This window comes from Emydura macquarii, unplaced genomic scaffold (assembly GCF_026122565.2).
Source record: "Emydura macquarii macquarii isolate MOO-44397 ecotype Brisbane River unplaced genomic scaffold, CSIRO-AGI_Emac_v2 contig_2897, whole genome shotgun sequence".
NCBI lineage: Eukaryota > Metazoa > Chordata > Testudines > Chelidae > Emydura > Emydura macquarii.
In genome coordinates, this window is record NW_027133034.1 from 26,415,535 (window position 1) to 26,559,713 (window position 144,179).

The window sequence follows — 144,179 nt, forward strand, 5'->3', positions numbered from 1 at the left end:
GACTATTAATGTAAAACTGGTTGGATTAACTACTGACCATGAGTGGCTGAAAGAGTAAATCTTATTGACAAATGAAGGCAGATATTGTGTTAAGGGCAGCACCAGTTTAAAACTCAGAAAATGAAGTCCCTCATTTTGCCACCTCACAGGCAAACCGATCTCCCTTTATCATGCAGGTACTGTAGCTTGGTCTGGATGCAGAAAATCATGTAATCACATTCTTTTTATAAAAACAAGGAAACCTGGTGTGAGTTATTGCAGAAATGTACAAAAAAATCAGTCCCTCTCTCTTTCTGTGTGTGGAAGTGCTGGGGACACAAACAGAGCCCTCTGCTCTTTCTCAAACCTCCCATTCGTTCCCAGTCAGATCTGTGGAGCGACTGCCACCCATCTCTGGCAGAAAAATAGTGAACCTCATCATTTATCACAAGCTGCCTCATGTTAAATGAACAGTTGGTTGCTTCCAGCTGGATAGAGGCTCAGCTGCTGCAGGTATGTCAACTTGCAGTGTGTACGTGTTAGCAACAGACGTGGTATTCAGATGCTGAAGCAAGTAGGGAGAGAAGAGAACACACGTAAGACAAGCAATTTTTTTGAACGTTGTGCAAAGTAAAGGTATCTGTCAGAAGGCAGAGTATCAAGAGGAAGAAGGGGTTAGTGAAATAAATGTGTAGAATGTTCTATAAACTGCATTCAACTTCGATTATTTTGTGACAAAGCAAAAGAAAAAAGGATATAATAGCAAAAATTCATATTGCTCAGTGAAAGGGCCCTCTTCAGGGGAACAGAATTTACCATGGCTATTGGCTGACGGAGACTCCATGAGCCACCTCATCAACAGAAATTAGACTCCGGGGGGAAATATCCCTACTACCATCACACCTTTCTTCCCAGGGATGAAGTCAACAAACCTTGCCCAGCCATTTGCCATAGTGCATGACCCTTTGGGTATGTCTACACTGCTGGGGCTGCACGGATCAATGCAGCAGAATCAATTTGAGCGGGCAGTGGAGACCCACTCAGTCGATCCCGGAAGTGACTGAAGAAAGCCTCATTTACCTCATCCTCCTTGTCTGGTGGCCTATAACAGACACCCACCACGACATCACCCTTATTGTTCTTGCTTCTAAGCTTAACCCACAGACTGGCTTATCTCCAGTTTCATACTGGAGCTCAGAGTAATCATAGTGCTCTTTTACATACAGTGCGACTCCTCCACCCTTTCGCTCCTGCCTGTTCTTCCTTAACAGTTTATACCCATCCATGACAGTGCTCCAGTTGTGTGAGTTACCCCACCAAGTCTTGGTTATTCCAATCAAATCATAGTTCCTTGACTGTGCCAGGCCTTCCAATTCCTTCTGCTTGTTTCCCAGGCTTCTTGAGTTTGTGTATAAGCACTTGAGATAACTGGCTGATTGCCCTACTTTCTCAGTGCAATTCAGGAGGCCTCCCCTGTTGCCCCCTCCTCCTTCTGCTTCCTCCTGGTGTCCCACTTCCCCACTTACCTCTGGGCTTAGGTCCCTGTCCCCCATGAACCTTGTTTAAAGCCCTCCTCACCAGGTTAGCCAGCCTGCCTGCAAAGATACTCTTCCCTCTCTTTGTTAGGTGAATCCCATCTCATCCTAGCAATCCTTCTTCTTGAAACACCATCCCATGGTCGACGAATCCAAAGCCCTCTCTCCGACACCACCTACATAACCACGCATTTACTTCCGCAATTCGACGGTCCCTAGCTGGGCCTTTTCCTTCAACAGGGAGGATGGATGAGAACATCACTTGTGCCTCAAACTCCTTTATCCTTCTTCCCAGAGCCACATAGTCTGCAGTGATCCGCTCAAGGTTGTTCTTGGCAGTGTCATTGTCAGCAAGCTCTTGTCTCAAGGAGGAAAAAATGAAGTACTGCATTGTGAATCATTGAAGGCTTCTGAGTATATATACCCAGTACAGTACTCAGTAGTTAACTTTCCATCTTACTGTTGGCTAATTTCTAGTTTGAGCTGTAGAATGCAAAATGATGAACGCGGTCTATTTAAAATAATCAGTATTGTTTTCATATTTCATGCTGTTGTACTTCAGCTCTAGTAAGGTGAAATAATCCAGCTTTAAAATGGTTTCTTAATGTTGAAAAATCATCTGTGTTGTAATCCCGTTCAACCATTTTGAGCTAGGAGAAAAGGTGCTTTTTTCAAATGAGTTAATCAATTGAGCTAACTCAACTCAACTGAAAACCTAACTAAACATCATGGTAGATCCAATATTAACACCTTTGGCTTGATTTCAGCAGACCACTTAGCCCTATTTACACTTTATAAAGTCTGTATGGCTTGACATAGATGTTATACATTTTATCTGGCCCATATATGGGGGAAAGGGACAAGTGGGGACCCATATGGAAAGGGAAGTGGGTCTTGCCACAGATTTGGCAGTTTCCTTGAAAAACCTTATTGAATTAAGGTTAAGTATCTTTACAGTCCATCATATTAAATGCAAAGGCTATGTATTACTGTGGGCCTGGATGATCAAAGGACTATATTGAACAATGTGCCAGACTGATCTTTTGGGACCATATATGAGACATGAAATTCCTGGGAATTACTGGGCGGGGGAGAGGGGAGGATGCAAATGACCTCCTCTGGTTATTCAATAACCCAACCTTCTTAAGCTGTGCCCTGAGGAGAGAACCGTTGTTATCTGTTCCCAGAATCTGAAACTCAAAAACCCAAGCTGTATAAAGAAACTTGCAGATCGGCCCAGTGGAGGTGCTTTGTTCTGAGCTAAGGCTGTTATTAACTTGTAATCAAAGAAACTCCTTGGTGAGGTTTGAAGGACTGATTCCTACTACAAGCCTTGTTGGAGCCGGGGTGGGGCAGGGACCTCTGCTAAGCTTTTAGCAGGATACAGGAACTTTTATTGTTTTTAATATGTTTTCTCTGTAATGCTTTCAGCATAAGAATAAATGTGCTTGCTTAGAAAGAGCTGTGTGGCAACCTATAACCATGGGCAATTATAATATTTATAGCCTCTCAGGAGAAAGCAGAGTGAAGACACTGATCTTTCTAGACAGGGAACTGGGCAGCCTGGAAAAACTTTGAAGAGGAGGGAGAGAGACGTGAGTCTTTACCCAAGAGAGGGGATATCTGAGGAGCCGGGAGCCTACAGTGAGTGCCCTGCTGGACCACGAGGGGAAATACAGGTGCAGTTGCCCTGAACTGTGACAGTTCTGGTCCGGGAGGAGCAAGAGGTAATGAGCCATAGAACAGATGTGTGTCTTTGTCAGCCTTCAGTACAGGAAGGAGAAAGGTCCATGAGGTAGGTGGCATGGAGTAATCTGGAGAGAATTGTAGTCAATTGCAAAACAGCTTACAAACTCTGTGGAAGTTCCTATGCAGCTTGCTAGCCCCACTACAATCCCATTATAGTTTCTAGGGTTTCTGTGCAAGCTTGCCAACTCTGCTGGAGTATCTACATGACTTGCAAGCTCCACAGGGAGTTACAGTTCAAGCTGATCAACATTATCTTAATATCTTGGACCAACTCCTAAATACTAAATATTGGTAAAATCTAAGGAAGTTCCCAAGCCAAACAAACAAGACTGTGTTAAACTGGAGCTAAAGTTGAGCAGGTCTAATGCTAAGGAAAATGCCTTATAAGAACACTGACATTTGAAACGAATAAAATCCAACAAAATGTAGACAGTCAAAGTTAAGGTTCAACATTGAAAAGTATAGAAATGCACACCTAAGGTGATCTCAGGAACCTTAATTGTGCCTTGTCCCACTACCAACTTTCTACAATAATCCAGGTTGTATGCCTTTTGTGAAAGGACTGTCTGTTTGTACATCCCCTAGCACAATGGGGCCCTGAGCTCTGATTGGAGCCTTTAGGCACTATCATGAGATAAATAATACAGTAATATGAATTACATTATAGTCAATAGAATAGCGATATTTATCCTGAGTATAGAACGTTACATGTTCAAAATGTTGCATAGACATTAAGGTCTTGATTCTACAAAATACTTAAGCATGTGTTTGAGTCTAATTAAAGTCAATCTCTGCCTTTTCGTGTTAACGTCAACGGGGCTTAAACACTTTACTGGATCAGAGTCTCTCTGATTAACATCACGTCTTTTTGTGATTGAATAGTACCGAAGATAAAAATATCCCAATTTTAAAAGTGAGGGAAACTGAGTCAGAAAGCTGAAGTTATTTCTTTAAGAGGATACACAGCAAGTCAGTGGCAGGATCTGGATTAGAATTTGAGACTTCCTGCCTCCCCACTCAGCTGTTCCTCCAGACCATACTGCCTTTCTTCTGAGCAAAGAGGGTGGCATTTGTAACTCCTATCATCTATGCGTGCAGAACAGCAGCCCGTTTCTGAAAACCAGTTCCTAACAATTCTACAGGGAAGCATGCCTCTGAATCTCAGGTAGTGGTGTTTAGCTTAGAGTTCCCCAATTACAAAGCTCATCTACTACCACCACTGATATGGGAACTACCTCAGAAAATGTCAGAAAAAGTCACTTTAAGTAGGAAGCCCAATTCCAGTATTCATAAATTACCAAGAAAAAGAAAATATAAACAGTTTGTTCTCAGAGATTGCAATGGGAAAGACCATCTCATAAATAAAGTGCTTTGGTCATATTAATGTTAAACCAGCTTTTTAGTCTTGAAGATAGTGGTACTTTGTAGTTAAACTTTCAAGTTCATTCATCTCTTAGATCAGAAATGTTACATTTGAAAAATACAAAAACAAAACAAAAAAGACTGAAGAGATTATTCTCACCAACAGTCATAATATTTTCCTCCCTATGATCAAGTTTTCTTACGTTTTAATAATTGCAAAGTTTAAAGTGATGCTATGTCTATCATACCGGGGAATTATTTTCCTAAATTAGGGTTTGAAAACCTATCAAGATCCGAGCTATTTTTTTCCTCAGTAAATATATGCAGTAAGACACTCACGGGTTTTAATATAAAGCATGTGTCCAGAACAAAAAGGGCTCAGACAGGCTTTGGCAAGTTCCCTTTAAATTCTGTCATTCACTTTTTGGTCTTCTATGTTTAGTACGGCCCAAGCCTGGCTTGGGAGTCTTTTAGACATTCTATGTTAAGTGGTCTGTCAATACATGTTGTTTTGTGGGCATAAACCAAAAATAAAAGGTAACATGAGTCAAAAATCTCCTTCAGCAAGAAGTTTGAATCACACTGTTATCTCTGTTATATTTTTACTTCTTTATCATTTCTCAGTAATGAGATATGAAAAACAGCCAGCGGAAACCAAAGGCAAAACCAGCCCTTTGAGAGATCGGGGCAGGGGGGAAGAGATACGCCCCAAACCCTCACACATCTCTTTTAAATATTAGTCTGGTTTACAATAGAAATGGCTGAGTTTATTTTACGAGAAAGCCTTTGTTCTTTTTTTAAAAAAAATAGAAGCAGATTCCACTGCTCATTCTTGTTTTAGTGTAGAGGAAAGAATAAAGAAACCCCTCCCATTTCTGATTACTACACTGCTGTGTAATTTGTGTGAAATGCAGATTTAATGAGAAAAGGGAACTTTCATGATTGGATTGAACTATAAAATGTAATGGAAACAGAAAGTACAAAGGCATGCTATCCATCTGAGTAACTTTCATCCTGGGAACCATTAGCACTTCCATTCAAGAATTGTTTTAGATACATGCATAGCAATTTTTGATGATCCATGTGCTCTTTTGTATTATCTTCAGGAGGATTAGCCAGAAGTCCTACCCTCTGGGATCATCAAACAGACCATATATGAACATTCAGAAAATGGAGCAATAAAAGATATGAATTTTATCAAATAGATAGAAGGGATTAATTAAAAGGAAGAAGCAGGGTTTATTCATTGCTTTAAGGGTTTTTTAGTTGTAGCAATCACAGCAGATTTCAATGGATAATAACATTAAAGATCTCAAAACGATCAAGGGCTGCTTCTTTGTAGATTAATGGTTGAGTCTGGTGCTCTGCTATGGTCTGGTTGTATTACAAGTGAAGTCATTTCTTTGCTTTGAGAGGGGGATGGATTAGATGACACCTGGCCTTTTCTGGCTCTGTTTGATTCCATGAAGAGTTATTCTTGAAGAGGGGAGACCAGGGACAGCACCTGAATTTACAACAAGCTGCTACAGTCAGAAGTACTTTCATTACAAGCCTCCTTCCCACTTTATTTAATGTCACCAGAAAGTTGCTTTATGAGAAAATCAAAGTTACTTAGCGCTGCTATCAAGAGCAGCATTCAAGAGAAGCTCAGACGGAGGGAGAATGAAAGAGCTCAGCTAACAACTGGAGACAGCTCATCTTAATTGTTCCTGTTCCTTGTTCTTATTAGTTTCCTTTTCCCTCTGTTTGTTCGTTAATATTTTTTCCTGTCTGTCCCAGAATTAATTGTAGCGGTGGAAAATTGTTTGAATAAAGAAGCATTTAATTAAATTGCAGAAGGATTGGTGACAGGTGTTTTCAACAGCCTTTATCCTTGCAAAGGAATTGAGGTCTTCATACCAAATAAGATGCATTCAGAATAAATTACAATCTTTTTATTTTATGTGGCTCACACAGCTCTCATCACAGCAGTAACAACACCCCTTTAAAGATCTGGGGGCAATTCTGCTCTCAGTTACACTGGTGCCACTCTCCTTAAGTCAGTCAGGTTGAATAAGAGTAACTGAGGGCAAATCTCACCCACTTCGGGAGACTCACACGCTGAAAAATGCTGTGGAGTGGAGAGTCAGAAAGTACCACTGGCTGTGTGAGCAACCCTAGAGACGGCAGAAACATAACCTGAGCTGTCTAATGTAAGGCAGGTGTGTGCACACATACAAGTACAGGTTTAGTACTGTTTATTAACAGAACTCCAGACAGATTCACACTCTAGCAATTCTTGCACTGCCAGGCCTCGAGGGGTACTCATGTCACAACCGTGTGGTAACTTTAAAAGGGCACACAATTACAGAATCACAGCCGTCTACTCCCCCACTCCAGGAGAGTGCGTGTGCCGCAGCTGAGGTGAGCTGATATCTTACTTTTATTTCTTATTTATGTTAGTTAAAATGTTAACCCGACACAGTTAGTCTCATGAAATAAACAGCTCATTACTTTGAGGGAACTGGTAGATCACAAACTGTACAATATATGACAGGCTAATGTAGGTATATGAAAACTTTTCATAGTATGAACCACAACTCCATCTAGATATTATATATTATTTATACGATGACAGCACCTAGTGTCACCAGTTAAGACTGGAGCCCTATTGTGCTAGGCTTTGTACACACACACAGTAAGAGACAATCCCTGCCCCAAAAAGCTTACGATCTGAATAGACAAGACAAGCAAAAGATGGGCGAAAGATACCATCATTAATTCCATTTTACAGATGGTGAATTTGGCAGAGAGAGATTAAGTGACTTGCCCACGGTCACCCAGATGGTCTATGATGGAGCGGAGCCAGGAAATGAATCCAGATCTCCTGAGTCCCAGTGCAGCGCCTTACCCATTCTGATCGTATCCCATGAGCCTCTTCTCTTTCATTTGCAATTGTGTAGATCACTTCCTAGCCCTTTTGCAATCACATAACATCTCTGGAGCAACCTTAGCAATTGCTCATATGGGAAACTAACATTAAGCATGTTACATGTCACCCTCCCCTTTAATAAGATTTAGGAACTTAAAATAAGGAGGGAGCCAGAATCATGTGACCAGCCAGCATGCTTTGAAAAAAAACGGGGGTCCAAAGACCACAGTTCAGGAAGCTGTGTCCTACAGAGCAGTTATTAGTTGGGCTCAGGAGAAGGTAAGAGCTGTGTAGTCTTAAGAACTGCAGCTCCACCAGTTGAAGTATACTGCGTGAGAGAATTCCTACTGTGCATGACCTTTCCATGACTGGCCAGGGCTAGTTCTCTTTCTCTCTTGCTGTTCTTTTTCAGTCAGTAAACTTAGCTCACTGTTTACTTGTACATACTGAAGTAGGAACGTCTTCCTCAGTCCAAAGAGAATCATCCTAGTTTCTGAGGTGTCACTTGTGTCAAAACAGAGGGATCAGAATGCAGGCAAGGTACCTGAGTTGTCAAAAATTCTTTCCTCCCTGAGAAGTTGAAATCACATGGGAGCCAGCAACAAGCAGGAATTGTTCACAATGTGGAGACATGAAGCAGATAAGAGAGAAATCTGGGGTTTATTCTTCCTATATTTCATTTGTTTAGCAAGAGGAAAATAGGGCCTTGAGACCTTAAATAAGATAAGGAAAATGTGCTTGACTTGATGCCTTTCTTATTGCATGAATACATTTAGAGCTAGATTGGGGTTAGTTCCTACACAGGTGTCTGAGGAGTGAGCACAGCAACACCACTCCCCTCAGCACTAGGCCCAGGCATGTTGGGTTTCCTTATGCTCAAAGAATGAAAGGATGCTGCCATGCTAACATTGCTGCTGGAGATCAGTGTGATGCCCGTTTACTTGGGTGTACATCTACAAAAGAGGACAGGGAGGAGAGCTGAGGCTCCACCTTCCTCAACCTTATTATCTGGAGTAGATGGGCAGAGGTGGAAATAAGTACATGCTCTACCCTCTTCAGAGTGATTTGGCTGCCTCACTCCCCAGGAATTCTCGGAGGCATGTTATCTTCCTACAATGACACCCCAGGCTCCTGCTGGTGTGGTGGACCTTTGCCCCAGCCATGATGAAGAGCTGTTGTGCAAAGCCACAATTTGATCCTTTGGGGACTGTATTTAGAAACATAAGTATTTACACTTAATATGATACACAGTAGATTTTGAGCATGAGCCCGCAAACCTTTACTCACGTACATAGCCTCATGGAAGTCAGTGGGACTACTTGTGTGAACAAAGGGTGCAGGACTAGACTCGTATGGTCTTGCCACACTACAAATGCTAAATAGTCACAGATGACCTGACTGCTATGAAATAAAACAGTGTCCCCTTTGAAATGATATTTTGCAATGCTCCCAAGCATTTTGTTTCCTTGTAAATTAACTGAAAATGCCTAATCAGGGAAGAGCGAGACATGCTCAGACATGGAATCACAGTTGATGTTGCGTTCACACTCAGCCTCATGACGGTCTGTTAACTAACCTCTTTCAAATTACTTTCCGGTGTCCTTGCCAGTCACAGCATTTGAGCTTCTTCACCAAGGTTATGGGGCAACAAGTTATACACTATGCCTGTGAGGTAAGAATGACAAAGATTGACTCGTTCATTTAAATTTCTCTTACTTTGCAGAGTAAAGAGCATAGAGTACTTTCCAAATAATGGGTTTGGATCGTTGTCTGCAGAACAGATCATTTTTCATTTAATATTTGTGCTTCAGCAAAAAGTTTGAGTGAGATCTAAGCTCAGGTGAAGAGACACCTATAGCATTATATGGGGGCTGGTACTTGTTCCCCATTGTAAGCTTGTGTAAACTCCTTAATTCAGTGGCATTCTTCAGTACCTGGGGGGAAATAAAATCCTTCAACTTCCCCAAAGCTTCCCCATGGATATAGATCCATGCAAACTCTGATCCACTGGCCATGCCCCACCCCCCTTTCCCATGCCCCAAAATGATCACATGCTGATAGTTTAGCCATGTTTTTCAAGGAGACGGTGTCATTTCTAGAGTTGGAAGTTACCTAAACATTTAAGAGATGCCCAAACCAGAGCCACAGAGCACTGCTGAGCTTTGGGACCTGAGTTCATCCTTACAAAAGGAATTCATATCTATAATAATTATGGGACTACCTGAAGACAAATAGGAAATATTTTACATTTAGTTTCTGCCATACTGTCTCATAACCAAGAGTGCCAATCTCAGGACAGATTGTCAAAAAGCAGAGGAGACATCCCAAACTGTTTGTGTGGTTAGAGTTCACCAACCCAGGAACAAATGCAAACTCCCAAAGTACTACAATAGTCTTATAATGGAGTCGCAGACCGTCCCATTGGACATGCCAGTTTATATTGCCACCAAGGCACTCTGGGCTAAGTGGTCACTGATACCAAAGATCAAAATATTCAGGTTGCTCCCAGTCCCAAGAGGCCAGTCACTAACCCCAGGTCAATTTGTACCTTAGATTTCACACCAAATACAAAGCCTGTAGGCAATCCTGTAATAAATTGACTAAAGGTTTATTAACTAGGAAAGAGAACTAAGAGTTACTTACAGGTTAAAACAAGTAAGCCTTTATACCCAAATGAGTTTCAGTCTGTGATTCACAAGGTCATGGAGTTCTAGTGATATGGCAATTCAAAATGTCTTTCAGAGCTAACCCATGCCAAGGAGCCTGGGGATCTCTTGCTTATGTTTAGGAATCTTTGTCCCTCAGAGTGCAGATAGCATAAAAGAGATTCAGTTTCTCTTTGTCAGGGCTTTTTATCCCCTCCACTCAGGAGTCCAAACTGATGGGATGAGTTCATGAGTCGGTTTTGCCTTCCGGGCAGGCTTTAGCAATGCAATCATTAGGGCGTCTCTCCTTTGCTGCTACACTATACCCCCATTTGAATTCAACAGGCCATCTGGGATGCAGGATGAGCCCTTTACCTGAATTCATGCTTGTTTTCCTGTTTGGTGAGTTACACAATTACAGAAGCTTACAATGCAAACACTCAATATAACTTTACCCCATAGGCTCTAGAAGTTATAAGTGAGATCAATACATGCAGCATCCTACAAGCATTTTACAAAGTCTAAACACATTCTAATAAACTTAACATCTAATATCTACTTTGTTAAAACACATGTAAGCAAATCTGGTTTCCACCTGTGCATTTTGTTCAGCGAGGCCTGGGGCTTTGTTATGAGCTGGCACCTGGTCTGCCAGTGTCACAATTTCATTTTAATAAAACTTGATCTTGGCTCTGCATATTGAAAATAACTTCTGGGGCAGGAGTTTGACTTCTTTATTGTTACAAAAGTAGCATTTTGTTTCAAGGACAAAATAACTAATTATCTTAAATTTGTAGACTTTAAATTGCAACTATGAATGGTTCTTTCTATTAATCAAAGACAAATAATTACCCAGAACTATACAAAGCAATTCCTGGAAGATTGGAGTCCAATTGGAGCTATAATGACTCTTCACAAAGTGTTCCTTTGAATCTTTCCCCCAATTATTTTGATCCATTACAGCCATTTTAAAGTGCAATACTATTTGCTCCCACATAGTTGTTCGCTTTTGCCATGCACTTTAACTGTTCTTTTGGTATTAACAGCATGATAACAAAAATCTTCCTTTCCCTTAATCTTTTTATCCATGAGTACATGCCAGATCACTGATTTAGACTTCTAGATTTACCATTGATGACATATACACAAATGCTGTTTCCAAGTACAGTAATTTTGTGGAAGAGATTGGCATAAATATTCTTTTATATAATAAAACATGAAGGAGGAAAAGGAAGATTTAATTACCAAGACTCAATTGCTATTTTGAACTTCTGCCTTTCACAAATTCAGAGGAAACATTTAAATTAAAGTAATATTATGTCCTGTGATAATTTTTGTGTTTTATTGTTGTTTTGCTTAATACATTTCCCTCATTTTCTGTATAACAGGAGGGGGAAAGGGTCTAGATAAAAGAAACAAACCTATATATATATATATATAGATGAGGTTGGTAGTACCACCTTTTATTAAGGTCACCTGCTCTTCCTACTACAGCAGCCTGTTTTCAATTGCATATAACTTTGCCAAATGTTAATTGTTTGGGCTGAAATTTTTCATGCCTGGTGAAATTTCATCAGGTTGAATGATTTTGGAAAATTTCAGCCAAATTAGTTCAGTCATTTCTGAAAATGAGAGTAGGGGAAAACGACCACATTGTTTTGCCCATCTCAAAAAATGCTGGTGACTTTTATTTGAAAATCTTTAATGCTCCCATGTGTGAGAGCAAGGAATTGAAATTTGTCAGGCAGCTGGCCTTTGTGTCAGGGATGTGTTTTTTGCTGTCCCTGCGAAAATCAACTCAAATTAGACCAAACAATAAGCCTTTGAATACTTGAAGTTTGCACATGCTCAGTAGAGACTTAGATTTTTACCAGTTAAATTCCAAAAAGATTTAATTGGCACTGAGCATGCGCCAGCCTGGGACTGAGCAGGACTTTCCCTATAATTGCAGCTCTGAGCTGTTCTGGGTGATCCTCACACTTGAACTGAAAACAGAGAGCTGTCTCTCCTGTGTCCTCAGTGATTCCCTGTGTATTCCCAGTGATTCCAGTGTATTGATCTTACACTGTAACAACCAGCCGTGGGTCAATGCACACAGCAGCTGTTTCCTCATGTGCAGCTAATTATTTGACCAACAACAGATGGCTTAAAAGGCAGCAGCTCAGGCAGACAGGGGCTGTTTTTAAGGAGCCTGAGGTGGACTCTGGACTGGCTACAAACTGGGAGGAAGCATGGCAAGGAGCTGGAATCTCCAAGAACAAAACACTCAACTGAGATGCTCCTTGAGAGGGGCCTGGAGACCAGTAATGGCAGGAAGTGGCCCAGGGAAGCAGTTGTGAGTCTGAGGGAGCATATATAGCTGCTTATTACAGGGTCTCTGGGTTGGAAGCCAGAGGAGAGGGGAGACTTGGGTTCCCCTACCTGCTTCCGTGTAAGGGGCTGTAAGGCCCTCCTGATGAAAGGGGGTAAGGGCTATTGAGCCCAGAGTAGGGATGAAGACCTAGCATAAGGCCATTGAGTGGTTTGTTTGTTGGAGTCTCTATTACCCCAAAAGGGGTGGGACTATAAGCAACCTGGCCAGAAGGTGAAGTTGTAAGAAGGGAGAAAACACCACTGGCACAAAGTGCCTGTTGAGGGAGCAGCCAGAGACAAAGAGGATGCTATGCCATATTAGAGGATGCTATGGCCATAAGGTGGTGCACTGTCTGGTAAATGACCCCTCTACATCCCCCTGCTGGATTCAGGGCTTGTCTATGCTACCAATTAGTTTAAAGCAAGCTGAGGTGTGACTCTACCTGGTGCCAGCCTGCTCTGGACTAACTGTCCCTGTGGACCCGGCTGATGTGCATTAACAGTTCATTAAGAGACTGACAAGGAGAGCAAGGGAAACTAGAACTGTGAGTTGAGCTGTGGGGGATTCTGGAATTGGCTGGACGAGGAAAATTGGGAGTTGGGGGGATATGGAAATGGCTGGCCAAGGAGGTGTGTAGAGCTGTTTCATTTTCACACACACAATTGCATTGCTGGATGATTTGATCCCTTGTATGTGCTGAGAATTTTACTCTAGGTTCTGTGTTAAACTTGAGTACCTGTACCAAGTAAAACTTTTTGTGTAAGAAACTGCATTATCATCAATACGATAATGATGAAGGCACCACTTAGCGTCTCAGGTAGGATGGGAGTTTCATTTCTCTAGGCTCTGTACAAATGCACAGGCAGGCTGGCTCAAAAATTTGGCTACCTAATCAAAGCCCACATGCGACAACCAATGGATGGGAAAATGAGGGGAACAGTCATATGATCGTATGCTTACTTAGCTTTGCTGTGTTCACAACTTGATGGTTCTGAAGTATAGACATATTCTTTTAAAAACAATTAATCAATTAAAAAAAGTTCCATTTAAAAAAAAAAAAACCTTTCCTGTCCAGATCTGCCAACCCTATGGCAGAAACATGCAGTTTACAGATTTCTAACCTTGTACCAGGAAAATCCCCAATTTAAAGGGAAATCCTGATCTGATTGACCTCCAGCCAGTCATAGCTGCTACATTGTGCTGAAGGAGAGCATGGTCCCTCAGCACAGAAGATGGGTAAGTGGAACCGGAACAATACTGTAATCATAATTGCAAGTATTCACACAGAAAGCTATTTCTAAGAGTGGTGCTCATCAGTCAAGGAAAGGGAATATGTTATGGGTCCTGTGCATCCCTTCAGAGCAGTTTGAATTTCAAATGGCAAATATCATATATTCTATCGATGCTGCCAGCAACCATTCGGAGGCTGAAACACATAAAACATTCATAAAATAATAATGAAAAATAAGCACATTTTCGGAAAATGTGGTCTGTTCTTAGGCGATTCACAAGTAGGAAAAAATGGTATAAATTCAGTGAATTAATCGTTCATTGTGTCCAGTTCAGCAAACGGTGTGATCAGTCAGATTACCGGGTTTTTTTTTTTTTTTTAAGGAAGCCAGGAACACTTTTTTTTCCATTGCTTATAGTCCAGTGTCCTAGTCAATGTGAGTTGCTTGTTCAGACTTCTTACCTGCAGTTGTTTGTACTTGATAAGTATCTGAAGCACCCTGTCATCATGACATTGTATCCGACATCAGGGTCATAAATTTTCCATACTGGACATATGATATACATTAATGTAACTCTTATCATGCACTTGAAGATGGAAAATACTGCATAGAAACTCTGTAGTAGTTATGAGGAGAACTCAGTGCCAGTTAATCTATAGTCTTATCAGTGAAATGTTGGGTAATTACAGTATAGTGTGTCTGGTATTATGAACTCTTGGTCTGATTTTTGAGAGGTACTGAGCACCTCTTCATGCCCATTAAAGTGAATAAGAATCGTACATGCTTCGTATCTCTGAAAATCAGGCTACTTATTATTTTCCCTGCACACGTTTTCATTTTATGTAGACCTTTAGAGATTTTACTTTCCTTCTGTTCTGCTTTCTACCTGTGCAGCCCTCCTTATGCAGGTTTCTGGCAGGCAGTAACCAAGCAAAAGCTGTTATAAAATCCTCTAGCTAGTCCAACTTTGTCTCCTTTTTCCCTCACTTCCAGAGATGTAAGTTAATACTTTTGATTAATACAGAAGATTTTACTTACTAATAAATTGATACAGGGAACCTCTTGACAGAATTCAAGGGGAGGAGAGAGGAAGAGGAGAACAGTGTCTGCACCAAAAGAAATGAGCAGATGATAATCTTTTTTTCCTGTCTCCCAGTTTACCACTTATGCAGACTAATGGAATAAGCATAGTATTGCTCATCATAAGATAAAAATACAGGCAAGGGAAGAAGAAAATGACAAACCCCAGCAAGAGAGCATTTATCGTCAATAGGGTAAGATTCAGTAAATTATGTCCCAAAAATCAGAACTCATCCAGATGTGAACCACCAGGAAATGATCTCACATAATCACTACTTGGAGGGCATGCCAACCAAAAGAGGCATCTGCTGAGGAAAAGACACTAGTCCCAATTGCATCTGTAGTGCTCTTTAGAAGTATCCTATCTTTCATTCAAGAGGCAGAGACTGATCGAGCAAAATGGGTGTTAATTTTGATTGGGCATTGAATTTCCAATAATTGTGCATTTCTGTGATGTATGAATGTACCTACTTTGCCAAGACAAAACAAGAGGCAGGGGAAACTTACTTCTGACTTTCATGGGATTTGGATGTCTTGAATTCTAGAGTACAATCTTGCGAACGTTATAGCTCTGAGCACATCCAGCAGGTACCAAACCTCTTTTTATCAGCCTTGGAATTAGGGCAGAAGCCAGATAAAACATTGTTCTGGTTCCAATGAGAAGATGCTGAGACCTCTGAGTGCAAAGGGAAACTTTTTCTATTTAGAAAATGAGGTAAAGGAAAATAAGGAAAAATAATCTAACTTCCCCATCCTCCTGACTGATCTAGTACTTGCTAAGAGCTAGATTGTGAGACAGGCTACACACCCACGCAGGGGAGTAAGAAGTTCCCTTACACCATAGTTCTGGCTACTTGACCCTTGGATCTGGGCATGCGGGGTTAACAGGCTCTGTGTACCCACTTACTCCCTTACATCCTCCACTGCGGCAGGTGGGCACAGAATGGGGGTCGGAGGGGGAATGGATGAAGTTTTGGCTTGCCGCCCTGTCCTCCCACCAAATCATCAGCAAGAATAGATCATAAAAGGGGTAGTAATTTATTATTAGTATAGGACAGCCGTGAATTATGCTTCTCTGGGAGCGAGGAAGGAGGGAGGGAGGGAGTTGTGGCTCCTTCATTGGGGCTCTCTGGAGTGGTGCAAGAATTCATTGCCTCTCACTGTGGACTCCCTCCTTGAGACACAGCCCTAAGAAAAGCTCCTTCCAAGGTAAGAGGGAAAGCATGAGGGAGGCAAATGACTGAAAAGGTGGAATACAGATGAATAAAGGACTTTGGACCTAAGGAAGGACTTTAGACCTACACTGAATGTTGTGGGGGAGAGGCCAGCCCCCACAGGGAGTGGGGAAGGAGTAACAGGTTTCTAATCTTGCTCTGCCCCACCCCAGCCCAGCTCCACTCCGCCCCAGCCCAACTCTGGCCCCAGTCACAGTTTCACTCTGCCCCCTGCTCTACACCCCAGCCTGGGTCTGGCCCCCTGACCGGCTCCTCTCCCAGCCCCAGTTCCCACCGTCAGCCCAAGATTTGCTGCTGAGGAAGCCTTGGCTGTGCAGTAATGGAGGAGCAGGGGGACGCACAGATTCTGTTACTGGTAAAACTGGTGAGGGGAGTGTGACAGGCAAAGTTTGGGCACTACTGCAGTAGATCTTCCATGCCAGGGAAGTCGCCCTCTGCTATTTCATAGGCCATGATCTATCAGAGTGCTTAAGCACATGCTCAACTTCAAACATGCGAGTACTCCTGTTGGAGTCCATGGAACCACTCAGATGCTTAAAGTTGAGCATGCACTGTAGTGCTCAAATGGATGAAGGTCTAAATCTCTTAGCAGCATTTACAGCAACATCTGCAAGGACTTCTGAGGTGTGAAATGTCTGCTCCAGAAAACATCAGCTTTTATATATTGAATGTGGCTTAGCACTTCTACCTTGGAAAGAGAATTGCCCAAAAAGGTGAGTTGGGTAGAGCTGATGCTAACTGCTGAATTTGCGCTGGAATGCCAGGTACTAACTGCTTGTCTAAATTTTAAAAAACTCCCCCCTCCCCAATTTAACTCACAATGGAACATATTAAGGGGTATTAAAGTTACCTATGACTGTTAATGTGTGTGTTTGTCAGTTATGAGTGATGTGGTCTGCCAAAACAATTTGTTTCTAATGATTTTAACAGTTTGAAAAACCTCATGTTTTATTTTAATCTGTTAAAATGAGACCGGAGATCTGCTAAGAGGCAATGCAATACCAACTGGCTGTCTAGATGTTCCAAACAGATTAAGAGTGTCCCTCAGTGACAATTATTGGTATTTGAGGGCTCTGTTTCAGTGAAAACCATCCTCCTTTACCTCCCTGCTTTCTACCAGTTTGTCAATCTCAGGTCAGCATGAACATGCTAATTGACTGCCTTGTTAATTTATTTATGGCTAAGGACAGAAAGAGAAGCTCTGAATGCTCATAATCTTCATCCTTGAGTGAGATCTATTCATGTTTTAAAGGAATGCCTTTAACCACCTTCCATTACTAATTTAGTTCATCGTCATGCACTATATTTAAAGATCATTAACACTGTGTAAGGTGCTGCATTATTATGGAAGGAAATGTACTGAAGAGGAAAGAATTACATGTCTCAGACAACAATTGGGGCTTTCAGTCATATTGTATTACAAGGAGAGGAGAAACTGCTCTAGCATTTGAAAGTAGGGTGCGGAATAATTATATTCAATTAACTAAGGACTCCTTGGGCAGCAGCCCAACCCAGGACTTGACATGGCCCGACCATAGAAAAAGGAGGGAAATAAAGTGGTTTGAATTCTGTAGCTGTGCAGCATTGATAAATACAAGTACTGTGCCATTACTGGTTAAATATACATTTTATAAGGGAAACAAAGAGCTGATTTCATCCTAGTAAGTATAACATAGTTTACTGTTACACAATTCCTTTGCAAACTCTGCACTGAACCAAGGCAAAATCTTGGTTCCAGGAACTCTTTAGAGCTACAAGTCCTATACACTTTCTTAGCTGCCCAAACCATCCCATTGTCTCAGATCAGAGTCCGATTCTCTCTTGTCCCCAGTCCTGTCTGCCAGCTAGTCTGCCTTTTGCTGAAATAGGTTGAGAGATACTGTGCACACAGAACCTCCCCAGGGCTGGGCATAGGGAACAGGCCATCATCAACTGTCTCAGATCTCCCATACCCACAAGAAAGCTCTTAATTTTCAGCCCCCACTTGGAGCTGGCTGTTTGGGAGAAACTGCTGAAAATCCATGCCTCTGCCTTTCAAAGAGGGCTGAAGGATATGGAGGAGGGGGAAAGCACACTCTGATCTTTTCCCTAAAACACTTAAGGCATGATTTTCAGTAAGTGCAGGCCCTTCTACAGTGGTATGTGCACACTCTGCATGCTCATGGGGAATGCACAATTACAGGGCTGCACATGCAAATCAGGCATTTGTGTAGGCACGGGGGTATTGGGGTCAATTTGCAAGAGGATCTGTCAAGTGTGCATGTGCATTTGTGCTAATTACCTGTTCTCCTCTGCATTCTCCCTTGTGTTGAAGTGGATGGGGACTGCCTTTGTCATCTGGTACCCATGTTTACTTGATGCCCTGCTAATACTTACTTAAGCTTTTGATAACCATCTTATTTTAGTTCAAGCCATTCAGTGCCATATTCCATAGGCAGAACTTCTCTGAATGAAAACAAAATCAGGGTTTCACCCTTTGAGTAGGTAATGGTGGGGATTACCCAGGGTTCCATCCAATAAATGATATCTCTCTAGCCAAATTGTTGTTCTTTAAAACACTGTAAATATATATTCATACAACCAAATGACAATTAACTGTGACACTGTAGCTGTTACAGTATTCAGTGGCAGTGTTTCACACTTTCACTTTCACTTCCGCTCTAGCTCTTATCTCTCAAGTATAGGAAGTTTTGCATGTGCCCTACTTTAGATGCCAGGGCTGATGGATGGAATTTCTTGCAAGAAGTTAATCTGCCTGGCCTACTCGGTGTTTGGTTACCTCTGGGCATCAACATTTTTGTCACCAAGATTTTGGCATACTAGCAGTTGTCACTACAAATCTAGCATTAGCTCATTGCAAGAGGAGTATTGGATACCCGATTCCAAAACAAACTTGTAAAATACTTGTAGGTATTTAGTATTTGCAAACCTCCAAATAAAACTAATTTACAATCTTATCACCTACACTATAACTCTTACATACTGTATCAGTCAGGTCATGGTATTTTCCAGTTATAAAGGTGAGAGCAAAGGAGAGGGAGAGGAGTAAAATGGGCATGTGCCGTCTTCGGCATCTTTATGATGTAAAAAAAGAAAGTCTGAAAGTGTTATGTTTAAAAAAAAAAATCTGCCTGGTTTTTTTTGCTCTCTCTTCCCCCGCCCCCCCACATCAGAAATCAAGCTCTTGAGTATGTTGACAGACTACCTGGTGAAAGGAGAGCTAGTGAAATGATGACAACATTGGAGAGACAATATGGGTAAGGTAATATATTTTATTGGACCAAGTTCTGTTGGAGAGAGAGACAGCTCTGTGTAAGCTTGAAAGCTCATCTCTCTCACCAACAGAAGTTGGTCCAATAAAAAATCTCACCCATCTTGTCTCTCTATCCTGGGACTACCATGGCTACAACAACCCTGCAGATATCATAGGAGACAATGACTTAAAGATAGACATTTGAGAAGGGACTGGTTTCTAAGCAGATAGTTAAAAACGTCATTAGTTTCTTTGTCAACCTCTATTTAGCAAACCAGTGTTTGCACTGACACTTGAACTTTTAACAAAGGCATCTTTGCCCCCCCAACAACAATTGCTCCCTCAATTGAGGTGTTAAAATCACAAAATTCACAGAAGTCCTCCTGCAAAACGAACAAACTTGGCACTATATAGATCATATCAGATATCAGTTCAAAATGATATAGTATCCAATTAGCTGTATGTGTCGGGGGGGGAACGACCAAAAAGCTCAATCTTCATATTTTAGGCATATTTTATGGAAGAAAAAGTCCTGTAAAGTCCAAAAAGGGATGACTGCAGCGGATTTTAGCACAATTGATTTTTTAAAAATGTTTTTCCTTTTCTGCTAATCCTTTATATGGAAGTTTTGGTTAGAAATTTGTCTACAGAAGCTGTTTCAGTTTTTCTAACTTGCAGCTGATCCAAAGACTCTTGAAGTCAATGGGAGCCTTTACATTGGCTTCAATGGTCTTTGGACAGACCCTGTGTGACATTTCACCTGCAATCTGGACTGGTGTGTAGCTCTTTTACCCCAATTCCTCACACCAGGGCCCCAATTTACCCTGCTTTCCTGTGTGAACCATTCACGCCCGGGTCAGCCCACGCCCAGCCTCCTGCAAGTAATCAGTCCCTGACCTAGTGAAGGTGTGCTTCTGGCCAACCCCTTATGGGATAGACTCCCAGCAAACAGCCCCAGATGCAACCCCAGGAACTGCCATCTTGCAGGGTTCAGTGCTGTACACTGCACCCTGCAAGCTCATTTACATTTGTCTGTCAATTTATCAAAGAAATTGATATGCACCAGCTTTGTCACTCTAAGTGAGGTCTCTGCACACACTCAATCCCTACGCACTGTTTTAGATAAAACAAATAAGTTTATTGACTGCAGCAAGATTTTAAGTGATTCTAACTCAGATTAATATAAATCAAGAGTTTAATAAGTCAAGGAGTTGGTCACAATTAAATAAAAGAACTCACACCCTAGCTAAGATTAATATTTCAGTAGCTTTCCAGTCTGTGAAGATAGCTTACCCACAGCTCGTTGCGATGCCTCTTGCAACCAGGTCTCCCCTGTGGGTAGGTGCCAGTCTTTGATGTTGTTTGGAAGATAGATTCCAGAGGGGAGTCCTGAGGCAAAGATGCCTCAGCTTTTAACAAGTTTCCCCGACACCCCCTGGGGTCAGGTGATCAGCCATGACTGGCAATGGGCATGATTTCTTCCGCTTCAGCCAAAGTGCTCACAGGTGCTTAGGCCACTCCATTGTTCCTGTATGCATGCCTCTGCTGGGCATAGAAACACCTCTTTGTGTTCATCTGCATCTATTCAAGCCATGTGACACACATTTTGGGATATGAGATAGCAGAGTTTTATATCTGTACATATGTATGACATTGCAGGAAACATACCACAACAATAACGTTCAGTATGCCATGAGCATTCCAGAAACACCTTACATGACATATTTTGCATTAGACAATACACAGTTACACTATAAGGGTAAACATGAATGATACACAAATCACACTATAAGGGTGAACATGGGATACAACACATCACACCCCCTAAGAACAAGAATGAGCAGTGCCTCATGTGAAAAAAGTAATGTAATAAGATGACTATAGCTACAGCTCTGTTTTCTCAGGGTCCTTCTATGTTTGCCACATCTCCTCCTCCATGTATACTTATTTTGCTGTGGTTTAACCATAAGTAATGGCTGTACTCTGCCACTGTAGCAGAAGGTTGGGGATTATTTGAGGAATTATGTAAATTGTTGATGAACTCTCCTCATGAAGATGTAGAGAATTTGGAAAATAATAAATAAAATAATATACAGAATGATAATGGGAAACAAGGAAGAAAAGTGGGTAAGCCTCCTGATAAATATAATAGAAATAGAAAATATGCTGGGAGAAAAGCTAAATTTAGATTCTATCAAACCCTCTTTGAAAAAGATAAGAAAAGGTTGGCTAGGATCATTATGGGAGAACCTGATAAAGCGACATGTAAGATAGCAGTTAAGGAGATTGAAACCTATTATAAAGAAATTTTGGGTAGAGAAGGACATGGGAATACCAGAGGATGGCCAAAAGTAAAAGAAGTGGTAGATAATGAAATTTTAAATTGGCCTTTATCAATTGATGAAATTAGAGAAGCCTTAAGAGAGATTGATAATAGTAGTGCTCCTGGACCAGATGGAATTAAGGTTAAGGATTTATGGGATATTTATAATTTAGACAGTAGGATTTTAGTAAGGATTTTTAATATTTGGTTTTTAAATAGACAGATTCCAGAGTGTTTTAAAGGCAATCGTACAATCCTAATTCCTAAAGTCAAGGATCCACAAGAGTTGAAGAAAATATCATCTTGGAGGCCATTGACTATTGGTTCGATTTGGATTAGGTTGTATACAAAAATTTTAGCTAAAAGATTATCAAGTGCTGTTAAATTATGCCCCAGACAAAAAGGTTTTATCGCAGCCTCTGGCTGTGAGGAAAATATATCGATTTTAGAAAAGTTAATTAAAGGGGCCAAGAAAAATAAAGACGAAATAGCTGTTGTTTTTATTGATCTTGCTAAGGCATTTGATTCGGTTGGCCATGGTCACATTTTAAAGGGGTTAAAGAGATTTGGGATATCAGAGAGTTTTATTGATATTGTAAAGGATTTGTATACAGATTGCTACACTGAAATTAGTGTTGGTGAGGATAAGACAGAACCTATTTTAATTAAGAGTGGAGTTAAGCAAGGTGACCCGCTCTCCCCTATTTTATTTAATATAGCCATGGACCCTCTTTTATATAAATTGGAAGATGAAGGAGATGGTTTTATAGTGCAGGGTAGAAAGATAACTTCATTGGCCTTTGCCGACGATATCGCTATATTAAGTAGGTCCTATAAGGGGATGGTTAAGAATTTAAAAATTCTCAATCAGTTTTGTAAAAATTCAAGTTTAAAAGTAAATGTTAAAAAGACAAAGGGCTTTCATATTTTCCCAAGCATGGGAACATATGTTATCAACCCAAAAGATAAATGGGGATTAGGTGATGAATTAATTGATTATATTCAACCTGGTGAGTCTGAAAGATATCTAGGTGCAAGAATAGATCCATGGGTGGGAGTGGCTAACAATTCCCCTAAGGAAAAATTAATTGATTGGTGTGAAAGTTTATGTAAGGCTCCGTTAAAACCTGCGCAGAAATTGATAATTTTAAAAGTTTACATTTTAACAAGAGTTTTTTATGAATTACTTTTAATCGAGCTGCCACTTTATATGTTAAATGAATTTGATGTTTTAGTTAGGAACACTCTTAAAAAGATTTCACATCTTCCTCAGTGTACAACTGGCGGGCTATTCTATGCTAGAACTAGAGATGGGGGTTTAGCAATTACAAAATTTAGTACCCAAATTCCAAACATGTTAATTCGTAAATGGAGGAGACATATTGTCTCCAAAGATGATTGGATAGATTTCTCGTTTTTATATGCTGGGGAAAATTTAGTGGAGAAAATTTTAATATATAGTCCTAAAACGGCTAATCCTAAAACGTGGAGAGATGAAGAGTTTTTAAAATGGAGTAATTTAAGATGTCAGGGAATTGGTATTAAATATTTTAAAAATGATTGTATTAGTAATTCGTTTTTAAAATATCCTTGCTTGGCCAGGTCCTCCTCTCTGATTGCGGCATTGCAAACGAGAGCGAATGTTTTTCCCACCAGGGAAGCTCTAGCAAGAGGACGGAAGATGGAGGAAGGGTTATGTAGATGGTGTGGTAAGGTCAAAGAGACAATTCCTCATATCTCTGGTCAGTGCATAAAAATGAAAGAAGCAAGAATTAAAAGACATAATAGAATAGTTAAAGCACTAATTGATAAAGTAGGAAATAAAGGATGTAAAATTTGGATTGAACCTTACCTTCATAATAAAGAAGGGAAGTTGAGAAAACCCGACCTCATTATTGAAAAGGAAGGAGTGGTAGCCGTTGTGGATGTCACAGTTAGATGGGAAGACAACGCTGACAGTGTGGAGGCAGCCCACATTGAGAAGGAGGCATACTACTCTGAGTTGGAGGAGGAGGTGCTGCAGCTCACTGGTGGGAAGATCATCCACTTCTTTGGATTTGTGGTTGGGGCGAGAGGTAAATGGAGTGAAAGAAATGATGAAATTTTTAAAATTTTAGGTATTGATAAATTTAAAAGTTTTAAAGAAAGTGTGTGCAGACTTGCTATGTATGCTACGACGGATATGTTGGCTCTTTTTAGCGATAAACAGTGAACCCGAACATTCATTTCGTGTATCCTGTGGATTTTAGATATATTTTAGATATATTTATTCTCCATATTTTAAATTTTATCAATGGGCTTTAGTTTTCATACTATTGACCTGTTGACTATGTTTAACTGTCCTTTCATGTAATTTAATTTAATTTTAAAATTAATTGAATAATAAATATTACTTATAGGTTAGATCTTGATTTTAGATTATCTTAGCTACTGAATACTAGATTGGACGGCGGACTGGCCGCATAGTAACCAGGAAAGGGCAGGTATTTACGCCTGTACAATAATAGAGGATTTATTTTTTTACATTTATTTTGATTTGATTGCTTGGTTAGACTTCTTTGTGGCAGATCCACACTGACATCTTCTGTCTTCAAGCCAGGAGTTTTGTACATGAAAAAGACTTGTAGTGCAAATTCATTTGTTTTGTGCAGTTCTTACTGATAGTAGGGGTAACGTCTTACTGCGGAGATCAAAAGAAGGCAGCAAAGGTATTAAGTCAGGCAACCTTTACTTTATTTAAAGCCATTGGAACACTCTGGTTATCTAAGTTTTCTAACCAAACTCTAGTGAAGGCTATTAGTTCATTGAAGTGGAGTCTCTGTATTTCAATAATAAAGAATAAATAATAGGCTTGAAACGGCAAGGAAAGAGTGATACTATTATAATCCAACAACTGGCCTGCTAGCACTTCCCTGACCTCCAAAGTGACCCTGAAATTGTCCAGTTCTAACTCTGATTCGTTCCAGATCCAAAATTTGTCAATATATTTAATTGCATCTGTAGAGTGGAATTTCTTTTGTGAGCCAAAGTATTGATACATTCCCTAGTGGCTACGTGATAGCCATCCCCTTTCTTAATAGCACATGTGATGTCACTTGTTTTCAGAGAAACGTGGAAGTCCGTAACTCAAGATTCCTTAAGATCTTAGGGAGGTAGTTAAAACAAAACTACAAATTGCATTTTAAAATAGCTACCATATACTTCTCTCCCTTCAGGAATCTTACTCTCATGCATTTTTAACCGTTAGCATAACTTCTGAAGTTTGCCTTTAAGCCACTGGAACTTTTTTTTTGGTAGGAAATTTAACACTACTGAGAATTCTGTCTCCTTTAACTGTGAATACTTGATTGGTATGTTTTAGACAATCTGACTTCCTTATTTTGATGTTATATCTAAGGTAGTGAGTGATAGATGGCATTAAAAAGTGCAAATATAAGTCATGTGACTTCATTCAACTAAATCAATAAGGATAAATATTTTTCAGTATGTCTGTGGGTTGGCTGAGGACACTCTAAAGAAGTTTAGCACATGACAGATGACATATCATCCAAAATTAAATTACATGGGGGAGAGGAGAAGTTAAATTATGATATATTTTCCCCACCAAATCTACAGTTAACAGAGATCAATCAGCTTATCGTGTGCCATCAAGAAAATCATCAGTTTCACTTCTACAGAACTTCTATCTAATTACGCTAATACAATTACTGAGGGAAGTGAATTGCTGAGTCACAAACAACTTCGCAAACAGCAATCCAACTGACATTTTTTATGTATGAGCATTGCCCTCAAAACCATTTCAAAGTCCACTTCTGTTAGCTTTCTTACATCAGAGAGGGTCCCTTCCATTTCTCTCACCATCAGCTTTCATGAAACCATTAACCAGTTAGGGTTAGAAATTGAGACTTAGATGAAATTCTGGCCCACTGACATCAATGGCAAAACTCCTAATGCATTTCTAGACTGAAATGTGAATGTATTGTGACTATGGGGCACGGGGAGGAGGGATTCCACATTCTATCTCAATGACTCCATATCACATTTATCACTTTACAAATATAAAATTCTTTCCTAACTGCAAGCTCCATAACCAGCCCCTTTTCCAGCATCATCACCAATAAAAAAGGTATTTCACAGGCTGGATTGTTAACTTCTTATATTTATCAGTTACACCTAAAGTTGGTCACTGTAGCAGTTTGGACCTGGCTCCCTTGCTGTTCAGCCCTCAGCCCCCACAAACTACATCCAGACCACCACACAGTGCTCCACCAGGCACTTTATTTAAAACAGGCTACCCACCACCATCTATATACACAGTTCCAAGCAGTCTCAGGGGTCTTACAGACTTATCCCTTAGTGGGCAGGGTAGAGCAGGGCTACAGCTACTCTGGCTACTTACTCCTCCCTTTCTCCTAGGAGCCACATCCTGGGAGCTTTTATAGGCCTCAGCTGTTCCTCATTCCTTCCTTCTCTGCCAGCTTGCTCAGCTGTCTCCAATCTGCCTTTAATTAGGGCTCAGTAGCAGGGGCTAGCCCCGCCCCCCTGGAATTCAAATAGTAGCATCCTGCTACAGTCACCCAGAGCTAGATCCACAAAGAGGCCATAGACTCAGCATTACAACACCTACCTTTAGGCACCCTGCTGCATAGTGGAAACCTCAGCCCTGAGTTAGGCATCCAAGCTCCCTATACAGTTCATGGGGAGGGTCAGGTGCCTAAGAATGGGTTTCAAAAATCTCATTATGGTGTACAATTCATACATACTATTATTTCCCCCTTCAATATAACCCATCACATATATGCTGTGTTCTCCAACAAGCAATTTGCTGTAAATCTCAACAGACAAGCTCAGTTCTTTCAGGGTGCAGAAGTGGACAGCATCTTGATTTCATGGCTGTAAACCATGGAACTTATTCCAGAGCCACATCTGGGAAGGTGTCAGTATGCAAAGCTAGTCTGAAGGCTCATCTTTTAAGAGTAGCTGTTTATAACAAATGTTTATAGCATGACCATATGCTACTTCGAGTAGATAATTTCTGGTCATTTTTTTTAGGGTTATAAGACTAATTCTGAATGCCACTTTATTACAAAGATTTTATTTGTTTGATTATTTGCTGCTTTGTATGATGATTCAATTTGCTTTGAAGCTCAATCTCTCTCTTGAGCCTGAAGGAGAGTACATCTTCCATTTCTTTATATAGACACATGGCATAATAATAGGGGACAAAGATGTAGGTACCTCTTGTGGGTGTTGTGTCTTAACCTCATAATTCTGTGTTGCTTTGGATATTGTTTTTTATTTTAATGCTCCTATAGTTCTGGGCTCATATGGGTGAGGAGAGCATGAGAGAAAGAATGAACCACATATGACAGATATCAATCATGCTGCTTATTGCACTGTTGGAAGGTGCTCAGATACTATGATGATGAGAGTGGAATTGAATAGAGTAGAATGTGTTGTTTGTGTGTCTGAATGAGTATGATGTCATCCTTTTACGGCTGCTCTAAAGAGAACACAGGGCTACATCTCCAGTACAAGTTAGGGGTGTGATTCCCAGCTTGTGCAGACATATTTGTGCGAGCTGCCATTGAGCTAGCATGCTTAAAAATAGTAGTGAAGCTACAGTAGCATGAGCAGTGGTGGCATGGGCTAGCCACCCTGAATGCAAACTTGCCTGAATCCCTTGGGTACATAGTTGGGGCAGCTAGCCTGTGCCACTGGTGCTGCCCTGTGAAGTTTGCCCTTATAATCAGCCACTTATCACAAAGTGTCTGGAACTCAGGTGTCACAGGGCAAGAGCAGATGGGGAGAGTTTGTTATAATGATTAAATGTTTGTACCTTGACATTCTGCTGAAGAGTTTTGGTGTGTAGAGTTGTCTGACCCAGAATCATTTCTATTTGCCTCAGCAGCCTGGTCTTGTAGTGTAACTTCAATTGCAGTAAATGTGAATTAAACTGTGGGGAAGAATGGTAAAGCATGTGTTTAGTAGCTTCTGGATCCTTTAATGCTAGTACTATCAACACAACATAGAGAAACAGTTTTTCATATTAAAATATATTCATAATCTTCAATATTATCCCGATGGAAAAAACAACACCCAGAAACAGGATATCTGGTCTTTTCCTAATGACAATGATTTTCAATTTGCAAATGAAGCTGCAGGTTTCTCTTGATATAGCAATTTTAATCAGCCTGGCCATTTCCATACTGAATAATAAATTATTTTAGAATGTACTAACACATGTACTAATCTCAAAGTAGGCACAGTAATTGCACTAGCATCTTCTGGTGAATGCAAGTTGCATACATGTAAGTGCAGACTGGGAGTTAGCTGTGCAAAGCCTCAGTTTATATGCATAGATGGATGCTTATACAAAATCTCTTGAGTATTTTCAGAGACTATGTTTGATACTTATAGTGAGTTACATGATTCAAAATCCATGGAATTCACTCCTTGCTGCAGAATGGTTGTGCTCCAGAACCCCAATGTTCATTTAAAAAAAATCATGTTTGTAGTCAGGGCCCCCACATGGGGGGGAAAAGTTACACTTTACTGGGGCCCAGCCCAGGCTGCAACCCCCATTACCATGAGGAAAAAATTGAGGCTAAATTGTAGATCATGCCTGAGGATATTTATAGAAACTTATTTCCCTGTATCTATGTATCTATTGTCCAGATCTTGTGAGATTTGCAAATCTTGGAGATTTGTAATTTTGTATCTTTGTAACTTTGTATCTTGGAGATTTGTAACTTGCCTTTCTGCCTCAGCATCCAACATCCTATGAAAGGCAGGGCTGTATAGTGGCTAGAGGAGGAGACTAGAAGACAGGATTTTTAGTTTCAGTTCCCTGTTCTAGTGCTGACTTGCAGTGTGACTTCGGGTAAGTCACGTAACTTCTCTGTACTTCATCTGTACACCATCTTTAAGGTGGTGTTTGAGACCTACTTCTCAGAGTATTGTGAAGCTTCATTCACTAATGTGTGAAAACACTTTGAGATCCTCAGCTATAAAGTATGCAGAATATCCACTGGTATTGTTCCACAACTGGGATATACTTTGCTTCCCCAAGGGGATGAAAGATGTGGTAAAGTGAAGCTAATACTTACTGTAGCCTAATGATCAACCTTCCAAACCAGAAGGCATTTTCAGAACTAAGTGCTAAAGAATGAACAGTTTTCCAGGTTATTGCCTGAGTGCAAGGCACTATGCAGCATATTAGGCCTAAATTATATTGCATAGAGCCTAGATTCATGTGATGCTGCCCCTCCCTGTAAGCTCTCTTTCACCTCACGTGTTCCTCTCCCAATTTAACTGCATATAGACACTGGTGTATGGAGAGAGACCCATTGACTTGCACAGAAGGTAGAAGAAAGACCTCACGTGCTGCAGATTTTTTATTTAAAAAATGTTTAACTGCTTTGGAGAAGTTGTCTGAGAGGAAGCTGGTGTTGGCAGCTGAGTTAGGAACAATTGAGGCTTTTGGCACATGGGAGAATACCTGGGTCTTGGTATCCTACAAGTAACTGGGACTTCTCGGTCCGGGGAGGGGATACACCTTCCTTTCCCTTGTGAGAAGGGAAGAGGTGACTTTAAAATGGGGAGTGAGGGGGAGAGTGGGGAAGAGCCTGAATTTCTTTCTTCACCCCAGCACATTTTCTTACTGTTTTCTGCCCTAATGTCCACCAAAACCTGCAGCAATGGATAGTATCTACATTTAGCTTGATGGTCTCCTAAAGTGGCCGGGTGTGAAATAATCAGCAATCTTGACACAAACCTGCCATCGCTGGGTTTCAGAGTCAAAACCACACTGAAATGAATGGTGCCAATTCAAAACTCTCAGAACTTTTGTTCCAGACTGCATTGTGCACCATGAGATGGGAATGTGAGAGGGCTCTGTTCTTAGTAAATAAGGTCATTTTCACAATCAAGGTCAGAGGTTTAGAACTTGATTCTCCTCTCACACCAGTTTTACACTGGTGAAACTCCTTTGACATCAATCAAGTTACTCTTAAAAACAATGAGTCCTGTAGCACCTTAAAGACTAACAAATTTCTGAGGGCATAAGCTTTCGTGGGCTGCAACCCACTTCGTCAGATCTTGCACTTCTTGCATCTGAGGGAGTGGTTTGCAGCCCACGAAAGCTTATGCCCGCAGAAATTTGTTAGTCTTTAAGGCGTTACAGGACTCTCGTTGTTTTTGTTTTTTACAGACTAACACGGCTACCCCTCTGGAACAAGTTACTCTTGATTCTCACATGTATAAGAAGAGAATCAAATCCTTATTATTTGTTAAGTGGTAACTTCAAAAGAGGACAATTATATAGTCATCTGCATGACCATTGTGAGCCAGAGGCCCACACCTAACACACTGTTTTCATGATATATACCCAAAATGTGGCATGTGAGAGATCATTGGAAAACCAATTAGTCACTGATCATTAATATTTTTGCATGATGTATGTATGGGGTGTACAAAGCGTTATCAATATATGCTAGAATTATGTTCTTAAAATGTTTGGCAAGTAATGAATAAGCACAGTCTGCCTTAGACAAAGGAATGTATTTGCTTGTCTGACCAGCTTGGTTGCCAACCAAATCTGCCAACAATCAAGGTACATTCGCATAAAAGGTAAACAAAGCCATCAAACTAGCGAATGGGGGAGCAGCCTCTTAACTATCACAAGGTGGGGAAGAGACTGAAAAAAATAACGTGGCATCAGCTCCCTTGTGGATACAGTGAGCTGAGCCCTTGGGAGGGCTTCCTGCTTCCTGAAGCAAAGTCATTGAACTTTGGAAGATATAAGTAACGACAGATAGCCATTTTGGCAAGTATCGCTCCAGGGACTAAAGGCAGCAAAGTCATGAAGTCAGAGGGGGCTGAAGTCTCTGGGAACTGAGTATAGGTGTAAAACCTGCTTGAGCAACGATTGTAACTTGCTGAAATTAAGTTTTAGCTGTAGAAGGATATGTTTACTTGTGTTTGCTTGTAACCATTTCTATCCTTATTCCCTCTTCTTCATATCACTTAAACCTATGACTTTTTGTTTAATAAACTTGTTTTACTTTTACTATAAATCAGTTCTGTGCTGTGATTGAAATAAGTGTTTTTGAAACCGCAGTTAAATGAATGAGCTGCTGCTTACTGTCTCTTTAAAGGAGCAGTGAGCTTAATAACTTCTGTAGATGTACCAGGAGAGGGCTGGACACGACAGGGCAGCCAATTTTGGGGACATTCAGGACTGGGGATGTAATAGGGTCACCCTCCAAAGAGTAACTGGACATTGGAAATCTGGGTGTGAACTCATGCTGGCTGTTGGTGTCAGGACTGTGACCCAAAGCAGCAGAGCATGTAAGGCAGCCAGAGTTGCCCGAGAAGTGGTGATACAACTCCTTACTGGTCTGGGTTGAACCCCAAAGCTTCATAATCTCATGATTGCATTATGTGTGGAACCCTACCTGAGACTGTCCCCACAACATGTGATAAAAACAAAACATATATAAAATAGCACAATAAGGCCTGACTGTGCAACCCTTACTTGCTTTGGTGGGCATGTACTCACATGAGTAGTCCCATTGCCTCTCTCCATTACCAATGCACTCTGTCTTCCTTTAAATCCTTCCTAGTTAAGCAACTCTAATTCTTCTTTCTGACTCCTGTGCGCACAATCCCTATCCCCTTCTCAGGGACTCCTCCACAGCCCACACCCCCTTTCTTATTGGAACAGGCTTTGGGCAATTTTTTCAAGAAGAAAATCGTTGCTATCAGGAGAGAACTCTTCTTCTGTGCTCCCTTCCCCTCCCCCCCCTTCTCTAATTCCAGAACATCACTCCTATTACGCAACAATCTATAAATATGCTCTCTCTTCAATGACTTTATCCCCTCCTCACTTCCCTCACTCTTTCTATCACCTTCTCCTTTTCCCTCTATTCTCATATCTCACTGTCTCTTATTAGATAATCTCCCCCCTGTGAACTGCTTAATAAACTAGACATGTATTTCTGGGAAATATTTAATACATTATTGTAACACTTGTCACAGTTTTTCATTATGAGCACAAATTATTTGTTCCAAATTGATTTGATGTATAGTCAGCTAAACATTCATAAGGTAAAATACAACAAGCAATTTATAATATTTGCATAATGAGTGGAAAGTCAAGGACTTTCCTCCCTCCCATGGTGCTGTTCCCCAGAAAGACATACTTGTATCTCTACTGCAAGAGGAATTTTTCTTTTTGAATGCAGTCAGTCTGTGGATCTATGGTGTGAGTTTTTTCATGGCATGATTTATCCTGAAAAAGTGGTTCTGCTGACAGCTAATATGCTGCTGAGGAAATGATATGTTGGTAAACAGTATTTAGTAACAGGAAACACAAGTAAAACAGAGATTCCCCTTCATATGAACACATAGGTTATACCCAGACAAAAATATATGCAAAAACATATTTACAGATATAGCGCCTGAGTCTGATCTCAGTTATACTAGGGTATATCAGAAATAACTTGTGGTATAAGAACCTATATAGACTAGACTAGTCCAATGACTTCATCAGAGTTACTCCAGTGCAAAACCAACGTAAGGGAGATGAGAATCATGCCTGCAGTATTTTGTGCAATAACCCCCCCATCAGCATCAAAAGTATTTCACTAGAGATTTAGGGGAAGTGCTAGTAGTTGTAATAAAAATAATATTTATACATCAATTATGTTCTAGCTGCGTTAGATAAAAACACAGTAGGATCACATAAAAATATCAAATTGCCCCAATGTGCTAAGCTGAAGGTTTTCTGGAATTAAATGTGTTTAAACCTAGAGGCACCATCAGTAAACCTTCTGAGGTCAGAGAAGAAGGCATTACAGCAACCAAGTTGCAAAAACCAAAAACTCCAATTAGCAAGAGTTGTATCCACTCCAGGGCTCAAATTGGGAAAGGACACATTAGAGCAATGACCCAATACTTTTTTTGAGGCTGCCATTGTATTCTTCAAACTCTCAGCTTTCATTTAAAACCTAAATGTTTTTAGCCTTTCAGGTCTGGAGATGTTGTGGGCTTAACCCCCATCACCTGCAAGTGAAGGCACACAATTAGTCATTTGCACCTGGGGAGGTGAGTAGCTAATTGGCGCCTGGCCAAAGAGGGTGGAGCTACACTATAATAAGTAGACCGAAGCAGCTCAATTAGGGAAGGGAATTTGGGTTCCATCTTGTTGGCTGATGGAAGCCCAGGATTAGGGTGCATAGATAGATAGATAGATAGATAGAGATAATGGAGCCAGTATACTACAGGGACTGTGTAGGCTACTGCAAGAAAAACCCTGAGATATAGTTTTAAGTTGAGAAGAACAGACTTACCTAGCCTGAGAGGGTAGGAGAACTATTTAGTTTTGCTTGGACTTGTTTGATACCCCAGGAGGGGTCTGAGCTTAGGTGACCTGGTTGGAAGGCAAAGCCACAGAAGACCTAGGGTGAGAGGCAGGCAGCTGGCAGAAGTTGCTAGAACCCATGATAGCACCAGCATCCTGCCACATGATGAGAGGGTGCTCTAAGGGTGAGTGATTTCCACCACTGGAGGAAGCTTTGAAAACCTAAAGTGAATGTAAACTAATGTAGTGATTTCTATGTGATAGCCTGAAACAATAATTTTGAGAAGGATGATCTGCCCCATGAATTTCAGTATCTGATAGTAGGCAACTCAGAGGTTTAGTAATGGTGCTTTAAGTGTCAGCACTATAAACTTTCACTGCTAGGAGAAAGAAGAGGGAGAGGATTACATATCTCCACAACCAACTCCACTTTGATGCTATGAGTGGCTGGCAGTTGGGAGCTCTCTCTGTTAGACTAGGCTGCCTGCAGACTCAGCCAGATGTCACTGTCAGTTAAACTCAGTTCTCATTTTCAAGCTTTGCAACAATGAGGGCTAGAAACTTAATTTGTTCTTATAAAAGCTTATATTCTGCCATCACAACACTCTGGGATCCAGGGCTCTAGACCTATTGTGGGTCTGAATCCCACTGACTGGGACCCAGTCCTCAGGAGCCCAGGAAGACCCACATAATCATATTTTTGAACAGCTGAACAATCTGTTGTAAGTGTCCTCTCAGGTAGGCAGAGTTCAGCTTGTGGCTGGAGCTTGGGAGAGCACCACCACTTTTTTCCCAAATTCAAGTCCTGGTCTACTTAAGCCAGGTTAACATTGCTAACTCTTGCAGTTTTATCATGAGTCGTGTGATATTTGGTATGTTGCTTAAACTCTCAGCCCCAGGATGTGTGATTAGGTAAAAGTCTGATTTCTTTAAACTTCCAGTTCTCATGATTACAAGGAAATCTTTGACAACATGACCCATATGCTCTCTAAAGGCTCAAAATCCAGAAGGCAAATAACATTTTTCCATAAATTTATGATTGTTAAGCTGAGCTCCTGATTTTTTTTGTGGGCCTGTCCCATGATTTTAAAATGCTTTTTGTCATTCCTTCTTTCCCTTTCCCACCACCCCAAGAGTCCGGGCATTGCCCTGTATATACATCAGATAATACCTGTAATAAACATCCCAGCTCAAAATGAGAGCTGTTCTGAGCCACCACATATGTCTGAGGGGTGGGTGCTGCATGCCATCCAGGGGTCAACTGAGTGTAGTAAGACTACTGCCACTCCCAAATCAGCCACAGCATTGTTATGTTTTTAAAGATATGTCCATTTAAAAGACCTCTTAATGGAAGATAAGCACCCTTAGCCATGCTTCTGCCTGAATTTCCAAACTGTACTACCTAAGATAGATTATAAATATGTGTATATTGTTGCTTTGGTTTAGGCATAGATTGTCTTTAGGCAAATGGGTTACACTGATATAAAAAAAGTGTCCAATTAGCTGCTTGTAAACACAATTACATGTTATAAGCACACAGCTCTGGTAAATGTCTGTGTAAATTAGGTATGCAATTGCATGTGCATTTTGAATATTCAGTTTTGTGACTACACTGAAAACTTGGCCTTCAGTTGCTCATTCTATGCCCAGCTTAAAAATACACCCTTTCATTTTTCTTATGTTTGCCCTTTTATTCTTCCTACTTAAGTTATTCTAAGCCACAACCTTTCTCCCCTGAGAAAAGGAAAAATTTCATGGATATTAAGATAATTTTATTCTAAGTACTGAAGCTTTTTCCCCTGCATTTTGTACCTATGCTGAAACATTGCTCATATTTTGAAACATCATATATTAATTTTCTGCTAGATTCTGAAAGGGAGAAGACCTAGATAGGAAACTATTTCAAACATACACATTGCTGAATTCAGGCTTAAAGAACAGATTTTGCAAACCTGGCATCCCCTGTAAATCTCAGAGAATGAAAGGTACTTCACAGTTACTTAGGTTGCAAAAGCCAGGTGTGAGGATCTGAGAGGTAGCAAACAACTATGAAGGAAGAACAAACTCCAAAGAGGAATCTGAGGAGTTTTGAACACATTCTGTTGATGCCATAGTTTCTGGGAGATTCTTCCTTGATCTCTGTTTAAACTGTGGCAGCTTTTGAAACATATGTCTGTATCTTATGCTGGAGCCAGAAGCTGCTATCTTTTATGAATGGGTTACTGGAGGTCCAATGTGGTGGTGCCTGGGCTTTTCTCCATCTGCGTAATTATATTGATGTAATTTTATGGAAACATTCAAAAAAATTAACATGTCCACTATTGTTTGTCTGTTACTTTGAAGCCTCTTACAATTTCATTAGCAACCTGATTCAATCTGGCCAGAACTTTCACATCTATTATTAATCAATTTATTTAATATATTGTAGTGGCTCCCAGACTCTGATCAGAATTGGGGAAACTATTGAGCTGGCTGCTGTATGAAAACTTGGGTAGAAATGGGTCTGTGTCCTGAAGGGACAATCAAATCTGAAACAAAATACCTGAGTTTGACAAACAAAAGGGGGGGACGGACGGACGTTGGTTGTGAAAATCAAACCCTCTGGTTACACTGTTTAGCTGTTGCACAACTCGAGGGCCTCAAATACCTGAATTTTAAAACTAAATAGATACAACAATAATCTCTCCTCAGCTGCTGTGCAGCCTAGTCAGGGTTCCACACTAGATGATTACACCTTCCTGCCTTGTCTATACATTGCTTGATACCTAGCTATCCATGTACAGAGCTTAAAATGTTTTTTTTTACCCAGGAAGGAGCTTCTGTATTAATATGCAACTAGGAAGCTCCCTTGGGCATTGTCCTTTTGATTTATCCTATTGTAGGGCCTGCTCTGTTGAAGTCTGTGAGAGCTTTGGATCAAGTTCATAATGAGGCCAGGTCTAAATTACAGACCTATATCAGTGTGAAAAAGCCGCACACCTGAGCAACGTAGTTATACCTACCTACCCCCCTGGGTAGCCAGCGCTATGTCAATGGGAGAGCTTCTGCCATTGACATAGCTACCTCTTCTCAGGCAGATGGAATAACTGCGCCAACAGGAGAATTACTCTCTTATTAGCGTAGGAGTGTCTTCATTGAAGTGATACAGAGGCGCATCTGGGCTGCTGTAGCACTTTATGTGAAAACAAGCCATGAGTAATGAATCTGCTTTCAAGCAAGACAATGAAAACAACACTATCACTGCTCTGAAAAAGTGGAAATAAACTGTGCTGCTTATTGTAATTACCAACTACCACCATAAATAATATTCCACCTACTTTATACACAATTTCTGTGGGATTTGAACTAGAAGGATCTTTGGTTTTATAACCCAGCATCCTTTCTCTGAAGACCTGAAGTTTCTCCATTAGTTTTAATAGAGAACTTTTAAAATAAAAGGGATTGTGTGTGTGGGGAGGAAGGTGGATGTGTGGCTTCTTCTGGAAAAAGAAACATAATACACAAATTCTTTACAACATGGTGTTTTCCAGGTGCTCATATATGCTCCAACACAAAATAGTTAACTTTGAGCTAAGGTTGCTACTGCGCAACATTAAAACTCAGACAGTTTATTTCATACTCAGTGAGCACTAAAAAATAAGGTTTAAAATGTGAAAAATACTTGAAGTGTTGGAATGTAAGAGAGAGGATTTTAAAGTGACACGACAAAACAAAATTGTGCAGTAGTATATAGTGTGGAGTTCTGTGAAAATTGCATTAAAATCATTGCATCAAAACTATATGGAAAGTTTTGGGTAAAGCTGCTTTCAGGGCCAATCCTGGTCTAACTTGCCTCTGCAGTATGGAAACCTCAGCAGCTGTGTTACACCATCATCCTCTAGGGCCATGGATGCATCTGCAAATATGGAAGGGTAGAAGTTACTTTGGAGGTTGCCCTCCAACCCCATCTCTTCTATGGATTTCTTTCCTAAAGCTGCTATATATGGTACTTAGGCAATGATGAATAAGAGCAGCAGACGGATGGCTTCCTCCCTGAACTGCTCCAATGACGAGGGCTCTGGGAATAGGCTTGGAGCCGTAAACGGGGAGAGGATATAGACCATGTGGCTAAAGATTCTTTCCTCAGTGCACTAGGGTGGAGGGACACAAGCCTCTAGATAATACACCCCTCTATCTACCCTGGGCCTCTGCTGCAGCTGACTGGGGGGTTACTGGAGAACAGGATTAAATGGTTTGCATTGCTGTTTATTTTGTTAATATGAACATTTCATTATTTAACATTAAGTGCAAGAATAAAGAAAACACTTAGGTGGAATGTATTGGAACATGAACCTCCACCAATTTCCGTAGTACAAAGGAATACTTTACCAGCTGTTCTCATATGCTGTTCTCCTCAACATACACTTAGTATAGAGTTAAAAACTGTGCTCTCGGGGTTGTTTTCAAATGCCATATTTTAGTATAATAAACAACCACACAAGCAAACTTAATAATAGACCCTGGAGAGGTGTTCATTTGCAATTGCACAGGTTTCTGGCTAGATACATGTTTTGCAGGATTTTGAGAACATTTTCTAGCTTGAAATATGTTTTGGCCAGTATCCAGCTAGCTCCAACGCATCTTAGCAAACAAAAACTATGATGGGATATTTAAGGTTGTGGCAGAATACACACCATCCACCCAAAATTTTAAAAGCATAGAAATAAGAGGCTATGGGGAAAGATTAGTGTATTCCTTTCCTCCTCCATGTTGCCCACAGTACTGTCAATTACATCCTCCAGGATTCCATAAGACTTTCACTTCCCTCGCCAAAAGATTCCCAAAAGCAATACATTCCCAGCATCCTCAGACTTGCTCTCTAACACTAAACCTTTACAGTGACCTCATGCTTTTATATCAGCAGATCAGCACAGTGGATTGTTACACATTCCATATTATTCTGACTTGAAACTGCTGAAGTCATGTTAAGGTTTTGTATTAGAGTGCAAGTTTGATGGAGCTGAAACACAGGAAGGGACTTGCCAAAGTTCACTTAGCAGATCAAGGCAATGCCAGGACTAGAACCTGACTCCCACGCTGGTGTCTTCTGCACTAGATCATACTGGGATATGTTTATGCTAGAGCTGGAGGTGTAATTTCCAGCTCAAGTAGACATGCCTGCACTTGCTCTGATCAAATAGAAGTCTGAGACTCTATGTACATACTCAGGTGGCTAGCCCATCCCACTGCTCATGTTGTTGCAGCAACTCTTCTATTTTTAGCATGCTAGCTCAATCAGAGCTGGTGTAGGTATGTCTATTCGACCTGGAAATCATACCTCCAGCTCCAGTGTAGACATACCCATAGACACTTACCTTGTAAAGGGGTCTTGAACATGGAGGCTGAGTTCTGTTCTCAGACATATACACGCACACCTTCCATTAACTTTACTCCAAGCCACATATGTACATTAGAGAGCAGAATGTGTCTCTTAGAGAAAAACCAACATCTGATAAATGAACATAGAAGTCAATGTTAATTTTGCATGGGAAGGAGGAGAAAACAAACATAAAACACAATCCTCCATCTTCAAGTAAAAGTGTGCTGAAATGCCAAGGGAAAATGAAATCTGGTGGATCTGCCTGACTACCAGTTGGAACAAAAGGAAATACAGTATAACTGTTCTGAGGAATTTTCAGACACATCCTTAGTATTAGGATGTCTGAAATGGATTGCTGTAATTTGAAGAGCTGCTTCTAACAGTGATATGCCAATGAAACATTGCAGCTGATAGATCTGATTCTTGTCCCATTTTCATACAGGAATCATGGTCTGGAACAAACTTTCTAATGGACTTTCCCTCAGGGGAATACATACCTACAATTATCCATAAATTACAAGGCCTGAAGGGCCACTGTAATCCTTTCATCTGACCTCCTGTATAACACAGGCCACAGAACTTCCCCACAATGATTCCTTTTCACAATGATTTCCTTTCCAGCAGATCTTTTAGAAAACATCCAATCTTGATTTAAAATTTGCCTGTGATGGAGAATCCACCAAGCTCCTTGGTAAATAGTTCCAATTGTTAAATATGTGATGTTTCTCCAAGTGCCCAGAACAATAAGCCACTGTTAACCTGTTGGCTCAGCAAAAGAGCGCTTCAATTGTAAATCAGATGGCTGCTACACCTTCCAGTCTGCCTCACTAGCAAAGGGCCAGTCTTAACCTTGCCTAATTTGGCAATTAACTGATCTAGCGGCAAATATGCTAATGGCCTGTGATAGAATGTTAGAGGGGGTGGGTTCTGAGTTACTACAGAGAATTCTTTCCGGGTGTCTAGCTGGTAAGTCTTTCCCACATGCTCAGGGTTTAACTGATCACCACATTTGAAGTCAGGAAGGAATTTCCCCCAGGGTAGATTGGCAGAGGCCCTGGGGGGTTTTCGCCTTCCTCTGCAGCATGGGGCACGGGTCACTTGCTGGTAGATTCTCTCTACTTAAAGTCTTTAAATCATGATTTGAGGACTTTAATAACTCAGTCATAGGTTAGGGGTCTATTACAGGAATGGGTGGGTGAGGTTCTGTGGTCTATGTTGTGCATGAGGTCAGACTAGATGATCATAATGGTCCTTTCTGACCTTAAAGTCTTTGAGTAACAACCTAGTTCCCTACCTCCCTGGAGGAGTGTTTCTCTGCAGTAGCCAGCCTCATCACTGGACACTCACAGAAATTACCAAACATACTGTGTAATGTGCCAGTGGACACGCCAGCCTGTTAGTTTAGCTGAGGACCCACACTTTAATACACAGCACTGAGCTACATTTAGGGTAAAACCAAAAATAAATGTATTAAAGAACAAAGATGTAAATGATTGTAAGCCAGGATGGTAGAAGCAGAAAATGGCTACAAACAAAGTCAAACCAGCTTTCTAGTGCCCAAAATGTAACAGATACAATCCTGGCCTCAGGCAACTTTTCACTCTCAATCAATTCTCAGCGTCCTCAAGCCACATGGCTCAGAGATCCACCTTGCACAGATTCCAGGAGGACTGACCTCTTTGTTCCTTAGTTGATGGAGAACTTCCATGTCTTTCCCCTGCTTTTTATAGTTCAGAAAACCTTTGGAAAATATGTTTTTAAAAAGTAACCCCCAGACAAAGTTCTTCTCCCCTGCTGCTTGTTCCACATGGCCCAGAGGCTGTGACCGTTATTCATCCGCTTGTTAATTAGCACTTTCTGTTGGTTTGAGTACTTTTGATGCAAGTGTACATTCACTGTCTCTGGCTCACAAAACATGACTCAGGCAGACTGGCAAATCCACATTCCTTCGTCTGGGACAAAGCTGTTTATCGGCTCTATTCAGATTGGTTGGTCTGAAAATATTTTAGGACCTTATTTCCAGTGCGTACCTATAAGGCTTTACACACTAACCATAGATACATCACACAATAATATTAATGACCTGAGAGACACCAGTTTTCATTTAATACCTTACAAGAGACTTTTTGGCTAAATATGACAACAGTGTTTGTTTAGCAATCCTGAGGATGTTTTATTGGGACCGCATGAGGCCTCCAGCATATGCCACTCACACTGAAGCAGGCATACTTGTCATGCAGCAGCCTGCCACAGGAAGGCACTTCAAGCAGAGCTGCCCGATGACATGGGGATGTTATAGTTGCATGGCAAGCCTTTAGTGATCATTCTTGGTTTGCATATTAATGCTGTGGAAGTGTGTTCTGATTTAATAGTTTCCACTAGTTACTGAGAAAAAGCTAGTGTGCAGTCAACATATGAGTGCAAAGTCCACTGGCTTTGGGTGCATTTGGAAAACTAGCCAAGCAGAACAGAATCCTTCATTATTTGTGAAGTGTCTGAAGGTGAATGATCTATACAGATTATATTAGTTCTCTAATAATACTTGCAATTGTGCAAAGGGGCTTCCCACTGAGACTGTAAAGCACTTTCCAAACCGTAATGATTTTAGCTTTACAAGATCACTGTGAGGTAATAAGAATTATTATCTGAATTTTACTGATAAGGCAACTGAGGGTAACTGGTTTCTCCAAAATCATACAGGAAATCAGCGACAGAGCCAAGAATCCTGATTAACTTCCAGTCTTGTGCCTTCTCAGAAGAACATGCGTCCTTCCCTACAATTAGAAAAAATACACGTTCACATTGTTTTGTTTACTTTTAAACATCAGGGATCTAAGGATGTTCCTAAACCTGAGAGGTGCTGACTGAGCTCTTGCATCTCTTATTGAAGCTATTGGAAGTGCAGGTGCTCAATACCTCTCACAATTTATCCCAAGATTAACTCAAAAAAAAAAAATGAAGATCTTAAATTTATTGCATTATCTACTGATGTTATCCCTTCCTCAGCTCTTTCTTGACTATCTAGTTACTCCTTGTTATGCAATGGCTAGTCTTAGTTGGTATGCTCTCCTAAGTAGAGTTTATATGTATTGTGAGAATGTATTATATGTGATGCATACAAAGCTGTAAGAAATAGTCACAGTCATACTAATTAATAATTATTAATAACTTACCATGACAGAAAAGGGAACACATTTTTCTTTTAGTTGCACTGTTGTAAGTGATGAATTTTGGTTTAAAGTTTTTAGGGTAGAAGAATGAAACAGCCTAGGGTCAATTTGATGAATTATCCCTGAGATGGAGGATACCTAAGATGTGTGAGTGCGTCTAAATGTTTCTCTTTCTTGGCTGACTGCTCTCTTCTGCATATAGGAGATTCTCCAAGACTGAGTAAAGTTTGGGAGACAAGTAGGGTGGTCACAGGTAGAGGCTGATACTGAAGGAGCTTTACTACAGAAGCTGCATCCTGAGTGGCTGTAGAGGCCTGAAATAAAACAGGGGGACAAGTCCTTTGTTCTCAGACTGCTATACAAAAACTACATAGGTCTGTATGTATCAGGGATGGCGAAACTTACTGATTCTCAGAGCTGAATACAACAATTTTCAGAAGTTCAAGAGCTGGAGTGCACCTGCCGGGCCTCCAGGCTTAAGGCCTGTGGGGTGTTGGTGGGGCTCAGGACATGGCAGGAACGCTCCATGGAGAAGATGCCCTGAGCCCCACCACCACCGTGACACAGGATGGAAGCCCCGAGCCCCAACAGGTGTGTTCCCTGGGGCTGAAGCCCCTTCCCTGCTGGGCAGAAACCTTTAGCCCTCACCACCCCAATGCATGGCAGAAGCTCTGAACTCTCCACCCCATCTGGTATGTAGAGAATGGGGGGAGGGTATTGGGTATTCTGAGATCCTCACTTTAACCGTAAAAGAGAAACATGCGACTTCCGAGCCACAGTTTGGCCACCCCTGGGGTGTGTGTGTGTGTGTGTGTGTGTGTGACGCCCCTCTCCACTCTGTTACCTTCTTTAATGCCAATCTGTGTATAGGTGTTGATGGACAGGCCTCGGTATTTATGGATCCCAACACCCGCTCAGCAGGGTGTATCTGCTTTATTTTTTTCCCTGTGAATTTAATTGGCAGTCTCCCCACCCTTCTTGCTCCTTCCTGGCAGGGTCACCAGGGTAGCTTGGGAAGAAAATTCTAACCACAGGAAGGCTCCTATTTACTTGCCAGATAATTGGAGCCTCCCAAGGAATAATGCAAACACATACAATGTATTCCACACAGCCGTTCTATTAACCAGGAGACAAATATAACATAACAGGGTAAAACTATTCTTAGGCTCACCAGTCACATGACTGGATGTAACAATTGTAAAATTAGTGTCCCATTGGTACGCGTACTTTGTTGGGGCCCTTGTTGGCCTGTGACCACAATATCTTCTGGGCAGTGGTTTGGCAGTGTGGCTGATTGGGTTCAGCACAGCTCAAAAGGCTCACAACTGGGATGAGGTGGGCAGTCCCTATGCAGGTTTCATAGGCAGCAGATGATCAGAATCCCCCAAATCCTTACTCCCTGGATTGAGGATGCCGTTCTGGGAGTAGGGGTTCCCCAAACAATTTCTCTGACTGACTAACTAAAAGATGGTGCACTCACATGATCTGGGAATGATCCTCAGAGTCAGAGATGACTCTGGACTCCTCGGTCACTGCAGAAGGGCTGGTCTCTGCTGGCAGGGATCCTCTTCATGCAGGCGTCAGGCTGCTTCTGGTCCCAGGATTTCTCCTCAACACCAAGGGGTGCAGGGCTCCAGGTGCAGATAACAAAACTACACCACAAATCCAAACTTCAGTCTCCCACCCCAGCACCCCTGCACACTCACAGCAGGCTGCAGCCCGAGACTAGCAGCCAGAGCAGAGCTTGCCATGTGGTGCTTCTCCCTCCTAGGGAGCTGGGGGCTAACTCAGCCTACTGGGGGAAGTTTTCCCAACAATGCTCTACAAACTGGGAGACACCTTGGAGCAGGAAGTGCTCAAGCTGAGGGATTTTGCTTTCTGGGCCCCAGAGACCAGTTCTTATGGGGAACCCTGCATGCCGGCCTGGGCTCACCAGCTCCCCACACAGCCAGTCCTGAGCTCCCTGGCAGGGGCATCTCGATCCCTATTGGTTGCCAGACAGACTCTGAGACTTGGGCTACCAACACACAGAGCTCCAGGAATCTAGGTAATCGCCTTGTGGTTTACATATATATACACATGATCCTGTTGATAAGATGACAGTTTATATAGAGAGTGCCACCTACAGACGTACAAGAATGTGTAGTATTGGTCATAAATGTGTACCTCTAATAAAGTTGTTAGTATGCGCTATAAATGGTGTGCTATTAAACAGATCTTAAAATGGGGTCAGAAGAGGGAAAGGGGAGAGGTGAAAAGCCTTGTGGGAGTCTGCCAGACTGTAAAGTGCCGGATGAGTACAAACTCAGAGCAGATGAGGGAAAATGGCAATTCTGTGATCTGTACCATGAAGCTCAAAGTGCAAGTCTGGGTTAAACTCACCTGAGTGCATCAGAACCCACATCTGAGGGCTGAATAGAAACCTGAGCAAACCATTCAAAGATGAGTATTTGTGTCTATATTTTATTGTGTTATGTTTGTCTTCAGTAATCACCTTGTAGTTTTAAAATCACACATCTGTCCAGGGCTCTTTGATCTCCAAGATACATGTACTTGTCACAATCTTCTTCTCTTCTATATAACTCTGGTGGTATAAGCTTATTCTTTTATGGTGACATTTATCACATCACAGAGCAGCTATAGGTGAATCCAGGGAATCCCTAGAACCCACAGCTGGGAGGAACCCCCTATTTTACATTACACTTCCAAACGTAATATGGGATTGTAGAGGCTGTTTAACACTTATCTTAATGAGAGAGAAATTCAGTTGAGACATTCAACAATTACTGTTAACATTATGGAGTGGCAGTAGTCATTCCAGCCTTACAGTTGGACCTCTCATTCTATTAGCCTGACTCTCAGCTATCCCTCTTCCCCCAATTATAAGATTATAAAATCCAATTTCTTATCAGAGGGATCCATTTGCAATCATCTTAGTAATTTTTTACTGTGACTATTGAGTATACATTTTTGCAAATTTTAGTCGGCGATATGGAGAATGAGGGTATGCATAGTATTTTTTTTTAAATAATCATATGCCCTTCAAGTTACCTGTTTGGTATAGAACCTGCCTGACTGCAAGGAGTTAAATCAAAGGAGGCTGCAGAGGGGAAAACCAACAGGAAATGAAACAATGACAATGATAAGGGTCCTTGAGGAAACAATGTGGAGTGGAGGAGGAAGCTAACAACAGGGGAATACCCCCTGTTCGGCTCCATTGGAGAAGGGTTTACTTTTCCACACGCTGAGCTTGAGATCAAAGGGGATCATAAACCTCCAAGATGCTAGCAAAGGAAGGCACGATAGAGTGAATAGTCAGAGGCTACCAAGGGTGTGTCAGTGAAAGCTGACAGATTGACCGAACATGTGTCTGCATTTGGAGCTGTGGGTGTGATTCCCAGCCTGAGAGGACATACTGGCACTAGTTCTGACCAAGCTAGCACGCTAAAAATAGAGTTGTGGCTGCTGCAGTACGAGAGGCAGGCGGTGCTAGCTGCCCTGAATTCATATCCAGTGCCTCTGATAGCCACACACGTGAGGCGGCTAGCTCTTCCCATTGCTTGTGCTGCCACAGGTACTTTTTAGCATGCTTGCTCAGTGAGAGCGAGAACCAGTAAACTTCTCAAGCTGGGAATCACACCCCCATCTCAGCATGTCGGCAAAGTTAATGACCTAATGACAGGTAGCCTGCTGCAGCAGAATGGGTCCCTGCTGCCTGCCAGAGATAGTTAGCTGGGCTGAGGGGAACTTACAAAAGATGGAATGAATAGTGTAAGGTGTAAAAGTCGACTTTTTTGCCTCCCCAGTCCTGGGCAATCTGTGAATCAGACCGAACTCCTCAACACAATTTAGGTCTAGCTGAAGGATTTTGTTTTTTCTTTTTGCTTGCTAACACAGTTTGACATGTTGTATTTTACCTCTGAAAAGGATTCTGGTGGTGATCAGGTTCTTCAGTGAATCAACAATCTGGAGAGACCTGATCTCCTCACCCACTTTCCAGATGTCAAAAGTACCCACATTTGTCTTCATTTAACTATGTTCACTCTTTTATCTACAAGTATATGAATTACCTTTGATATTTATCTCTAGCAAAATCCTAGAATATTAGTTGCCACCTTTAATTTTTAGTTAGGAAACCTTAACTAAAAGGGTGTCTAAAAAAATCAAAATGACATGAGTGAAACAAAGGAAAAAAGGCAAATGAAATCCATTATAACAGAAAGAGAATGAAAACTAATCTTAAAAAGGGAACTAAGATTTAACAAACACACAGAGTCCTAAAATGGATTTCACATTCTGTTTTCGTTTAACAAGAACATGACACTTTACTGAGTAATTTATTCTGCTGCTGAAAAGCCAAGATTTGCCAGTCAGTTATAAGGATTGATTTGAGAAACTGGAAAAACAGCTCACAGCATGATGGATAGGCATTGGAATTCTTTCATTCAACTGTATCAAACTATAATTGGAAAGTTGATCTTCTGGTTTGCAGCTATCTTCCAAGCTGCAAATATGCAGATCATTAGGAAAGTTCTAAGAAATTTTAAACAATTATTCAAATCAGAATATTCTTCCACATGATCAGCTGGTGCACTTCGGGCCCTTTTGTTCTCTGCCTGTGGCATGCAATAGTTTAATCTCTTGAGGACTGTAATACTTTGATCTAATTCTGGTTGTTGACTATGTATGGGGGTGGCTGAGTGATTTATGGGCCTACGATATACAAGAGATCAGACTAGATGATCTGATGGTCCCTTCTGACCTTAAACTCTATGACTCTGAATCAATTTACAATAGGTGATTTTTATCTGAAACTTCTATAATCCACACACACCCCATTACAAGCCTATTTTACATAAATGAAGCACTTTTCATATTGAAAAATCTCAAAGGACTTTACGTACAAATTATGGGGACTGATTCTACCTTTTAGACAGAGACTCATATTGGGTGAAGGTACAGCCACACCATTTCAGCAAGAGCTCTGGGAGGCGTTGTTCCTCCAGGAAGCCCAGTGCCTCCTGCAGCTCCAAGCTAAGCTCACTGCTATATTGCTTAAGAAGCGCAGTGTGCACTCTCCTCTGCTGAGTGGCGCAAAGGAGAGGTGAGGCCGTGCCTCAAGAGCAGCCTTCCTGGTCAAGGGATCATAAGGACAGCAACTCTCTCCAGCCCTTTACACTGTTGTCTTCTCCTTTTGCAGCTGAGCAGGGCCAAACACAGTCTGACCCTATAGCATACTTAGCTATGTTTACATTTATATAGTTGAAATCACTTTCATAGATGAATTACAAGCACCTCCAAGTGGAATATAAAAGCTGTTCGACAGTGCACTGCGCACCAATGCTACCCACTAATTTGCACCAGGAAGTGCAGAAGAATGCTTGAATCTGCTAACTGATCAGCTTATTACATAATCAGGACATAGTAACCCAAGTTAGAATTTGGACAAGACACTATTGTGAAAATGCCAGAGGATCTATTTTTTAAAAACATTGTATGTATTGGCTTTCATTTTTCAAAACCAGTACAGCGCATATTAGATATTGATCTACATACAAAAGAAAGGAGTGGATTACCACAACATATATGGGGCATTAACAGAGCCATTCAGTGACGTCCCTATTGTTTCAAGTTCAACTGGCCCTTTAAGGGGGTTGGGGCCCAGGCATAGCCCATCTCCTCAAGTGAAGGAAATGAGTCCAGCCATCATGTGATGGGAGCAGAGGACTCAGAAGCAAGGCTGCTGGGACTCGAGTTCTAAAGAGCAGACTGAGCCCAGTTTACAGGAGGTAGTCTGCTGGGAAGAAAGCTTCATAGTTCCTAGGTAGCAGGAGCTGGAAGAGAAACCCCCCAGCTAAGGAATAGAAAGTTTTTTTGACCTTGAGGGGGAATGGCTATAACAAGGGGAAGCTAAGGTGGGCTTGGGTTTAGTAATGTCTCAAGATAGTTCTGAAGCTGTGGTGATCAGAACAGTTAGAAGAGCTTTAACGTTTCTCTAAGATTCTGGCTTGAGAAAGGGGAGAAAATAAAAGTAACTGGTTTAATTGATTTTAGATGGGGAAAAACAGACATACCTCTCATGGCTGTTCCTCCCTTACAAGTCCCAGGTAGCTGGGGTGGGGGCTGGGCTTGAAAGAGCACATCTAAAGGAGAAGGAAAGGGCAGCAGAGCAAGGAACATCTGGGAATAGTAGCACAAGCAGGTTGTTCCTTCCCTCCCCTGTGCAAGACCTAGGAGGAGGCATCTTGAACACAACCTCTATTCTTGCCCAAGCTTTAACTGACTTGTCAGGGGCCACCCACAAACTTTAGTAGGTTCATGGTAGTCCCTCTCAACCATCCCCCCCACGCGTAGGGGGTCTTGATTTGCTGAGCCTCATTTTACTGGGCAAAGCAGGGACATAAGCTTCCTGGCAAGCTTATGCTTATAGTGGTAGCAGGTGATCTTGTTCTGGCTAACTGGTGATGAACATGTATCCTAAGAATTAGGCATGGATGGATTTGGTTAGGCCTTGAAGAGAATCCTAAGGCTCACAGCTATTTGCCAATACCTATGCTAGGTGTGGTGTATACCACCTTCCTAGGTATGTGTGTGATATTAAAGTACATTAATGAATTATAAATGTTTTGTATTGTGCTCTTTCTACAGTTCTGTTCTCCCTTGTTATATTTCACAATAGTTTGCAAAGCTGAAGTCACCTTTGGCATTAGGAAACAGGAATCCCATCAAAGCAGAGATACATGAATGGAGTGTCCTAGCACAGGCTGGGATGTGTCTCTACTCCCATAGGGTTTGCGATGTGATATCCAAAACAGAGATAAGGAACAGTATAGAACAAGAAGTGAAGGAAGTGGTGAGTTGGTGCTTTGGTGATGTATACAGTACTTTTTAACTTCTAAACAGCCATAATGTAAACATAAGTGATTTTGGGGGTATCGTCTGTGTAAGTGAATATGCTGTGAATTTCTTCCCGGAATGAGGGAATGTATGTCTCTTTTTTAATATACTGTTGTCTTTAGACAATAAATTTAGTTAAGCTGATCTCTTGGACCCTTTAACTACACTTGGGGTTAGTTATTAAATCATCTGGCTATATTAATCAATACAGTGGGTGGATTACCCTTTACCTTTAGGGAATGGATGGTAGGTGTAACCATTAGCATCCTAATGCCTTCAAGGGAAGAGTTATGGCCAATGATCCTTCCAAGGCTTCTAGGAAGGAGTGTGGAGGGCAGTCCTAATGAGCCTGTGAGGTTAAGGAAAGGAAAAACTCAAGTATCCTTGTTAATCTTACAGGACACCCAAACATTTGAAAGTACAAACATTCACAGTTCAGGTATGTAAACCAGACTAATTTAAATCTGCCCCCACACTGATGTCTCTGAGAAAAATCACTCTCTTCAACTCCAGCTCAGCACTTGGCCTTGAGAATCCATGTGACAGGGAGCCAAGCATGATTACTAACTACAACCTTCTTGTAATGATTTTCACCCATAAGTTACTGATTGCTACTTTCAACTTAATAAGTATTTGGTCTGGGAATCTTTTTTTTTTTTTTTTAAACTGTTCCTCAGATCTGGCAGCCCCCCATAACATAAATAGCTTCTCAAGTGAAAGCTGACAAAATACACAGGACTGACACAATGTTCTGAAAATAACCAAGTGTGGAATTCTTCAGACTCAGGGGTTTGACTGAAGGAAAATTAAAGTAGCAACAGTCTACTCACGACCCATCCATATTCCCCACGTAGCTAGAATCTGCTAGAATTGGCAGTGAAATAGTTAAGTGACAAGACTATCTTCTTTAAGCCTCCAGGTTAATACACAATAAGACAGATGAGTGTGGGTCAAATTGTTCACTGCGGTTGTTTCAGACTGTACTCAGACAAGCACTGGACCAATTCATCTTTTAAAGGTTATCTGAGAAAATATTTGCTAATGTCTTCTGTAGTGCGTGCTTGTGCTCCTTGTGCTTATGCACATTTACAACACAACCACATAGTGGGTTCAAGTAGATTGCAGAAGTTGGGAAAGCTTTTTAAGAGTTACATTATCCACATATCCTTTAGTTCTGATTTACTCTTATCAGAGAATGGTGCAATCTAGAGAAGAATATAGGCAGGGACACATCATCTAATGCACGTATTGTAGGACACAGTTTACCTTTGTTTGCTTATTAGGGACCATGTACACATGTCAGTAAGGGCTGTGTTAAATTAAGTGACAGGTAGCATATATAATGTGGCAGGCTAGTTAAAATAATCACAGCTAGAAAATTGATTGAGCTTCAGCAGAAAACACAAGAAACCAAAACTGCCTATAGCATTCTAGATGAAGCAGGAAATTACCAGTCAAAGAAAATATTACAAAATATGCTGAAGGATACCAGAAAGCTGAGTATATCTACGGAGATGAGCAAGGCCAAGACAATACTCCCAGGTCTATTTGAACACCATTGCAAGCTGTTTGTTCAGTTGAGTACTCAGAATTAATCCAATTCTTTACAACTGACCTTTAAAAGGGAAGAGAACTGTTCCTATGTAATTATTACTCACAGCATGATGTTTTCTTGAATTTATCATCCTTGAGTATTTAGCTAAGCTTTGCTTTAAGACAATCTAATTAAAACTTGCAAAATTAAGGTAGGACAAGACTGTTGATGTTCCCTCTTTTTCAGAGACAATGAATTCAAGCCAATTTTTTTTTTTTTTTTTTTTTTTAAACTAATTAACGGTCAGTGTCTGGAAAAGTTCAAAGCTATTTCTGTGGTTACCCCTTAGCTTGAAAACTGATGAACAACAACAACACTGCAAAGGATTTATTTTAATCCTGTTAATGTCACTTACTTGGTCACCTGCCCTGAAGGCAAGGAGTGACTTTTTTCAGTTAATCAGTGAAATTCACCCTGCTGAGTGCCTGAGTTTGTATAGATGGACCAAGGCACTTTAGAGAATGGACAGGTTCTCTGCTATAGGGAATGGGTCCCATGAGTGTTTCAGCACCTGCTGAATAGTTCAGATTAGATTCCAGATAACGGACCTGCAAAACTCTTAATGAAATAACAATACACAGGACTGGAGGTGGGAGGGAGATTTGATCCTTTTTACAGATCTATTTCTTTAAGACCTTAACTTGTCAAAGCACAGACAGATGGCAATAAACCATTTCAAAAGAGAAGAACGTTAGTGACTGGAAGTGGGGGACAATACTGGTTAAACGACAGTCTATTTATAATTATGAGCCAAAGGAGGGCAGGTTATCACCAAGGCAGAAAATAAGGTATGGTTAATAAATCATATCTGATCATTCTAAAGACAGGAATGTGCTAATCTTTAGATGTAGACTTTGTACCAGACAGCCTGCTAGTTCTCAAGGCTTGACTTCCCCTTCTCTCTTACAGCATGTTCTCGATATTATGCTGCATGAAGATAGTTTGTGTGAATCCTGTCTCGAGAGTAACTCAGTCAAACAGCTGCCCTCATGTTTCCAGTGCAGGTTGTTTTTTTTCTTGTGCTCTCCACTCTGCTCCTTGTAATCCACTAATTAGTCTCAGAGGAAAATAGCATGCAACAGAGAAGAAGAGGTGGGCGATATAAGGGCAAAACCAGCTAAGTCATCAATTTAATAGTATAACATTGCCTTTATAAAGAAAAACACACATCCAATTATATAGATATACAGCAGACAAAAAGAAAGAGCTGAATAATGAAAATCTAAGACTGGCATGTGGTAGCCATTATGAAAAATGTAGAGTACAAATGACAGACATTTTAACTGTATGAATATAATTGGCATCACAGAGATGGGTTTGTGATGGAAGCAATGAGTAAGTCTCCCACAGGAGACTTTATGGAAGCCAGTTTATTCATTTAAATTATTGAAAGGCTAGGCAAACACAAAACTAGGCTTTTTTAGCAAAAGGAAAGACTACAAGACAAAAGAGGTAACATTTCATTATACAAAGTAACTGTGGAATTCTGTGTATAGCACTAGTTGTCATACCAGAACTCAAGATATTTAGTACCTTGTAGAAGGTGTAATGAAAGTTTACCAGATTTCACACATTTCTGAGAAGCCACAGTCAAGATTGGGATCATATTGTGCACTGAAGGCATGACAAGAAATAATTGGCTTCATCTGCAGCAAGGGAGATTTTGTGCCAGGTAGTACAAACATGGAACAAGAAACAGTTCTGGTCTCAAAACTTAAACTAAATTATAAGGAAAAGTTAAGTTAGTCTTGTTTTCAATGGAAATAGAGTTTGAAGAGAGGTTTGTTATAGTTAATAAAGTTGACATTTTCCACAGAACTAAAAACCAGGCATGTCATTGAAATGTTTGGCCCTAAGAGTAAATAGGGAACTCAGGTAGAATTACATCATACAGAGGGTGAAAAGCATGTGGAATCAGTTACTAGGAAAGGTGTCTTAAACAAAAAATATAAATTGTGTCCAACTAAACTGTTTCAAAGAACAGATGTTTAATCTCTAGAGAAACAGGAGATTGAGGGATCTTGTAGGGTACGGAGGGAAAAGCATGTGATTGTTTGTTTTATTTCAAAGTAAACCCTTGGCATGTAAAATGCCTTCTGTTCTTTCTGTACTGTGTGTTGTATATATGTTGATTTAATTTAATATTTTCTATTTTCCTTTTTAATGTTATAGAAGTAACAAGTAGAGCTGGCAGATACTTACAAAAATGAAAATTTCCCCCCAAATTGTCAACATTATATGCTTTCCCCATTTTTCATTTTTTTTTTGTGAATTTTTAAAAATAAAAATAACTACTGAAGTTTTTCGTTTACCAAAAACCTATTTAAGTACAGTTCTGTAAATAAAAAATTAAAATAATTATTTAAAAATTTGATTAAAATGTTGGTAAAATATTGCCACAAATTTTTTTAAAAATGGAAAATGGGTCTATTTTGAACTCTGTGAAAGGGAATCAACTTCGTGCTTAGCAGCTGTGATTTTGTGTCCATACACAGTTGTCTACAATGAATTGAGAATACAAATATTTGCAATCAGATCCAACTATACTATCTCTTTGTATGTGCAAATCAAGTAGTTACAGATCTGACTTCTAGTATTTATACTCCAAGTCTTGTCTCAGCCTGCGGTGGATCAGCTCTCTGAAATCACCAGCCCCTGGCCACACAAGCACTGCCTTCCAGGCCTTGATCTCTGTACAGGTTAGCGATAGGCACATACCAATCCCTGAGTCCTCCAAGCCTCCCTCTGAAGTGCTCAGCTCCTGTTTCACAGAACTCCCAGCTTTGATACTCCCAAAGGAATAATACATACTAGCTTATAAAATTCAATTGAGGATTACCACTTTACTTTACCCTCAGCTCTCTCTCCCGCTATATATATATGAATGAAAACAAGAATATGTTTATTATCAAAGAACAGTGATACAAGTGATAGAAAATAAGAATATTGGAAATAAATGGTTATGTATAATACAAAATTACAATTTAAATCACAAGGCATTCCCCTGTCTCCTACAAAATAGCCCATCCCAAATCCTTTTCCAAGTGTTTTTAAGCAGGTTGGCTGAGCTCAGCAACTCCTCCTCACTGCTTGAGGGAATAACTGTGGATTCATCTGGACACCAAATATAGTTCCAAAAGTTCATTGCCTTACTCCTACATAGGATAACCAATGCGGCTTTTCTTTTTTTCCTCCAGCCCCTGCAATATATTGATCAGCAGTTTGCTCAGTCCATAAATGAGTGTCCATTGTGAACCATGAAATATTCAGTTTGCACATGACCATCCAGAATAAGATAAGCATGTCTTCACCCCTGCATGTCAGGCAGGGGTATGTGGAAAACCTTCCATTGACTTACCTTAACTCTCAGGCCTACAGAACATAATTGTTAATATATATATATCATAACTCAATGTATTTTCTGTACATACATCTAATGGTGGTTATGATGACCAGTTACACAGGCTTTCATTAGCCCTTACATGACATTCTTTGGCAAACTAATAGATAGATGCTATACCATGGGGATCTCTGCAACCCTTATGTACCCCTGTGCCCTCTGCCAGTTAGTATCAAGTGAGTCACACTCATGACTTTGAATTCCCATTTGATAACTCTCCCCCAGCTGGCCATGACTCCACCAGCTCCCTACTGAAGTCAAGAAGGAAGAGTATGAAGTGATGTCATAAATGGGGTTTTTGTTAAACTCCACTAAAGCCTTGAGAGGTGACTTCTGCGCATTTTCTCTATCACTTATAGCTTTATTTTATTTTAAATTCCTCCCCTTCCCTGAACCATACAGGGGCATTAATCCTCACTAAGTACTATGTTAATGCCAAATTTAAAACTTCAGATATTTTTTTTCCTTAGACACGTACAAAAGTGGGACTAGAATATTTTTCCGGTGGAAAAGGTGTATATTTTCCCACTCTCCTATATGTCCAAAAATTGGGGGGGAGGAGGGGGAGTTTGCTTATACTTTCTCATGTAAAAAAATCACCTTGAGTCAATCTACTGCCCAAGAGATGGATGTTTCATCAAGTTATGATCATGTGAAAACGGGTTATCACGGGAACTGTTTTGCAATATTAACTATAGTGGGTGAAAACAGCGCTTGATCTGTTAGGTTTGCTCCAATGATTGTCTCATCTTCCTAATTGGACACCATTTCCAGGACAAGCAGAGAAAAGATCACAGGAATGCAATAAGAAGATAGTAAATATAATGGCTAGTTGTGGTTAGTTACTGGACAGGATGTGGCAGCATTCTATTTCCTTGCCAATCCTGATGTCAAGGAATCAGTGGGGTAGGACTAACAGAAGCTGTGTTTGGCTATTAACTTTCTCTTTTGTAAGTCCCACTGTATCATTTGTGATTACTAGTACACGGTTGTGTGCAAAGAAGGAAACTTCACCAAGATATAAAAGAAACAAGGATATATTAAAATAAAAAGTATGGATTGATAAAATGGTTCATAAATATGAAGAACGGGCTCAAATTTAGTTCACTTCTTGAACTTAGATGGACTTTTTGAACTTCTCCCTCTAGCTGATACTCCTCCCATCTGACTCTCAAAAGGGTCACAGTGCCTTCTCCACAAGCCTCACAGTCTCTATCTTCACTGTCACACTGCAACATGCTTCTGACACTTTCCCCTCCACAATCTCAGTATCTTCCCTACCCACTCCAACACTCACCTTCCTTTCCTCTCTGTGACTTAACAAGACCTGGTTTCTTCCTTACCTGTTACATGCCAGTAAGTCTGCAAGTGACCTCTTCTCTCTTTGATTACCCCAAATAGGAACAGGTAGTTCTGCTGTCTCTCTTCTAGGCTCTACTAAATTCATATCTCATGTGTTCTGGTTTCTGGATCATGTTGAATTCAGTGGCGGCGGAACCTATTAAAGATAATGTAACAAGGACTTTAAAACTGAAGTGAAGGTTATAGCTCATGGTGAATGGAGACAAAGCCTACTGTAAGGTCCTAGGGAGTGAGGGGGCTAGGAGTAATTGCAAGTTCCTGAGGAGGGCAATGGGACAGTGAGGGAGAGCAGGAATGAGTAAACCTCAAAAAAAAGCTCAGAGCCATATCCTCCTCCACTTTTCACACTGGAAAGTTCCCACAGCCTGGCTTGCTGAGGGTGGGCAGTCAGGCCACAGTCTGTGAAAATCCACACCAGGATCTGGGTAGAGGCATCCATGATCAGGTTCTCTGTTTGGATATAGGTGCAGATGGAGGAGACAGAAGCAGTGTTGGCACTGGCAATGCAGCCCTTCCTAACAATAGCGATTATATTATGACTCCCTCTCAAACTCCCCTTTGCTAGCTCCCCTTGGTCACATAGCCTTCGGCTTTTAAGGCCTTCTCTCCTAGGTCAGCCCTCCCCTCTCATTAATCACACAGGGGAAGGGTGATCACAAGGCTGAATGGGGGATGATCAAAGCTGATCCAGGGAACAAAGGCTCAAACAGTCTCCAAACACACAGTCCCAATTGACCCTGTAACTTTAAATAACCTGAAAGAGAAAGAAAAACAAACAGCCGAACAAATTCACTCATCCCAAGATTAGTACGCCCACCGTGTTTGTTCAGCAGAGGGTTATCCTTCTCTCCTGCTTAAACTTCCCTGTTCGTGGTCCCCTGTTCGCATGTGTGTATGTCATAGGCCAGATTCTTAGCTGATGAAAATTGGCATAGCTCCTTTACTCCAAGTTCTGGTCCTCTGTGTGTGAACATTTGTAATACAAATATGTACAATAGGACATTGGTTTTATTTAATCCAGATTCTGAAAAATCTGCAACAGCACTACTCACCACTCCAGGGGTCTGTACAAATTTAAGTAATGTATTGACATTGGCCTTCTAAGGAAACCCTTTACTCTGAACTAGGGGTTCTCAAATGTATACGCCGATCTTCAAAAATAAGAAGCAAAATATTTCAAATAAAATAAAAAGGTCAATGCCCTACCTAACCTGTCCATAATCTTCAACCAAAATTTATACCAAGCCTCTCACGAAGTTCTAAAACATCACAAATGAGGCTCTTCTGAGATTTCCAGCCCTATTCTGCAGAGTCAAGAGGTCCAAGCTTTTGACTGCTCATCGAAACCCAGCTTTTGAGATTCAACTATCACTGATCTCCACATGAATTTCAGCCAAACACTGCAGTATGTAACTGCATGGAGGAACAGGCAACTGGGCCTGAAGCTAGGGGGTCGATCAAAATGGGTGACGTTGTGCTAGAGTATCAGAGTAATCCAAATTAATGAAGAAACCAAAATCTGAAGACTTATTCCAGTCCAAAAATAACTTTAACCTAAGAGCAGTTACATATCTTTACTTAATGCCCTCAGGAGGGAGGGGAAAGAAAATGGGGGCGAGAGGAGGGAAAAGCTAGTTGGGGTTAATGGGGATTCAGTGCTTAATAAATAGTCTTTCCACTGCAGATGGGCTGAACTCCAAATCCGAATGACAGATTACACCAAAAATTGGGCTATTCTGCAGAAGCCCACACATTTTAAATATGAGACTTCTTTTCAGTAATAGGTGAATCTTAAAAAGTTTAGTTACTGATTGTTTTATATGTACACCTAAAGAAGTATTGATCCTTATACAAACCATTTTAGGATTGCTGGGTACCAGTTTTTCTCCCTGCTTTTTCTGGGCTTGAATAATAATGCTTCCATTTTATTCCTACAACCACTAATCTGTCTACCAATTCTCTTTCAGGAACAGCTCAGCAGGACTAGATATTTTCATAAATGCCCTTCTGTTTCCTTTCTATGGAAGAAAGAAAGAAAAAAAGAAACTCTACAATTACTTTGTGCTGATTACAAAGATTTTTCAATGTCTTTCTAATCTAAAACACTTTATTACATATGTGAAAACTGTTAATAGTGATTCCCTGCTGCTAACATCAGTTTAAGCATTGGATCAGAATATTAAACAGTGGTATCTCTTTGTACAGCATGCAACTCATCTGTACTCTACAGTCCTTAAAGCTTGTAATAACTATTGTAGTTGTCACCAGCCTTCTCCTCCACATGATATCTGAAACCACAAGCACATTGAGGTGTCAAAGCAGGATTGCAATTACAAATGCTAACTCTTTATATAAAGAAGAGAAACAAAATAGACTTACAAAACCAGGAGCTGGGGAATTCCAAAGGCAGGTGTTTCGAGCTACATTGCCTTGCCCCATCTTCTGTTCTGGAGTGACTGAGCACCTGTCAGAGTTTGAGAAGAGCTTGTAAAACACAGAGGTGTTCCGGTGGGGGGGTCTTAACTGCACCCTTGTTTTGTTCCTTCCGCCAAGTGGCATTCTCAGTGGCTCTGGGACAGACAACCCCAGCTGCTCTCTCTGTAGGAGGTAAGATCACCGTATTAGTGACAACACCTGCATTACCTTTACTACTCCCTGCTTCCTTTTTTTGTCTCCACTTACTCTTGAAGTACTCTGCCTCCAGAGGAAGGATGATGTTGTGGCTAAGGCTCTGACTGGGCTCAGGGGGTCTGGATTAAAGTCCTGGTCTGCTACAGACTTCTTGTGTGACCTTGGGTAAGCCTTTTTTTTGTGCCTCTGTTACCCATCTGTAAAACAAGGATAATATCACTCCCTTTGACTTCTAGTCTATTCAGATTGTAAACTCTTAAGGGCAGGGACTGTCTTAATTTATGTACAATGCAAAGCACAATCTGACCATGATCTCAGTGAGACCTGCAGTGATATATAACAATAACCTGAGTCTGTCAAAGGACAAGGGTTAGGCCCAGTGAAGGATGCCGACACGCAGATGTCTGGGCATTATGAAGGCTTGAAAAACAAGTACTACAATAAAAACGTGTTATCTTTATGGCATTCAGAGTCTGCTCTTCATCTAGTATGGGACTAAAAATTCCCACTATAGTAAAATCAGTGCTCAGCCTTGTACACATTTATACAGAAAAAGACAAGAGCAAAAGTCCATTAAAAATAAAAATATGCTTCACTATGTCACACTTGGTTTTAACATTGATGTCAAAGAGTAATATATGTCTCTGAAATATGGAATTGGCAAGGTGTGATGAATGATGTGAAACTATGGGCCTAGTCCTTTGGTCTCCCCCATCTGGCTGCTTTGTACTGCTCAGCAAAGACCCTGTTTCTTAAGTTAGCAGCCAGAAGTTTCTCATGAATGGGGAAATCCCAGGGCAGTGTAGAAATTTCGGAAGGTGGGCTAGAGGCATGGCTGGAATGCACTATACTCCTGTGCCAGTAGAGCTGCCCGAAGGTCACTCTGACCTATACTTAAGCCAAGGCAGCTCCCAGATGGCTCCAGGATCAAAGGGGGGAGGAAAGGTAGCTTAACTATCTTCCCTTCCCTTCCCTTCTTGCCATGAAGGTCAGGACCTGGCAATCTGGCCTTATTAACTGTATGGGTTGGGCAGGAATTTAAAGTTTGGCCTATGAAATCTGGCCAAGATATCATTTTCTTTTTGAAACACTGTACAAATATATTTAGTTTGATGCCATGCAGTGTTTGCCTGGGCCAAAGTGGTAATATTTCAGAAACCGGTGTATTACTGCATATGCTCATACAGGGGTTTTACATATAGATGGGATCTATTTGATGCTATGTGTTGCTGAATAACTGCAATGATTCCATACGTTTTTACTTGATTATCCCTTTTATAAAAGCTCTCAAATGAGCCTGACTGCCAAGACTAAGAGCTGGTTAGAGACTTGTTGCCAGGAGAGCTGACCTAAGAGGCACTTGAACGCCAGCTGCATTTAACAGCAGATGAATAATATAGTTATAAGTGCTTTCCATTATCTTGTAGACTCAAAACAGAAACATGAAGGCTGCCATGAAGAACTAAAGAGTTAACCTTTTCTGTGAGGCATACCTGAGTGTCACAAGCAATAATAATAGAAAATGAATGCCTGTAAATCACTTTGTTGTTGTTTTTATTGGGTTCATAGGAAGGGTTAATTGCTTGACTAAGAGAGTCAAGCAAATAAATCACAATGAATAATATATTCATCAGATTGTCTCCCTTTTGCGGCTCATGAAATAGTTGCAAGCAGATTGTGAAATTCTCAGATGTATTTGTCGTTCTAAATTATTCACAAGTTTCTTTTTTACCTCACTGTAGATAAAGCACTGTGGCAACCTGTGTTGAACCTGGCCAGAGGAGCACAAGCTGTAGAAGGAAAGCGTTTGGAAGAGGTGCCAGCAAGTCCATCTGTGTACATCTGGCTGGAATGATAGTTGCAGTTCCACCACCTCTGTAAATAGTTCTAATAAATAGTTTTAGAAATATGGATTCCTTTCCTGTTATTACACAGCACATGGTACATGAAACAGGGAAAAGATTCTACGCACTGCTCAAGTCCCACTTAAGTGGAGCTTAGCTCTCAGCATTCTCCATGAACAGCTCATGAAGTCTTCTCTGCAAATATTCAAACCTGGAAATTCATGTTGTATTGGTTAATCTCATAAAGAACATGATTTTGTTTCTGCTCTCTGATTAAATGACACATAAATGACAACCAGAATGTAAACAGTAAAATATCTAGTCACATTCACCACTTAGAACCAACTTTTGCAAACAGTCAAGCATTCGAGTACACACACTCAATCAAAATAGCAAATATCTTGACCATCATTTCTGATTGCTTCTCCTAATCTACCATCATCACCTCAGTCATCTTCAGATTGTTACCAATTCAGATGAGACTTTAAAGAGATGCAAATCTTCATTTAACAATTGAAGGAGCTTTAAAAAATCTCATTGGTAAAGTTTTTTGAGATGGTTTTGTTGATTTGATGGTAGAAATGGGGGACTTTATTGTTGGGAAGGTAATACAGCAAAACACAAAATCTCCAATATGTTCTTGCAATATATCAGAGACAACTTTTCGTTCCAGAAAATGGAGGAAGTACTGTATCAGCAGGACAGCCATTTTGGACTTGATTCTAATCAACAGGGAGGAATTGGTAGCAAATCTGAAGGTGAAAGGCAATTTAAGTGGCAGTGATCAAGAAATGATAGATTTCATGATTCTAAGAAAAGGAAGGAATGATAGCTGCAGAATAAGGCTAATGGACTTCAAAAAAGCAGATTTTAACAAACACAGAGCACTGGTAGGTGATGTCCGATGAGAAGAAAAATCTAAGGGAAAAAGGAGTTCAGGAGACCTGGCAGTTCCTCAAGGAGACAATATTAAAGGCACAAACACAAGCTATTCTGATGCAAAAGAAAGATAGGAAGAATAGAGATCAATATGGCTCCATCAGGAGCTCTTTAAGGAACTGAAAATCAAAAGGAATCCTATAAAAGGTGGAAACATGGTCAAACTGATAAAGAAGAGTACAAAAGAACAGCATAAATATGTAGAGACAAAATCAGAAAAACTAAGGCACAAAATGAGTTACACCTGGCAAGGGACATAAACTGCTATAAGAAGAAAGATGAAGGGAAGTGTAAATCTTTTACTTAGCGGGAAAGGAGAGCTAATAACTGATGACATCAAGAAAGCTGAGGTGCTTAATGCCTATACTGCTTCACTCTTTACTAACAAGGTTAATAATGACCAGATACACAACATAATTAATATTGAGTCAGGGGAGGGAATGCAAGCTAAAACAGGTTAAAGAATATTTAGACAAGTTAGATGTATTAAAGTCAGCTGAACCTGATGAAATTCATCCTAGGGTACTTAAGAACTAACTGAAATAATCTCAGAGCCATTAGCAATTATCTTTGAGAATGTCTGGAGAATGGTTGAGGTCCCAGAAGACTGTAGAAGGGCAAACTTAGTACTGATCTTTAAAAAGGGGAACAAACACCTAGGGAATTATAAACCAATCAGTCTAACTTCGATATCTGGAAAGATACTGGAGCAAATTTTAAACAATCAATTTGTAAGCACCTAGAGGCTAATAGGATTATAAGGAATAGTCAGCATGGATTTGTCAAGCACAAATCATGCCAAATCATCTTAATTTCCTTCTTTGATAGGATTGATGATCTAGGGCATGGGGGGAAGTAGCAGACGTAATATACCTTGATTTCAGAAAGGTTTTTGACACAGTTCTGCATGATAGTCTCATAAATTAACTAGAAAAATGTGATCTAGATGAAATTACTATAAAGTGGGTGCACAACTGGTGGAAAGATGGTACTCAAAGAGTAGTTATCAATTGTTTGCTGTCAAATTGGGAGGGTCTGCAGAGGTCAGTCCTGGTTCTGACACTATTCAATATTTTCATTAATGACTTGGATAATGGAGTAAAGTATATGCGTATAACATTTGCTGGGAGGAGTTGTAAGTACTGTGGAGGACAGGTTTAAAATTCAAAATGACCTTGACAAATTGGAGAATTGGTCTGAATTTAAAAAGCTGAAATTTAATAAAGGCAGGTGCAAAATACTTCACTTAGGAAGGAAAAAAAACAAATGCACAAATTCAAAATGGGGAATAACTGTCTAGGTGGTAGTGCTACTGAAAAGGTCCTGGGGGGAGATAGTGGACCACAAAATGAATGAGTTGTCAATATGATACAGCTGCAAAAAAGCAAATATGATTCTGGTGTGCACTGGTGTTATATGTAAAACACGGGAGGCAATTGTCCTGCTCTGCTTAGCACTGGTGAGACCCCAGCTGCAGTACTATATCCAATTCTGTGCACCACAACTTAGGAAGGATGTGGACAAATTGGAACGACTCCAGAAGAGAGCAACAAAAATTATAAAAGGTTTATAAAACCTGACCTATGAGGAAAGGTTGAAAAAACTGCGCATGTTTAGTCTTGAGAAAAGAAGACAGAGGCAACTGATAACAATCTTCCAATATATTAAGAGCTGTTACAAAAATGATGATGAGCAATTGTTTCCCATGTCCACTGAAGATAGGACAAAAAGTAAAGTGTTTAATCTGCAGTAAGGGAGATGCAGGTTAGATATTAGGAAGACTTTCTAACTAGAAGGGAAGTTAAACTCTGGAATGGGGTTCCAAGGAAGGTCATGGTGTCCTCAATCATTGGAAGATTTAAAAACAAATTGGGCAACATCGATCAGGGATTTTCTAAGATTACTTGGTCCTACCACAATGCAAATGACTGGACTTGATGACTTCTTGAGGTCCCTTCTAGCCCTACATTTCTATGATTCTATGATTTGTTTGCTTTTTTCCACCTGACAGTACAAATACACTTCTTTTACCATCAGAAACAAGTTGATATGGCTCCTGCCCATAAAGGAAAGTCATAAAGAAATCACAGAGATTGGAAAAACATTTGAGGATGGAGAAAGCTTTTATTTAGGCATCAACTCCCTAAGGGAGTTGAAAACATCAATTAATACTGGGAATTATATGAAGATGGTGGCCTAATGTTACCAGCATTCTTGAGAAGGTCAAGAATGACTGGTGTGCTTACTTGCTTAAAGTGCCCACCAAAAGAGAGAACCTGTCTAAAGAGCTAGATAGCCCAGTACACCAGGAGTCATAAGTTCTATTCCCAGCTTGGTTTTTGACTCTCTATGTGTCCTTGCTCCTTCCCCTTTTTATAAATCTTTGAGATCCATAGATGAAGAGCGCTATGTAAGTGCTTAGTATTTATTGGTTACCATTATCATAAATACTACAAAGCTTGGAGTGCTGGGACTGTTCCAAATAAAGTGCCCAAATAACAAGTAATTAGATGTCAGTGGAAAATGACTTTGAGTACTGTACATTACTGTATTGATGTAAAGCAAATGCATTATTTTCCCTTCTCAGAAAGCTAATTGCTTTGTGCCATCATTTAACATGATGTAATTACATAATTTGCCAGGAAGGAAATATAAGAAATTCTTTTTGGATCATGTTGTAACTATCCACTTAGAAAGTGCCTAATGGGAAAGCATGACTACAGATGAAAGCAAAGAGAATCCCAATGGCTCCACATTCCCTTTTCAACATGAGTATCCTGTCTGTAACTTCATGTTATTAACATTAACAGGAGCTACACATATACATGTCAAGAGGAAACTAGAATCCCAAATGTTGAACACTATAATTCAATCACTACTGTTACACTCATAGCATACATTATGATATACCAGTACATCCCCACACATGGAATCAGAATTGAATCCCAAATGGCTGAATATAAGGATGTGAGAGTTAATAAGATATGTCTCTATACATTACAAAGTTGCAAATATGGAATTGTTCAAAGGCAGAAACAACTGAGCGCCACAAGAATAGGCAAATCCAAACAGTCTGATATTTGTGCAGGTGATATCTTACAGAACTATTTAATAAAATGCAGAATCATGTGATAAACGAATTTATCATGACTCACCTGCTCTCTTATCCATCTCCCTGGGGTTTATTCATATATTTCAGATGTCAGAGCCACCTCAGCTGCAGCCATGTTTTTCCAGATCAACCTGGCAGAGAAATATTTTCTCCTTTTCTCTTCAGATGTGGAATTCTGCTCCTCCACCACCAAATTACCTTGACCCCAGTCTCAGGACAAACAAGAGTCAAATCTGGAGCTTTCTAGTGGGACCCACAGCGTATTTCTAATTCTGAAAGAGCATGAGTGATCAGACTGTAAAATCCTGACTTCATTGAATGCAATAGCAAAATCCCCACTGACTTCAATGAGGCCAGTATTTCACCCATGGCATTTTTATGTACAGAGAAGCTGTCTTCATTCTTTTCCAGAGATGTATATAGCCTCCTACAAGACTCGTGATGTCCAATTCTGAACCCACTGAAGTCAATGGGAGCCTAAATAATTAGCTAACTTCACAGGTAAGGGTTATAAAACATTTGTCCCAATTAATGTTTTTTAAAAATTCCCCAAAACATTCCTAAAATAGTTTTTCTGTAGCCTGTGTCCACTTCACAGCCTTCTATCCCACACCGTCATGTATTCTCTATCTCCATCTATCTGATTACATTTTTAATATGATGAATCTCTGTTATATGCTTAAAACTATCAGGCATGCACTTTAATGTTTTATATACTTGAGTGCCACTGTTTGAAAAAGTATTGTGCAGTTATGTAACAGGATGGCCTGCCCCTTTAAGGGCCAGAGGCCTGAGGCCAGCCAGCCCTGGTCAATTTCAGACCCAGGTGGAAAGGGAGAAAGTGAATGATTATAAAAGCTAGCAAGCCTGGGTGGGAGTGTTATAGGATAGAAGAAATCAGGGGGTAAGTACTGGGAGTTATGGCTGTGTAGAAATGTTTCCCTTTTGTAAGTTTGTAGTCATATGGATAGTAAATGGGGAGCAGAACCAAGAGCTAAAGACTAATTTGGTGTAGCTGTTAATTCCTCAGGCTGGGGGGAAGCTAGTCCTATTACAAGCTAAGTAAGGGAGCAGAAGTAAATAGTCATGTGTGGTGTTATGGTCACTTAACTCTGCTAAATATGTACTGTTATGCTTACAGAAGCATCTTATTAGCTGCCTAAACTTAATTGTTATGGGCTATATCTTCCCTGGCTATGTGGAAAAACCTTCGGGGTTGGGGGCAAGTAACTGAAAGAACTCAGCAACTTTGGAGCCACAGAGTTCTCTAAGCACTATATAATTGTGGCAGCACCCTGTTGCTGGGGTGATGGGATGTAATTAAAAGACCCACAAACACTATGGGACAAAGATAAAACACACATGGCAGTGGCAGAAGCTGTGCCAGCATAGAACAGACCTGTGTGGCCATTATTGGCTGGTAGCAGAGGAAGGGGTATGCTTTAGTTATTTAGATCACTTAAGTGGCTACTTTAGAAATGTAGCAGATATCAGACAGCAAGCAGGGGAAGATGTGTTCTCGGTTCGGCCTTTGCCCCTCTAGCAGGCGGGTTAAGGTGCTGGAGCAAGGAGAAGAGAGGTCTGTGAGGAGCAGGTTTTGAGTATTACCAAGTGTGGCCCATGAATGTAGAGGGTGAGAAGGACACTATTAACACTTTATTCCCATATGATGAGTACACTGTAAATATACTGCTTCCTCATACCTTTCCTATTCACTCACTACCAGTTGCCCCATTCCATTGCATTTTTTTCACTGGGGGGTAGGGGCTGGTCAGACTATTCTGTATTTGCACTTGTTGACTTGTAACTTACTCTGTGAAGAAAATGGGACTACTTGTAGAAGTAAGATACTTCTCAGTGTGACAATGGGTGACGGAATATGGCCCTTTGTTACTATGATTGACTTAATCTTTCTTTTTTTGTATGGTTTCTTCATTTTCTACAAATCAAACTACTGCAGGATAGATATAGGTTGGCAGTCCTCTTTAAAAACTTTCCTTTATGTTAAAATCTGCAAAGCTTAAAAACACCTCACAAATATAAGTGAACAAATATGCTGTTCATCTTTTTTGGTTTTTGAAACTGTATATAGATTGCTCATTGGTGTTAGTGAGGGTGTTGTGAGCTGGCCTTATAGAAGCTATGAAACTTTTAGACACAGACCCAAACACACAGTCAAACTAGATCTTACACAAATTATCTTGTTTCTGAATATGCATTCAGAGATGAGCGAGAATAAGGTGCTTTTTATCCTTTTACCAAGGCCCATAAACACACAGTGAAACGATTCTGGAGCTCGGAAGAGGTCAAAGGGAATTTTGACAAAAAATACTAATATTTCATGGCACTGAATGTAATATATTTTCCTCCGCATTCATAAAAGTAGTTGCTTCTCTTGTTACGAATTTTGATTACAAAGGCCATTCATCTTAAATGAAGAAAGAGGAGCTACTTAAAATCTTCGAGGGTGGTATCTTATGCAGCAGTTGGGACTGTGCTTCCCCACACACACGTGCTAGCGCCGTTTGAGCTAGGGTGTTTAAAAATAGCCATGTGGCTCTGACGGCACAGGTGGTGGCTGAGGCTAGCCACCGGAGTATATACCTGGCGGGCTGAATGGGTTAGTACTAGGGTGGGTGCATGCCTTCCCCTGCTTGCTGTCTGACATATGACACAAATGTATCATGACTATGTGAAACCACTATCCAGATCCCTCGATGAGGGAGCAGTGCATCAGCTGTGGAGAGGTTACTGCAGTCCTGAGGCTGCAATAGTGGCAGTGGCCACCTGTACTACTATGGCCAAGCTACATTTTTACACTAGCTCGAGAGGAAGTAGGATGTGGTGTTTACACACACTGGGAAGTGCAGCCCCAGATGCTGCTGCATAGGTTCATCCTTCGTGCAAAGGTGTGCACAAAGAGGAGGGGACTCAAGTGTGCGGTGATGAGTACCAAAGCTTTTTTTGCTTTTTTTAGGCATTCCATTGGCAGTGCCAATGCCCTTGTTTCTAACTGCACTAATGCCCAAATGCTGGTCTCTGTGTGAAGCCTGAAAACCACTTGGGGTGGGGCAGAGGTTCTGTAGCAGTTGAGAGGTGGTGAAGCCCTTCCTGCATGGGCTGTTGTAGCAGTGGAGAGATGGTGTTGACACTATTGCAGCCTCAGGGCTGCAGTAGTCTCTTTCCAGCTGCTGCACTGCTCCCTTGGAGGTCTCTGGACAGTGGTTTCACACAGTCATGATCCTTCAGCTGTGACTTTGTGCACTTGGACCTCAATGCCTCTGCATTGAGGTGGAAAGAGAATCTATACATTTGTGTGCCAGGGACACAGGCCAGCTGAGTGAGCCCTAGGGTTTTGGTCCTGTTCTTGCGTATTGCATGCTGAGCAATAATGAGGACTCCGTGCTTGTAAAACTAAACTTGCTCTTTATTAAGAGAACCATCCTACAGAGGTGCTGCAGCTAGTGTTCTAGCCATGTGCACATAGACTAACTTCTGTGTGAATCCTCCACACTCTTCCCTCCTGCTTCCAATGCTCCTCCCTCCACGTTCCATGCAGGGTGCTGTACTCCCCACACAGACTGCATCAGTTCTGCTACAGTGAGCTGGATCCTGGTAAATTTCAATATTCTGTTTTCGGTAGCCTGGGTGTAGGCAGATGGTGTGATATGAAAGTGTGCCTATATACCAACACAAAGCCAAAAAATCTATTTTTGTCACTACCAGCCTAGCGATGCCTCATTAGATGTGGTGTTGATAAGAAAATGGATCACTGCCTTGCTTTTAGAGGCAGTGGTATGCATGACTTACATGGTGACACATACAGGACAGTACCAGAATGTTCTAAATTGGCTATTTTTTACTTGAATTGGTGTTTAAAAAAAAACACCCAAATTTGCATTTGAAATTTAAGCTTCCCTCTTTATTATGTAAGCCAATAAAGCTTAGGACAAACATGATAGCCAGTGCTTATCTGATTCATAGTACCTTTCACTAATCTTTGTTCATCATATGACTATGGAACAGATGGGCATAATATAGTAGATAGTCTCATCCTTAAGTGGTAGCTTAATCTGTTCTCTTAAGAATAGCCTATAATGGAGTAGATCTTCTTCTCAGATCTTTATCATTAGTTTGCAGGCAGCTAAAAGCATTTGTTTACTAGCTTTGGTTACAGTATTACTGTCTGTATGTCATGTGGCTTTGCAATCTTTGGTTATACGATGTTATCTATCTTTAGGGACTTATCTTTACTTGATATATATCTCTCCTTTTGGTATTTGAAGAGAGCTTCCTATGTGACAAGTGACTTCATATAGTCTTCATCATCCCTACTAACTGCAGTCTCCTTCACATGTTGTTGACTCTGTGTTGGTCCCAGGACGTTAGAGGAACAAGGTGGGTGAGGTAATATCTTTTATTGGACTAGCTTCTGTGGGGAGAGAGACAAGCGGTTGGTCTTTTTCAGGTCTGACCTGAAGAAGAGCTCTGTGTACACCCAAAAACTTGTCATTCCCACCAACAGAATTTAGTCCAAGAAAATTACCTCACCCAGCTTGTCTCGAACATGTATCATTTAAGTTCATGTAATGAGACTGGTATTGACTAAGCACTGTTTTCTGTTCTACAAAATTGGTGGCTGGCTGGATCACGCAGTATCTGAGGCAAAGTGCTGAAATGGAGTTAATTCATGACAATGGCTTTTTTCTATATTGGTAAGGGATAGAACAGCTGACTTATGACACACAGACCAAATTCCAAATGGTGTGCATTCAGGAATTTGGTCTTTGTATCATAAGTGAGCTGTTTGTCTATATTACCGAACAAATGTCGTAGATTGCAGATGTATGTATTACCAATATAGAAACAAGCCATTGCCACGAATTAACTTGGCCCAATACATTTACTAGCTTGGAGCTGCCCAGTTCTGATCTGGGGATTAATGTGTGCCAATTTCTAAATGTACTATGTATGCCTGGGTAAGCGCATCGGCTGCCGCTGGACGTGGTGCGAGGAGCGCCGGGAGCTGTCGGTCCTGGTGCCCAGGATCAGAGCCGACGGCCACACCATTGTCACCCTTCGCGCCTGGTGCATGCTGGAGAGGTGCCTGAAGGCATCCGTCCACGCGCTGTACCTTGAGAGCCTAAAGAAGAAGCCCGACCAGGGTAAGGCATTCGAGGTGACCAGCAAGTGGGACGCCAGCAACCACTTCCTGGTGGGCGGCGGCTACACCCGGTTCGCGGACTGGCGGTTCATCCACCGGGCCCGCCTCAACTGCCTCCCACTGAATGGGGCCGTCCGCCACAGGAACTGGGACAAGCGCTGCAGGAGGTGCGGGTACGTCAACGAGACCCTGCCCCACGTCCTCTGCGGCTGCAAGCCCCACTCCCGAGCCTGGCAGCTGAGGCACAACGCGGTCCAGGACCGTCTGGCGAAGGCTATCCCGGCCCACCGAGGCACGGTGGCCATCAATTCCGCCATCCCCGGGACCGACAGCCCACTGAGACCCGACATCGTCATCACCGACGAGGAGCACAAAAAGATCGTCATGGTGGACGTCACGGTCCCATTCGAGAACCGCCGCCCGGCCTTCCACGCCGCCCGGCCTTCCACGCCGCCCGGCCTTCCACGCCGCCCGGCCTTCCACGCCGCCCGGCCTTCCACGCCGCCCGAGCCCGCAAGGAGGAGAAATACGCCCCCTTGGCCAACACCCTGAGGGAGCAGGGCTACGACGTCCAGATTCACACCCTGATCGTCGGGGGCCCTGGGCGCCTGGGACCCCTGCAACGAGCCCGTGCTCTGGGCCTGCGGTGTGGGTCGGCGCTACGCCAAGCTCATGCGGCTCCTCATGGTCTCGGACTCCATCCGGTGGTCTCGGGACATCTACATAGAGCACGTCACCGGCCACCAGCAGTACCCGGAGGAGAGGGACAGAGCGCCACTGCAGGACCCTCCTTCCGGACCGGCGGACCCAACCGACGACGGACGCGGCGGGGGGGACACCAGCGGACGCGGCGACTGCTGAAGCATCGGACTTAATGAGGGATGCAACACTTTGTATGGACTTATTTACTCTAGTTGTTAAAACCCCCAAAAAGTAACCCACAGGCATAGTTAGTGACGTTCCCCCATTCCCATATATTCCCTTGTATCTCTTAGCGCCCATACCATCACCCCCCCATCCAGGACCCCGCAGATTATCCCTTGTTATTCTCCCCACGCTTTCAGCCACTCCCCACACCTCCCGATAACCTGCGTATAGTCCCTGGATGTTGTATAACTTTGCTCCTTTAAACTCTATGGGTTGCCTGTTGGTTATTTTTTGAAACATTTACTCAATAAATAACTTTAGCATGCTTGTGGCCAAGCTGGAGTCTGCTCTGGAGGCAGCTGTGGCCAGGAAAAGGCATGTGCAGAAATGCAACAGGGAAAGTCCCTTCCACCCCAGGGGCAGCGGTTTCAATCCCCCCAGAGTGAAAGCGCACGTGCACACACCAGGCTAGTACAGTGAATATAGGAAAGGGAAATAATTATTTATAGAGAGGTGAATGGAGAAGAACAACAGTGGGGAAACAGTAAAAGAGGGTTACATTCAACACCAGGTCCAGTGGTATCACAGGCTGAAAGGGTAGCCACTGAGCAATGTGTCTGCACTCAATAGTTCAGGAGTCCTTGGCAAAGGTCCAATCGTTGGTGAGTCTTGGGTGTTCCTGGTTGTCTTCCCTGCCAGTGAACTTCCCCAGTGAACCCTCCAGTGCCCTCTTCTGCCACGCTCTGCAAACCCACAGAGAAACACCCTCCCACTTAGCTAGCTACAGCCTCGCTCCTTATTACTAGTGAAAAGTCACAGGCCCCATGCAGCTCTTGGCAGCAGTGATCCTGGGTCCAGCTCTGGTTTGTCCTACTCAGATGAGCCCTCCCTGGCACAGGGCTCTTCCTGGCTCCTGTCCTGGGCATCCCTGGTCAGCCGCTCTGTCCCTCCTCCCCCAAACAGCACTTCCTCCTTTTGGAAAATCAGCACTTCCCCTTGCAGGGCAAAGATCTAAAGGGGCCATGCTCTCTAAACCCAAAGGGGTTACAGTAGGTTTAATCTTAATCCAAAGGCCTCTTGCATGAAAACTGCTGATTTATTATACAGATCATTACAGAGGGCATGGGGTTAAGCGAGAGAAACTGGATGTCTCCAACAAGAGGGTGCGGTTTGGTCTTTGCTATAGAAGTGAATCTGTATTTGATGTGGTGTGACAATTCGGTCCAATTGACATAATACAATATTGGCCCTGTTTAACATTGTGGTAATTTCTAGATGCCAACCAAATCAGGGCCCTATTTTGCTAAGGGCTGTACAAATCGTGAACGATGATCCCTTTCCTAAAGAGTTTATCTAAGGGCTTGACCCTATAATGATTGGAGTCAGTGGTGAAACTCTTACTGACCTGAATGGTGCAGGATCAGGGCCTAAATGGCTAGGTAGATGAGAAAGCAAGGGAGTCAGAGTAATAAATATGTGCACAACTTTTAGCAAAGCAGGACCAGTAATCACAGCTCATCAGATGGCTAGCACCTGCCTCACTGATGGTTTTACTAAATGATCTTTTATTAGATTCACTTTAACTCCCCTGTGCCTCCCTCCCCCCCTCAATACCTTGACTCTTGCTGTTCACTGACTGGGTGGTACTTGGTGACCTCCATGAGGACTTGTCTACATGGCCAGGCAGTGTGCAGAAGCTGGGGTAGGAATCCACAGGGCTCTAACTTGTCAAGCACTGACTGGTCATATAGACTCTGCTACTGTGTACTTTGCTGTGCTGTATGTCAAAGTTAGGGAACTCTTAATGCAGAATGTTTGATACGGGACACTTAGTGATCAGTGTGCATGCCAGTGAGACATGGTACGCCTGATTTGCAGATCAATAAGGTTTAATGTGCAAAGTTTTCTATAGATGAATACAAAACCTAAAATTAACTACAATATATCATACTCACTAAGCCTGGAGAGCTAAGCAGTCACTCTAAAGGCTGTATTCAGGAACAGCTTTCTTCAGGGGCCCTACCAGGCAGTCAGTGGCCTCTGGTCCAACTGGCAGCACCTCCTACGGAGCCAAGTGTTGATGGTGATCACCCCTTTGTCTAAGTGATGTCTTAGATCCTTCCATAAACAGCTTTCACCTAATTACCTCTCTACTCATTATCATATATGCTAATTACCTACATTAGGTTTTCATCCTTAACTACATTCCATTCTCACCATGATAATTGGGGTCATCAAAACATCTGGTGATAGGAGGGGTGGTGTGAAAATTGTACCTCCAGACATTCAAGGATAACTTCTTGTTGCCATCACCATTATCTACGTGCAGCTGCAAGCAGACATGATGTGTATTTTGTCTTATGTGCTGTTGTATGCAGAAACTGAGACATCTGCAAAGTTACTCAGCAGTCCTATTCATCTCTGCCAACTGGAAGATGTCATTCTCCAGGGGTCAGAATAGCCAAGCAAGCAACTGAAGCTGTGCTAGGCCTGTAGGATAGTGGTCAAGCAATTCAAATTGTAGTGGGCCTCCAACACAGGGTAGCAGGCTCCACATGGTTGGCTGGTGGAGGGCAGGTTAGTGTGCTGTAGAGTTGCACCTGACTTGTCATGAACTAACTGGTCATCTCATGTAGACAAGCCCTGAGAAATGTAATTCTGGTGGTTCACTATCTAAGTATGTTGTGAAGCTTTTTTTTTTTTCCTAAGATTTTAAAAACTGAATTATTTCGCATGAGAATCCGAAAAGGCCTCTTTGGCAGAGGAAAGCTGCCTTCTGTCTTGAATAATTTACTTCAAAATAATATTTAAAGTATTCATTCTGTCAATTTTTTGAATGAGGAATCTGGGAGGGAAAAAAAAAAAAGACCCTTGAATCCTAAATATGCTTTGGAATCTGTCTTACTGAAAGAGCAATGAGCTTCACAATTATCTTCTAACTGACGTGGAAAGGTTATTACCAATCTGTTTTAAATACCATGAAGTTGTGTGTAAATGTCCCATCATGGGACATTTAACATAATCAAAGAAGTCTGTAGGAGAGCAAAGGGGTCACTTTTAACAGCAGTTAGAGGCAACCTCCTCCTTCCCCCTGCCTCCAACTCCATTCCTATCTTCCCCTACCCAGGGATAGATTCAACACATCTGTGCCACTTTACAATATGGTCACTTATTCTTGTTGTCAAAATATCACTGAAGGAGTTGTGACCCAGCAATCAGTCACTGTAGTCTTCATGGTAGCAAACTAACACACTGATACGATCATTTACATACAGGAAAGAATAAAAACACCTATAGGTTTAGTTGTAGAAAGGTGCTGTCAACTACAGTCCACATGCTGTTATGGGGATTTAAAAATGAGGATTACAGATGGTCACCCTCTGTATTTCCTCTTCCAACCCCAGACCTGTGTGCCTGATATCAGGCACACATCTTTACAGAAATCTTTCAAGAAGGATTAAGATGCCAAAGTGATAAGACTAGGTCACCTCATCTAGAGCCTAAGTGGAAACTGCCAAATTGGTTGATTGCATCTATCAAATACACCATGATACACACCGCATTTCTTTTCCACAATCCCTGTGGGCCAGTTCCTCTATACTGTGCCAAACCTAAATACATGTGAACCTGAGTAGCTGCACACACCCAGTGCTAAGCACGTGAGCGCACATAGTGCTCCTGCTGTTGTTTAAGACTGAGTTCAGGGAGTGGGACTGCACGAGCGCACATAGTCATCTCCTTTTGGGGAGAAGGAAAGGAAATTATAAGTGGTATCTGACTGGAGGCACCAGGTGATCTTGTGGGCCATAGATTATACCGTTGATCAGCTCAAGAGGTGGATGGTGGTGTCCTGTGATCAGTTCAGGAAGTTGTGCTACAGCAGCAACATATGTTGAATGCACATCCTCTTCCCTACCTGTTCTTTCAGGAGGCCATATGTCTTGCTTGTTTACCACACCAAATGTTTTTTTTCCTGTTATTTCATTGCACAATAGGACTGAATTCCATGGCAAACACCCTTAAATTCTGCAACTAATGTGCATTCTAATTCTATAAAAGAACCTTTATTCTCATGCTTCCACCCTATAACACCACAAATACTATGACTTTGTCGACATTAATCATTGCTGTAAAACCAGTAAATGATTCTTTCCAAAAATTGTTTTTTCACTATGCTTTCTAGATGGCCTGTCTTCACTGGCCTTGTGTGTACTGGTCCCCAGATGACACAGCTGAGAACCTCTTCCTCTCCCGTGTGCACTAGGAAAGGAAGGATCTTGTTGCCAGCCTCACTGGCTCATCTCCCTGGGCCTTGGATGCTGTACTGTTCTCCAAGCAGGCTGGCTTTCTAGCTTCCGTGCTGGCTGCCCCTGTTCTCTGGTTATAAACTGGACTCCAACTCTGTTGCCTGAGTCCATGGAACAGTGCATGGAGCGTGCGTCCTAATCAAACACTCTCCCTTGTGGAAAAAGCTTAAGAGCAAGAAATGGCTTCAGGCTGGGTCTGAGCAGAGCACTGGGAGAGAACAAAATTTCAATTAACTGGTTGCAGCAGCATGTTGAAGTGATCCTTTTTCTTTAGGGGAGGGAGGGCAGGTATTCTATGGCTATAGAATCACAGAATCTGCAGGGCCCTGACTGAGATGAATGGGGCAGGCTGTGCTTCTCCAAGATCAGAAAACTCAGGAAGATGGCACTGCATTGTTTTTACATTTGGCATATGTCTTTGAGGTTAACAACAAAATTTTTTTTTAAGAACATGAAAGCTAAGGTGCTAAAGTCTAATCCTGTAGGAAGGAGTAAACTCTGTAGCTGAGGAATAGCTGGATCCATGAGACCCTGACTGCTGTCTGCATCTAAATGGCACGCGCTAGCCCTGAGTTGTTCTTGTGTAAACTTACTTAACGAGTCTTTTTTCCATACTCATAGGATTGATCACAGGTCAGGCTTGTGATCAACCCTAACTCTGTATAGCATGGATTCTGAACATATGGAAGCATAACACAACTTTTAAGGCTGACACATGTCTAGTATTTTTGAATAGAGACTTCTTCTGATGCGTGTGTGTGGTTTTTTAAATCACTATACCAATTTGGCTTTTAAAAGTTCAGGTATGGCCAACCGGCCCTCTTGTAAAAGACTGAAAGCATCTATTTTTTTTTTTTTAAACACCAAATAATTTCATCTAACCTAAGAAAGGTCTCCTTGTTGCCAAAAACATACAAGCAATTAAGCTTTACCCTGTAATGTTGTCAAACTGGTGCAGGGCATCCTACAGCTGGAGATACCAACCACTTCCACCGGGACATACCGCAGAATAATTCATGCATGCCATATGCTGCCTTTGCTCAGAACTGCAGTTTTTTGGCATTGGGCGGTTAGTTTCCTTTCTTTAATGCCAGACTTGGGGAGGGGGAATCCCTCTGAAGGCATCCTTTCCTCAATCTCCTTTAAAGAGAAGATAGGATCTGACAGATCACAAAAGGTAACTATTACAATAACTCTTTACAAAATAACTCTTTCAGGGACCCTAGTTGTACACCTTCCCTGATTTGAAAATAATAATTCATCCATGAAACTATTATGACAAAATTCTTCGGTCTGGCCAAGTTGCATGGGCCAGGGTTTGGTGCTAGGTACCTGAAGAAGTGAGGTTGTGTGGGCCCCCAGACTGGAGCAGACTGAGAAGAGGATTATTCTGAAATTCTGTTGGTACGGTCTGTAGATTGTTCTAATCTAAAGTAATAATGGGGGTTAGCATGAAGGCACAGATTTATCCCAGATGTGACATTGACCAGGGATTAATGTGGCCCAGAATGTAGCACTGTAATGAGCCCCAGGCTGCTCTACATTGGATGGGAGTAGAAACTCAATGGGGCGTTATCCACAGTATCTGGTGGGGCCCACTCTGCCTCCACATATGGAACTGAAATTTATCTGGATCCCCATGGAGGGAATTCCATGTGGCTAAGAAGTGCTTGGGGGAACAGAATGTGGATAGGGCATTTGTCCATTCCATGGAGCCCGCCTCTCCCCCTTTAGGATAGGCTCCCTTCCTCTCACAGAAGCACAAGACTCAGGGCTGTTGAATACAGAAATTATTGTGAAATATACTTTATAATCTAGAAATGTTTACATTTATAGAACAAACAATTGTGCAATTGGAAGAAAGCTCAGGTGCCTGTAGAATACCAAACTGGTCTTTCAGTAGGACTGTGCCAAACAGCTGGATAAGAAATAATTCACATAGTTCAGTAGATGAAATAGCTGAATCAAGGTGACTTGGGAAGCATAGCTGGCTGGTACAAAAAAAAAACAACAATTCTATATGTTGGCCATGACTGATCTACCTACCAAATGCACTAGCTTATGCTTGCCTTAAGGTAGGTTGGGAAAGGAGCTTCTGGAGATGGGTCGATCCTAGGACCATGAAGGCTTCTGTCTTTCCATCATTACTTACAGTATGTATTTATGGGCCTGATTACACTATATATGAGAGAAAAATCAACTGCAAATCAGTTAACTGCTATCTTCAGTGATGCTGTGCCAGTGTAAAACATGCATGAGAGAAGATGCCAGTTCTGGGGATTTTTGTCTTTTGTTGTGCTACTTTGCCGGCTGGTTATTCTGCATGCATCAAAACACCCATCAGCATTATTTCAGTCATTGGTAGAATGAGTACTCCTGATGACTCAAGAGGGTTAGCCATTTCTTCCCAGCTGTGCAATATACAGCAGATGATGAGCCACCACTTCTCCTACTTCTGGAACATTAGACAGTTATCATTCTCCCCCAGGCTTCCTTGTCTGATTATCTGCTCAGTGTCAGAATGCTTCTGTTTTTCTGCATGCTTTAGCCACTCAGTACAAAACAAAAGTTACCCATTCAAGTCTACTCATCATACTCTGCCGTGTCCCTACATCAGTGTCATGTTACTATCTGACCCACTTGGAAACATTTTGAGGCTCTCAGGTGATCATTCATAAGCATGTGCTTTTCACTGCTTCTCCTAAAGCTTTGGAAGGGGATCACTTTGAGAGTGTCATGTTCCCAGCCTAACACGTTCCAGGAAAATGTGGCTTGTCTTTCAGTGCATGAAGACACTGTTTGCTAGAAAGGTAGAGCTCAAAGGGGGATTACTTTTCCAAAGCCGTGTCTTTATTTACTTTTGTTCATAAAAAGGCTTGGCTTGTGATTTTGGAGAAGGTAAAGCACAAAGATAGCTCAAAGGAAAGGTGAGCAGTGGGGAACAATACAATTGCAGCATCCGCCTAGTTTTGCCTTTCCACAGCCATTGGAATGGGGCCCCTTCAGTAACCGTGAGCCAAATTATTTCCTCTTTTCCCAGATATGATCTTGATTGGCAACTGATACCTCCAAAGACTATTTAGTGCACCTCCATAGGTCTGGGCAGAGAACTAAAACTGTCTAGTTTTAGTCAGCTTGCAATGAGATGAACGCTAAATTGTGCTTTATGCTGGGGAATCCTATTGCTTGGAAGGGAATCAGGAAACCTGGCTTTAATTAAGCTTCATAGCATCAGTGCTTTTTTTTTTTTCTTTTTTCCTTGGAGACTTACCAAGTTCAATAGAAGCATGACTACTGCAATGGGCACACAGCTGTAACTAAAGAACAAATGACTGTGCACGCTCCTCCACTTCGGTGTTGATACTGCTCAGGAGCAAGAATACTCCATAGAGTGCTTTCATTGGCTGAGTGGCAATGTTACAAGTCTAATATGTGTTCTAACTAAATTTGACAACTGCATTGCAACAAAACCGTTCGGATGTCGGCTGTAATCATAGAAGGTGATTGGTGTCAGGGTTCATAAATACTTTGTCCCTTCATCATATCGATCTGAAATATTGCCGGTTTCTTTTCGAAGTGAGTCTTCCTCGGAGGCAAAAGAATGAGGTATTTGAATAAACAGCCTCTGTAAAATGCGAATAAGAGGGCAAATTACATTTAAGGAAATAGAAAGAAAATTCAATTTTCTTTCATATGCAAACAAATTTAGAAGGATCTTTCTAAAACTGTATGATTATGAAAATTAAACTCTAGATACTTACTGTCAGCATGCCTCCATAGCTCACAGCTGAGACTGTCCTGATTTTAGCAAACTGCTGAGAAATAAGGCAGATTCACCCCAAATGGGGGGTTATTCTATCATTAAACTATACTAAGGGTTCTCAAACTGGAGGTTGACCCCCCTCAGGGGGTTGCAAGCTGTCAACCCCCCACACATGCCAGTAAGGGGGGGGTGTCTGTCACAGCCTGAAATATTTGCAGTGTCCCAGCAAAGAAGGTATACTCCAGGTGTTCTCAAACTAAGCCAGTAACAAATAAACTTCTATCTTATCATTCTGGTTAAGAAGAAGCCAAAAATGCAGTCTCCTTAGGCATCCCAGCCCTTGGCTCACCACCCAGTTACTAAACTTGATGATGAGTGCTTGCTGAAAACCAATTTAATCAGATATAGGGTCCTTCTAGGCCCAAGGGATCAGCCACTTAGCCAGGTCAATCTAGAACTCAGATATTAGCCAATAATCAGACTGATGCTAATCCTTTTAGTAACTAAAACTAAAGGTTTAATAATAGAAAGGAAAAGAGTTATAGATCATATACATACAAGCGGTGTTTCCTTCTCCTCCCCTCCCTTCCCCCGTGCTCATAGATGAGGTGCAAAGCAGTGATGGAATAAACTGCTTGTGAAGCCTCTCTGGAATTACCCAAACAGGGGTGGGAATCATCAGTTCTTGTTTAAAGCTTCCTTTTTAGAAATCCTGTTTCAAGAAACGAAGACCAAATAGATGTCAAGTGCCTTTTTATATTCTTTGCCTTGTGCATGGAATTTTACTGTCCTAAACAAAGCCCACAGGCCCTGTTTGTGGAAAGTTACTGGCCCAAGGTAGAGTCCTGGGTCACATGAGCATATTACATGCCCTTACATAGCTTATTGAAGCACGGGTGGCCATGGGCCCCTTGGAGTCTGAGGAATCCACTGGAAATGCTATCTGGGTGGGATGAGTTTCTTCTATGGCCTATTGTTATAGTGAAGTGTCCTTTAATGGGCCATCAACACAACTGTCTAGCTCTGATGTAAATCCATCTGGTGGGTCTCACCCACCAATACAAAGCCACTATTCATAACGTCAGATACAAAGATGATACATGCATATAAAAAGGATAATCCTACTTAGCAAACCATAACTTTTCCATTGACTGCTTACATGACCTACTTTGTACAAGATTTGTTACAATTGTATAACAGTGGTCACATCAATGATATACATGGTCCTATTTGATCATACTGCATCTCTCGCTCTCTCTCACACACACACTTATAGCAATAAAATATGGAATGTGAGCCATTATGAAACCAGAAAACCCTTGGTGAATACCCAGGGGAGTCACTTGGCTGACAAGTTATTGTCTTTGTGGAATTTGCATGTTTTCTTCTCCTTTTTCCCCCAGCACACTTGAACTTTAGAACCCCAGTCCCTGAAAAATCCTCTTCAATTTGGAACTATTTATATTGCAAATATCTTTTCAGGGTGAATGTTTTAAAAACAAGTTAAACATAAAATAACTGTACTATACAAGGTGTACAATAAAGAGAGCATCTGTCAAGTATATAGTAAAAACTGATGTGTAAAAGGGAATAAAGAATGAAACCTCACATAAATCAATCTCAAATGTCTTTCAGTATAGTATTAAAAGCTCTGCCAGATCTGTAACTCCTCCTCCTCAGCACAAATGCTCACCAAGCAAAAGTAATGGATCTTTCCCCCACCTTAAATTCATATCTTCTCCTAGTTTGGAAGTCTTTTTTTTCCTTTATATTGATTGTAGTAATTCTACTGGTTGCATGGATCTCATGTTTACCGTCTATGTGATTTCAAGATGGTAAAAGAGTTAAGAAATATTGTCACCGTTAATGGGTTGAGTACATGTAGATTTCTTTTGGCTAAAAGACCTGTATTCTGTAGGTGCAAATGCAATAAGCTTTTCAGAATAAAATGTCCTTTCTATACGGCTACAGCATCTCCCCAGATGAGCTGCTATCTTGGAATCTATGGATCTTGGGACTTGACTGATCTCTTAAGATGCTGCAAGATCCTGCACATGGATTGGTGTCTGTGCTGTATTGTTTCAGTGATTGCCCTGGGAAACCGGAGCAGAGCTGCCAAAACATTTTTTAGCTTGATATGATTTTTGTCATCAATGAAGACGTGCCATTTTTTTCAGACTGTTAACGAAGTATTTACTGTAGATGTAACAGAGATTGGCCTGAGCTTCAAGGTTGGGACTTGCTCAGGGTTTTTCAGATCCAAGGGTTGGATGTAGGCTTATCTCCAGTTAGACTGTAGGTAGTTTTGTAGCAGAAATTTGTCTCAGTCCGTGGATGGCTTTCTTTCCTCTCTCTCTCTCTCCTCGTCACCTAGTTCTCTTGTGGGTTTTTTCTCTCCTCCTTCTCCTTTGTCCTTCTGCTCTCTCAAGTCTCTCCTGTTACCCCTCTTTCCTTCTGCATCTCTGCACTCCTCCTATATCTAGAGCTATAGTAAGGCACCAATACTTCTTGATCTCATGTCCTTCCTAGGCCCAGGTTTGCAATTACACCTTCAAATGTCTAGTTTCCTGTCTTTTTTTTTTTTTTTTTTTTTTAAAGATTTAGAATTGGCCCAAGGAGACTCTTCACTCCCTTGAATGTACAGTTGCTGAGCCTCTTCCACAGCCCTCATGAGTCTTCGTGCTAGTTTTAGTTGTCTTTGGCGGGGAGCAAATCGAACTCTGTCCTTGGCCAAAAGTTGAAGACCAAAAAGCTCCTGCTTGAGCTGCAAGAGGGAAGAGGTGCTGTGTCCCTTAGCAGCGTTTTTACATTTCCATGGCCTCTTTCTAAGAATTATGGGGGAAACTGATCTGCCTACTTGGAATGCCTGTAACTGTGTACAAGTTGTGTTGTGGAGCCAACGTGTTCCTCTCTGCCTGTGTGATCTCAGGAACCATACGACACAGGTGCTTACAGTAGTGACTTCACTGAGCTGCAGGGGCTCAGTACCTCTGAAAATTGAGTCACTTTATTCAAAATGCTCACTAGCAGGCATCTGTTTGAAAATATTGCCTGCCAACTTCTCTGTGCCTCAGTTTCTGCCATCTACCACTTGTACCTAACCACTCTTGTAATGCATTATGTAGATGGTACCTTTAGGCTAAATATTGTATACAAACTATTAGTGATACATTTAATGCTCCTGCTGCCCATCTCGCTACTGCTGAACGGAGATGGGTGGGCAGCCAGGGTCTCCTATGAAGAACCTTCCCAGGGATTGGGAAGGAGCACGACTGCTGAGTATCCCTGCCTCATGACGATGTTGGATTTGCAATGTGGATAAATGCATTGCCTTGCAAAAATTAGTTGAGACTACATTTGGGCTAGATTTCAGCTTCAATGGGGCTCCATACAGGTACCCAGGTACACTGGGGCAAATTCATTTGAAGGATTATAGTCCTTATCTGGTAAACTTCCTCCCCCCACAAACATTGGGAATGAGATGTTCACACAAACCCTTGCAAATTTAAACCAATGGAAAATGCATAACTTGAGGGGGTTTTATTATGAAGTTTAATATGAATCCCTCCAACAGCAAATATGATAAAAATATAACCCAAATATTGATTAGCTATCCAGTCCATCCATCCATAAAATGAAAGAAAGAGCTATTGTGTAAGACAGTAGTTCTCAACCAGGATGTGCATACCGCTGTGTGTATGCAGGGGGCTTCCAGGGGGTACATCCACTCATCTATATAGTTGTCTAGTTTTACAACAGGCTACATAAGCACTAGTGAAGTCAGTACAAACTGAAATTTCATACAGACAAAATGAGAAAGTAAGCAATTTTTCAGTAATACTGGGTCATGACACTTGTATTTTTAAGTGAGATTGGTCTTCTGTACCCCAAGTTTCATCAACCTCCAGAAAGGGGTACAGTAGTCTGGAAATGTTGGGAACTACTAGTGTAAGAAACAAGCTTATCACTTATTAAAATCCAGTGACTCAAATTCATGTTGGAGTTTTTTCATGCATGAAGTAAAAAATTAGACCTCAGATGCTGTCTTGTACATTAAATAGTAACTGAATGGTTGTTACATGCTGGCATACCATGCTTTAGAAGTGTATCAGAATAACCAATCCCATGCCACATCTATAACCAGCTGTGTTGTACATACTATCTCCTCCCTGAGTGCCTGATAACTCATGGAATACACTTTTTTTTTTTTTTTTTTTTTTTTTTTAATAAAAGCCCCTGAGCTTTAAAACATCCTACCAGAAATGAATGCTTTGAAGTGAGTTGTTCATGGAGGTTCCTCTCCCAAATAGAAATGATAGCTCAGACTGAGGTAAGATACTATCCCATGTCTGAGTTCCAAAGCAGTTGCCATGAACATAGACACGCCTGCTGCACTAACAGAATGGTGCCACTCTCCATGCAAAAAAACGAAGGTGTCATGTCTTTGTGGAACAGCATATTTGAAAGACGGCTAGTAAAGGGTCTCTGTGAGGCATTAACAAGGACCCAGGAGTGATCTTCCTTCAAGGTTCCTCTAGAATCTCTGGCTGCATATTGTTGAGGGAGAAATTAAAAAAAAAAAAAAAAAAAAAAAGTGGAACATGAGGGTATCCTAATCTTATTTTCTCACTTCCCTGAAGTGTGGTAATGCCCTAGGTGTCCCAGTATTAAGGCCTCCATTGAGATGTGGGTAGGGCTCTGCAGCATCTAAGATGAATTGGATCTTTCTCTCCCTTTCTTCTAGCTAGAAGTGTATCAAAGTGTGGCTAGGAAATATTTTGCTGCTGATCATGCCAGCCACAAACTGCTATCAATGGATGCATCTGCCCTGGCTGATTTATGTAAAATAGCTGATCTGATGAGGTAACGCACAGTAATTGGCAGGTGTTGTTGCTCTTCTGGAGCTTGCACTTTCAGATACAAAATATCTTGTGCCACAATAACCTCATATGGCCAAGTAAAAAAATTTCACTGACGATACCTTTCACACTGTTTTTGCCAGATGGTATTTTCCCCATGTGATGGTGGGTGAGGGGGGTGGAGAAGCCGATTCAAGATAGGATTTCATACTGGTTCATGATAAAGCAGAATCATTCTACAAGTTTATTTGGATCTGAAGATCAGAGTATGAGAGAGCAGATCTGAAAGGCCACTTGGGGGGCCGGGGGGGGGGGGGGGGCGGAGAGGCGGGAGCAGAAGTGTATGTATTTAATGTTCTTTAAATCCATTATGGGATACACACTTCAGGCTGATGTTGTCAGGATGATTCCATTGACAGAGCCATTGTGAGACTGACTACCAAATGGACAAGCCTCACTTTTTTATGATCTAGCAGCATTGTCTGTGGATATTGTCATTGATTTAGAAATAGGGAAACTGCAGTTGTACCTAATACTGTGAAGAAACCTTTTAAAGTATAGTTATAGCTCACTTTAGTTGCAGACAAATTGGTTTCCAGAGAAAAGTAAGAAAGAGACAAAAGTGGAAAAATAAATTACAGAATTCAAAAACACCCAGAATGAATATAGAAGACTAAGTCAAACAACAATTAAAACCATTAGAAATCTTTTATTTTTACTGAAGTGTTGTGTAGCTATTTTGGACAAAGGGACTTGGACTCAGACGCTATCTACCAATAGCCTGACTGTTCTGTTTGTGGCCCCATAAATGAAAAGCTACATGCCTCACCACTAGCCTGATGTCAATCATGCCTGTTTTAAGGATCCCACTGCAGAGGCTTTCTCCTACCCAAAGAGCAAAGCATGTTGGTTGGTTGGTTTAGCATCCACATGGCTTTTATTTCAGTTTAAGGAAAAATCAAATAAATAGCAAATGGGGGGAGAGAATGAACACACTCCCTTTATTCTGTAACATTCTGCAGCTTAACTGAAACACCAAAGGGGCAGCTGCCTCCTTGCCTTCAGCAGAGACTCCTCTACATTTAAAGGAGCCAGTCACAGAGAGAACGTATTAGAGATTTACAAGACCACTCATACACTCTTGACAACATGAAACTAGCCCTTTTTAGCAGGGGGGACAGAGCTGGTCTGACTCCTCACTGACTTCAAGGGGAGAAGAATCCAGCCTAGAGCAAAGAGATAAATGTTTACTTTTAAAGCCTCTGTTTTCATTATTTGCTAACTAAAACTAGACCAGCTCAAACCCTTTGTGGATTAGAATTTTGACACAGGCCCCTTCAAAATGAGCCAACCCAAAACCTTGTAGTTGGGTGCTGCCATTCTGGTGCTAGGAATCCAGATACTGCTGTGCAGCTTATGCCTACCTCTGTTTTATTGCAGTCTAATGATCTGACAGAATGCTAAACATGCTCACTCTAATTCTCTTCTTTGTATAATAAATATTGCATTTGCTTATAATAATGCACCGGAGTGTACTAATGGGTTTTCTGTTAGGATACAGCCAAACGGGTGGTTCTTATTAATGTTAATGAAATTGCCAGATGGCATTTAGAATCACCAGTAGACTGGATTTCAAAAATGAATGTCTATAGTACTTCATGTATGTAGCTAAAATTTCAAAGGGGGGCTTGAAGTACTTGCTAAATGAATTCTAAAATGCTGCAGAGTAAGAGGTGTCTTTTTAAAAAAAAATCTCTTGGTTTCTGTGTACTACTGCTACAGCTGTAACATAAAACCAACATCTGCAGATCTCTTGTTCATCACACTTTCACTGTATAAACAGTACTACATTTTATGTAGGGATAATTCGCAGACAAATTCAAGCTGCTTGAAACCCACAGACACAGGGTGTATGGTCAATGCATTGTGGAGGGATAATAGGGGCACAATGTTCCTTAACTAACCCTTTTAAAGTCCCATTGCAATGCAAGTGTTCTTTCTCTACCCTGTCCCTCAGCTTTCCCTTCCCAGAAACTCACAAGCAAAAGCTTGGCTCTTCTCAGCAGCAGCCACAAACAGATTGCACTCAGACTTGCATAACTTCTGACTTCCTAGGTAAGTCTCTGGCTTTTGGCTAGTTGCCAGAGTTGGTGAAGTTGATGACTGTGTAGCAGGTGAAGTCTTAGCCAGCACCCTTCACACCTTCAGCTCCTTCCCATCAGACAGTGAGTCCCAAGGGAAAGGAGTGCTGAATGGCAGGGGAAGGTAGATGAGATGGCGGGAGAAACTGTGCAGTAGGCTGGAGGAGGAAAAGTCTTAGAAAAACTCGTGCTGAATTCAGTCACCAAACCATATAGATCTTCTTAAATACTTTCACTGAGCCTGCTTTTAAGCCATTCCCTGGAACCACAGGCCTTAGATAAGTATCTCTGCATTGCCATGCTTCAGTTAGATCAACACTGATGCACAACCCTAAAAATTTACAGAAATTTTCTGTAACGAGAGAGTCAGACTTTCAGATGCTGTAGTTGATGAAAACAGCTCATCATTTGCTTCCATTATGATATTTTTGTGGCATTTTTAGTCCAAAACTTAGTTGTCATGGCTTGTTTGGGTTTTTTCTTCTAAACAAGGCTTGCAAAATTTAATGGGAGTTCACACGTACTCATTTATGTTGCTTATGCTGAAATTTTATAGGCTCTACAAGTGTAGAGAAAAGGCTACCAATTACTGAATGTTGGAAACCCAAACAGTGTGTGATAACATTGGGCTACTGAACAGAAGTGCACAAGCAGTCTGTTTTCACTGTCCTAGATAACACTATAATTGGGAGCACATTTTATTTTTTTGTAATTCTTTTAATTTTTTTAAGGAAGACCAGTTTTAAAAATATTAAATCTTGACACTCTGTCTCACTGTTGCTTACAGTAAGGGAATAGGGATAGACTTTTCTTTTGTGGGAACTTTTTGAAAAACAATTTTAAAAATTACATAAAGACACAAGAAAGTCACTTATCCTTTTTTGTACTTTTCATTGTTTTCTTTTCTGTTTCCAAACACCACATGCTTCATGGCATCGCTAACAGAACTCTGTAATTTTACAAATTTGTCACAGCTACAAGACCAGACAACAGGGCCCCCAAATGGGGGTGGGAGAGGGGGTGGGAGGAGAAGGGTACACTTTACTGGGGCCCAGAGACCCTGGGGGGCCCAGCTTAGTCTGCACCCCCCATTACGGGAGGGGCTCATGTTAAAAGTTTGTATTGGGCCCAAAAATTATGCTTGGGCCCTGCCAGACAATACCACACAGACATAACATGTTAAGGCAGGGGTAATTGTAACAAAATAGAAGACCTACATGAAGGAGAGCACTGGCAGGGAGCAGGGAAGAAGAGGGATTAGGCAGAATGGATGTCTAGCATTACCTGAGCCATAGTTTCTTAACCTGTGGTACGCATACCCCCAGGGGTTATGCGAGACACAGGCAGGGGGTACGTGGAGAAAAACCTAGTGAAGGGAAGTGGGCGGCAGCTGCCAACTTCTGGGGAAGCCAGGCAGCAGTTGCCCACTTCCCGCCTGGTCCCATTTCCCAGCAGGGAGGCACGCGGTAGCCATTTGGCTTCTGGGGGAGGCGGGCGGCAGCTGCCCCAGTCCCGGGCGGCAGCCCCCTGTGCCCTGCGAGCTGGGTTTGCAGCTGGGTGACTGCCACCCATGCCCTGGCTTGAAGATGGACAGCAGCTCCATGCCACCTGCCCACATCCCAGGTCCCAGCCTGCATGGAAGCCTCCTCTGCCCCAGCTTGGATTGGGTGGCAGTCACCCACCTCCCAGGCTGGCAGCCAGGCAGCAGCCGCCTACAACTTGCCCAGGTGGCAGCTCCACTCCCCGGCTCAAAGCCCAGTGCCCAGAAAGCCAGGTGGAGAGCCTAGTGGCTTGCCCAGTCCTGGAGCCAGGCTCTACCTGCAGGCTTACTTGTCAATTTCACTAGCTAGAACTAGAGCAGTGAATTGACAACTATGACAGCCCCAGCTTTTACCAGTATAAAAATCTTGAGAGACCCACACAGTGTGATTTGCCCCAGGCCCGCATCTCCCTAGGGATGGCCATGGGGAGCGCTGCTATCCACTCTGGTGGGCCACTAGTGCCTGCTCATACCTTACAAGTTCCCACCTGTGTGAGAAGACCAGTGACCCCGCCATCAGGCCATAGTGATTGGCTGGCATTGACCTTTGCCCCTATACAGAGGAAGAGGAGGAGGAAGGAGGGGAGAAACAGCAGGGGGTTTTGTGATCTGCCACAGCATTGCACAACTCAGAGCTCTCGTGCTTTATGAGAAATAGTCATCCAGAGGTAAAGGGGGGGGGGGGGAAGATTCAATTTCTCAGAGTGGAAAATTGAGTGTTGGGGTACTTCTTAAAATTTTTCAGACGTTAGGGGTACTTGCTACTAAAAGGTTGAGAAACACTGATGTAGAGGACATGGATGGGGGGCGTTTATGAAGCATTTCTAAGATTTCCTGTAGTTCTGTGGCCTCTGGAATTCCTAGGGCATCTGAACTAAATTGATACGTTAGCAAATGTCTTACTTGTAAATACTGCTCCTCTGCTGAGGCTGGAAGGTCATAATGTTGCTTTAGTGCTTAGAAACGGGATAAAGCCCTACTCACTGGAAAATCCATATGCTGCCGCTGCTCAAACAGTTCTTCCAAGTTATAGGTTTGTTCCCAATTTGCAAATCTGGGTTGTCCCAGAAATGTTATATTTACAATCACAGAAAATCACAGAGGTGACATGTGAATAGCTTCTGCCATTCTTCTGGACTCTGATTCCCTTCAAAGGAAAGCTATGTAAGATTGCAGAAAGAACCCCTCTAAAGACTCCTCAGATTCAGATTGCACATGCCTCTGATTTTGGTAATCTGTCCTCGTCCAGGCTGATCAACAGAGCCAGCTCTAGATAGAAATATATTTACATATAGGCCTATCTGAAACTACATCAGGAGATCTTTTTTCTGTCCTTGGATTTTCAACTGACTTGTGTCTGACGTCAGTGACCTAGGCCTACATCTTCTTCAACACTGTCCCCTTATTCTGGGGGCTTCCACTTTTCTTTTTTTGGTGCCCTATTTGAGACACTTAGTCCCTGGTATCCAGAGGTGCTAAGCATGTACAACTCCAGCTGAAATCAAGCTGCAGATAGTCATAACCTCTGAAAATCAGGCACATACACGTGTTTCCAAATCAGAACTGAAAAACAGACTCCCAAAATCAGTGGATACTTCTGTGAATGTTAGTTGTGTCATTTTTCTAATCTGGGTGCACAAATGTTTATCCAATTGTGCACTTTGTTTGCACATGTCATTATCACAACTACATGCACTGACAGCTGGTTGGATTCATAAGAATGCTGGTATTCTTTCAGCTTGATTCCCTGAGGAGTCCTATGTCATCGGCTCTAAGAAAGAGGAATGTTTATGGACGCTTGGCTCCAGTGTCAGAGAGCCCAGTCTCCTTGAAGCAACATCATTAATTTTGTTTGATGGCTAAGCTGTAAGTATAATTTTATTAAACTCTCCTCTTCAATGTGATTCATCCTGTAACTGAAGGATGAATCATTTTAAGTGCTTAGGATTTCCCTACAGTGATGTTTTTCTGTTGGGGAGTCCATAATAGCTCACAGCATCATAGTATTTATGTGTAATACACACTGCAGCAATATGGCTTTGAGTTTAGTGCTTTTATAAGGTCTCCCCTGGTGTCCTGCTCCTAGACTGAAAGGTATTAGATCAAAAAATCATAGAGCCTGTCCATGGAGAACACCTAGAGTGTCTGATCGCCTACTTCATCTCCCTGCCAAAGCAGGACCACTCCCTAGACAATATTTTTGTCCTGTCTAGTTTCAAAATTCTACTTCCTCTGGGGACACTATTCCACATCTGAGACTGAGCTGTCTCAGGAAGTCTAATGGCCTACATTTTCCCTTCCCCAGTCAATCTCATAACTCCCAGTTAGAGCTCCATCTACCACTCTCAAGTCATCCCTGTACTTTTGGCTAGATAGCATCTGGCCTTTCACAGCTGAGCCAAACTCACGTGTAATTTGCTGCCCACTATGAAAACAGGTCTCTTTTGGCATCACTGTTTCCTAGCTGTCTCCCGTTTATTGAGTTAAATGTGTTTTGAAGTTTTTTCCTCATATGAAGTGACTTGCAGTTTCCCATGTGCCTCGTTTTGTCTTCAGCTCTTTCTAGGTCCCTTGGTGTTTCTATATCCCTGACAGATGTCTAGCTCATTAACATAATTTTCATCCCTGACCCCTCACTTCTTTGGTATCCTTAATGAAGACATTACTTAAGACTGGATCACACAGATTCCACTTAGATGACTCCCTACAACTTGACACATTGTCTCTAATTATGACTCTCTCTGTGGTCTTTTGAGTCAGTTTTCAATCCATTTGACTGGCCAGGGCACTTATCCAAACCAATGTGAATGAATTTTTAAGTAAGATTTAATGAGTCTCTCTATATTAAATGCTTTTTGACAGCTGAAGGTTCAGTTTAGTCCAAGTCCATTGAATATCTTCACATTAAAGAGGGACTCCTCCTCCTGATCAGATCATTCTTTCACACCTACATTGCACTGATATTTATGGCCGTAGATACGGACAGCCCAAAACCCTGATTAGCTAGTTGGGCCCTTTTGATGACATCTCACCCATGCACTGACTCCTGATGGTGCACAGCTCAGACCTCTTCACTAGGAACAAAGACTCTCTGCCTGTTATGTGAAATGGGGAGGGAAGCACTCAGTGGTTGTGATAATGAAGAAAATCAGGGTTTAAGATGAAAAGAATCTGATGGCAGAAATTCTGTCTTTGTATATGGTAGGCTGCAGGGCTGCTATTAGTAGGTCAGGCTTCTGTACCAGGTATGGACTGACTACAGAGCATCCTTCCAGGAGAGCAAAACACCAGATGTGTTCACTATAAGCTCCTTTAATGTTCCAGCGGGTATGACTGAGGTTAGCTTAAACAATAGAGTCACACACTGCACCACCTAATGGCTGAACAGTGTAGTACACCTTTGGAGTTCTATTACAGAGATGAGGGAGGATATGGTGACCATTTAAAACTTCCTCCTCTTCCCAATGTGCCAGGAAGGCCTGTCTGGGTTGAAACTAGCCAGAGGGGCCCAGTCCCTATCCTAAACACTGACTAGGAACTGTGCAATATTCCAAATTAGTTTTATAGTAGAAAATGACTGTTGGGCCACAAACTCCTGCGAATAGCACAACCAGGCTCCTGGGGACAGAGAAATAGAGAGAATATTTAAAAGGAGATTATGGTTGGAAGGGACCTCAGGAGGTCATCTAGTCCAACCCCCTGCTCAAAGCAGGACTAACTTCAGCTAAATCATCCCAGCCAGGGCTTTGTCAAGCTGCGGCTTAAAAACCTCTAAAGATGGAGATTCCACCACCTCCCTAGGTAACCCATTCCAGTGCTTCTCCACCCGCCTAGTGGAAAAATGAATGTTTAGATGAAACTTAAACAATAAGTATATTGACAATTGTAGGGAAAAATGCTCATATCTTTTCCTTAGTACAGTATTTTTCTATCTTTTTCTGTAAGCTCTTGGAGGCAGGGGCTGTCTCTTTCGTTCTGTGTTTGTAGAACACCAAGCACAAGGGAGGGGTCCTGGCACATGACTGAGGCTCTTGGGTATTACCACAATTGCAAATTATTATGAGGAGGAGTAGTTTATTTTTTAGCGTGAGTGAATATCATGTGTAAACCCTCACCTGTTTGGTTTTTGGTTTTTTTTTCTTTAAAAGAAATGACATTACTGAGCCATAGTCTAGCAGCACTAAACTACGCAGGAGGGTGTGCTCTACTGGGCTCTTATCAGTGCATTTTTCAGATGGCTGAGGCTCTGTGTCTCAACATGCCCCAGGCAGTCACTAATAATGACTTACTAAGGGACACCGTGTGCTGTCTTTTTACTGTAGGGGAAAAGGGATTGAAAGAATTATTGAAGCGTCTATCTATTGATCTATGGGATCTATCTAAAGTGTTGAACTGTATGATAAACTAACCCTTTGATTCAGTTTGTTCAAGGGAGCCATAATTTATTCCTCAGTATGGATTCAACTTTATAATGTTTTTGTATGTAAAAATTTACTTACTGTATTCCATAATTGGTTGCTCTGGATCTGACCTGTTCTAATGTCCTTATGTTGATATGGCTAATGGTTGCACTGAACGTTTACTCAGCTGAGGTTACAGTACAGTTCTTCTCAATCCCTCCGAAGTAGTATGAGCAAACTCCAGATAGGCAATGTCACATTACATGCCCTATGACATGACTACATTAAAAACAGGAACCATTCCCTCTTGTGGATGGAAATATATTATCCAGAAATGGGGGAATACTCCAAGAAGAGTGTCTGGTTGTTTTTTATTTGCTTTTTGTATCTGACTTTCTGTTTTCACATTTGGGGACCAAAAAAAGTAATTGTGGTAAAGACCAGCTATCTATATTTCACTCTAAAGACAAACCTACTGGACAAATTACATTGCATTTACAGGATGGGGCTAGTAGAATCATACCACTCCTGAACAAGCTAATACAGCAACAAACTGTAAAATATATCTCCTGAGGGTCCCATCACTATAGTAGGTCAGTACTGCAATATAAACACTCAAGCAGTGTTGCTCCAAAAGCAATTATTTTGAGATAGTTCAGATGCATGATTTCCTAATGATTTTAAAAGTGGAGGATTTTTAACACAATTGTGAAAGATGTTTGTTCTGGTCATACTGAGTTTCAAATTCCTTTTCTTTCAACACCAGCAGGACGTTTTAAAAGCTTAGGGTTTAAAAGATACTAAAAGGTATATGGCCAGATACTCTCCTGATGTAAATAGGCATAGTTCCTCGGAAGTCAATGGAGCGGCACTTATTTATACCAGCTGAGAATCAGGAACCTAGACTACAAATGGCACAATTTGACCTCCATGTGAAAATAATAGTTGACTGGATTCCTGTTCTTCTAATGATAAGAAAACCAACATTTAACCATTGATATGTATGTAAAGCTTTGTATTGGGCTTAATAAAGTTGAAACGTGCATGAATATTATACTCCCTTCCCCCCACCCCAACATAGTTCTGACCTACCCCAGCTGCTGCTGCTTTTTGACTGTTTTGATTTCACTCTCTCTTGAATTGGCACTGCTGATAACAGTGCCACTTGTAAACCACTTCCAAAGCAAGGCCTCTAGAAGGATTGAATCAGCAACTTGTGAGACTCACAGATGCAGTGGATAGGCTAAATTGTGGGGGTTTTGTTTTTGTTTTTTCCTAAAAGGAAATATACAGCATTTAGGAACCTGGCCTTTACAGCTTCTGTCCACTGACAATCATTACTACGACACCACTGCCAGTTCTATGCTGAATTGTAGGCTATGGCTTACATCAAAGGTATAACCTTATAAATATGATTAATTTTTGGAAAACTTTGAATTCTTTTTCCTGTGGGAACAAATGCCCCGAAGACCTTAGTTGTCCACTAGAAATGATCCAAGAATACAGTCAAGGACAATATTCCACAAGTTGCAGCCACCTTTTCTCATTCAGACCAGCTGGACACAACATATTCACAACCTGCAAGCTGGGCGAGTGGAGCATATTTTTTTTTGCTACAAGCTATGAGGTGACAGGCTACAGGCATATATTAAACTGCTTCTTTGGGCAAGCGCATAACTAACGTGAAATTGTGTTTTTAAAATATGGACTAGATACTTCACATGGCCCTGACTAATATTTTTATTTCTTTACCCAACAAATAATTGAAGTATCCTCTTTTAATCTTAAGCTATTTAGTATCCTAAGCTAGATAAGTAGTCCAAAAGAGCTTTCTCGGTGTTGTGAATTGAATGGGCTGCAGTAGTTAAAATTGCTTTTCAAAGCTGCTGCGTGGGCATTAATGGTATTAATGACAGAACTTTATATAATGACAATAAATTATTGGCTCAATGTGCTTCCAATGCTACTTTAGAAAACTGTACTTTACACTGAGTACAAAGTGTACAGTTTGATTTCCGATCTTGCAGATAGAGGGATAATGTTGGAATTTACCACCAGAACCAGATTGGTGTATATTCAGGGCCAGCTTTTCACAATGTCAAGACCAGAGGTCTGCATGCATTTCTAGATGTACACAATTGTGTACCTGATTTGTGTGTACCCTCACTGCACGTGGATGTGTAGATTTAGGTGTCTGCACATGCAAAGAAAGCTAAATACCTTAGGCTGTATCTGGAAGATGAGATCATCAGCCCTGTTAGTCTGGTGTGCAGAGCTGCCAGAAATCCCCCAGATCTGCACTTCTGATAACTCCTGAGTGGGGGAATTCCAAGATGGCATAGAGCCACCTATGCCAGTCATACACCATCCTCTCCCACCCCCTGTCACTGTCACGTATGCAGTAGGTTGCAGGGCTGCTATTAGCAGGTCAGGTAGGTTTCTGTACCAGATATGGACTGGCTACAGCATTTGTCTCCCAAAGAGACAGAGGCCCTGCCCCCTCTCCCTCCCGTGTTCACTATCAAATCCTTTATGTACTGCTATGAATGGCTGTTGTGAGATTAAGGAAGGTATGTTATACACAGCACCACATAATGGTTAAACAGTATAATACAGTTCAGCATTCCAGTGGATGTTACCTGGAGATATCCAGGCGATATGACCAGAGCACCTCTGCACACTGATCTCTGATGTCGGAACACTCTCTGTGGAACCATGGAGGAACTGGGTGTAATTGAAAGCAAAAACAAGGCTGCTCTAAATATGGCTGGGGACCAAGAAGCTACCCAGATCTGGGAGCTTCAAAGGCAGGTGCAAGGAGTGGGAGTGTGGCTGCCCCTTGAGCAGATGCCCTTCACTGAGTAGAATGGGTTCATCTGTAACCTGGCTCACAGAACAGATATATTGACAGTGCTATATACAGTTATTACTAGGTGTTATAGACTGATTAAGAGAGCAAAAATATGGTCTGACTGTCAGGAAACGTTCCAAGTGAGATGGCCTAGGCTGTGGAACGGTTTCTCATGGGAAATATATAGGTGGAAGTCCTGTTTCTTGGGAAGTGGGGTAAGGTGAGCTGGAGTCAAGAGACTGAAGCAGGAGGCTGAGCAGGGATATGGCTGCAGAGGCTGAGATGATTGGAGCCATAACTCTGAATTATTAGTTTCCAGCCTTGTGTCACATTAGGGCTCGGCTCCAACAGCCCATAGTGAAGCATAACACTAGAATCAAGAAGTGTATATGTGCAAAGATTTAAACTATTAACCAGTCTTTACCAACTCTCTTTGAGTTAGTGGCTAAAGTTTAGGCTGAGTCTTATTTAATGTGACACACTTGACCATTCTAAGTGGAGGGGAAAACTGCTTCCACAGCATGGAGCTGTAAAATTGCACAGCACGGCTGTGACAGGGTCAGCTGAGACACCGCTGTATACCCCACTCTTCGATCAAACATTTGTTTCATGCGGTCTATTATTTACTGTGACGTATTGGCCATGGTCAGTATGCTTGGGACATACCAGGGTACAATCTTTTAGACATGCGTAGCTGTCACGCTTGCCCTGTAATCTGGGTGACTGTTACAATGCCTTGCTCCCGTATCCTCCGGCGTGTAAGTCACTCCGAGTTCTCTCGCTGCGCGTGCCTGCGCACTACACCCAGCCAACCACACCCTTGGCACTTACCAGCCCTGGTTATGCTGCATAGTGCCCCCAACACACTCCCAGTTCCCACTTCCCCCAAAAATGTGTGTCCTATAGTACCCAGCCCTCTCCTTGACAGTATCAATGTTACATCCATTATTCCTTTAAGGGAGTAATATACACACAACTTGTTACTCTAAATGGAGTTGCACAGACACTTCAGTTTGACTAATACACGGGCTTAGATAAAACAGTAAAATAATTGTATTAACTCCAAAGAGATTTTAAGTGAGTACAAGTAATGAGGTATAAGTCAGAAATTTTTACAAGAAAAATAAAGATAAAATGCCTACTGGTGCCTAACTTAACTTTGCTTTCAGTCTAATATGGTTTGTTTTCTTATGACATGCTTTCAGCAGTCCTACTGACCAAACTTTTAGGTCAGGACCTCTCCCCCAGAGACCAATGGCTGTTTCCTTTGTCTCTCCAGGTGCAGTGAATGCAATGGCCAGGGAAAGGGTCAGGTTGCCTTGGGGTGTTTAAAAAGAAGGGATGTAGTCTTAGATTTTGTCTCCTGGATCACAGTTGAAAATAACTTATATGGAACGATCTTCCCTGCTAGGTTTTTTTTTTTTTTTCTCACCTGTTTGATCTTCCTTTCTCTTCCCTTCCTGCTTGATGATTTGGTTTACTGCTTAAATGCAAATTAAGGAAAACAAACATTCCTTTGTTTAGGACAGAGCTGTTTGCCAACTTTTGTTTGGGCAGGGCTAGGGGGATTTGGAACATACGTTGTTAACGCCATAGAGGAAAGTCTTGTAACTTCACATACACTATTGCCACCCATTATACCAGGACAGAAATGACCAGCAAATTGAGTTTTTAAATGATACCTCACAACTACAAACATTATTACAATGGTGTGTAGGTATAAACATGGATATACTGTCACAATGCTCAGTGCTGTACGTAGTACAAGACACATTCCCTGCCCCAAGGTGATCGCTATTTTAAATAAAATAACCACTCCATTTAAATTTCATCAACTGACCAGGGATTGAAGGGCTCAGTCTCAAAGCAAAGGACATATATTTTATGTACTATACTAATATCAGTGAGGGAATTAAGATTCAAAATCTCAACTGATTCCATGAGGGATTTAATGAAAATAACTAGTGTGCTTGCTTGTTGCATCAATAGAAGGGCACCTGCTTATAATATTTCCCTTCTAGCCTGAGCTTGCTAGTTATTTTCCTATACATGAACCAAAAACAAACTGTTCTAGTAGACAGGCACTTTGACCTCTTCATATTTCTACTTCCGAAGTTAGGAAGGGGAGACCTTTAAGTTCAACACTACCTTTTAAATGCCCAATGTCCTCTTACTCCATATGTAATTCTTGTTTCCATTATCCTGGCTGAAAAGATACACAACACCTTTAAGCCTGAGGTGATATACCTGGGTGGCGGGAAACAACCCAAAGAAATGGTAAAGTATATCAGCAGTACCTGACATAGGGGTTTGCCAACCATTATTTTCTAAGGGACATAGGTGGAGAGCTTGTTCGATCCTTGCAGCTTCTGGATATTCAGGTAACAGCAGTTGCCAAGAGCACTCTGTCATTTGCACTGGCCAAGAAATAAATATAAATATATATATATATTTGAGCTGTTCACCTCACTGTTAGTTATCTTTGCCTTTGACGCTTGTTTGGATTCCTGCAATGAGCTCTACGGTACTCATGGATACACCTTAGAAACACTGGGAAATTTGCATACTAAGTAATATTTGCTACATTACATCTATGCTCATCACACCTGTAGGAAACACCACTCTATCTGTTCTGTATAACAAAGGTCTATAAAATCAAATAGTAAATGAATATACCTTGCCCCACCTGTTTAAAATCATCCTGTAGAATATAATAGCTATTTATATCCCTGCTACAAAATGCTATGGAAGGGTTTTAAAAAAACCCCAAAACATAAGGATTCTTTATTAGGATTTTCAAGCAATTTCTATAAAACACTAGTACATTTTTGTCCAACCTAATTGGCTTTGCCCTGTCTAGCGTTTAGGTGCTCTTCCGTCTATATGAATCCACAAACCCTGGGTTAGGCATCTAGGCTTCCTGTTCGATGCATGAAGAAAGATGGGCGCCTCAAAGGGCAAGGCCCCCGAAACAGGCATGCTAGGCAGGGCGCCACCTAAACCGGCCAATTGTAGATGTGAGGGGTGTGTCCTAAGCCCTGCCCCACTCGGGGTTAGGTGCCTCCCTCCAGCCTGGATTTAGGCATCTATGTTCACCTGGTTTGAGGATCATACTGAGTTTAGGCCTGAGATAGGTGACTGCCCGAGACAGCAGTGCACACACCCCGAGGCAGACACTTAGGTACCTCAGGAATTTTAACCCTGAAAATGTAGGCAGGGGAATGAGTTTAGGGGGGGGCTTATAGGCTGCAACAGCAGTCTTCTGCAACAGAGCCCCAAACTGAGATTTCAGGTATGTCCCCCCAGCAGCAGGGAGGGTGCTTCCCAACCCAGAGAGACGTGCTAACTTGAGCAGAGCCAGCACGCTAAAAAGAGCAGAGTGGCCATAGCCACCCAGGAGGTGACTTGGGCTAACTGCCAGAGCACGTACCCGGGGCGGGGCTCTTTGGCATGCAACTGAAGCGGAGCTAGCAGGTGTCAGTCTCACAGCTGCTGTGTAAACATATCCTTAGGTGCTGAAGTACCTCTGTGAATCCCACCCCAAGTGCTTAGGGTTGCCTATAGACCTAGATCACAGCTTCTGAGAAGAATAAGTAGCCTCTGTGGTTATTTACTTATCTTAAAAAGGGGAACCTTGGCCTTAACACCTCTTAGTAGCTTCTCTGTTGTGAAAACTGAGACAGTCCTTGTCCTTCATTTATTTAAACTCCAAACTCCTAGATTAGTTCATATTCCACTTAACTCAGTTTACCTGACCTTGCCCCTCCCCAATACCTAATGTAAAAAAAGATGTGACATCTGATGTCATATTACTCCAAATGTTAGCTAGCTATCTAACTGGGTTCTTGACAGTTTTGATTGCACAAATATATGTGAGCAACATTTATTGTTTTATACTCTGTATATCAGAGTTGTAGGTCAACCCACAAAATGTGACCAAAATAAGCAAGAAACAGTTTTTGTCCCATTCAGTGTTTGTTTAGTTTATTAATAATTAGTAAGCACCTATAGCACTTTATTTTAAAGCACTGTGTTTAGATCTATGAAAAAAACATACATCAGGACAGAAGAACTGATGAATTTCTCTCTTTAAGCATGTATTACAATCTTGTGTTGCAGTTACCTAGGAGGACTTGATAGGAGACAATGACATTTCCTGAAAGGCCCAGGTGGAACTTGTCAAGGTCTGCTTTAATTCAAGCTGTTTATGCACTAGATCCTGGCAGTCAGTGTCTAGTAAAAGTCGTTCTCATTGCGTGTGGCTCTTTTAGAATGGTATTTAAAACAAGGACACATTGAATGGCTGGCCAAATATGGTGGGCTTGTGTATCAGCTCACAGCTGGTGCACTGCACTTGAAATAATAGAAGCAGTACTGTCTGTCCTGTGAAAAGCCTGGCAGAACATTTAAAAAAAAAATGTTTTGAACGTCTTTTTATCTCCTAACAATACAACATGATAAAACATGCCACATTGCAAAGGGTCAGCTGAAAAGTAAGAAAAGCATTTTTTTTTATCAAAACATGGTTACAGGAGTTGTATATAATGATAATATGGACATTTAAGCAGACAAAAACAGAGCTGGAGCTACTGATAAATGTACAGATTAAAAATCTTAGATGGGTGACTTTTCCATCTTGAATCTTTGAGTGGCTCAGTCGAAGTCCCTGGCAAGGCTAAACACATCAGGCAGGTACATTACTGTATCAACAGTCTGAGCAAGAAAAAGCTTGCCATTTTAAAAAAAGGTGGACAGGAATTATACTATTTAGGACAATATCAAAGTGCTTTATAACCATATGCTACTTAACTATCACAATGTGAAATAAGTAAAAATCAGGGCTAGTTGGAATATGGGGGTTTATTTGGTGGAAAATTTCAACTTTTTGGCAAAAACTCAAACTTTTAGACCAAAATTAAAAATTTCAATTTGGAAATGCTGCTGCAATGCCTCATGGGAGTTGTAGTTCAGGTGTCTCATGCAGTCTGTTAGGTAACAATCTCCCCTCTTGCTCAACTGCTGTGGTGCATCATAGGAGACGTAGGATAAAGCTGGAGAGCAGATTTAATGGCTTGCTGTTATATAACATGCATTATGTCAATCATTATTGGAGGTTAGTGAGGAATAGTTTTTTAATTTAATAAAATGTCTTTTTAAAAGACATTAAAGTACTTGGCTAATTTACTCTTTTCAGCTCCCCTTCCTCAGGAAGATATCCTCAAAGCCTTATGAAAGCAACAATTAACAGTAGTGGCATCCCACTAAAACACTCCTCAGCGGCACAATAGTCTCTAACAAGATGTTTTTGTAGTTTCCTTTGTAACTCAACATCACGACAAAATTGCACCAGTATAGAATATTTCAGCTTTGCAAAGGCAAGACTGTAAGGTTTTTAATGGTGATTACTCTAAGTGACCAGCCACTATAGAAAGTCAGGCATGCAATATGTCCTTCTCTTCACCAACAGACATGTCATATAATACCACATAATTCCTCTTGTTGGCTGAACACCAGGGAATGAAATCTTGGTTTCACTGCAGTCAATGGGTGTTTTCCCATTGATTTTACTAGGTCCAGGGTCTCACCTTAGGTTCTTATTAGCATGAGGATTATTCTTTTTACTCAATAAAACGGTGCTCACCAGTTTTAAAATTGATACTTAATGATCCACTTCCAACATGCTAGTTGTCAAGGTTTCAATACAACCAGAGCTCCAAATATCTTTTCAGACTAATGAGAGAACCTTTACTTCAGGGCCTTTCATATTTATAAAACTATTAGTGCATGGATATTGTCCTGAAATTCAGACCATTAGAGACATTTTATTGTGGGAAAGAGGTCGCTGCAGGCTTTTTAAAAATCTGTAGTGGTATGAGGTGCACCAAAACAACAGCAAGATGCTAGTTATAACAGGCTTGTTTTATTTCAACACTTTGACAAGCCAGTTCCAGACCATAATATTTCTTTTACCTTGAGTGATGCCAATCAATATGTCTGCCAACAAGATCAGAGAGTCATAGGAATTAGAGAAGGAAAAAAGCTTTGCAGTCATCTAGTCCATCCTCCTTCTGACAGATTATTTTTCTCTACTGTGTGCTTTGTACAACCCATTTTTTAAAACATCCCAAAAATGGGATTCCACATGTCTCCTGGGAGACTGTTCTACAGCCTCATAGATTTTAGTTATCAGGAGATTTACCCCTAACATGATTGATTATTTCTAGCCATAATTGCTCTTAAAAAAAAAAAAAAACCCAAAAAAACCCCTTTATTCTTTAGACAGTACCCAAAAATGTGCTTGGCAATTAGAGAACAAAAGCTATGTCAGTGCCTGCAGCTCCTAGGGGCTATGGTAATACAAACAATAACATATAGTCAATAGAGTTCTGCCAGCAAAGGTTTTAGGTCCGGATTTTCAAAGGTATTTAGATGCTGAGCTTCCACTGATTTCAATGGGAGTTAGGTGCCTAAATACCTTTTAAGGACCTGGGCCTTAGCCTATGATCCCAGCCCCAAAGAGGTTACAATCTAATTTTAGTTGTGAAAAAACTAATGAAAGTAACAAACAAGTAAGAACAAGGGCTATGGTGGTAATATGGTTACTTTAAGAGAGTGAAACCATCAAGCTGTGCACATATCCTTTTTTTTAATGATTGCTTGATCCATTTCTTGTAGACAACATGGGGAAAAATGGCTTTTAAAAGGAATTTAAATGAGGCAAAGGTGATATGTGGTATCAGCAAGGCATTCTGTAAACAGGCTGTAGCATGGAAGAAGTCAGAGGGCCAAGGTTGGAAAAAGGAAGTGATTGGGCCATCAAGGCTATCATCACTAGCAAAGCAGAGGCGTTAGAAGGGAATGGAATAGGAGACTGTTACAGAGATGTAGGCTGGGGCAGAGTGGTGCAGGGCCTTGAATGTAAGAATTAGTTTTATCCTGTTATGTAGAACAAAGGGAAGATAGTGGAAGGATTGGGTGGCAGTCTGAGTGGCAAAGAAGATTACTTTAGTGGCAGCATTTTGGCAATGGTGACATCACAGAGAGCAAAGTTTCAGTGACGAAGGGATGATTCGGGCATGGACACGCAATTGAGCCATTGGGACAGATCAGAAGTGCAGTCCTATCCCCAGTTCTGTCTACCTTAGTGCTTTGGACTGCACCCATCACTATGGTATCTGAGTACTCTCCATGTAAAAATGACTGGCAATAGTGAGGTGTCTCATGGACTTCATGAAATCTCTGGCTCATCTCCCTTATCAGGTTCTAGAAAGCTCTGCTTGTGCCATAGGGTGTTTGGTATTTTTGTTTGGTTGTTTTTTTGTACTATCCTGAATAATTCCTTTCCATCCTCCATATTTAGATAATTCAGGATTTGTTGAAGATCAAGTCCCTCTTATTTGTCCCCTCTTAGCCCAGCTGTACATATTTAACTCATTTAATGGTCGGTCCCTCCAGGGCCCTAGTAATTTTTGTTGCTTTTTTCTGAATCCTGTTCAGTTTGTCAATATCTTTCTCGTAGGAAGGTATCCAGAAGTGAACAAAATATTTGTGATCAAAACTGCACAGAAAGGGCCTGTAAACCCCTCCCCTCCCATTTCTTCCTAACATGTCTCTGTATATACAGGCTACAACTGTGCTGATTTCCCCCCTGCCATACAGTCTTTCAAATACAGCTATTTGCTACATACTCTGACTCCTGCAGTAGATTTCTTTCAGTGTTATTGCTTTCCAGGTTCTTTTGGCTCCTCTCAGTGTTTTCCTCCTTCAAGTTATGTTGAGGGAAGAGTTCTTATCTAGGTATTGAGGTTAAATGGTTTCATGCCTGCTTCCTTGTTTTGCTCTTTCTACAGTTTCTCATTTTCCTTAATTTCATCTCTTTCCCTTCTGTGATTTCAGTTTGTTTTGTGTCTTCTAGAACTGGTCAAATAAATTAGTTGCTAAATTTTGTAGTACTTTCAAATTATTTTAATATTGTTTTTCATAATTCATATATATATACAATGTTTCTATACAATTGAGAGTTCTGCTCAGTAGTTTGATTTCTTGTTCCTTTTTTCAGATATTTTGCATGCTTTCTGAGCATCTCTATCTTTTTCTCCCATAACAGAAATGCCCTGGAACCTACTACATACCACATTTAAAACAAAACAAAACAAACAAACAAACAAAAAAACAAACTGAAGGTTGCTCAAGAGAATTTCACTTAAAAATCCCTTTAAGAAATCAAGGAAACTGCCATTTATGGCAATATCACCATCCACCTCAATTCAACTGCCTGACCATGTAAACATAACGTACTCAGATTCTTGTCTTTACAACACTCCCCTTTGTATATCCATCATGTACAGACTCCTTGAAATCTCACTTACACACACGACTATAAGTCAGATTGCTTCTCTAGGTAGAATCAACACAACGTGTGTTTTTTGTAATAAAAGTATGCCTGTTGGTAAGAGGTCTTCCTGTAAGCGAGGTCAGAGCTCAGGTTATATGTTTGAGTGAGATGTTGAGGGATTGGATGAGTGCATTGTGCAGTGCTATATGATGGAATAACATTTTAAAATGGTAAAAGCAAATGTAAAAAAATCCACTTCTCTGTGGATGAGGATAGAATATTTGGAGGGGTATGAAACTGGTGTGAGCTGGGCATCAGGCCTGGAGGAATCTAGGCTAGACAGTGGGGCTGCAAGTGTGTAAGCAAAGGGGTCATGGAGTCAGTGGCGTCATATGCATCTTTGCTTCCTGGCTTCCTAGCTTTCTTTCTCTGCCTGCTTCCTTAGGTCCACAGCTTAGCTCCCTTACCAGCTTCTGACACCTGAATTCCCTTCCACCCTCTTCAGATGTGATAAGCTTTGGTTCTGAAAACAAAGCTGTAGTATTTTTTTCTAATAATCACATCTTCACCAGAAACTAAGATCTGCATTTGAACCTAGCTGACAACTTTGATGTGCAGTGCAAGACTGACTCGTCCTTAACTGCCTGCACTGCTTCTGCAAGGGTAGCAGCAGGAATATTGTGTTAGTATAGTGTGTGCCTGTGACCCAAGGACACTGAAGTGTGGAGTTAAGAAGGTGTTATTGTTTTTACTCGCATTTCTTTGTGTACCATTTTTACATGCATTATGCCTTTTGGACAAATTAAGCTGAAATCAGAAGCGATGTGAGGAGGGTTCTAAGTGATTGACCCTTCAGTGTGTAACTTACATGAATTTAGACCCACATGCCCCGTTTTTCAAGTGTAGTTTACATGTCTTTACACATGGCCTCTGAATTTGGCCCACCCTATACATCCATAACACAGAGCAGTGGTTAGCAAATAAACACCATCTCCTACTTGAAATGAGGCTAGGTTAGGGTCAGGTGTTTGAGACTAGAATGTTATGCCTACTCTTTTGGGAACATCTTTGCATTGCTGAGGATAGTGAATTTGAATTTTTTTCACAGGCTTCTGTGGAGTACCACGGAGGCATAGTACTTGTAAACTAAACAGAAATTGCAGTGAGACATCAACGATGTTACAGTTTTCAGTGCAATCTCCAGTAATGCACTATATCACATTCTTGGAGACAGTGCGAATTGCATGGTAATTTAAGCTAATAAACATTACTGACTCCAAAAGGACCACGTGTTTGTTGCTTGATTTATCTAGGGTTTATGTATGTATGTAATTTATACTTAGGTGAAATCTTCATACTCAAAAAACATGTAGTCATTCTGTGTTTTAATATATATATATAAAATAATATAGAGTTGTTTCTCCAGTGCTGGTGCCTTATTTCAGCAGATATCGGGAATTTTACAAAGAGAAAATAGGATGAGCATATTTTTAAAAATGAAACTGAAAAGCTGCTGTAAAAGGTTCTTATAGTAATATTTAATCAAGTACATTGCATAGATTGTATATATCAAAGGCTTTGGTCTTACAAACGTTTATGCCCATGTTTAATGTGATCCTATTAAGCACAGGTGTGTTTGTAGGATGGATACCTTAAGTGAGTATATTTAGGAGCCTGAGAAATAATTGATAGGGTTACATGTGTGCAAGATGAGCAAGCTAATGTCAAGATGAGGACCTTAACTATTGTATTCTGTGGCTCCTTTTTCTTTAAACGTGCTCCGATCCTGAGGGCAGTTCCTGTTCCTTGTATTGTTGTGTTAGCCAGGCTAGCTGCTCCTGGCAAGTTTTGAAATCCCATCATTGCCTGTTTGTGTTGTTTCTAGTTTGATAGTTTGTGACCGTTTGTTTTTAAGCTGTTTCAATGATAAGATCAGTGGTATTGGAGTAACATTTTCTGTTGCTGGAGCTGAGGTAGTAAAATCACCTGGTTTCAATTAGAGCTGGGTGGAATACTTTCCATGAATAGTCACATGAATTGTTGAACAAAGTCGCTTAGTTTTTGTTTGTATCCCTCTTGCACTTGTCCAAGAATAGGCTAATGCAGCAACTCCCAGACATTGGTACCCAAACCACTGTTGGTCTGCAGATCACTTGCTGGTTGTCCACGGAGAGCTGGCTGGGTCACAAAATGTGAGCTCCTTCTCTCCCAGCTTTAGTCACATTAGGATCTCACTGCATCTCAACAAACTCCACCATGAGGTTTCTGCATTTGAAATGAGTGGCTAACCAGGGTCTATCTGACTCAGGCTCTAGCAATTTTCTCCAGCACACTCGGCTTCTCCGGGAATCAAAGGGAGAGGTAATGCTAATTACATCCTGCCACTGAAGCCAGTATTATAAAACATTGAGTGGTCAAATGCTCATCTCAAATTTTTCCGGAGACACCTATAAGATGGCTGCATTAAAAACTACTTTTATGTCATGTTCTCACCCCTGAAAATGTAATTTTTGTTATCTCCATAGAAATTGCTGTAATAAGTACCTGTTTATTTTTAATAGTTTAGTGTAAAAATGCTATTAGCAGGTTTGTCCAATACCCCTTTTTCTTTGCTTACTGAATGGGTATAAAAAATTAGATTGTGTTTACAGGAACTCACATAGTGAATGGTACAGGAAAGGATTCTTGTATAACTGATTTGTTCACCTTGAGGCGACGCAGTGTCTGAGTCATGTACCTTTAGCAATAGCACAGATATAATGAGGAATGTTCATAACTCATTTCTCCATGAAAATATAATATATCACACTTTGCATTAATAAAGATAATCAAATCAAAGTAATGCATGGCAGGAAGAGACCATGAGCGGTCATGTAGTCCAGCCCTCTGCACTGACAGGTGTTTGTCCAACCTGGTCTTAAAAATGACCAGTGATGGGGAATCCACAACGTCCTTTGGAAGCCTATTCCAGACTTGACTATTCTTCTAGTTATGGAGTTTTTCCTAATATCTAACCTAAATCTCCCTTGCTGCTGATTAAGCTCCTTCCTTCTTGTCCTACCTTCAGTAGACATGGAGAATAAATGATCACAGTCCTCTTTATAACAGCCTGTAACAGAAGACTGTTATCAGTTCCCCCTTCAGCTGTTTCATCTCAAGACTGAACATTCTCTCTCTCTCTCTCTCTCTCTCTCTATATATATATATAAAATTACTTTTAATTTTTACTCATCATTTATCTCCTCTAAAGTCTCTCCAGTTTGTTCCCATCATTCCTAAAATGTGGCACTCAGACCTGACACAATAATAAAACAATGTTAAAACATCTTACAGATTTAAAGATTAGATGTATAGAATTATTCATGACTGAAATATAGCTATCTCTGGGGTGGAATGGTGAACTACACAACAGCTTTTAGAAAAGAATAGCTTCTTCAGCTGGAAACCAGGATGAATAGGAAATCGGAATGAAATAAAACAAATTGGAATTTGACCAGATCACCAAGATTAACAGATCCCTACTCTTATACAAAGTATCTTAACAAGCTTCCAAATACCATACTGGGGTGTTGGCTCAGTTCTCACACAGAGGAAAGAAAATCACACGAGTTACCACTACTGAAGTCAATTGGCCTATCCTTTGAGTACTGACCAGTACTGATACTATTTGGCTTATGATACGTGACAAGATTGCAGCCAGAGGTGACATGATTGCAGTGGAGGTAATGTTAAATACATAATAAGAGAGAGTAAACTGTTGTTATTACAAATTCAATTGAAAAACAATAACTCTAAAACACTTCTATTTCACTGAAAAGACATACCTCATGTTGAAATCACATGTGTTTGCTCCTGGCAGCAAACAAAAATATATCCAGTCCAAGATTTTCATAAATAACTTCAAACTTAGCATTCTCCTTCTTTCCCTTTTGTCATCCACAGTTAAGTTGCATCTAGGGTCATGATATCCAAAGATAGGCAGCTTAGTGAATAACACATTAGTCTTTCACTTGCAGACCTGGGCTCCCAATCTGTTCAAGAACAACAAATGATTTTAGTAACATAATCCTCATGATCAAGCAAGCATCTGTCTACATTAAAAAACATCTTAAACTATTCAATGTGACTCAGGTAAGACCCAGGACTGCAATAGCAGGAGCGTTGCTGATCAAGAATGAAGTACATAGGGAGGCTTGTGATATACCCAGCTTTAGATGATCCTCAGGTCCTAACTTTTATATTCACCCAATTAGAGGGAAAAAAGATTGCATCTATGGTTATTTTGCTACTTGCACATCCCTAAATAGAATCAATTGACTTATCTAAAGTATATGTCCTTCACTCTGTAAATTAGAACCTGGCACTACTTACAGTATTTCAGCATAATACGAAAGACAGCCTCCCACAAGACTCCTGGAACATAAATTAAACAGGACAAGCAGAGGACATGATCTAAAAGCTAAAAATAACTGAATTAAAACCAGAAGTATTATTTCACAGTGGGAGAGAATGAAAGATTGAAAGTTGTAAAGCACTGATAAAAAGGAGGCTATGGACAAAGAACTAGTGTACATATATAGATATACTCTACAAATTATTTTATGGGCAGTTTTATGGCCTGTGTTATACAGGAAGGTCAGACTAGAGGATCACAATGGCTCCTTCAGGCCTTGGAATCTTTGGATATATGCAACTTACAGATATTACAGCTTTGAAATCAACTTGCAGCTAAATCAAAAGACATGGAAGAAAATTGACATTAATTGCAGGGATGTATTTAAAGACTGGTAAGATAAAAGAAATGTATCCTACATATAGAACATTGAGAACCACTGACTTGAACTAACGCAACACAATTCTCCTTTGTCTATTGAATAAGAACATCTGTATTCTTAATCTATGAGTGATGACCCCAAATGGGGTTGTACCGTTAGCAGGTGGAGTCGTGGCGATCTCTAGTGTGTGGAGGATGCCGTTTTGCTCCTCACAGTGTGACCTCGCATATACAGTGTGGGTGAGGTCACACTGTGCTGAGGATGCCATTTTGAAGAGCTAAATGGCATTCTCTATGCAGCATGACGTCTCACGCACCATAAGTGAGAGGTCACGACATGTGGAAGATGCCATTTTGCTCTTCAGAATGGCATCCTCTATACTGTTGGGGGTTCCCAGAAGGAGATACTTCATTTAAAATGGGGTTGTGCTGGCAAAAAGATGTGAGAACACCTGGTTTAAGTTAAACCTAAGATTCTAGTAGGGCATCTTCCCGATCTGTTCATTTAAGTATAATATGCACCTAGCTCCAGTTACCTTACCAAAAAAATAAAATGAAACTGGAATGTAAAATGTTGTGGTATAATAGAGATGGGATTTGGGTCTTTCACAGGGTTGTTAATGGGCTGTTTTAGGACTTTTCACCTCCTGCTCGTTGTCTTAAAGAAAGATCTATTCAATCGTAATGAGGTCTTTCTCAAAATTAAGTGTAGGAGTCTAAGCTTTTTGAAACCCAATAATCTAAAAGGGTGATGTGGTTTGTTCCTGCCTCAATGTTCTCAATATTCAAGTGTTTTGCTGTCTTTTAAGAGGACAGAAACCAGATTGTCTCTCTCTACTTCTCAGTGAGGTATTCTTCAAGATTCTCAGTTTTTTTCCTTTGTTGATTTAGTCAACCATATATTCAACTAAGTCTTCAAGGAAAGCTCAGGGTGTCCAGGTAAGCAGCGTACAGTATGCTAATATAGAACCTATCATTTTCATAAAACAGCTTATGAGAGGAAACATGTTCTAATGGTTTCTAGGAGTTACAAGTTCTGCCTGGCTCTGCCAGTGGCTCTCTTTCTGACCTTTAACAAACCTCTCAAAGAGATAGTTTAATTACATTGCCATCTGAAAACATTTTACTTCCTCTTATTACAATAGCATCTGAGATTTCCAAAAGGGAAGGCAATTAAAGAAAAAACATTTATTTTTCTCTTCAGTTTTATTTTCTGCATTTGACACCACTTTGTCAATGTCACTAGTCTGTAAATGGTGAGTTCACTTCTTGTCTCTCACTCTAGTCTGTTGATATGACCCTCATGCACTCACTGCTCTTGGAGATGGGGTCTCATTTGCATACACTTTCCTAGGCCATGCACCACAGCTGCTGTTAGGAAGAGAAGATGTCATCACCCACAGACAATATCACAGAGCCAGGAAGGCCTTGAGGTGCTCCTCCTTCACTCTCTACATCCCTGAATGGGGCCAGAGGAGTATCAGGAGCCTGAGGGAGAGGTCCGGGGAGCCCCTACTTCACTCCCAGGTCCCTGGTAGCAAGCAGAGCAGAACTGGGAAGCAGCAGGGAGCCTCTCTTCATTCCTTAAATCCCATTGTGGAGCAGAGAGTACTGTGGGGCAGGGGACATCCTTCTTCACTCCATGCAGTCTGGCATGAGGCCAAAAAGTCCCTGGAAGCAGCGAGGCAGGCGTCATCCACCCTCACCCCATCCCAATCCTTTCATGGGGAGAATGCAAGAGGCACTGGGGAAGGAAAAGGCACTTCACAGAGCACCAGAAAAACCAAGACTAGCTGGAATGGAGTAGCAGCCACCACCTCCCATTTCTCCATCCCCCCATGGGTCCAAGAGAGGAGAGGAGTGAATTCTGGAAGCAGTAGGGCGCGGGAGGGATGTGACACTTCCTAGGGGTACATAGGGTTGTGAGGCACCTCACCACCACCTGCCGTGTGCATGAGGAAGCCTTGTCCGTGCCTGCCATGGGTCAGCTCCCCTATTCCCCCAGCCACAGACAACACACGCCTATGTAGGCTCCACTGTCCCTCTGCAGGTTAATAATAGATACACACCAACCCCCAAGCTTGCTTATTTATTTAACAAAGACTAGAAAGTTGAGGAGAAGCAAGTAGAGTTAATGGAAACCAATTATTACATATAAAATAAAATCTTAACATGCATTCTAGAGATTGCCAAGATTTCCTCTTGTCTAATTGGGTAAGCACTAAGTCCTTCTCACAGCATTTCTCCAACCAGGGTGGATGAGACTCTCTTTTCATACAACTAAGCCCAGTGGCTTCTTGTCTCCCCAGATGAAGGATGTTAGGGCATCTCTCTGCACCTTAAGGATATTAGACCAGTTCTTTTGTTGTTCACCTGTAAACAGCCCCTCACCCCGCTCCCCTCTTCTTGTTAAATTCTTTTCCAGAAGCCCCCACAATCTCTTCATTTGACTCTGTGTGCAAATAAACTTCCACTGTAAGACACACAATGATCAGCCAGGGAGTGTCTTCCACTTCTTGTCTGGAAGAACTTGTCTTAAAATATGTTACCTGTGGATGACCTGCCTTTAACTTCAAGGCTTTAAGAACAAAATTTCCAGTACATAGCTACATGTTTCCTTACATATTATCCTCACATGCATTTCACAAAGATTATGATGACCAGTGTGACACTGTCTTGAGCCCTCTGTCTGTTGTGACCCAATGACCTCTTGATGCCAAGGGGCACACACGGGAGAATTAATCAAATGAAAAAGAAAGGAGTGAGGAAAAATAAGATAAATGAAGTGGGAAGGGACCTACCACATGTCCACTTATCCTTTGTCTCCATGGCTGCTGGGGTTTTCCTGTGAGTTCATCCTGATTCTGGTTTCCTTTGTGTTCCCTTCCATGTAATTTTTCAATCTATTTATACATATGTTGCACCTTCCTACGTATTTATTCATCAATCAACATAGATGTTAACAGAGTCCACTGACTTTATGGGTCAGTTTTTAATGTTCGTTTATTGAACTGTTAACTTTTCCTTTCCTTCCTATCACCAGAACACTAATATACTGTGGCCAGTCTTTCTTCCTCTTTTTAGTTCTTTGTTTCTCCACCCCTCCCATCCCCCAGTTAGCTCTTGTAAGTAAATCAGAAAATTAATGATCAGTCCTATTGAAGTACCAACGTTTCTTTCAGAATCGTATTGTGTATATCCATTTACACCCACACTTTAAATAATCAAATGTTCCTTCTCCAACACTCCACATTAATGGCAAGAAGTTTGTATCCCTTGTTTAATATTTTTGCTGGAATTAGAAATATGGGGGGAAGGATATAAAACCTCTTCACATAATTTTTCGTGGGGATATGAAATAATTCTTATCGCATGAGTAGTGAAGCAGGTTTTCAACACTTTCAATTTATGCCCATATTTTGTCATCACTTTTTGCAGTGGAAATCTCTCAAAACAATTGGGACTTCTGCTGAAAATTCCTGATGGTGCAACATGGCCATATGCTAGGACCAGGGAATCAGAACAAGTTGTAAAACCTATAGGATGTGGAGAAAAGTTCTAACATTTTGTGAAAATATATATTAGCTTTCAAATCTGCCCTGGCTTTACACCAATCTGAGGCATAAGAAAGACATTCTTTAATGTGCAGGTAGCGAGCCCCCACCTATACTCCAAATAACATTTTGCTTTAAAGACTTCTTTTGGTGAGCTATGCTGCTGTGAGCCTGACCAGGAGGGCAAACTCCAAATGCTTATGAGGACCCCTCACATTTTATAGAAATCAGTGTGTGAAACATTTCAATGTTGCCGTGATCAGAACGATTTGTCATTGCTCACTCCATTCTGAATGGCATGTAATATTAAAACCAAGTCTACTTTGACTCTGATTTGGCTATAGGCCATTTCTAATTATGGGGAATGCCTTTTGCTGTTTTAATTAATTTCTGCCTTATTCAGAGGTATATCTCAACTATATTTGTTGATAAACTTTACCAGCAAATTTAATTCTATTTAGTTTAGTTATCCTTTTGGTTACAAAAACTTTTGTGCTAATTAAAATTTGGAAAAGGTAACATTGCAGAGTAATACAGGAAGCATTTTTGTTTGTTGTTCTGCAAGCCCTGGGTTGACCTTTTAATTGCAACAAGAGCTTTGAGAATGGGATCAAGACGAGTTGACCATAATACAGCCAGCAGCAGCATTACAGCTGAGAGTTTCCTGGCATTGCCATTAAAAATGCTCATTTTTAGTAGATCAGAACTGGGTTATTTATCTAACTTGCGTGAAGCCTTGCAAAATAATCATGATGCTTTAGAAGTCTAAGCACAAACACTGGAATGGGATCCATGCAGGTGGGTTTGCACAGGTCTCATTGCAGGATCAAAGCCAAAATCTATTTGCTATCTTTTACCATGGTGATGGATAAATCACAGGATATTTTACTTGCCTATCAAAACACTTCTCCCCCAGTTGAACTGGAAAAGAATAATTCTGCAAGACTGGTGGCAATATATATTACAGTAAACCTGTGTTTCGGTATCAAAGCAATGGATGAAACAAAGTTAAGTTTTCATTTTTTGTGATAGGAAGAACAACTTTCCCCCTTCTCCACAATTAACCTTGCTTGTATTGATCAGCTTAAAGTAATAATATATTGCAGATAGAACTTCCATGGCATCCATCTTTGTTCCAGGAATAAAGTTGATTTCATCCAGCTAGGCATACCAAATACTTTTAAAAAAACTTTTCAGGCCAAGAAAAAGAGAAATTTGTACATAATGAACCCAAACAAAGGGTGAACAAAAATTCAGTAAACAAAGCCAATTAATGCTTTCTTGTTAATATGACAACCTGCCCCACTGACCGTGGTCAGGGAATAGTTCTACCGTTTTAATAGTTCATGACTCCTTATTTTATATGGAGCACCTGAAGTGTCCCTGAGTCTGTACAACAGGTGAGCTGTGCCAAACAAGTAACAGAATATCTGCCTGGGTTGGGGCTACCAATATGAAGACACGAGCTATAACACTGTGGTGCAAAACAACGCAAGCACACCCAGGGGACATGAGGTCTTTGATTTTATATTTATTATTAGTATTGTAGAAGTGCATAGAGACCTTGTTGTGACTAAGGTCCATTGTGCTAGGCACTGTGGATTCACATAAGAAGAGTCCGTTCTTGGTCCCAAAAACATTACAGTTGAAATAAACAAAATGGAAAAAAACATTTGAAAGGTCTTAAAGAGGTCTTAGAATGAGTCACAGAACCAGTTGGTTTACGTAGCTTCTTTACTGAAAGAGGGGGAGAGAACATTGGTGTAATTAGAAAAGGTGTTTCATACACAGGAAATGGTGTGAATAATACACAATGTTGGATTTTCTTGGAAAATGGTCACACTTATGGGGCAAGAAGGATGCTGAGAGGAGCAGCAATGCAACCTTATATAGTTGGGGACTTTACAATATGCAGTAGTGTTCCATCCATAGTGAGAAGAAGATCTAGAAGACAGTGAAAAGTGGTGGGACATATAATCTCACTCACTTCTCAACAAGCATATTGCACTTTTGAAAAGAAATACTCATGGTGAAGTGATGGGAGATAAGAATGTGGTAGAGTGTGTGGAAAGTAGAGGACAGAGGGGTGAAAACATGTATAATGGGTATCTGGGTGGAGATGAAAAGGTCAACAGCAAGGAAGATAAGTATTGTGAGCATGGAAAGTCAAACTAAGGATTTTTATAGCATTCAGTAACTATGAGACGAGTGGTATAGACAAGTCTAAGGGCCAAATTTTGCTCCTACACTGAAGTAAATCCAGTATAATTCTATAGAGGTTAATGGATTTACTTCGGATTTATACCAGTGTAACTGAAAGCAGAATCTGGCTCAAAATGTGCAAACAAGCTGAAGTATGACACAGAATAAATCACAATCTCAATAGAGACATTGGTTTTATGACTCATTCCAACAACCTGTAACCTGCTAACCCTCCTTTATCCTATGATGGTAGAGGTGTCAGTTGCCCATTTCCTTTTAAGTGGTTTCTTGCAACCTGTTAACCCCTTATGCCTTACAAATCTTGTATTTTGCTCAGACACTCTGGTTACCTTTCCCAGACCTGAAGAAGACCTCCACCATGAAGCTCAAAGTTCTTTCACCAACAGATGTTGATCCAATAAAAGATATTACCTTACCCACTATCTTTGTCTCTCTATATGCACACGTAGGTCTGTGTGTATATACACAATGTGTTGTCCTTATATAATGTCTGGAATTCTTCATATCCCTTTTTGAGTTTCAGTTTTGAATAGTAGAAATGTTCAGCTCCACAGGAGAGCTCGGGCCAAGAAAGAGAGAAGCCCTAGCAACACCCATGAACAAGACGAAGAAATCAATTTAGAGGAGGAGGCGGTGGCAACTAGGAACAGCAGTAGTGTTTTATATGCCAGTAATTTACTGCCGGTTATGTGATTACTGTGGATGGGGTTTCATTTAAAAAGGAGAAAAAAAGAAAAGAAACAGCCTGCTTACCATGGCAACCTTTCTTGTTACATAGTTCGGATGCTATTGAACTTCAGAGCTACATGGCACCTTGTTAAAGAAACACCCACACACATCATTGCCATGAAACATTTTACATTTTTTTATTGTTTTTTGTAGGACTAGACATGGGTATAGACATAGATCATTTAAAGAAACAATTTCTGGCATCCTAATGCAACAGCTTTCTTTGTTTTGTCGTGTTATGTTTTTTAATAAATGAAAATATGGCAATTTTGAAAGAACGAGAGAATAAATAGGGAATGACTATATAATTCCTTTGTCCCATTCAACCTTGTTCCTGTTTGTGTTTCACAGAAGGGAAGCAGAGTGCAGTGTGGGCCTGATAGGGTGATCAGATGTCCTGATTTTTATAGGGACAGTCCTTATACTCGGAGCTTTTTCTCATAGAGGTGCCTATTACCTCTGCCCCCTGTCCCAATTTTTCACACTTGCTATCTGATCAACCTAGGGACTGACTCAAAGTCCATTTAAGTCAATTGAAAGACTCCCATGACTGTAATGAGCTTTGGATCATACATTATGATGTATCAGGCATTAAAAAGAGTGGAAGTATTCCTAAAAGTATTTAAATTCAGTGGGCCTCATTCAGAGCTCATGGCAGCCATTTTTAAATTGGTATATCTTCAGCTACTTCACTGGCTTTACTCCTGGTATAGTCTGAAATCAGAATTAGGATTATGCTTACTTCTTGTTATTACAATACTGCCCATGGTCCCCAGTCAGAGTCAGGGCCCCATTGTTCTAGGACCTCTGCAAATAGATCAAGAGACATGGTCTCTACCCTGAACAGATTATTATTTAAGGGTTTGATCCTATCCGGGATCTGCTAGGGCAGACACTTGAGATTCTGTACAGGCACTGAGGTCAATGCTAGCAGGTCCAATGCAGGATGGAAGCATAATTCCATGTGAAGGATGAGAGGGTTACAATTGTAATATGGACAATTTTTCATTGCTTATTTGGGGGTGGGAGGGGTTAGATCTAAACAAATAAATGAAAGATTACACCTAGCTGCCCCTCCATCCATCCTGAACTTGTTGGCTAGCTACGTGTTAGCATCCTGAAAGAATGTTCAATAGAAGGAGAGTAGCAGCCATATTGATTAGTTCAGGGAGGCATTTGTGGAAGAAAACACAAAGGCAATTGTGGAAGCCATGGCCCATTACATTGTCAGATAAGTTTCTGACACTGATATATGATCCGTCCTTCCCTAGATAAAACGTTTTCCCCTTCAGGCCCATAGACTTGATTTCTACATTTAAATGCTCATGCCCCTAGACTATCCACATACCACTATGTGATTTCATGGGGTTCAATTATCCTTGTTTTTAGACTAATTACACTGTAGACTACGTACCTATAAAACCGTATGCAAATAGTAACACAATCCAGCTGCTATTGACAGACTCATTCAATGTGGTGTTGATGGCCTGAAAACTTCTAAGGCAGCTAGAACAAGAATCAAGTCAATTTATGTTATGAAACTATTGTCCGGTGACACTGTACTATCTTACTTTCAGTTCCTGCCACAGTACTGCACCAAGCCTGAATTCTTAAGAGTGGAAAAATTCCAGCCTCGTCCTGGCTGATTGTCTTGCTGTTGGCAGGATACTCGGACATTGAGAGACTTGATTCTCTGCTCCTCTTCTAGCTGATTCAGCTCTCGGATTTCAAAAATTAAACTGGCTGCAATGTGCTGCTCCCCACTGAGCTTCTCCCCTCAAATACTGCCTGCCAGCATTTTACAGTGACCCAGCCAAAGGTGGGAAGAAGCAAAGTTCAGCAGCAACAATGAGGGGGAGATAAAGTAGGCACTTAGCAGACCAACAGAGTGAAGAGTCCTGGCCCTTTGAGATTTAAGAGAGAATCCTTACAGCTGAAGGGAAAAAACTCCCTCAACATACAAGATTCTAATGCACCCACTCCTTCAAGGGTGCATAATGGAGGAAGAGGGGGCAAGGAGATGCCCTCCCAGTCCCCTTTGCACCTCTCCACAGGAGCTGGGCATAAATTCAGTACTTGAGTGCAAAGACTGCTTCAGGCTGTGCTGACAGCAGTGCTAGCCTCAGCAGGAGAAGGGCTCAGGGATACCAGGAGGCCTGCTGATCACTGTGGAAAGGGAGGGCTGCACCAGATCAATGAGGATGGTTTGTCCTCTGATAGTCTGGACCATGGGACACCAGGGTTCAATTCTCTGCTCTGCTGCAGGCTTCCTCTGTGACCCTGGGCAAGTCTCTCTCTGCCTCCGTTCCCCATCTGTAAAATGGGAATAACAGTACTTCCATACCTCATAGTGGTGTTGTAAGGATAAATTTATTAAAGAGTGTGAGGTGCTCAGATATTGCGGTGAGGCGGGGGTGCATATAAGTACCCAAGATTTAATATTAATAGGTAGGGTGCGCTCTAAGAGACGTGCTGCCTGGGGCACAATGCTTCCTGGGTTTCCATAAAAACTGTGCTTTAAATGTACAATTGAGCTCAAGGACTCTTTGAAGGGTGGTTGTCCTTCTCTATCCCTCCCATTATTTGATTATTATCTGTGCTCATATGGTTCCCACCCCAAGGGCCCCTGTAGTATCTGAGATCCTGAAGATCTGAAACATTAATCACTGCAGCTGGAAGGTGACAACTCAGGAAAAGTGACAGGTCAGGAAAAAGAAATAGATTCACATTGGTAACTTCCCTTCCCTTGACATCTGAAAGTAGTTGAAATACTCTAGAATAAACCTTGCTAACCTGGGAGTAATGTGGTGCATGTGACTTTTGATTATCAGGCCTTAATTTTGTACTTAGATTCCTTTGTTTGGGAGAAGATAAAGTAAGCTTCGCAGTGACATCAGCTGCCATTACAAATATTTTTAACCTAAAAGGTATAGTTAGCAGCCTTACTTTTGTTGTTTTCTGACTGCAAAGCAATGGAATTTGGTCTAGAAGTTAAAGCACAAGACTTGGAAGAGCTGGGTTCTAGTCATGTTTGTGGCATTTAATTGCTGTGTGATCATGGATAATTAACAATCACTCCCTTTTGGTTTCACTATGTATCATGTGAGGATAACAACTCCTACTTAAGTCTCCGGAGTGTTGTGGGAGTTGATTAGTGAATGTAAAGTGCTTTGAGATCTTCAGATGAAAAGTGTTCTAGAAGTGGAAAATATTATTTCTAGTGGGCGTGGCAGGGATTACTGTAGTTAAGGTTTATAACAGCTTCCAATTTAAACTTCTGTTTTCATTTTCTAGGCTTGGTCTTTGCATTGGGATGTACAAAAAAAACCAAAACATTACAGCATTTTGAGTGTGCAAGGAGAGGCTAAACATCCACTTCCCCCACTTTAAAAAAAAAAAAAAAAAGAAAAAAAAAGACTTTTTGACCAGCACCAAAATGACTTGGGGATTAGAAGATTGAAATTTGGCAGTAAATACACTTTCACTGTAGTGAAGTGTCTTTAAACGTTAGGGTGAAAGCTGGCTTTGATTGACCTTGTTTTGCGTACAGCTGGTTGGAAAAATTTCACTGTTTTTCCATAAAAACTTGCCAGTTTGTCAAAATCAAAACATTTCATGGTGAGTTTGATTTCAACAAAGCTCTGACAGAAACCAGGCCTGGTCCTGAGGGATTTCCTTGCCCGCCCAACTCCTCGGTAGTCTCTCTGGCAGGCTGCTGGGCATTCCAGGTTTCTGAGGTCTGCAACCTGGTATCAAAATAACAGGCTAAAATTTAGAGCAATGATAGTGCTAAGTTTGTAAAATGCAGGTAGTGATAGCTATGCTGAGCCTGTATGTCTGACTATCTCAACTGTTTTTAACCTTAAAAGATGTGCGTGACCTCCAATCACTGCAATCATTACAAGACGTACTGCCACCATGCCTCCCGCTCTTCTAGTTTATGTGCTAAGGAGGGCTCAGTTTGGACTCAGGAATTGGACCCATGACCTCCAGATCTGTCCTGAATGTGCATTTGTCCTTGACTTAAAACTTACAGTACCTCTAAACCCTAGCAGGGCAAAACACAAAGCAGCTGTTTGGGGTAATGGGAATTGTAATACCACACAGAATTGTAATACCACACTGGTTCACCTAGACTGCTGTTTCTGGCATCGGGCATTCTGGTGCTTGGGCATTTTGTGTCTATGCACAGAGATCTTTTCAGGGACTTCTGCATAATTAAAAAGCAAACCAAAAGGAAAAATAACCTAATTAACAACCCAAATGCGAAATAAGTTGCCTGCTGGTACTTTAGGGCCAGTTCGAGGGCCAATTTCGGGACTCTGCATAAAAATATTTTCCTCTTTTTATATTTAAAGAGAGAATGACTAATTTGTAAACTGGTGTGAAGGTTTTATGTGTGTTATCCTGCTAATAATAAATGTGCAGCAGCAACACACACAAACAACTATGAATTTGGCAATGGCTTTTGCTTTCTATTTTTGCCCTGTTACTTAGGGGCAGGCAACATACTGAAAATCTCCCTCGTGACCTCTGCTTACTGTGTATGGGGAGGGGGGACGACAAGGCAGTGGCTAAAAGATGAGTCATTTGTGCTGTAAACTAATCTTTGCTCTTGAGATGGCAATGTCAAATGCTCTCTCAGTAATCATCAGTGAGGCTCCTCTCTAGTCAGTCACCTGTTAGTGGGGTATTATCATCACTTGCATGTCTGGTGGGCTTGTCTTGAAAAGTAGAAATAGATCAATGAAACTGAGCTTTCCAATCAGGCGGAGCGTTTTAAAAGTCCCTCTAATTCTGCTCAGGCTTCTATAGAACTAGAAGAGTGGACAGAGTTTTGTCTGAAATCAAAAAAGCTCTCTGCAAGTGCAGAGTTGAAAATTTAACAGCACTAGCACCACCGCTGAACTCCTAGACACACCTGCTCTTTTAGAGCTAGTTTGTTTCTGAGTCGTGCCTCCAGTGTGGCTCAAGTTTCATGGAGACTTGGAGAAGCCCTTCCAAACAGCTGTTGCATTAAAAGAGAAAAGACTTTTTTGTTTCTGACATCACTGATCTAGCCCTCTGGTCTACCAAAAAATGCCTAATTAAAACATCTCTGTAGCTCTCCTTTATTATCTCATTTTCAGATTATGATTTTTTGGGACCAATCTGAGTTAGTTGAATTTCACTCAGATTTGACATTGAGATGGAGGGTATTTATAGCGGTCTAATTTAAGCTTTCATTTGTTCAAATAGATACACTGTTCATTAAGTTTAAATAGGTGCTTTGGGTCTCAGGAGAGGCTCAATTTTCCTGTCTAGAAGAGTCTGTTGTATATACTGTCTTGCCAAGGGCTGTGACATGGTTTGCTGCCCAAAGGGAGCTCCATTTGTGAACCAATGGCATTGGGCATTGTCATCAGAGGCTTTGCCCCTTTTTTTAAAAATGAGGTAATTGCAGACGTTCCTGCTTTGTTGTAGTGCTTCAGTTAAACATTGACTTGTCTATTGATCAAAATGAACTTGAGAGGTGTACACTGGTATTTTAAACCCCAAAAGTGCTTACTATAGCACATAAAAGAAAGAATTCCTTCAGTGTTTACTCCTGGCAAGATTTTCTTTCTTTTTTTTCTTCTTCTGTATGTAACAGGGAAAACTTTGCAGGTTGTAGTACTGATTTAAGAATGGCTAATACCTATTTAATTTAGGTTGTTACTGAAATTAAGTTTAATTGAGAAAAGGCAGTCTGGAACAGATTAGTGCCCACACAATGGGAGTTACACTGATTTAACTAAATTGTTTTAGAAATTGATTTAAATTGGTGCATTTTCTATTTGTAGAATGAGGCTAAATAATCTCCCTTTACTGTTTTCAAAGGTGGAAATTGACTACATTTTGAGCTTGTTTAACAATGCTAATCTCCTATACTGTGATCAAGAGTCTATCCATCAGCTCATGATAGTAGTTACTCAGCTGCTTAAATTCCCCCCTCCCCCCTTGACAACTGGTCACATCCCAAATCTGATCTGTCTGTAGAAAAATAAAGTGCCTATGATGAGCAACACGCTTTTCAGCTCAATACAATTGCACTGTCTCACTGTTAAGCTAGCCAAATATTTGATAGAACATTTACTAGTAGATAAAATAAAAATGATCTAAAATAATCCTCAAGGAATAAGAGAAAGCGAATCAAAATTTGTCCTGCTGGGAAGACTGTTAGTCTAGTATCTATTCCTTTCTCCATTTCTTTTTAAAGTTTTTATATCAGTGGTGCCTATTCCACCCTCTTTCATGGAAGGTTCGACGCTAATTGTTAAAGAGTAAAAGCAGAAAATTTGCTCCCGTGTCTTTCCTGAACTTTCAGCTGCTGGTGGTGTAAACTTATGTTACTCTCCTCTTTCAGGCACCCAAAATTCTTGCCTGTTTGTTACCATCTGCCCCATTTGGGGATGGTGTATCATGAAAGCGGTAGTGGAAACGAAAAGCTATTTTGCTTTGACAACATTTTAAGATTTCCAGATACACACTGATTGGTCTATTTTCATGAATGGTTTATTCTCCCCTTAATTCATAAATACAACTGTCATTAATTTTAATGGGAGTTGTATGTGTGTGTCATCAAATGAAGAATAATCCAGTAAATGGAGAACTAATACAGAAGTGTGGTTGTACATGATTTGTATGCATAGGCGTGCACAGCACATTTCATTAGGGTATGCACCCAGGGAATTTTATTTATTTATTTTTTAAAGGCGAACATTTATTGAATACTCAGTCATAAAGGACATTATTTTTATTCATCAAACAGACTAAAGAAACTAAAACTTAACTAAACTTATCTAAGCTTAACTAAGCGTATCATGTGATTAAATTAAAACGCAAAGCCACTTTTTTTTTTTTTGAGACACTAGGGTGTGTCTGGACACACCTGGCACACTCTGTACACACACCTATGTTTGTATACCCTATGGTAGATTGTTAATTTCCTGCATGTATTAATTTATACTCAATCCTAAATAAATGTTTGAAGTACTTGCTTGCTGTTAAAATAACACACAACCCATACATTTTTCTCCCTTTAGATTTGATGTTTCAATGTTAATCAGACAATATATATATGTTAAATACCAGCTAATAGTGGTATTTTCCAAGTGCTCACTCTTGGTCAAACTCTGCTCATATTAAAGTCAATGATAAAACTCCTAGTGCGTTTTAGACATCCCACTCCAGTTGTCATATGCCGTACTATTTATTGCATAGTGCTTAAAAATATAGGGCCAGCACTGAGAGAGGGAGAAGGGACACTGGCAGCTGCATCGTCTGTGGTACAAAATTTGCTAGACAGAACAGGATTCCACAGAATGGCCTGGGTGGATGTGTCCTGGGGATAAAGGAACAGTATATATGCCTTGCTCATGAATGCTATAGCTACAAGCATGTAGGGTTGTTAGCAGGGAAACTATGACTTACGTCTCTTCAGAAGGCACACAGTTTCTCATTGGGGCATTTTATGAGCATAAAGGGCTTGATCCAAAACCTATTGTAGTTAATAGGAGTGTATTTATTAGTTACAATGAGCTTTTGATCAGGCCCCCAAACTGGATTCTTGCTCTGCTGTTGCACAAGAGAAAAGGGGCTACCCCTCCTCTTTCCTCAGTAGGGTGCTTGCACCAAAAAGAGCAGGATCTGGCTGTTAAAGAAGGTTTTATTCTCTAGTCACACACACTGCATATTCTGAGACATGTTTGCTGAAATTCCCCAGCATAGCTATACAAGAATAATTATTCCACTACAGTTATACCGATATAAATCCCTGTGTGGACACGCCATTCCAGAATAGGAGATTTTATTCTAAAATAACTATTTGCTAAAGGATTTACACCGGTATAACTGTAGAGGAATAATTATTCTGATGTAGGTATGCTGGGAAATTTCCCCCAGTAGACAAGTTGTTAGATCTTGAAGCTATTTGTTTAGCAAAACTAAATATCATGGAATCACTCTTAATAAATTTAGTTCAACACCCATTTTTAATCCAAAGAGTCGCCTTCTATTTGATACCAAGTAGCTTCACTCAAAAACCTGTTTTTCAGGATGATGCTTGAATAGCCTCAATGCGAAGTTGAAAGTGCTTCGTGTCCAGTGTAATATGGGTTCCATGCACTTTCAGTCAGAATGACCTTTATTTTGTATTACAACCATACAAGAAAGAACAAAAATAAGGGTAAGATTACAGAGCACGTGGTCCTCAGTAGCAGGCTGCTTGTGGACACAAAATGGCAGCTGCCTGTCCAGTAGGAAAGGAGATTTCTTTTCCATTTAAAGGTTCTGTGCACTGAAAAGAAGTCATGATTGACGCCGGCTGTATATACGCTTCACCTGTAGTAGGTTTGAAGAGAAATTCTCGCCAAAGCACAAAACAAGACAGAATAAAGTGTGGGGACCCAAGCTGTGTACTAGGGAACAGAGTAACAGCTAGTCTATGCCAAAGGTCACTAAAGTGCAGAATGCAGAACAAAAGTGACCTATGGAGTTCTGTAACGTAGACTATGGCCACATTCTTCTTTAATGTGTGCTGAGTCCTTAGGCCACATCTGTGTACCGGAGAGACAACAGGCTGCTTTCTTTTTATCCTCATGCTAATGTGGCTCTCAGTTAGTATACAGTGTATAGCCAGCTCTTCTTTATTCTCCAGGTTCCAAAATAATGTTTCAAATCCTTGTGAGAGACAAGGCTGTGAAAAACTTTCACCTTGTGTGTATTTTACAGTTGTGGTTACATTTTAGTCTGCAATATAATCTTTGAGTTGTATTTTTCAGTAAGTGTTATGCTAATTTATTCCAAGAGTATCAATTCTACCGCAACCACAGGAGACTGAATTATACCTTCTTATCTCTCAAACAAACAGATTAGTGTGAGATGCTTTTCATCTGCCTAGTGATAAAAGGGTAGAATGGATATGAAGGTAAATTGTTTGTTGGAATTTTTTCTTTTCTTCCTACCTACTGCAAATCTGCCAACTATTTATATCCAGGAAAAGATTGGGTTCACTTGAAGGACTGCTGATTTGTTCTTTCTACTCCTAACCTTGTGAGCGGGTAGTATAAACATTCCTTTTCAAGAGCTCTCAAAGGTAGTTAACTTAGCTAGATATTGTTAGTCTGGTATACTGGACTGGTAAACAGCCCTGCTTTCTGCATTGCTTATTGTACTCAATCCACTTTCAGGAAAAAGAGTGGTGTGTAAGCAAGGTCTGAGTGGCCTTCCCCTTGCTCAGCCAGCTGAAAAGGGGGGCACTTCATTTGCACGGGCTCTGTATGTGCATAAGCACACTTAGGTGCTGAGCAGCATGATGGGAAATGGTCCGTTTTGGCTGGTATTGGGTTACAAATCACTGGCGTGTTAACTGCAGGGGTAATGAAATGTTGTCTCTCTATTATATAAACAAATGGCAGCAGAACTATGCTTTGATGAAGATTCACTCTGATCTGAACAGAACTCAGCAAAGGAGGCATTTGGATGCCAGAGATTGTAAAATCAAGGGGGCGGAGGGGGGAAGGGGAGTGTGGTCACCACTCTGCTGAGGCTGCACTAGCCCTGACGAAGGGCTACCCCTCAGGCATGGATTGACTGTCTTCTGTCACTGTTAAAAGGTAGAATTAATTATTCCTTTTTGAATCTTTTGTTTTGTTAAAAAAGCAGGACCGTTGTTCCTGTGTCAGCTGAAGGCTTTCCCATGAATGAAAGCTGAAATGTACTAAGAGCTGAGATCACTAAAGGAATTGGGAAACCTTGAGAGACTGACCACCAGCAGAGGGGACTTGGTGAGGCCTGGGCGGGGTTGAAGCCAGCATTGGGAGCCAGCATGGTACAAGCCAGCAGAGGGGACTCAGCAAGGACCAGAGGTGGCAGGAGCAGGAGCCTGCAGCGGTTGGATGCCTGCATGTGGCAGGTGCAGCAGAGGGGACCAGTTAGGCCTGCGTCTGGCCAGTGGCAGAAGCCCCATAACCGAGAGGTGGGCAGTGCAACTACGACGGTCAGTAGGGCGGGGAAAGCAAGAAGGAGGAGGTGAAGGACATGCCCCACGTACTGTGGGGGGGGAGGAGGATCGGTTCATTGTTTTCCCAAACCAGTGCTGTGTTCCTTCCTTCCTTCTTGTTATTAAAAGGCTTACTTTCTACACTCAGACTCTGTGCTTATGAGAGGGTGGGGTGCCCAGGGGATAGTGTATGATTTCCCAGTGTCTGGGTGGGGCCTTGAGTCGGTTTGGTGTTGTGTCATTGACAGGAACCCCTAGATATAGAACCTGGCCCTTTGTTGCTGCCGGCTCTGCCTGGCAGAAGGGTTATTATATGGACATTCTGTTTAGACTGGATAAAGCTTCTCAAGTAAAATAGCCCTCGAGATATGTTCCCACTCCAGGAAAACCAGGGCTTAGTGGCCACAACAGATGGGGCAAGAAGACCAAGTGTAAACAGCTGAACAAACGTACATTGGTTCTGAAAGAGAGAGAGAGAAGGGAGGCCAATGATGGGCTGCTGAAATCAGAGGATATTTTGTAGCTGATCAGGGCGTCAGCTTTAGTTTTTATTTATTCACTAGAACATAAGCCACTAGTTTAAGAGTGAATGTTTTCAAAATAAGGATCCTAGGTCAATGTTTAGAGGCACAAATTTAGTGGCCAGATTTTCCAACATGCTAAGCACACAGAAGTTCAGTAGAAGCGGGTCAGTCCTCAGCACCTTTCAGTATCAGGTAAGTTATTTACATACCTTTATGAACCTATACCTATCTATAGACTTAAGAGTCTAAGGTAGGCCCTTCTGTTTTGAAATCAAGGTCAAACATAAACAAAACAGTTTTTCTTTAGGTGAAATAAGTTCAAGGTAACATATGGTGGAATGTTGGAGACTGGATCTGAGGATGTGAGTCCCAGCTTGCGTGGACATACTCTCACTAGCTTTCATTGAGCTAGCATGCTAAAAAAAGGAGCATGCCATGGTGGCATGGGCAGTGATGAGGAGGGGCACAGGCTAGCTGCCCCAAGTATATACTCCCAAGATCTAGGAGTGAACGCACTCAGGGCAGCTAGTGTGTGCTGGCACTCGCTCTTGTCCATGTTACTGCAGCTACCCTACTATTTTTAGCACACTAGTTTGATGAAAACTAGCGTGAGTATGTGCACGCAAGCTGGGAATCACACCCCTAACTACGAGCATAGACATAGGCTAAGAATAATGATAGTACCTTCTAATGGCATTACAATTCGTTTACTGTGTTGTAGAAAATCCAGGGTTTTTTCTAAACAAAGTGTTGTAAAATAAAATACCAAACTGAATAGAATACAAAACGGACCACCTGGTTAATTTCTGAGCTCATGTTTTCTTTTCCGTTATTTTCAGCATAGTATCTTGTCATGGGGATTTTTTTTTTCATTTATGAACAGCAGAAGTTACAACCAGAGGCTCAGTTTTTATGAATGGGACCTTTTTAGTAACAGATCCCGGACAAGAGTGTCCTAGAAAGGAGACTTCAGAGCAGGTGTGCCAAAGTAGTACTGCAAGATTAGTACCAATCATGAGGTAATACTGATCTTTTTAGTGAGGCTTAGAAAAGGAGTGAGGAGTGAGGAGTTTCTCGCTCTTCATCTCACACAGTTCCAAATAGCACATAAGCTGAGTTGTCATTATGGGCCAGATTTTCAGTGGGAACCATTTAAGTTGTGCCTGCCAAAATGTGTGTACTGAAAACGCACATCAGAGGTCACAAATATAGTAATAGGACAGGTAAACTGCTCTATACATATCCAGTTGCCAGGCTTATGTGTGCAAAGATGGGTTTAGCATGTGCAATGCGTTCATCACAGACATGGGCTTTTGAAATTTGGCTATCTAACTTAGTTTTTTACACCTTGTTTGACTTCACTATAAGCAGTGCATGGAATGTGTGACATTCAGATGTGCTGATCTACGGATATAAAAAGCCCATGTAGACATGACCTATACATGTCTGTCAATATTTCAGAAAATTGGATGCATCCTTGGGGTTATGGTAGCTAAAATTAACAGAGGAAAGCTCAAAATTATGCACATTTAATAATCCATTTGGAAGATACAGATTTTTACGCTTACCCTTCGGTATAGCTTCAGCACCAGAGATGTACCACAAAACCACACACATGATCTATGAATATATTAGCAGAGTGGACACCTCCATGGATGACATCATCATCTGGGGCTCAACGAAAGAGGAGCATGATCGTCAACTTCAGCAAGTCCTGGATGCAATTAGAGCGGCAAAACTCAAACTAAATAGGGACAAATACGTCTTAGGAGTTAGAGAACTGACTGTTGTAGGGGACATTATTTCCCATGAAGGTGTAAAACCTGATAAGAGGAAGATTTCATCCATTGAAATGATGCCACATCCAGAGTCAAAGAAAAATGTCCAGCGGTTCCTGGGAATGGTTAATTATCTTGGAAAATTCATACCCAATCTTTCTGCTAAAGCATGAATGGTGTTGGGGTGCTGAACAGGAGGAATCATGGGAAGATTTAAAACAACACCTGATACAAGAACCAGTCATGAAGTTCTATGCACCAGGAAGTCCTATTAAGATTTCAGCGGACACATCACAGTCTGGGTTGGGTGCAGTGATTTTACAGAAGCATGAGGCTTGCTGGCAGCCAGTGGCATATGCATCCAAATCACTGACTCACACAGACACTGGCTATGCACAGATTGAGAAGGTGCTTTTAGGAATCTTGTTTCTCTGTGAGAGATTCAATGGGTATATTTATGGACAGACAGAGGAAGTTGAAATGGACCACAAGCCCCTGATTGCATTATGTAGCAAACCGCTAAATGACTGCACCTTAAGGATTCAAAGAATGATGATAAAGTTGCAGAAGTATAATTTGCTGGTGACCTACATGCCTAGTAAATTAATGTTCACAGCAGACGCACTTTCCAGGGCAATGGCACCCATGGCACCCGAGAAGACAGTAGAGACAGAGGTGCAAGCTTACATAAGTATGATTGTGAGGTCAATTCCCATAGCAAACGGGAGACTGCAACAAATAAGAGAGGAGACAGAGAAAGATGAATCATTGGGAATCCTTAAAGAAGTGATAATTAACGGGTGGCTGGAAGTAATAAATAGTTGCTGTCTAAGTATAAGAGACTATTGGAACTGCAGACATGAACTGACCATGATAGATGGGGTGATTTTCAAGGGTGGTAAGGTTATAATTCCACTGAGCCCTGAAAAGAAATGCTACAGAAGATCCATGAGGGCCTTTTAGGAATTGAGACGTGCAAAGAACGAGCGTGAGAGATGCTATATTGGCTGCGGATCAATCACGACATCACTAATGTGGTAAGAAACTGCTTTTCATGCTTGAAATACAAGCCATGGCGACAGGCAGAGCCATTGAGACCCCATCCTGTTCCACAAAGACCTTACAAGAAGGTAGGTGCCGATTTATTTACCTTGCATTCAAAGGATTACTTAATAGTCACCAATTATTACTCTCTATATCCAGAAATTTGCAACTACACAGTACTAATAGTAAGTCAGTGCTCACTGGCATGAAAACAATTTTTTCCAGACATGGAATACCAGATGAGGTCTTCAGCGATAATGGGCCACAATTTTCCAGTGCAGGGTTTAGTCAATTTACCTCAGATCAGGATTACCCCCGATCAAATGGACTAGTGGAAAGGTCTATACAGACGGTAAAGAACCTGATGAAAAAGACTTTTGACAGTGGGGGCGATATGTATAAAGTATTGTTGGTCTACCGAAGTACACCCCTGGAGAATGGATTTTCTCCAGCTTACCTGTTAATGGGAAAAAGGATCAAATCTAATTTACCTATTACTGACAACATGCTGCGATCTCAGAACAATGTTACCACTAGGAAGATGAAGGAAAATCAGAAGTGGAAGCAGAAATATTATTTTGACAGAAGGCCCCGTGATATCCCATCTCTTAAACCAAGTGATAGAGTGTGCCTGAAGAATCATAATTCTAATACTTGGGACCAAAAGGCCCATTAAAAAACAGCTGCATCCATGATCTTATGTGGTCCAGACAGAACAAGGGGACACATTTCTACATAATTGATGGAAGCTACAAGTTATCCCAGAGAGTTCCAACACCATGAAAGTTGAGGTAGATTCCAGCATATCTCGTCTGACTGATCCAGTATCATCAACACATGGTGAAGAAACTGTCGGGGAACGAGAGAACTCGGACTCAAATGAAGGGCTGGCACTGAGAAGATCTGATCAGGTGATCAAAGGTCTAGAAAGACTCATAGAGATTTGCTAGGATATGTGAGGAAAGTGTGTGGTAAAGACTCACCTGAGAGTGATGTGCTAGTAACCTCTCCTCTCTAGGTAGTTGATACGCTGAGTTTCTGGAATTGTATAATGCATGTGTTATTAGATAGCTGTTATGTTATTAGATGTTAGTGCAGGGGTGGGCAAACTTTTTGGTCTAAGGGCCACATCTGGGTATAGAAATTGTATGGTGGGCCATTAATGCTCCAGAAGCGGCTCCAGTCAGGGTGCCGCTGGGCTGGCAGGGATGCCGGAGGGGGGAGGGATGGGGTGGAAGGTGTGGGGCTGGGAGGGCGCGACTGCCATGCTTCGTCCAGGGCGCTGCTGGGCCCACATAGTGGGGATGGGCAGGAGGAAGATGTGGGGCTGGGTGGGGGAGTGGCCACTACTGAGCCGCACAACTTGTTATGCAACCTTTCTGTGGATCACCTGAATGGAGCTTGTGGACCACTGGTTGAGCTGGAGGGCCTGACGAAAAGCTCATACAGGCCATATGTAGCCCGCGGGCTGTAGTTTGCCCAACCCTGTGTTAGTGCATGTGTCATTAGATAGTTTTTCATATGTATCTAAGGGTTCACTTGTTTTCCTTAGGAGGAAATATGTAGAGAGATGCTTGTAGAAGACCGATTTAGAGATGCTTCCTAACATGGGATGGTGTTGTGTGAATTGGGAGATGTGCCCTACATCCGATCTAACATGGCTACTCCCAGCTGCACACCTGGGAGTCACTCCTCTCTGTGTTGTTAAAGTTCTATTCCTTACTCATTCAAAAGTTTATTCTTTAATGAGCCCTCAAGATCGTTACAGCCTGTGTATTGCAATGGTGCCTGCTGAAGTTATCGCTGAGTGGTGTGGGAAAGTGTCCTACTGTGGAGGAAGAAATAAGGCAACTCTCCCTAGAAACCTGCGGCAGAGGATTGCAGAGTACCTCCAGGCCAGTTTCATCAGGATCTCTCAGAAGGATTCAAGGGACATCCCTGTGCACATAAACAAACTGATCTGCTCACTTTCTCCCCACCCCCAGCCTAACTCTAGAGGGGAATGAAGAGCAGACAGCAACTCGCCTTCCCTTGGTAGCACCACTGCCTCTTCTAGCACAAGTAAATTAATTAAAAGACATTGTGCTACTTTTTGGGAGCCAGCCCTGTAATTGAAAGTTTATCTATCCTCCACCCAAGATTCCTTCTCTTGCATCAGGCTCACCTGTGCTTGACTGGTGAGACTGGCAGGACTGCAGTGGAGTCAAAAACAGACCATGATCCACTGTGCAGCTGGATCCCACAGTTGCTTGTCTCCCATACTCCTCCTCCTCCTTGCTGTTCATGGCAGGGGCCTGTGACTCAGGCTCTGGAGGTATCCGTGGAGCTGGGGGAGAGAGCTGTCTCCGTTGAGAGTGGCATGCAGGAAAGCAGCCGGTCTGTGGCTCAGCACCAGCTTGGTTGTTAGCCTCCCTGTCCTTCTGGTATGCCTGCCGCAGCTCCTTGGCTTTCACGTGCCACTGCTGCTGGTCCCTGCCATACCCCTTTGCCTGCATCCCCCGAGCAAGCTGCTCAGAGATGTAGTTTCTACAGCTGGTTCACAGCTGTGCCTACACAGGCTCTTCTCTCCACAGGCCCAAGAGGTCTAATATGTTCTGTCTAGTCCAGGGTCAGCTGAGCAGATGCACCCAACAGTGGAGAGCTGCTAGGTGTGCTTGCCACACTGGGCACCCAAGAAAAGGCATTGAAAAATTCGTGGAGCTTTAAAGGCGTTGGGGGGGGGAGGGGAGCTTCTGGTCTCCGTGACCCCTGGTGCAGTGCAGGTCACAATGATGACCAACACAGTCAGTCTGGGGCATTGTGAAACAGCTGCTGGAAGACAGTTAGGGTCGACATAAGTAACATAGTGTCTACACTCGCACTGTTTTTACCTACATGCATCGACCGTGGCTCTACTCCACTCAGGGAGGTGGTGTTACTATGTCAGCATAACAGGGCACTTACAGCAGTGGGAGACCAATTTGAGGGTAGACACATGCACCACTAAGGCAACATAAGCTAACCTAACTGTGTAGTGCAGAGCAGGCCCCAGACTCTCCTAAAGAACTGCTGCTAGAAAATGTAAATTGTGAATAGGTACTTTAGCATATGTATGGGCAGTACATAGAGATTGCAGAGCTGAAAAGCCATGGCTTTGTCTGTTAAGCTATGCACTATCCTGTCCCTTCTGTTAATAGTAACACAAGTCCTGACCTGATATTATGCAATAGCTTACTCTGAGTGGAAACAGTTGTACAGTTTTCAAACTTGTCTTTAAAGGCCCCATACTGCACATGTATAAATGCATAGGTGGAGTTTGATTGCTTAATTTTGGGGGGGCCAAGGGGTAGGGAGGTTAGATATATATGTCTAATTTTGGACTTGGCCCCATGCTTTTGGGGTGCTTATGCTCCCAGCCAGTGTATGCTCCCAGCTGGGACCCTGGCAGCAGATGCCCGCCTCCCACCCTGTCCCAACACAAAGCTGGGACCCTGGCAGCAGCAGCCTCCTCCCACTTGGTCCCAGCACGCAGCTGGGAGGCGGGCTGCAGCCGTCCACCGCCTGGCTGGTCTCTGCTCCCAGCCGGGAGCCCTGCCGGTCCCCGCACAAAGTTGGGGGGGCAATGCCCCTCATAAATTGGGGGAGGGCAATTTGCCCCCTGGCCCCACCATACTCCATCCATGTATAAATGATATGTACTCTGTGTGGCAAGATCAGCTGCTTTGTAAGCAGCTGCCAACATGTGCCTGACTGGTTTGAAATCCTATACTAGATTTGTCACTCAGCAGACATCTTTCAGTCAACCCTCTTGTAATGTTTAGCTCTGTTATCCTAGGTGGGTTCTCTCTCCTCCCCCGCCCTCACTTCCCTGAGAGTTAGTAACAAAAAGTTGATGGCTGTGAAAATCTAGCTGCATGTAAGCAGACAGGATGCTGAGGTTGTACAAACTGCCACGATGAGATTGGTTTTAATATTTAAATTGTTGACACTAGGAATTATTCAGTATATGCTACCAGAAGATTATGCCTGTCAATGTGCAAGTGGCAGCACTAGTCAGAGAACCTCTTTCTTTCCTTCACTCTACAGCTGCTGCTTATAATCTGCAAATAGTTGTGGATTTGTTATCCTAGCTCAAGTCACAAAAACATTAATGCTGAGATTGTTTATCCTGCAATGCAGGGCTCCTAATTAGCATGAATACTTTTTCCTTCTCTTGTTATTTGAGCTCAGTTTTGTTTTGGAAGCCATGTCACAGATTTCCCTAGGGGGCTTACAGCTTGTTAGGTCTTCCCCATGGCTTTCTCTCCATGGAAAGTGATAGCAGCTAGGCAAGACTCCAAGGACTCAGGTTCCCAAATAAGAGCTTTAAAAGTAAAGGCAGGTGGTGTACAAATCGACAGGAATTGAGAAAGAGGGAAGAGAGAAAAACAGGACTATTATTCAAAAATCAAAGGAACAGTGAAAAACAAAAAGAGACATTAAGCAAATTATATCAGTTCAATGGTTTGAACTGTGATTAACAAAACACTACATTAAGGCTAAGGCGGTGGATTAAATTAAAGCCGGCAAATTTCAGTTCAAGAGTCCTCACAATTTTTATAACCCTCCAAGTTAAGGGCCAGCTGCAAAGCCCAAGGAAGACAATGGAAGACACTGAACTGACTCCAGTGGATTTGAGGCCAGGCCCGACAGACTAGATCTTCAGCGGGTGTCAACGGAAGTTTGTGGAATTATGTCAATTTAGATCAGCCATAACAGGGATGGGGTTGGTTGTGGCTTAGTCTTCTTCTGATTGCTGCATGTAAGTTGATGAACATAATATTTGTCACTCTTCATTTAAAAGAGATGGGCTTCATTTGCCTTTACTCACAGCGGAAGGTTGCAAAATAGTATCAGTATTGGGACCGTATAGCAGAGGAGAAATTCATCCCTGGAGCAGGGCAGGTAGTGCTGGAACTACTATCCTCCCCTAGGTGTTTCAACAAGTTAGCTTTAAATTGTGATTAAAAACTCTAGGACCACAGGCCTCTAACCACCCAGGGTGGCTTGGTCCATCCATGCCCATCACTACATCCCCTCTCCAGACCTCTGACCCACTCTGGGGGGCTGCAGTACTTGGCTCTATGCCTGCCCAGAGAGTTGGGGTTGCCACAGCCCTTTCATTCTTGGGTCCCTGGCTTACCATAACAGAATGTAGCCAGACATTTTAATGAGGTTTTTCCTCTTTAAACACACATAATCAGCTACCTGAAGTGCAGAAATAAAAACATGCCATGGCCAACAGATACACTGCAAAGTATATCCTAACACAAGTAAAGGCACTTTAGCTCTCTATTTATTTATACATTCAGCAGTCAAGTTGACGTTGTTATTCTTGTGTGCAGTTTGGTGGGATCGCCCATGCCCATAACCAAATCATTAAAATGTATTATTGAGCCAGCAGAACTGGTAACATTTCATCACTTGATCAGCTAATCAAAGTTTTGACTGTGAAAGTCCTGCATTTGTCAGGATGAAAAACTAAGTGTTTTTCATGGGGTAACAAATAGAAAGATACGTTTTAGCCTCTTACTCCACAAAGCAGTATCATATAAAAGGTGAAACGTTAGCTTAGATATTAGGAAAAAAACTAACTGTAAGGGTAGGTGAGTTCCTGACTAGTTTTCAAAGAGAGGGTGTGGAATCCATAGCAGTGGAGGTTTTTAAGAAAAGGTTTGACAACCAGGTATCAGGGATGGTCTAGGCTTAGTTGGTGCTGCCTCAGTGCAGTGGGTGGGAGGCTGGACTTGATAACCTCTCAAGGCCCCTTCCAGTCCTACATTTCTGTGAGTCTGTGAAATATCAGACACAGGTAACAAAACAACCACCAAGAATGATGAGGAAAGTTCTTCTGTTTGCAGAGACCCAGCACAAGGGCAATGGACCACTTACGGTGCAGGTAGCCCACCAACCAGGGCTTAAGTGGTAAGCAACTGGTTCATGGGCCTTGTACTGGGTCTCTGCATGAAGGTGTATTTCATGCTAGAGGAATGAAATCATAATCCTATAAAATAATCAGGCAGTATTTGATTTATTAATCCAGACGAATATCAAAGCTTGAGACCTAATGGTGCATCTGTTCTGCTGTCTGGTGCACTTCTTGACACCTCCCCCTCAACCAGCTCAAAAACTGAGTTCCTGTTACACTGTGTCCCACGTTCCAGTTATGAGCAAAGGGGGAGCAGGAAAGGCAGAATGAAGTGTTAATTGATGGCTTTTGGTTTGTTCGGGGCATGGAAAAAATGGGCATGCCCTTTCAAAAAGAAGCTGTAATGAATGCCAAACATGCATATGCTCCCATCTAATGGAGAAACGCAAAATGTGAGCAAGGCGCCTTTTAACATGCACCTTTTCCCCACTGTAGATGAGCACAAAACTTTGTGGCTCCAGTACGGTCATTGTGCCTTTTGAGAACAATGTGCAGCAGGGGGGGTGACAAACTGAAAATATTGCCTATGATATGTCACAGACTGACAGCTTACCAACAAGTCGATGCAACCTGTAAGGCCTAAGCTGATCTGGCTCACACCACTGAGCAAATGGACATTGAAGTGATGACAGCAGCTTTGACACCATTTGGGTATTCTACCTAGCACAGATTAAAATACACCTTTTGCTCTGTGAGACACCAGCTGCAAATGGCTTCTGCTGAAGTGGCGTGAACTCCTGATTCTGTTATTAGACTAAACCAAGCAGTGAACTAAGAGAATACCATGTGACTTGCCCGACGTGATTAACAGCACAGGCTTCAGCTGGAAACAGCCCACCCCCAGAAGCTTGAACAGAGCCAGCAAAGAGCAAGCCGAGAAACACTCCCACAAAGTTATTGGCACAGGACTGTTTGATTTCAGCTCATGCTCAGTTTGCAAAATGCTTTCTTGAGAAGCAGTGTTGCCTACAGGATAATACGTTGGCATGGGGCCTTGGTTCTAGTCCTTGCTCTGCTACTGACCTGCTGTGTGCCTCCTCCCTCCCTTCGTGTGTCTTGTCTATTTAGCTCAGTGATTTTTCAGCCCAATCAGCCCACTGATGTGACATCCTCAGGGCCATACAGGTATTGGATACGGTCCACATACCATGCAGCCCACAATGGTAAATAGGTTGAGAACCACTGATTTATAGTGTCAGCTCTTCAGGACCCAGACTGTGTCTCACCTGTGCTCGTGCCACACCGAGGCCCTGAGCTTTGCTGCGATCTCTAAGTGCTACTGTAATGTAAATAATAATAAGTAAAAGTTCATTTCCCGGCCACACGTGAAACTAACTCAGTGCTGGTTTGCAGCTGAAGTGAAATGTGCAGTTTGCATCAAATTGTTTTCAGAGCTCTATATTTTACTGATAGTGACATGCCCCATAATGACTGTTGCTCTGCTTTAAAAAAAGTGAAATTTTTATTAAATCTCTTTTCTGCATATACTGTACGCTTTTCTCACCATTCTGTGCTTATCCAGTTTTACTCCCACACAACTCACAGAAGGAAGGTGCTTTGTTAGGAAATAAAGGCCTCCCTTTTAGTGGTCTGTCACATGTTGGCCAAGACAATGAGTAGCAAGTACTGAAGAATTTCAAGGACAGCAGCACACAATGGGTGAGCACAGACAATGCATGCAGGCATCTGACGCCAAAATGACTCACTCTGTTCAGAAGCCTGGTGGGAGACATCAAGAGTTAGCACAACCCATCTGTGTAGCAAAATGGAGAAGGTGGCGGTTGCTTTGTATGATGGTGAGACACACGGCAGCTGGATAGTAGGCTCATGAAGTACAAAGAGCCCTACTTGAAGATGCAGCAATGTGGGTCTTGTGTGTAGGCTAGAGCAAGATACAGGGTGCTCCTATATGGGGTTAGGGTGTCCAGATCTTTGATAGTTTCCCGTGCAGCACTGCATGGAGGAAGTGTCTGGAGCAGAGTTAATATATTTTATCTATTACCCTCACTAGGGGGGATGTGCAAGTACTGTGGGGAACTATTGCAGCCTAGTTTTGAGAACCTACAGCTCACAAGTAAGTCTGTCCCCTTCCCTGAAGATGTGTGTCCCGGAGGGCACTGCCCTCACTTGCTTCCCCCTAAAGAACAGAAATGGGGCAGATCAGCTGGCCAGCCCCAGCTGTTGAAGAGGAAAGCCTCTAGAAGATAAAGGGAGCTGGGGGCCCACCCATATGCATAGATACTAAACCACATGGAAAATAACATTATGCTTTGAGCAGAATATATAGCATCAGTTTCAGCATTACTTTGGCATATTGTGGGAGAGGTTAATGAAGGAAATGCTGATGGACTGAAATATGCTGTAACAGCTACCAGATTAGTGGTCCCTTTTCGATGATTGTTTATTTTAAAAGTGTTGAAAATGTACATGAAGATCGAGACTAGTCCATTATAATATACAGTTCTACAGTACTCTTTATAATAAATTCAGTTTTAAATTAAAAAAGAAACTTCCATAGGTAAATATAGGCGTATACAATTCAATTATATCATCCTGAAAAAAGTTTTACCCCTCATCGGTAATTGTTAATTACATCACAAGGTTAATTTGTCAGCTATAGAGACAAATATAAAAAGAGAGACAATAACAGCAGGAAAAGGACAAATCATTCAAATTATGAGAGGTTGGAATTTTTAAAGTCCTGCATCAGTTTGATTCCGCTCCTTTCAGCTCCTGGACACCAAGGATCAGCGTGTCTGGGTCTGACCATATAAAAATAATTTTGTTACACCAGAAATCATAGATGAGAGCCTACATCTGAAGACATCAAACATAACATCATAGGATAAACAGTTGTATTATACTGTTCACACAAATCAAGAACATCAATAAAAGGTTAATATGTCTTCATAGCTGCCTCTATTCATGGGACACATGCATTACATTTTCAGGCTAAAAGAGTTTCTCTGTGGTCAGTCCATCCCATCCTCAACTGAATCTTTAGCTTAGGTACTATGGTGATGGGGACCAGCTAAATAGATAAAAGGAAAACGAGAGGTTTTTTTCTTTCAACCTGTTTATCTAGTTAAGTACCAAGATATTTAGAGCTGGATAAATAGCTATGGTCAGGGCTACTTTATTGTTTATACACAAGCAAAAGCAGAATGATAGACAGACTTGGAATTGGATTATGTAGTAGCACACCCTGAATTCTATTGTTATGGGGTATCAAAACAGCCCTTCAGAGATGCTGGCTTGAAATTAAAGACTCTCAGAACCAAACGTACACAAACTCCGAATTAATGACTTCCTTTGTACTCCAAGTAGTGTGTTTCAGTTGGCCCCAGCACTCCCGTAGAACAATAACTTCAAAGTAGAGACATTAGCAAACAGGAGGAAATTGGGAATGCCCACAGTAAGGGTAAGTAGTAAGAAATTCACTCACTTACGGGTTTTTTTTCTCCAGTTAAATATGTATTGATTATGTCAGAGCTGAAATCTTCTATCAAACAGAGCAAGGGTAGCAGCAATGCAAGCTTACAGGGGCAGATTCTGTGAGTAATCCACTCTCTGAGCAGCTCTCTCCCCCTTGGTTGGACAGAGTAGTTGTTTCCCTAACCGTTCGGTCCTTGGATGCTGTTGAGATTGACAACAAGTGTCCAGTTAATATGACCATCGTATTGGACAGTCTGACATAAGCCAGTAGAGTCATCAGATGATGATGGCTTCTGTTTGCAATAAACTGAGCTGGCTGGATTTCAATGAGCGACCTGTAAGTGAGGAGCACCTGATCCCCTTAAGCCAGAGAGGGTATGTTTATACTGTGATGAAAAACCCAGGGCTGGCCTGTGCCTGCTGACTTGGGCTTGGGCTGTTTAGTGGCAGTGTAAGCGTTTGGGTTCAGGCTGCAGCCTGAGCTCTGGAACCCGTCCACCTTGCAGGGGCCTAGAGGCCAGGCTCCAGCCATTAAACCTTAGCCCAAACCCCACAAGCCTGAGTCATCTGGCACAGGCCAGCTGCAGGTGTCTAATTGCAGTGTAGACATACCCTAAGGGCCTAACGCCCCTTGGAATCAGTGAAAAGAGTCTCACTGACTTTGCCTCATACCCTTAATCCCCTGCAATGTATATAGCAGGGTGGCCAATCTGTGGCTCAGGAGCTGCATGTGGCTTTTTTATAGTAAAAGTGCAGCACACAAAGCTCCCTGTGCCCCCCCCGCACCCCCCATTCTTCACCTACCAGACTGAGGTGGGGAGCTTGAACTTCTGTCCTGGTGGTTGGGCTAGAGGATTCTGTCCAGCAGGGAAGGGGTCTTGGGGGATCAGTAAGTTTTTGGCCATCCCTGGTATATTTTACATTGGAGTGCATGTATTTTTTCTATACCTGTTTCCTCATGTTTAAAACAAAACACTACCTTCTGTTCTCCACACACTCCTATCATCCCCAGTACTGTACACTCGAGGTTCTTACTGTTCTGTTTTTGCCCCCATGTTATAGAGCTAATATGGACTGGCCTAACACAGCACATGGCAGTAAATGTGAAGATTTCACCCTCTGATGAAATTTGCAATTTTCTAGTTCAGTTATTTATATCAGTACTAAGGAAAATGCATCTTCAAGTCACTTAATAGCCTGGTGGATACTAGTCACTTTAGCCTGGTGGATACTAGTCACTTTAGCCTGGTATGATATTTTGCTTAATGACTGTCAAATAAGTAATGATAAATGTTTGAGCACCTGAAAACAAGTGGGTCATCTAGTGTAAAGTGGGAAAATGGTTGGTTTAAGATTACAGGAACATCCTTCTAAAAGAACATTAACAGTCCGTATTAAATTCTCTTCTCAAACTACAACTCTATTCTTTTGACTTTATAATTCATGGACTAGTGAAATAATGCAAATCTGATGGAAGGCTCAAATGTAGCATGTCATCTCATCAGAGGGAATCAGCATACTCCATATACAATCTGGAATAGTCACAAACAACTAGGGTACATCAATATTTCAGCTGCAAATCCCCATGAAATCCTTTTTTTAAGTGAGTGGTTAATGCACAAATGGCTACATGTTATAAATTACTTCTAAAATGGTGTACTCTTTCTAAAGGAAAAGCACTTACATGAAATGCTGTATCGTTTAACTTTTTACAGTCTTTTAAGTAAATAAAATGCAATTAGAGCGATGCTATTTTAGTGTTGCCTTTAATATTGCCATATAACTAGGTACTTCTATGGCCCTCAACACCTGAGTATCAGAGCACCCAACCACCATTCCTGAATTATCCTCACAACACTACAGTACAATAGGGAGAGGTATCAACCCCATTTTATAGCCAGAAAACGGAGGCATGGAGAGAGTAGGAACCAGAGACACAAACTACAACTTTAGGTACCTAAATCCACAATCGAGATCCTCAAATCCCCTGCTCAGCTGCTGACAAACCCTAAAGTCCTTGGCGGTGGGATTCACAAAGCCATTGAGGCATCTAACACCCATTGATTTCAATTGGAATTAGGTGCCTAGGGCCCTCTGTGAATCCCACCCTAGGAGTGTAAGCTTCTGCCAGTAAAATCACCCTGGCACTTAAATTGCTGCTTCTATTTACAAACCAGGAGGTGGGCGGGCATTAACCTGCCCACCGCTCAAGGCCCCTCCCCCAGCCTTAGGGGAGGAGCCACTAGACCTAGAATGTAACTAATTCCGGGGGACAACAAATGTAAAAACAGGAAGGGGCGTGAGGGTCATAGGTATAAACGAAGGGAGCCGGAAGAGGACACCAAGCAGAGAGCCCCAGACAGCGCCCACCGCTCCTGGAAGATGTTGACGGAGCCGGTGGATGCCACCCAGAAGAACTCTGCCCGGAGACGTGAATGAAGAAGGGAACGGAAATAGGCCACACAGTCGCAGGGCGCTTCCCCAGCCAACCTCCCCTCCCTGGTATTATAGATGGTAACTTTGGCCAGGGCCAAGAGGAGGTTGACGCAGCCACCTGACTCCTGATGCGCAGTTCATACCTAAACTGCAGCAGGAGCCTCAGACTCAGCATTGCCCTGCCTATCTCGCCTGCAGAGCTTGATCTGGTATGTGTAGTCAGGGGCTGACTGTCAATCGAGCCACACACTAAATAATGGCGGAGGTGATTCCCCCTCCCCCCAACCTCCTCCTACCCTGTAGCACAGTGATTAGCGCACTCAGCCAGGATATAGGAGACCTGAAATCAAATCCTCCCTCTGCCTCATGTGGCGCAAGGATTTGATCAGGCCTCCCACCTCCCAGGTGAGTGCTGTAATGTCTAGGGTATTCTGGTGTGGGACACACTCCTGTTGAAACTGTTCTACTTTATGTGACAATTAATAGTCGTTGGCCCAGAGACTGTGTGAAGTGACTCTATAGCCCAATGCTTAGCATACTGATCTAGGCTCAGGGAGAGTCAGGTTCCAGTCTCAGCTCTGATGACGATTTTATGAAGTTTATTTTAAATGGATACATTTTATAAAACTTATTTTAAAGTGGAACAGCTTCAACAAGAGAGACTGAGAAACCACCACTCTAGAGCACCCATAGCCCAAGGGTTAGTGCACTCACCTGACAGGTGGGAGACCAGGCTTTGAACCTCTGCTCTCCATCAGGTTTGATTCTATGGCTCCTGCATGCCGGGTGAGTGCTCTAATCAGTGGGATAAAGGTTATAAGGGGGCTGCTCCTCCTCTCTCTTCTTTTTTATGTGAGGAAGGGCTTAGACAACTAAGTCCAGGAGAGGGTGAATACCAAACTAAGGACAGGGCTTAAGCCTGTGCTAGATTTGGGCACCTAACTCCCCTTGAAGGGTAGGGCTCAGCGCCTATGCCTCTCCCCTCAGCATTTTCTATTGGCTAGCTTAGCCAGATCCTGCTCAGCTGGCTGGTTTTTGCAGAGCCCATGTTTAGGTGCCTAAATTGTCCCTATCTATGCTATAGGGAGTCAGGACCGTAGAGTCCACTAGGTGACAGGGCTGCTAGACGACAAGTGTTGTAACACTGAGCCTACGCCTCCTTTGTGAATCTTGCCCTAAGGGACTTGGTCAAGGTCCCACACTAAATATGTGGCAGAGCCCCAGGAATTTAATCTAGGTCTCATGAGTCCCCATTCACTGTGTTACCCACAAGGCCATAATTTCTTCTCTGTGTATGAGAAACACCATCTTCCTTGATCTTTTCTTTTCATTATACAAATTAACACATTTTATTTAAGGAAAGGAGAGCTCTTCAGTTCTATTATTTGGCTGGGGCAGTGAGAGAGGCATCTTGATGAGTCAATTACCTGTCCTACATCTCCCTTCTAAAAGTTGCTCCAGCCACTGGCAGTGTTGTCAAGGTTCCTGTATGCATGATGATAGTCAAAGACACAGACGTCTTAAATCAGAGACAGAGTCAAATAATCCTTGCTTCCATGTCGATATGCATACAAGTAAATCTTCCTCATTGTGAGCTAATTGGACAGTTCACATTACAATTCTTCCATATAAGATCTGCAGCAAAATAACAGTTAATGCCTTGGGACTTGAATTATCACAACCAAACAGTCATTGTGTACCTTTAGGCAATTTTTATCTCAATAAGTGTAACAGTCCCTGTAACCGCAATTTAAGTGGCATTCAGTTAATTTTGTACCAAACTGTCAGTTTTATCCGGGAGGTAGCAATAAAAATCTGAAAATCAGCTCTGATGTGTTACTTACATATTCTCACTCGTTGCTGATTTCAACCTAGCACAAAGGAAGAATATCAATACATTCTGCTAATGATGGAACTCTGCCAAAAGCTCTGTTCTTGGTAGTCCATGATTTCCCAGCCTTTTCTTCCCAAGACAGCAAAACTTATGGTAAAATACATTCTTTCAGATAATTTATGTCACACACATTCCATTTTACCTGTGTTTCTTAGCTAGGAAAGCATCTGAAATGGGTTTCTGTTACATAAAGTGATCTGGAGACTTGTGGAAGCCAGAGATCTATCAAAAAGGGCAAATACGATGGTTATTAAACTGCAGAACTAACACAATACTTTCACTGGGTATTAGTACAATTATATTTATTTATCCAAGTTCATAATGAAAAAAATATCATTGGAGCTCTGCAGAATTTAGCTCACAGGGCCTGATTTTTATATGCAGTATGATTATGCCTGGCACTATACACCTAACCCTTTTACTACCCAAATTGTTGTTATTTGTTTGCATTATAGTGGCACCAAGAAGTATGAACTGGGGATCAGGGCCCCTAAGTGCCGCACACACACATACCAAAAGAAGGTCTGCCCCAAAGAACTTGCAATTAAAGTAAGGCATTTTTGCATAGTATTCACTAATATGCTGCCCCATGAGCACTAACATCACTTCTACGGGAAAAGAATAAAGATCAAGCATCAGATATTTTCCTGGATCTTGGAACTGCGTCTTAGAGCGAGACTGTAACTTAAGATACAACCCTGAGCAAGGGAGGGTGCATAAACTGCTGCACCGCAGGGAGGAACTGTAATTCCGCCACCTCTGCGTCACTGAGCCTCCCTGCTTCCTCCTTGCTCTGTGAGTGGAGTGAGGATGGGATGGCCAATAGCAAAGTTGCGCCCATTCCCAGCCAATTCTCCTCCCATCTGCTCTGGGGGGAGTATATTGCCATTGCCTAAGGTCCAAGTAGCCCGCACAGAGGTGCGAGGGGAATTCTTACTCCCCCATAGTCCCTGGCATGGGCACATAATGTGAGTCACAATCCAGCCCACCATTTTTCACATGAATTCAGCATTCTGATTCACTAGCTAACACCCAGTCATTCCCAAAACAAACAGGCTTTCTATCCAGCAGCCTAATATGCTACAAGCAATCTTCATATAAAGGCTATCGTTCTTTTACATTACATCAGCTAAGCAAAGATCAAAGGGGGAAAAATGACAGAAAATAACATCTTCCACCAATCTGCCTGTTATTTAGAAAAAGCTTACTGTATAAATGTCATGGAAACAAGCTGTTCCTACTGAAAAAGCCCAGCATACTGCATCACACTTTCCCCCTTCAATTTTATTCTTTACAATACAAGGGCAAAACAAAGCAACTATTAACGTTTAAAAACAAATGTGTCTATGGGAGCAGTAAGATGATCTCTGTAGTTTTGCTTGGTCCTCTCTCAATCCTCTATATTTCAGATGGAGCTCTCTGGACAGAAAACAAACTAGTGTGATAGGTGAAGATTGAAGCTTAGAGATAAATACTGCTGGTGCTTGGGGGATAAATCACTTCAGAAGGCCCTGTACTTCTGCTGCTGGGCCACTGCTACCAGAGGTGAAACAAACAAGCCCTGAAGGAGCATACGCACCGGAGACATTTGTGAAGGTCCAATTAAAAGGGTGACTAAGGTAGTCACTACTGCTTTGAATTTGAATGTAGAGGGTTTAACTTTGAAGATTTGCTTGACAACCAATCCATACATCATTAAGCCCCTAACTTTAGGCAAATCAACAGTCTCTGCTTGCTTGCTCTGATCTTGGTGAAAGTGGGGCCCCGCCATTCCTTCTTCCATCACCGCCTTCTGAGATTCCTCCTTCCTCGTGGGACCTGGAGAGCGGACTCTTTTTTTGCCCACTAAGGAATGAGCTGGCTGAAGCAGCCAGGTAGAAGACAGATCTGTTCCTTTAATCTCCCTGCAGAAGCTGCCTCCTGGCAGGGTGAGCCCAGGACTGTCTCAGCAGCAAGTTTGAAGGAGACTGAATAGTGCTACCTCAGCATCTGTTCCTCTGTTTTCTTGGCCATCCTTTGTTTATCTCATGTATTCAGATTGTAAGCTCTTTGGGGCAGGGACTATCTCTGTGTTGGTACAGTGCCCAGAACAGCTGGGACCTCAAGACACTACTGTCATAATATTTAGTCGTAAGAATAAATGAGAATTTCTTCAGCATTTTCTTTTCATGTCTCTGCTGTGTATATGCAACAAACGTGCTGGAAGAAATAAAACCCCAAAAGCTTTGATAAAAGCTAAGCTGGTGGAGGCTTCTCTGGCAGCCTCTCTCAAGCTGGGCAGGAGGAAGACATGCACAGAGAAAAAGGGATGGAGCCTGGCTGGCCAAAGAGTGTGAAAATGAAAGCTTTTCTGAGTCTGTAAACCTACATGAGATAAGGAGGAGATGAATAAGCAGGTGCTCTCTATTTGTTTGTACAGGTGGCAAACTGGGACTCAGACGCCAAGACTTATTCCTTGGATTCTACCCACTTCCTTTTCTTTTTTTTTTTAAATGAATCAACTAACAGCAAATACAATTACAATGTGGGGGTATGAAATGTAAATTTAAAAAAATGTTTCCCAATGAAATGTTGCCAGATAAAATGGAAGAGCAAATAAGAAATACACTGTACCACAGTGGTTCCAACCTGTGGCCTGCCCGGGCTCTCAGAGTGGCCCACCGGGGCTTTCACAGTGGCCCGCAGTTCCCCTCCTGCTGGCTGCAAAAGGGAGCTGCTGCCTAAGGACCCAGGCAGAGTGCGTTTCGGAGGGGTTAGAAGACTGGTGCAGGCTCCTTGCTTCAGCCAAGGGGACTGAAGATCAGCGCTCTCCTCTCCTTGACTATAGCAGGGAGCATGGCAAAGCACTCCGCCTAGGTCCCTAGGTGCTGGGGTCCCTGTTGGAGACAGAGGGCAGGGAGCATGGAACGCCTGTCCCCCTGGCTGCAGAAGGGAGCCACTGCCTAGAGACCCAGGTGGAGTGCACAGGGCTACAGGACACAAGCACGTTTCCTGCTGCAGCCAAGGAGACTCCTGTCTGGCTGCAGTTTGGGGGGGGGGGAAGGGGGAGGGAAGACTGGTGGCCCTCCACGATTGTAAAAATGATATCTGTGGCCCTCGAGCCACACAGGTTGGGAACCACTGCTGTAGCATATTAAGAGAATCACTTCTGTGCAATATCACACTACCTCCTGAGCAGCCCACTATCGCCACACTGACCAACTGCGGAGTTCCAACAGCTTTCAAAGAGCTTATGGGTTTTTCCCAGCTCTTTACGGCCCAGATCTGAACCTGCAAACACCTACTTCTGAAAATAGTGCTTATTATTGCATCACTAATGGGACTCCCTGTAGTAGAAAGCACGGTGTGCGGAGGATCAGGACCATAACATGAGGTTTACCTTGAACGACACTGGAGCAGTGCCATTGACTTCAGTGCCATTGAAATGATGCTGATTCACAGGGCTAAGAAACTGGATCCACATCTTTGTTGCAAAGCTGCATGAGATTTTTATTTTCTTTTATGTAATTTTATCAAATCTATTCCTACATTAGATAATCTGAGTCAGATCCCTAGCTGATAAATCAGCACAACATTGACATTAAAGCTATGTTAGTTTATATCAGCTGAAGATCTAGCCCTCTGTCTATCTCATCTGTATATTAATGTAGCTAAATATTTCTGCCAAGACCATCATAGAGGTACTTGGGTGCAAAACATCTTTGGAAAGTCATCATCTATTTATGTTCAGAGCTGTCAACACCTTTATGAGCTAGTCTTTCTTTTCTTTGTACTAGAATTGCTTCAAACTGAAAATATAGCAGAAGAGTTAACTACATTTGCAAGATGGAGAACATGATAGCAAGGGCAGCAGGAAACCTGACCCTGCATCTGAAGTATGAAAAGTGAATGTTTCTTTTCATGCCCTTTATATTTGAACTTAGCGGGGCCTTCACTTTCTACTGTCATGCACTGGCTGTGTGGCCTCCTTTGACCATAATTAAATAGGCTGAAAGAACAGATAATCAAAGAGCTAATCAAATACTGCCTCTCAGTCAAACTTTTGATTTCATGGGAAGGCTTTTCCCTCTCCTTGCTAAGGGCCTGCTCCTGTGAGTTGCTGAACACCTCATGTGAGTGGCTACAAAACCCTGAGCCCCTCCTGGCTTTAATGGGAGTTGAGGCTTCTCAGCACCTCATGAGATTGAGTTAGCATAGCTAGCTAAGGTCAATCAAACGTTCCAGGGACCATGAGCCCAGCAGCATGAAATACAGCTGAAACGC

The 144,179-nt window shown here is 41.7% G+C and overlaps 2 long non-coding RNA genes across 3 annotated transcripts; both read right to left on the reverse strand.

Moving 5' to 3' along the window:
* Positions 1-36,713: 36,713 nt before the first annotated feature.
* Positions 36,714-43,153, reverse strand: LOC137166933 (uncharacterized). Its single transcript, XR_010923884.1, has 3 exons — positions 43,032-43,153; positions 38,377-38,510; positions 36,714-36,917 (listed from the first exon to the last, which is right to left on the reverse strand). It is a non-coding gene; the product is annotated as an uncharacterized lncRNA (long non-coding RNA).
* Positions 43,154-51,144: 7,991 nt separating this feature from the next.
* Positions 51,145-105,685, reverse strand: LOC137166889 (uncharacterized). 2 transcript variants are annotated; one of them, XR_010923858.1, is made up of 5 exons: positions 105,382-105,685; positions 57,487-57,632; positions 57,184-57,402; positions 54,786-54,940; positions 51,145-53,242 (listed from the first exon to the last, which is right to left on the reverse strand). It is a non-coding gene; the product is annotated as an uncharacterized lncRNA (long non-coding RNA). The 2 variants fall into 2 exon arrangements; XR_010923859.1 differs by having other exon boundaries at positions 54,786-57,092.
* Between the last annotated feature and the right edge of the window lie 38,494 nt (positions 105,686-144,179).